Genomic DNA, 135,495 nt, shown 5'->3' on the forward strand with positions numbered 1-135,495 from the left:
ATTGTATCAATCTTAACTATCACATCTACCAAATCAAATATCTCGTGTGAATCTTGATATTCTCCTATAATAAAATTAATTTTGAATAGTCTCAAACCAATTCAATCTCGAATAAACTTGTCTCAATTTAATCTCAAATAGCTAAACACCCCTAGACATCTATCAAATCAAATGACTCCTGTGAATCTTGATCTTCTTCTATAATAAAGTTACTCTTGAATAATGTCAAACCAATTCGAAATTAATCTCAAATATCTAAAGACCCCTACTGGTGTTTAACGTAACCAACACCTAAATCTATAAAGGGAAAACATAAAATTCTACCTAGTCGAGAAGGCTGGAAAGAGTAAAAATAGCTGATCGGAAACCTTGCACGAGAAAGAAAACAACTATTGTATTCGAAAATATGATAGAGCGTAAGTAACAGTACACGAGCTCAGGCCCTATTTATAGATTTACAAACGGAGGGATAAAATAGTAAAAACATCTGCGGTGCATGTGTCTTGCGTGATGGAAGGGTACGCTGGTAATTTCGATAATATGCGGGAGACCTTCCCGCGCGTTTGTTGGCTCCTCTGATGGAAATGTCTTCTCTGGCGAAGGCGTCTTCTCTGGTGATGTTGACATCTCTGGTGGAGGTGACTCTTCTGGTAAACACGTCTTCTCTGGCAAGGGCGTCTCCTCTGGCGGTAATGACTTCTCTGGCATGAAGGACTCCTCTGACGTGGATGACTTCTCTGGTGTGGAGGACTTCTCTGAGGATGGTGATTTCTCTGGCGAGTGTATCTCCTCTGCCATATTCGTCCCGCCAATGGGGTCGATTCCTCTGATTCGTATTCCTTCCCTACTCTGCACATATTACTCCTCATCAACCACTCCCCCCTCTAGTCTGGTTGAACCGGGTATTCTTCGTGTTCAACCATTGTAGTATTGTTAAAGCTGGTGCTATGATGTTTTCCCTGATCCCTGCAAGTCATAAAGATATAAACACTCTAATATTTTACGAAAATAAAGGTAAGTCCTGTAAGTTGCTCTCTGGTGTTTTTGTCACTCCCCCCTGGTCTGGCTAGTTCACTTCTGGAATAGTGCAACTAGTCAGAGGATCCGTCCGCGTGGATGACGTCATCCGCATTAAATGCCTGCCCAGTCTACAGTATTTTCCCCGTACCCCGAGGTCACTTTTTAATCTTCGCGTCTTTTCGCCTCTCCGTAGAAATCCTCATCCGTTGATTTTTTTCCGCATGCCACGTGCCGTTCATCCCGCGTGCTGGTGGTTACCCGCGTACAATTTTACTTAGTCGATTCGAACTCCCACTTTTCACTATTCTTCTTCTCCAAGCTTTCCGAACGATTTTTCTGCATTTTCCGGCGATTTCCTCATTGTTCCGGTATCCTCCCGCGACCCTTCCGCTCCAGGTTTTACCGTCCATCTTTCTCTGGCCTAGGTAACTCGCGCATCCTCTTCACTGCAATTTTGTGTTTAATCGTAGCGTAGTGGTATAACTGTTGGTGCTCTGATTGAGCGTGTTAGAAACCCTAGGATTGGCATTTCCCATCATGGCCTGCACCTCCGCCCCTCAACCCTCTCGCTCGCCTTCTCCTTCTGCCCGAGACCCTTCATCTTCCTCCCCTTCGCAGCGAGATCTCGAAAATCTTCCTTCCCCCTCTGTTTCTGACGAATCTCAAACTGCGCCCCCTCCCCCTCCACCTAAGAAAAAGGGGAAGAAGACCCCCCAACCCCCCAAAAGTGTTCCTCCATCCCGTCTTAGTGTCGCGGAGGTGGAAAAATTGAGAAGCAAATGTAGGCGTCCTGAAGGATTAAAGTTCGAGGCCTTCTCTAAGGGTTCAACGCCTCCCGAGAACCTTCGCCATCCCAAGGTGATAGTTGTTTGGAAAGCCCAGATAGATGCTGGTTTAAGGCTCCCTCCTCCTACCTTGCTGGTCGATGTTTGTAATTATTTTCACATCCCTTTCTTTCAAGTCGCCCCTTCTGCTATCCGAAGGCTATATGCCTTCCATGTTTTGTGCCGGGCTCACGGTGTTGGGGACACCGCAAAACTGTTCTGTCAGACCCAGACCCTTCGCATGCAGGGTAGTCCCCTGTATAGCTTTGCAGCTCATCCAAAACATCCTACTACCTTTCTCTCCTCTTTGAATTCTTTCGATAAGGGCTTCCTGAAGCATTATTGTTATGTGCGCACCCTTTTCGGCACCTGGCTCGATTATCACGTTTTGGAGCTGGAATGGCATAAGCTTCGCACTACTTATAAACCGGCCTCTCCCGAGGTCCCTTCTACCCGTGACCAGAGTATTATAGCCCACCTTAACGCTATGAACAAGGCCCAGCCCCTAGACTGTAGGTACCTTGCTGAGAATAATTCATCTCTGGCATACAATGGTCTATTTCCCCTGTACCCAGAGAAATCAATAGGTAAAAAATATACATTAAAAAACATATTAGCTTTTGTTACCCTGATTTTAATGTTATGAAATTTTGGTTTGCAGATATGTCTTGGAGGCGCAAGTGTGGGGACAATTTGCCCGACATTCCCTCTCTTGCTGGCAGCGGGGAACATGGCACAGGTGGTTCTGCTTCCGGGACAAATCCCTCGGAGCAGCCTACTGGGGCCAAGCTGACCCCTATTCCTCCTGTAGTTGGAGTCCCAGAGGGGAATGTGGAAGCCTCGCGTGCATTTGACGCGGAGGAAGTTGATGCGGGAGCCCTTGTTCATAGGGGTAGACGCTCCAGCGCTGGTGATGCCGCTGGCACCTGTGAAGAAGATATCCAAATCGTGGATATTACTGATGAGGTTCCTTCGCCCGATTCAACTCCCGGTGCCCCCCTTGCTGAGCTTTCGAAGAAAAGGAAAAGGGGCTCCTTAATCTCTGTAGGTGAGAAGGAGAAACAGGAGGGCCTGAAAAAGGCCGGCAAATCTTCAGAGCCAGCAAGGAAGTCTGCTGGTGGTGTAAAGATTCTCCCCTCTGCTGGGGACAAGGGCAAGGGGCCAGCTAAGAAGTCAGCTGGTGGTTCTAAGGTTCTCCCCTCGGCCGGTGGAAAGGGTAAGGGCAGAGCTGTGGTGCCCTCGGCTGATGAACCAGAGGATCTTGTTCCTGGGCCGATTTCGAGTTTATCGGGGCAGGAATTGATTGATGCTTTGATAGCTCGTGTCCACTCAAAGGACCAAGAGAAAATGGAGAAGCTGTCCCGACCGGCTTTAGCTACTCAGCTCTGCCGGTTGGCTCTTCAGGTATCCTGCATCTTATACTCTTTGTTAAAAATTTTAAATTACTAACCTTTTATTGTTTTGTTGGAACCCATTTTATTTTCTTGCAGGTGGAGTCGGGGATGTGGGGGGCTGTTAAATGCATCCATGACTACGAGGTGGCAGAGAAAGAGAGAGAGAAGGAACAAGCGGACGTTGCCAAGCGTGATGATGCTGTCGCTGGGGTGGTGGAACGCCTGAGTAAACCTGAAGCGGAGATTACTGATTTGAAGGCCCGGCTAGCTCAAGTAGAAGTAGAGAAGTCCTCTCTGGTTTCTGAATTGACCAGAACAACTAAAGAAAGCCATGCGAGCCTTGCCAGGTTCAAGGCGGAGTATGAGCAGGCCTACAAAGGAGCCCGGCGCGACTGGAAAAAGACATCTGCAGAAGCTCAGAATCGCGCTTATATCCTGGGGGTACGAGATCAGCGCCTGGAGTATTTCCTGTCTCCGCAGGGTCAACACTTCTTAGAGTTAATGCTGGAAGGCACTCTAGGGGCTTTCAAAAAGACTCCCGAATATCTGGAGGATTTTGGGCCCCTCTTTGCTTACGTGATAGAGCGTACTGCTACAAAGGCATTGGAGATGGCGGGAGCCACCCCAGAGCAACTTGCTACCCTGAACCTGCACGCCTTGATGGACAACCTCAAGGATGATGAGATAAATAAGCTGATGGGAATCCCTGCAAATTCTCCAGGGAAGCCAGAGTGGTGGTATCCCGTGCTGGAGAAGGCCATTCCCTATTTTACTCTTGGGATTGGATCTGACTCGTTGCCTTCTGCTCCCATGTATATGCCTGCTTTCTCCGCTTCCCTAGTGCGCTTTGTAAATCGGCTGCGGGATCCCTCTGGCCAGGTCACCCGGACGTTTTCTCAGTTCGGCATGGAGCCTCCCCTACCCTCTGACTTGACATCTTCTGCCTTCACCGACTCCGCCTCTTCCTCTGCTGCGGTGGATCAGCTGTTTGACCTGTACAGAGATGAGAATCTGTATGTGCAGGAGGCTGTGAAGCTGTTGGATCTGGGAGCTCGTCTTCCGAAAGTGAAGAAAGCTGGCATGCTGCCAGTATTTGCAGGGGGAGCCTCTGCTAGCCAGCCCTCCGCAAGTGGTGTCCCTCTTCTGGTCTCCTCTGCCTCTGTCCCTGCTTCCCTTACCTCCCCTGCGGATGCCTCCGTCCCTCCTGCCTAACTTGATGACAAATTTTGTAATTTCTCTAGTTTGTATAAATTGGATACTTACTTCTCGTTTTGGGGTGTATAGCTCTGCCTCATTGGCATATTTATGTGAAGTTTTTTCCTTGCTTGTGCCGCTTCTCTCCCCTCGTTCTTTACGTTGTTCTCACTACTCATTGATGTTTGAGTTTATATTCCCGTCTTTCCCCTGCTGATTTGAATTGACTTGTTATGCTTGTTGTTGATGCTTCTCTGATCCCCTCCCTTGGGATTTCTTTTAATTTCTGCTATAAGGATTCCGTTGACTCCTCTGGCGAGGATTGTGATGACTCCTCTGGCGAGGATTGTGATGTCTCCTCTGGCGAGGATCCCGATGACTCCTCTGGCGAGGATTTTGATGACTCCTCTGGCGAGGATAGTGATGACTCCTCTGGCGAGGATTCCGTTGACTCCTCTGGCGAGGATTGTGATGACTCCTCTGGCGAGGATTGTGATGTCTCCTCTGGCGAGGATAGTGATGACTCCTCTGGCGAGGATAGTGATGACTCCTCTGGCGAGGATAGTGATGACTCCTCTGGCGAGGATAGTGATGACTCCTCTGGCGAGGACTTGGTTGATTCTTCTGGAAAGGATTTTACCGCCTCCTCTGCCGAGGATTTGGTTGATTCCTCTGGAAAGGATTTTACCGCCTCCTCTGCCGAGGATTTGGTTGATTCCTCTGGAAAGGATTTCACCGCCTCCTCTGACGAGGATTTGGTTGATTCCTCTGGAAAGGATTTCACCGCCTCCTCTGACGAGGATTTGGTTGATTTCTTTATTAGCGATTTCGTGCTTCCCATCCAAGCTGCTTCCCATCCGTGCTGCTTCCCATCCAAGCTGCTTCCCATCCAAGCTTGAGCACTCTGCGCGGAGCATGGAAGACCCGGGAGGTGCAACCAACTTTCGCGGCTTACGATTAAATAGTAACCCTCTGCGTGGAGCATGGAAGGCCCGGGTGGCACGACCAACTTTCACGGCTTACGATTAAATAGTAACCCTCTGCGTGGAGCATGGAAGGCCCGGGTGGCACGACCAACTTTCACGGCTTACGATTAAATAGTAACCCTCTGCGTGGAGCATGGAAGGCCCGGGTGGCACGACCAACTTTCACGGCTTACGATTAAGTGCTATCTCTGCGCGGAGCATGGAGGGCCCGGGCGGCGCAACCAACTTTCGCGGCTTACGATTGACAGGAACACCCTGCACGGAGCATGGAAAACCCGGGGGGTGTGACCAACTTTCGTGGCTTACGGTTAAAGCAACCTCTGCGCGGAGCATGGAAAACCCGGGGGGTGCAACCAACTTTCGCGGCTTATGATTAAGTGCTATCTCTGCGCGGAGCATGGAAGGCTCGGGCGGCACAACCAACTTTCGCGGCTTACGATTGTCAGGGACCTCTGCGCGGAGCATGGAGGGCCCGGGTGGCACAACCAACTTTCGCGGCTTACGATTGTCAGGAACACCCTGCACGGAGCGTGGAAAACCCAGGGGGTGTAACCAGCTTTCGTGGCTTACGGTTAAAGCAACCTCTGCGCGGAGCATGGAAAACCCGGGGGGTGCAACCAACTTTCGCGGCTTATGATTAAGTGCTATCTCTGCGCGGAGCATGGAAGGCCCGGGCGGCACAACCAACTTTCGCGGCTTACGATTGTCAGGGACCTCTGCGCGGAGCATGGAGGGCCCGGGTGGCACAACCAACTTTCGCGGCTTACGATTGTCAGGAACACCCTGCACGGAGCGTGGAAAACCCAGGGGGTGTAACCAGCTTTCGTGGCTTACGGTTAAAGCAACCTCTGCGCGGAGCATGGAAAACCCGGGGGGTGCAACCAACTTTCGCGGCTTATGATTAAGTGCTATCTCTGCGCGGAGCATGGAAGGCCCGGGCGGCACAACCAACTTTCGCGGCTTACGATTGTCAGGGACCTCTGCGCGGAGCATGGAGGGCCCGGGTGGCACAACCAACTTTCGCGGCTTACGATTGTCAGGAACACCCTGCACGGAGCGTGGAAAACCCAGGGGGTGTAACCAGCTTTCGTGGCTTACGGTTAAAGCAACCTCTGCGCGGAGCATGGAAAACCCGGGGGGTGCAACCAACTTTCGCGGCTTATGATTAAGTGCTATCTCTGCGCGGAGCATGGAAGGCCCGGATGGCACGACCAACTTTCGCGGCTTACGATTGTCAGGAACCTCTGCGCGGAGCATGGAGGGCCCGGGTGGCACAACCAACTTTCGCAGCTTACGATTGTCAGGGACCTCTGTCTTTGGTGGAGTGTGATCCCTCTGCTCTATCGGAGCGTGATCCCTCTGCTTTGTTGGCGCGTGATCCCTCTGCTTTGCTGAGAAGGGATTTTTGAATTTAAAAATTGGGATCTACGGGTATACACCCTACTCCCCCCTCTGGTGACATGTGCAATACTCCGTTATGAACATGTTGGCCCAATTATTTCTTACTCCCTTCTTCGGCCCATAAGTTCGTGCGGGCCCATTACCCCTTAGCCCATTTCTTAAGCCCCATACTGCCTCTATATATATCCTCCACCCTTCGCGATTTAGGTTACAATTCCCTCATTTCTTTTCCGCCGCCCCAAACTGCTCTCTTAAACCCTAGATCTGCCGACATTTTGCCTCCCTAGATCGGTTGTAAAGCACTCAAGTAAGGGAAGTTCCCCTCTGAACACTCACATCCCTGAGGGCTCCGCCTTTTCCTCTGTACTTCTGGTGCAGATCCCTAACTTTGTGGTTGTAATGAGCGGACTTCCCTTGCTTGAGAGCGTTATTACCAGGTTTCCCAGATCTAGACGTTGGTCCTCCGGATCTGAGCGTTGATTCCTCGGATCTGGGCGTTGATTCCCCGAATCTAGTCATTGGTTTGCCCCTTTTCTGTATTTCTTCTTTGTAGCATTTTGACTTGTTATTTTTCTGGATATTCTGCAGGCGTGTGGTGGAGCGGAAGTAGATCTGAGAAATGAGCATGTCCCAGCAGCGAAATAGAACTCGAAGTGTTGGATCGTGGAAGAAGAGACGTCCATCCCTGATGCTTGCTTTCCCTTTGACCTGCTAAGAAGCAGTTTTTGTATTTGTTTCTCCCTTGTCCTGCTAAGAAGCAGTTTGCATTTTGAATTTAAAAATTGAGGATTACGGGTATACACCCTACTCCCCCCTCTGGTGACATGTACAGTGCTCTGCACGAACATGTTAAGTAGCATATGTAATGTAAGAAAACAAGAATTGAAATAAACAAACACAACACCAGGGAATTCCCTAGAACCACATATCTGTTTTATTGATATTATGGCCCCGGACCTCGTTAAAACCCCTGTGGGGAAAAAGAGTATCCGGTCTACAAGTGATTACTCCTGCTAAGAAGCAGTTATACATAGAACTTTTTGAGTGTGTTTATATTCCATGGTCTGGGGAGAGCTCTGCCGTCTGAATCCGACAATATGTACGCTCCGCCACCCAAGACCTCTGTTACGATGAATGGTCCTTCCCAATTTGCTTCAAACTTGCCCACTGCCTTTAATGCGTCTGCTCTTTTCAATACTAGATCGCCCTTGACCAGTTTTCTTGCTCTGATCCTTTTGTCGTACCCTGCTTTGATGACACTTTTATATTTTGCTGCTCTGATTTGAGCTTCCTCTCGCTGTGCTTCCACAAGGTCGAGCTCAGTTCTTCGAAGATCGGCATTGTGTTCCGTATCATAAGTGATAATGCGGTATGATTCCAATCTGGCCTCTGCTGGTACCACTGCATTGGATCCATATACCAGCGTGAAAGGAGCCTCCCCTGTCGCCGTCTTTGGACTGGTGCGATAAGCCCAGAGGACGGTATCTAGTTCTTCAACCCACTTCCCTCTGCTCTGATTCAGTCTCTTCTTGATCCCTTCACAAATAGTTCTGTTAGCCAGCTCCACCTGGCCATTGGCTTGTGGGTGGGCCACCGAGACAAAACGCTGTGTGATATCCATTCGGTCGCAGAAATCCGCGATCCTTTGCCCCGTGAATTGAGTCCCGTTATCAGATACAATGATTCTCGGTACCCCGAATCTGCAACAGATGTTTCTCCAAATAAAGCGCTCCACTGTGACATCATCAATTTTGCCTACTGCCTCCGCCTCGACCCATTTAGAAAAATAATCTACTGCCACGATGAGAAAGCATTTCCTTCCCGGTGTTGTAGGCAACTTCCCGACTATATCAATGCCCCATTTGTCAAACAGACATGCCGCGTACATGACACCCATAGGCTCCCCTGGTACATTGATTCGCCCTGCATGTCTCTGGCAAGCTTCGCACTTGCGAACGAACTCCCTGGCTTCCTGGTTGATATGAGGCCAATAGAACCCTGCCCGAATAATCTTGCGTACAAGGTCCCGAAATCCCGTATGCCCACCACAGCAACCTGCATGAATTTCTTGCAAAGCAAAATTAGCTTCCTCTGGAGATAAACATTTTAGCAAAGGTTGAGTGAAAGATCGTTTGAAGAGTTGATCGTTGATTAAGCAATAGTTCTCATAGCGAGCCCTCTGATTGGATTCTCTGCTCAGCCGCTCCCCTGTCTTTAAGAAGTGTATGATCGGAGCCCGCCAATCATCCCTGATCTCTACCGAGAACACCTGCGAAGTCTCCATCTCTCCGGTATCACAGAGTAGAATAATCTCGTCGCTCCAAGTTTGCTCTACTGCGCTAGCCATGCGTGCCAATAGGTCGGCCTTCGTATTCTCTTCCCGAGAAATCTGTTCGAGCTTAAATTCCATGAACTTTTCTTTCATTCCGTTAATTTTGGTATGGTACACCTTCATCCTCTGATCCTTGATATTATAACTTCCCGAGAACTGTTGTGCAACCAGCTGGGAGTCTGTCTTTATGATGACACACTCGGCTTTAAGCTCTGACAAGATGTGAGCCCCTCTGACCACGGCCTCATATTCCGCTTCATTGTTGGATAACCGACAAGTGAATTTGATGACGAACTGGTATGTCCCATAACCTGGTGAAGTCATATAAACCCCGATCCCACATCCCTCTTTCGTCACGGACCCATCCACAAAGGCCACCCAAAACTCTAGTATAGGACGGCGAGTTGTTTCTTGTATGAAGTCTGCCAATGCTTGTGCTTTGATTGCTGTTCTCGGCTCGTATTCTACATCATACTCCCCTAATTCCACGGCCCATTTGACCATTCTTCCCGACAAATCCGGGCGCCCCAAAACTTGCTTGAAGGGAAGAGACGTGCGTACTATCACTCGGTGTGAAAGGAAATAAGGCCTCAACTTTCTGGCCGTGACTATGACTGCCAGAGCAGCCTTCTCAATCTCTGTGTAATTCTGCTCAGGCCCTTGTATGATTCTGCTGACAAAATAGATGGGTCTCTGATGACTTCCCTCCTCTCTGATTAGCACAGAGCTGATTGACTCCTCCCCCATAGCTATGTATAGATACAACGTTTCTCTCGGAACTGGCTTGGTCAGAGTTGGGAGTTTTGCTAGGTATACTTTAAGATCCTCAAACGCCGCTCGGCATTCCTCTGTCCATAGAAACTTGGTTCCCTTCCTCAACACTTTGAAAAACGGCATGCTTCGCTCTGCCGATCGCGATATAAACCTGCTCAAAGCAGTGATACGCCCATTCAGAGTCTGCACCTCCTTGATTCCTCTGGGCGGTGTCATTTCTAAAATAGCTTTGACCTTGTCGGCGTTGACCTCAATCCCTGCTGGCGTGACTTTATACCCCAAGAATTTCCCTGTTGTGACCCCAAAAGTGCACTTGGCTGGGTTCAACATGAGTCTGTGATCTCTGACTACTGTGAAGATCTCTTCCAGATCAGACACATGGTCCTCTGCCCTGTTACTCCGTACGAGCATATCGTCTACGTACACTGAGATATTCTTAGCAAGCTGTTCTTTGAAAATTTTCTCCATCATCCGCTGATACGTGGCTCCTGCATTCTTCAGACCAAACGGCATACTCTTCCACCCATATACTCCACAACAGACGGCAAAGGCCGTTTTGGCGATGTCTCCCCTGTTCATCTTTACCTGATGATACCCTTGGTACGCATCCATCGTGGATAATAAGGCACATCCTGAAGTAGAGTCCACCAATTGATCAATCCTTGGCAGAGGATAGTGGTCCTTCGGACAAGCAGCGTTTAAATCTCTGATATCTACGCACATCCTCCAAGTATTCGTTTTCTTGGGTACCATCACCGCGTTTGAGATCCACTCTGGGTATTGCACTTCCACAATATGCCCAGCTTTCAATAGTTCATAGACCTGCTCTCTGATGGCAGCGTCCTTTTCAGCCCCAAAATTCCTTGTCCGTTGCTTTACCGGCTTGACCTTAGGATCCACGTTGAGGCAATGCTCCGCCAACCCTCTATCGATTCCCTTCAAATCTGCGGTGCTGAAAGCGAACACATCCGCATTTCGCCGAAGACAACCAATGAGCTCTTCTCTGACTTGATCACTCATGGCCGATCCAATCTTAGTCTGGAAACCCTCTTTCCCTGGAAATAACTCTATCATATTGCAAACATCGCTAGTGGACACCAGCGCGGTTTTCTCTGTGGAGTCTCTGTCTTTTAATAAATTCGCCAACTCTTGGCGCTCCTCTGCTGGGGCGTGCACCTCGCCCACTTTCCCCTTCTTCCGGGCGTTCGACCCCTCTGTCCATCTTTCCCTTTTCTGCCCCGCTGACTGTGTGAGCATTTGCACGTGGCATGCTTTTGATGTCGTTTGATCGCCGCAAACTTCTCCCACTCTTCCACCCTCGATGGGAAACTTCATTTTCAGATGAAACAGTGATATAACAGCTTTGAACGCTGTCAAGGCAGGCCGGCCGAGTATGACATTGTACGAGGGCTTAGGCATATCCACCACTAAGAACCGTACCATCCTTGTTTTGTTACCTGCAGCTGTATTGCCCAGAATCAACGGCAACTCTACATACCCCAGGGGCATGACCATCTCTCCTCCAAACCCAAACAGAGGAGCATTTGTCTGCTCAACATGAGCGTTAATTCCCATATTTTGGAGACATTCCTTATACAAGATGTTTACAGCGCTGCCCGAATCCACGAAAATACGGTGAATAATGCAGCCGGCAATGTCCGCCGTGATGACCAGCGCATCATCATGCGGATACATTAGTGTGCGTATATCCTCTGCTCCAAAGGTGATTGCCGGCTCCTCTGCCGCGCTGGTGACTTCCATGACCCTTTTAGGATAATACCCTGTTTTAACTGCTCTGACGACTTGCTTTTTAGCCCTATTTGATGTGGGCATCCCGTTCTCCCCACAAATCATATGAACTTCCCTTCTATACGGGGGGGGGGGGGAGGAAGAGCTTGCCTGTCTGCCCCCTCTCTGCGATTATCCTGGTTGTCATCAAGCCTGCGACCTCTGTTGTTGTTCCCCTGTTCTCGTCGCTGATCCCGGTTATTTCTCTGATCCCTCTGATCTCGCTGATCTCTCTGATCAGTCCTCCTCTGACCTTCATTTCCCCTGTCAATGAGATGGTCGAGATATCCCTGACGCACCAGTAACTCTAATTGGTGCTTAAGGTGTCCACAATATTTCGTGTAATGCCCGAAGGAATTGTGATATTCACACAACTTATTGTTAGGCCCTTCCTGCGGCGGCCCAGTCCGGTAGGTCCCCGGTGCCCTAAAGAACGGCTGATCCTTTATCAGATGAAAAATTTCTTCTTGTGGTTTATTCAAGGGCGTGTATTCGGTAAACCGCGTTACTTCATTCACTGTGCGCTGTTGATTAGATGGCATTCCTCCCTGGGGTGGGAGTACCCTGGGAGGCAACCCTCTGAATGGGGCCCTATCTTGCTGTCTCTGTCTTTCGGGTGCTTCCTCAGCTTTCTTGACTCTGTGTTTCTCATTTTCCACCTTCCTCGCCATTTTGGCATCTTCCAACTGTAGATAACCCGGCAGCCTTGCCATGATGTCATCAAAATCCCTTGCTGGTCGAATTTGTAATTCGTCAAAAAAGATCCCCGGCCTGAGTCCTCTGACATAGGCGCAGTTTTTAATTTGCGATTCTGCCTCTGGCACCTCCAGAGCGGCAAGGTTAAACCTCGCTGTGTACTCCCGTAGCGTTTCTCCCTGCTCCTGCTTAATATCCATCAGCGAAAGGGCTGACTTCCCTACCCTTCGTGAACTCGCGAACTGCCGCAAAAAACGAGTCTGTAATTCTTCGAAAGAGTGAATGGAATTTGGGGGCAGCGTCCCAAACCATAACTGAGCCGGTCCAGTAAGAGTAGTGGAGAAGATTCGGCACTTAATGCCCTCCGTGTACATGTGCAGCGTAACCAACCCTTCAAACCGATTGAGGTGTACCTCCGAATCGGTAGTGCCATCGTAATCCAGTGAGATGGGCTTGTAGCTTCTAGGTAAGGTATCTGCCAAGATATCGTCCGAGAAAGGACTGCGGTTGTTGATCGGGTGGAGCCTTGATGTCTTAGCTCTCTTGTCCCCCTTATGCCTCCCCTGCTCCCTTCTGTCTCTGGGCGCATCACGAGCGTGGCGCTTGTGGACTCTATATTCATGTCTGCCAGAGGAATACTCCAGCTCCCTCTCCTCTGACCTCTCTGTGTAGCGCGATTTTCCGATCGATGGGATTTCTCCACCCGATGCGATTTTCCTGACCTTTGTTCCCTATCCTCCCTTCGGGATTTCTCCCTAAGTGATTCCTCCAGATCCTGGAGTTGATGTTTCAGCTGAGACACTTGGTTTTTTAACCGAGCCTTCTCCCTTGGTCTCTCCTCCTCGAACACCAGGGAGACGGATTGACTATCAGACTCATCAACCCTCTCCTTTCTAACAACACTGTTGAGTCTGACCCGGCTCCCCTCTGATATTCTTTCCACTTCCCTGTCAGCTAGGTCCCCTTGCACTTCCAGAGGCATCGCAGCTTGTTTGTTGATTGCTAAAGTGTTTACCTCCTGAGCAGCGGGAGGTGGGGCCTCAGTGCCCTGCAAAGTAGCCGTTCCCATCAGTGGAGCTACAGTGGGAACAGTGGACAACATGGGAGTTCCTAGTGCTTGACGCACAGCGGAGTAGTGAAGCAGCGCCATCATCTGTTCCATTGACCCAAACGTAAGCTGTCCCGCTCCAGGCGCGGGAGTTAAGCTTGGCATATCAGATCCCGGAGTTACCAGAGCAGATCTCTGGAGACTTGCATTCAGCCCTGTCAACGGAGTGGCGGAGATAGCCTGAAACCCTGGTGGTGCAGCGAAGGCAGCATTGCCCTGTAGGCCAGTGAACAAGGAGGCAGGCACCTCAGTGGTGAGAGCAGCGGAGTCGAACTCTTTCTCCAGGTTGCGGTGAGCATCTGACGATCCCATAGTACCTACATGTAAGCAAAGTGAGAAAAGTCCCAAGGACAAAAGAACAAACCCTCCGTTACCGATGGGAGTCCCAATATAAGAAATCCAATAAAGAATCCCGAGCACCGGTACAAAGACCGTTAAAAAGTTCCGAGTAATTCTACACTCTGGAAAATAAACCCAGAGTATAGATTGAGAAAAACAGAGCCCTCAGTAAAATCCAGCAGACGCGAGATACCCAGAGATAAGTACAAACAGAGCAACCACCAGAAGACATGTTAGCACGATTCATTAAACATGATAACAAAAGAATTATGTAAAATACTACCATAATACGAAGATTAGTCAAGGAAAACATGGAGAACATGAATAATAGTTTCCCATAAGTGAAAATCGTCCACAAAACAATAATATGAATCTCACCACAACTAAGACAAAGTGTTTAATTATCATATTATTGAGGTAAATCCCTTGCATCAACGACAATAAATACTCTTGAGATTGAAGACTAGCCACAAAACCCATAGATCCACAGCAAGAAACCCCAATATATCAGGAACAGAATAGAACTTCCAATTCAATCATCGAAATCGAAGACCAACCATGAGAAACATGGAAAACGCCCATAAACCCCCTCCCTTAAATGAAAAACGTCTATAAACCCCCGGCACAGAACCAACGTAACAAAAACAGATTATCACCCCCGATTCAGCGATACAAAGCGAGGATTAGTCACCAAAACATAGGATGTAACGGTAATTATCAATTGCAAACAAAGAATACTCACGGATTAGCAACGCGAACCCGAGCACAACAGAAGCAAAGTATTAATCGGCGTATTATCGATGCAAACCCATGAATTAACAGTAATAACCACACGCTTCACCGAAAACAAGATAAAACACGAAGATCGCCCACAATTATCGCATTAACACGCAAAATAACCACATACAAGCAACATAAACCCAAAATATCGGGGATACATAAGGAAACGATGAACACAATCGGAACAGAGCACCCAATTACAATTTCCTCATGCAAAACATTAGATCGGTGAAGAAAACCTCAATTCTACAAGAGAACCCCTTATTCGCAGATAACTACCCCAAACAAGCGGTAAATAAACGTAAATTTCCCCTGATTCATGTTTTACGCCCGTCGCCACCTTTCCCCATGCACCCAAAACACAAATCAACGCAGAGCTCAGCAGATTAACAACATTTTAAACCAGAAAACGCAATTTAACCGATTAAACACAGCTGGGTGTCCGGATTATCGGACCAATCGGTGCCAACGCCCGCAAATCCGATTGGATTCACAGATCTGCGTACGTCGGCGACCGTAACCTCACGTCTTAATTCAGTAGCTTTCCCACAGACGGCGCCAGTTGGTGTTTAACGTAACCAACACCTAAATCTATAAAGGGAAAACATAAAATTCTACCTAGTCGAGAAGGCTGGAAAGAGTAAAAATAGCTGATCGGAAACCTTGCACGAGAAAGAAAACAACTATTGTATTCGAAAATATGAGAGAGCGTAAGTAACAGTACACGAGCTCAGGCCCTATTTATAGATTTACAAACGGAGGGATAAAATAGTAAAAACATCTGCGGTGCATGTGTCTTGCGTGATGGAAGGGTACGCTGGTAATTTCGATAATATGCGGGAGACCTTCCCGCGCGTTTGTTGGCTCCTCTGATGGAAATGTCTTCTCTGGCGAAGGCGTCTTCTCTGGTGATGTTGACATCTCTGGTGGAGGTGACTCTTCTGGTAAACACGTCTTCTCTGGCAAGGGCGTCTCCTCTGGCGGTAATGACTTCTCTGGCATGAAGGACTCCTCTGACGTGGATGACTTCTCTGGTGTGGAGGACTTCTCTGAGGATGGTGATTTCTCTGGCGAGTGTATCTCCTCTGCCATATTCGTCCCGCCAATGGGGTCGATTCCTCTGATTCGTATTCCTTCCCTACTCTGCACATATTACTCCTCATCACCTACATATTGTTAGGGGTGGGAAGATAGGGTATCGGGTATCGGGTACCCGACTATCCGACCCGAAAAAATCGGGTATAGGGTACCCAATACCCGAAAAATTAGGGTATCGGGTCGGGTTCGGGTATTAGGGTGGTCTAAAAATCGGGTATCGGGTATACCCGAATACCCGAATTTTTTATTATTATATATATATTTTATTTAATCAATTATATTATTTAAAGTTAATTGACTATTCAACTCTCTCTATCTCTTCTCTAACATCTGTATTGAGTGATTGAGTCCACCGACTCAAATTCAGATTCTCAATTCTCTCTCTTTCAATCCCTCGGTCCCTCTGGAGTCGCCGCGAGCCTTCTCCACCTACCCGCCGGACCGCCGCGAGCCTTCTCCAACTACGAGCATAACGTGAGCCCTCGCCGCCCCGCCCCGACCCAGCGGCGCCCCTCGCCGCCCGTCTTCTTCTTCTTCCTCTTCTTCTTCTTCTTCTTTTTTTTTTTTTTTAAATACAGATCTGTATGTGTTATCGAATTTGGTCTGATTTGGTGTATGAATTTGGTCTGATTTGGTGTATGAATTTGGTCATCGAATTTGGTCAGCTTTTCTGTATGAATTTGGTCATCGAAATATCCGATTTGGTGTATGAATTTGGTCTGATTTGGTGTATGAATTTGGTCATCGAATTTGGTCAGCTTTTCGACTGAATTTGCTGCTGCTTTTGTAAAAACTATCGGGTATTTCGGGTACCCGAATACCCGAATCGGTAATACATCTGAAGAATAGTTATTGTAGTATATTTTTATATTTTAAAGGCACCCAGTACATCTGAAGAATAGTTATTGTATTTTAACCCCACATTTGCCTGTATTCATTACTCTACACTATTTATATTTATTCATATAATCTTACTATGGTAATACTGATACATATAGGAGGATTAGGATATTAATTAAATACGGTTGTATAGAAAATAACAAGAAAACCTAAAAATCCTTCAAAACACAGAAAACTATTACGAGGATTAGGATATAGATCAAGTAAAAACATGCATTACGGTGTGAAATTGGAACTACTATTGACCATCTATTTTTTGATGCTAGACGTGTAATGTTCAATGCTGAACCCTAGACATTGTTTCACAGTTTTTTGGAAAAGTCGATTGTTAAAACCTTTTTAGTGTTTTGTCGGTACATTTTTAATGCTGATCCATTTGGAGCGTTCACTTGAATTCTAAATTTATCATAAGAAATTAAAATATAAAAAGATTCTATTTTTAAAATCCTCCTTTCTTTTTATTTATCTTAAAAAATCACTATTTCTTATCATTTCTTTCACTCTAAGAAAAGATAATATTATCATAAGGTATTCTTGTGATAATATTATTCCTTCTTGAAATGAAAAAAAGAAGGGTTAATTGCATGTAATATCATGAACTTAACGCGAAATCCAAATTTAGCACGAATTTAAAAAGTTCCAATTAATATCACTACCTATGCCCCATGTCCAATTTTAGCACCGTTTTGTTTTCCGACAGAACCACGTGGCAATGACGTGTCTTCCGGTAGACACGTCATTGCCACGTACTCCGAAGAGAGAGAGAGAGAGGGGGCTAAAATCGGCGGGTTTGCAGAGAGCGGCGCGACGACCCCGACCCCCCCTTCCCCCCACCTCAGCCTACCAGAATGATGAGGGTGGCGGCGTCGCGAGGAGGGGAGTCGCCGAGAAGGGGAATCGCGCAGAGGGCGGCGGCGGCGCGACTGAAAATTCTGGAATTGGGGGTAGGGTTTGAAAATTCAGAAAATTCTAGAATTGGCGGCACACGTCGCCGGAATCGCGAGGAGGAGGTGAGAGGTGGAGGCGGCGGCACTCGTCGCCGGAATCGCGAGGAGGAGGTGAGAGGCATGGGCGGTAGAAGAGGAGGAGGTGAGGGTGGAGGCGGCGGCACTCGTTGCCGGAATTGCGAGGAGGAGGTGAGAGGCGTGGGCGGTGGAAGAGGAGGAGGTGAGGGTGGAGGCGGCGGCACTCGTCGCCGGAATCGCGAGGAGGAGGTGAGAGGCATGGGCGGTGGAAGATGAGGAGGTGAGGGTGGAGGCGGCGGCACTCGTTGCCGGAATTGCGATGAGGAGGTGAGAGGCGTGGGCGGTGGAAGAGGAGGAGGTGAGGGTGGAGGCGGCGGCACTCGTCGCCGGAATCGCGAGGAGGAGGTGAGAGGCATGGGCGGTGGAAGAGGAGGAGGTGAGGGTGGAGGCGACGGCACTCGTTGCCGGAATCGCGAGGAGGAGGTGAGAGGCGTGGGCGGTGGAAGAGGAGGAGGTGAGGGTGGAGGCGGCGGCACTCATCGCCGGAATCGCGAGGAGGAGGTGAGAGGTGTAGGCTGTGGAAGAGGAGGAGGTGAGGGTGAAGGCGGCGGAAGAGAGAGAGAGAGAGAGCTTGGCTCGCCGGTCGGAAGCTTGTACCGGCAAGCCACGTCAACGACACGTAGGATCGAAGCATGTGCCGACAAGCCACGTCAAAAAACGGTGTTAAAATTGGACACGGGGCATAGATACTGATATTAATTGGAACTTTTTAAATTCGTGCTAAATTTGGATTTCGCGTTAAGTTCATGATATTACATGCAATTAACCCAAAAAAGAAATAAGTAATGCTGAAATTCTTTTCTATTTTTTTTTAAAAAAAGAATGAATTAAAGAGGTTTTTTTTCTTCATATTTTTATGATAAATTTATAATCAAGAAAACCGACCCCTAAAGTTCATTGGGGAATCCCAATTCCCAAGTGAATTTCGTTGGACTTTTGCATTTGCTACAGTCGTCTTTGCTAAAGCAAAAAGGTAAAGAGCTGTGTACAACTGCAAATTATCATCCAAGTAGTTGGGTATAGTTAGTAACTACACGAGTTATGCAAATGGCATATACCCAATATTTTGAGATATATTGAATTCAAAGCGTGCAACATTTACAGTAAAATAAACTTTATAACTTACAGAGTCAGTTGTCAAGTATCAGCATAAACTCCTCACCACCATACCAGTGATTCCAGCCGGATATACTAACAAGTTTCTCCAGAGATTTCCATCCAAAGTTAATGGCAAAAAGATGTTTTTACAGTTGAGAGATGAATTTTTTTTCCCAGCAACTTTACCTCAAATCATGACGAAACAACGACTGCCTCAGTCGTTCGTATCTTGAACTGCTCAAACGGTGAAGTTCTTCCAAAATGCTGATAAAACCACTCGACGGTGGTGTCCCAGTCCCCGGTGCAGCATTGCTCATGTACATCTCGTAACCACACCACAAGGCGTCCACCACTGAATGCCACACATCATAACTAGTGTCTCCAAATGTTTCCTCCACATGCTTTAAATATCTCCCAAATATTCTCAGGCATTCATCATGAACATTCATGAACGGAGGCTGGGGCTGCACGACGAGGGGATGAGTTGAAAACACCTGAGGTGTGAAAGGAGCCATTGGAACCTGCTGTTGCACACCAGCGGGAGCACTCGTGCACATCTGAGGCATCAAATGCAGCTTCCTCATTATCAGACTATTCACAGCAACGGGGCACAGTCTGAACCTATAGGTCTTTGAAGCGCCTAGTGGAAACGGCTCATCAGCTCTGGAACTCGACCCCCTTTTGTTATTATACCCAGGATAGTCTTCTATCCTGAATTCATCTTGCGCGATACAAACTAATGAACAGTCCGATCCCAGATCCTCTATTTTCCACCTGTCAAAGAGTGCCGTCGTTTTGTGCCTCACATGAATCTCGCCATCAAAATCCAGCATGCTGCTAGCGTTCAGTAAGAATCCACGGACAAGCTCCCTATGCATCCTATACATTCGCAGAAAGTTTTGAGGAAGCCGGAAAGCAACAACAAACTGATGTAAACAGTAAAATAGCAGTTACAAGGCCTGGCTCGACAACAAAGTTAAAAATAAAAGGATTAGCATCATAGATAGATAATGTAACTACTTCTTCGAATAATTCTCAGTTTCCAACAAAAGCTTACTTGAAAAAACTCTTGATAATAGGTTATGAGGGGGTAAAGGGAAAAGGCAAAAGAAAATAAACAAGAGATTCTACACTCAGCTAACAAATCAGAAAAGATTTCCTAATAAACAAAGTAAGACATATTCACCACCCCCTTAAGCAAAGAACAGAGGCTCACATCAACATGACCGGATGATCTTCCCTCTTTTGAAAACCAGCATGAGGAAAGTTATAAATAATCCGGTGAAATTTCTTGTATTGGAGCTGAGGATGAGTCATCATTTTGGTTGCATCCACTCCGTGTAACAAAGACGCCCCTAGATTTCCCAAACTCACCAAATTGTCTTTCGCAGACTTGTATTTGTTGAGTAATACATCTGTTGTAGATTCAAGGAACAATCATTAATCACGTGGAAGGAGGATATATTGCATAACCAGATAGCTTAGCATGATGTATAACAATCAAATGCAACTAATCCTAATAAGGGAAAAACCACATTGTAGACTGCACTAGGACTAGGGTAAAGAATAAACATCAATATAAAAATTCTGAAGAATCCCCCAAGAATTACTATAATATCCATCCTCAGATTATACAAGGACATGAAAACCTCGAATTTTACATTAGTAGAATAGATTTTCTACTCATTCACACCAAACTTCTAATCTTCCAATACATTGGTATCATAACTCAATTTGCATTTCTATGCAATCTGGTCTTAATGGACAAAAAGAAGGGGGCTCATGGTGAAAATCAAACGAACAAAATCTCACAAATAATTAGCCGGCCTTTAGACAGAAAAGGGGTTACTTTTTTGAGAATATACAAAAGAGTTTTTTTTTTTTTTGAGAATATACAAAGAGCCTTTTCGATCGCCTCGCCTTCTCCAATATCTATATCTTTCCTCCAAACATCTACCCAAAACAGCACAAATTTTGAAATAGGGCTCAAGAGTCAACCACGAACGGAAAAAAGGTCTACAACAAACAACTTGCGTAACAATAGCCGTGCAATCGATCAATGAAAAAGAAAAACGCGCCCGCCCAAACTTTAAGATGGGCATGCAAGGAAAAAAATCCAACATAGCAGCAAGCTAGACACATGCATAATAGAAATTTTTTCAAGAAATCGTGCGAAAAATAAGGAACAAGATTGTTAAGTAGTAATCATTGATAAACAAAGAAAGTGAGAAAGAAATATACCGTAAGAGTCGAGAGAAGTGGCGACGATGTTAGTAGCAGAGCCAAAAGCCATCCCCAAACACCGAGAAAATGAGAAGTCGCCTTCGCCAACTAAGAGTATATTGTGGGCTGATGAATAATACTTAATCCATCTCTGATTAGCTTCGCTATCCATCGGACGTCGCGATCGGATTCACGATTTCCTCCTAATATTTATAAGATTTTGTCTTCATATTTTATTTGAGTAGTGACTAGTCAGGGTTTGCTACGACGGAAATGGCGTATTTGGGGGAAACCGGAGGGGTAACTCCGGCAATCGAGGATGTGATTTTTATAGGCACGTTTTGGGGTTAGGGGTAAGCTACTAAGCAAAACATGGCAACTTTTGTGCTTTTTTTTTTTACGGTAAAATCAAATTATAAAGAGGAGGAGTACAAGGGTACTCAAGCCCATACAAAGTGAATTAAAATACAAAAACCCCACACCGCAGACGACAAAAAAACTACGTCGGAAGATAATTATAAGGATCCAAAAATCAATCATGGATCGAGTAGCCAAACTTATTTAAAAAGTAAGCCTTCAACCATTTCCACGTATTAATAATAATATCATCCATCACTCTATGAGTATTAGGATTTTTATTTTTAAACACCTTCTTATTTCAAATTTTTCAGATCTTTCAATAAATACATTGTCAAACGGTGTTGCACATCAATTTTACTAGCCATTGAAATTTCAGTATCCTGCGTACTACTAGTATACTACTAGGGGTGGGAAGATAGAGTTCGGGTATAGGGTACCCGATTACCCGACCCAAAAAAATCGGGTATCGGGTACCCTATACCCGAAAAATTAGGGGTCGGGGTCGGGTTCGGGTATTTAGGGTGCTAAAAAATCGGGTATCGGGTATACCCGAAATACCCGATTTTTTTAATTAATAATTTAAAATTATTTAATTAAATTTAATTTAAAAATCTGTAAAATTTTGAATTGAAATTCAATTTTAATTTGGGTATTTTTCGAAAAAATTTCAAAAATTTTCAAAAATTTTCGAAAATTTTCAAAAGAAAATAGGGTATTTCGAGTATTAGGGTCCTAATACCCGATTAAGCCAAATCGGGTACCCTAATACCCGAGATACCCGATTTTCACAGTTTGACTTGAAAGATGCAATTTTGATCGGGTAATTTAGGGTACCCGAATACCCGACTCGGGTACCCGAGTCGGGTATTACGGTACCCGATTTTTTTTCGAGTTCGGGGTCGGGTATAGGGTTTTGGTTTTATTCGGGATCGAATACCCGATTTTTTTGGGTAGGATACCCGATTCCCAACCCTATATACTACGGTACTACCTAATGCACGCTACTTCGAATTTGTTATAATGAGTGTCGAATTGCGATGCATCAAATATATATATCTATCATTATTTTTATTTATATTAGGATCACTTATGTTTTATGTTTGTAACTTTTAGTACTTTCTAAAAATATTTTCAATTTTTATTTTTTATAAAAAAATCTCTCAATTCTTTTAAAAAAATATTTCGTTATATAAAATCCGACAATACAATGAGTCACCTTATCAAATTTTTAAGTGGGAGGATATTATTCTATTGGCGAGATAGAAAAAAAACAGCGTCCACCATCCTACAAGGTGACTCATCATTTTCCTAGGAAATAAAAAAAGATGACTCATCATTGTATCACTGAATTATGCAACGTTGAAAGGTGAATACACAAGACACGAGTAATCTCTTTTATATATATACTCCCTCCGTCCCTAAAATAACTTTCTCTTTTTCCATTTTGGGACGTCCCCCAAATAACTTCCTCTTTCTTTATTTCCATTTTTGGACACCTACCCCACCACTAATAATACTTTATTTATTCTTACTTTTCACTTTTCACCACTCCCAATACTAATTATAACACTTTTCACAACTTCCAATAATAATTATATCACTTTTTCTCCACTATCAATACACTTTACAACTTTTTATTAAAACTCGTGCCGTCCCCAAAGAGGAAGCCATTTCAGGGACGGAGGGAGTATTTTTTAAGCGAAGTAGTCATTTATACTACAAAGTTATTACTCATTTCGTCTCATTATAAGTGAGACTCTTTCTATTTTGAGTGTCTCACTATAAGTGAGATTTTTTTCTTTTTGGGTAAAAGTTTTACCCTTTAAACATATTTTCACTTTTTCACCTACACATAAAATACACATTTTTTTTTTCGTACCTAAAACATTCAACTTGTGACAAATTATTATTCTTGATACATTTTTGCATTCGATAATAATATATATCTATTACTCATTGCAACATCAATGTCCCACATTATTAATGCCAACTTAATTCAGACTCTAGTATGAAGGAAGATTATATATGACATAATTTTTTAATATAATTAATTATGTGTTATATCACGCGCGAACTGTTATTATAGAAGATACGGAGCATATTGAATTTCTATATTAAAAAAAATCCCACGTGATAAGTTAAAGTAATGTACATATAAACACCCACATATACTCAGAAATTAAATCTATCAAAATTTAGACTTTTATTGAAGAAGAATGGCGAGATATTGAAGAAGAGGATGGATAGTGAGGATAGAGCAGATCCACTACAATCCGTCTAACTTTTATCACACCATTTCATAATTTCCGAAAAACATATACATATATAGAGGCAACGTGCATATACATAATTAACGTTGGAATTTGTAGGTTTTACTGGGGTTGCAATTGAAGTCTCCATTACCCCCAAATCCACACTTGGTGTTGTAGCCTGGATAATCGAGATAATTGAATTTGGTGGCCTCCATCAACCTGAGTCCGCAGCCGCGACCAAGTGACACCACCCTCCATTCGCCGTGGAAACCGTTGGTCTTGTGTGTTATGTGAATCTCCCCATTTTCCTTTATCATCTCTCTCGCATTCTCCAGAAACTGCCTCACAAGTTTCTGCTGACATCTGCACATACACACATCACTCATCACTAATAAAACTAACCTAATCACAACCAATTTGGGTTTGGCTTACGCAAGTTGAGATTGGCGCGGCAAATTCTTGAAACCTTTCAATCCAACGTAGGGAAAGTTGAAAATGATGCGATCAAATTTAAGGTGTGCGAGCAGTTGATGATTGGCCATTGTAGTGGCATTGATCTTATGCATCACCTTGCTTCCCCTGCTCCTTAGTTCCTCAATGTTGCTTAAAGCCTTGTCATAATGCTTCTCTAGAAATGCTGACACAAAACCCACAAACAAGATACATATACATGCTGATGTTGTTGTTGTAATTATAGTAGTGAAATATACCTCGGGAATCTAGAGATGTGGCAATGATGTTGGGAGCGCTATGAAACGCCAGCGCGAGACAAGCAGAGAAGGAGAAATTCCCCTCTCCCACCAACAGTATTCGATGCCCGCTGCTGTAGTGCTTAATCCACCTCTCTTGAATGAAACTAGTCTTTATCTCCACTACCACTGTTTCTTCTTCTGCTGAGCCTAACAAGTAGTTTTCTTCGTCACACTCCAAATCTTCATCATCAGAAATGGGAGGAGGAGTTTGAAGCAGTAAGGGTTCAGTGCTTATGCCGCGTGATGCCGGATTTGGAACCGGGAGTAATGGCTCTGCATCAGAGAAGATGGAACCAATTTTCCGCAAGATGCCTTTTAAAGCTTTGTAGATCAAAATGCTCAGTTTTAATAGTTTAGGCGACCAAGATATATAATGATTCTGGAAATCTGGATAAATTGGGATTTCATCTTCTTCTTCTTTGGCTCTGCAGCTGCTCTGAAGAATTCCCATTTTTTTCTTCCTCACAACATCTCAGAGAAACCACACCTGAGGAAGAGAATCAAGTTTACTCTTTCATGGGTTTCTACTATTACTGTGACTTTCTCTCAATCATTAATTCTTGCACTTGATTCTTTTAGTCTCGAAACAGACACAGCCAATGAAAGACAAGTTTCATGCTTATGATTTTCAAGGATTCAGATTTCCTATATTCTATTCTTTCGTATCATATACTATTTGTATCAAAATGCCATCATCATTTATCCATTTAAAGAAATTCAGATGCAAATTCCAACCAAAGATACGACCAAAAAACTTTTAGTAGATTTGATCTATGAATAGATTTCAAGCAGTTAAAGCTAGTATTGATATGTCCTGCGGGGAGAAGCAGAAAATGAAGAAGAATTTACCTGATGAGTAAGGTTGGAGCTCGAGATGCAACCACCGATCATCATCAAATGGACTGTAAACTAAACCATCCTCTGAGAGAGAGAGAGATCAGGTAGATTTAAACAGAGTGCAGAAGACTTGGAGGCGAAGACTAGAAATCAAAGACGCTGACGAAGACGAATCATTTTCTACTCGCTTTTGGTAGTTGGCAGTGCCACAGTCGTAATTTCGAGTATTTCATAGCTCCGTACGATTTAAAGCCACCGCACTAAATAAACTAGTACATGTTGTTAGGGGTGAGCATTCGGTTATATGGTTCGGTTTTTGCTAAAACCAAATCAAATCATATTTTAGTTCGGTTTAAAAAAAAATCGAACCGAACCGAATTAACCGAACAAACCGAACCGAATTAACCGAAATTTTTATAAATAAAACCGAATCGAACCGAACCGAAAAACCGAATTAATCCGAAGAAAACCGAAATTTTCGAAAAAAAACCGAAAAAACCGAAATTTTTGAAAAAAAACCGAAAATTCCAAAAAAAAAATTATAAAATTAAAAAAATATTAGAAGCTAGAATTTATAAAATTGTAATTAAAATATTATATATATATATATATATATTTATATATATTATAAATATAATTCGATTTTTCGGTTTTGTTCGGTTTTAAAAAATCCGAACCGAACCGAACCGAAAAACCGAAATTTTATGAAAAAAAAAAAACTGAACCGAACCGAAAAACCAAAAAAACCGAACCATATTTTAAAATTTCGGTTTGGATCGGTTCGGTTATTCGGTTTCGGATTTTTTGCTCACCCCTACATGTTGTATACTTTTTTAATTTAAAGTCATGTCGATCAGTCGATAGGTAACCCCCTACATTGCTCTCAAAAATATTTTCTCCTTTTGCCCCACCATTTGTCCGGATTCATTACTAAGCTATTGATTTATTTCACATTTTCTTTTACTAATATACCTTTTTGTCCCATAAAAAATTATCACTTTCATTTTAAAATATAATTTCATGCATTATCTATCATACACTATCACTTTTTTTTTTTGAGAATACATTATCACTTATTTTAAAAAGTAATGAATCTTTTTCTCACTCAACATTTTATCTATCAAACATTTATTATGTCTCAAGTGATACTCTCTTGAGGATATTCCTTCTCTCCCCAAAACGGCAAAGTTACGCACTGCTTGTTTGTACACTTTGGGTGGAGGCCACCCACCGATCAAAAGACACTCATCTATTGGGGAGAGATTATCCAAAAATTCAACGAAATTTGGCCTTCCAGCACTCTAACTCGTGACAACAAGCAAATCAAGTCGCGCTCTCAACGCGTCCAAAAAGAACGTTAAGCAATGAGAGTCCATCTACGAGAACTGTTGAGCTAAAAGGAGGAGCGGCATGAGTAATAATCAAATCACTGAACAAGCTTAGCAAGCTATCAAGTAAACTATGTGGCTCCATTCAAATATTTAAAACTTGGCGAGTTCTTCACAAATATCAGTATTTTGCATCGACCGTCGAGAATGTCCACTCTTTGAAGCATTCGAAGGGCTCAGATGGAGGGTACAAGACGACATCCTCCGACCCGAGCATAATGACGAGGCCTATAAGCCCAAAAGCGGTAAAGCGAGACATGGGGAAGGGCAAGAAGGCAGAGTCCTCGACGCCCATAGAAAAGGTGAAATACAACAACGCAATAGACCGAGTCGCAAAAGGCATTGAGGATTTCAGCCGCACTCAGCGTAAAGCTCTTTACTTTTAAATTCTCCATGCGAACTAATCGAAGATATATACTGACAAATTGGCATTGCACATGAAACTCGTTGACAAAATCAAGAAACCTCGATGATGGAATTAATTTTTTTTAATGTAATTTAAATCTAGTTTTAATTATTGTAATGTTTAAATTTTAATCCAATGAAGAAATATATTTTGAAAGCCAACTATATTTATTTAACTTTGAAATGCATTTAAATTAGAAAAATAAAAATAAAAAATTTAGAGCCCATGGGTATAGATGAGGGGCTCTTAAGCGGGGTCCATCTCCGCAGAGCCCCAAAATGGACTCTTAAGGTGTAGATGCTCAAGTCAATGTTGACTCCTACTATATTGGATAGGATGTTGATAATATTTTGTAACCAATAGTTTTGGATTTCAATCAACATTTCAATGAGTTTTATTTGAAGTTGAGCTTTGATTCTCCATAAGTAATTATATATTATTAATCTTTTCATTCCTTTTATATTTTGTATTCTTTAATTGTGAAATAACGTGTCTTGTGTAGTTAGCCATGTTTTGAATAAGTAGGAGAGTGGTTAAATCATGATCCAAGATAATGAGGGCAGTTGTTCCTATTTTTCAAGAACATGATGACAACCAACATTCCACAGGTTGATAGACTAGCGGTTTTAAAGTGCATTGCAGGCAGTTGTTCCTATTTTTCAAGAACATGATGACAACCAACATTCCACAGGTTGATAGACTAGCGGTTTTAAAGTGCATTGTAGTGGATATATGAGGAATTTAGACGTGTAAATGGTGCATATTGACCACGACATGAGACTCTATAAAAGCCATAAGATGGCTCATTCTCAAATACACTTTGAAAGTTTATTTTTGTCGAGCTAACATTCACTGCAACCACCACGTCATTTTCCTACTGCAAACGTGAAACGATTGCTTCAAGTCTTGCTTTGACAGAGGAGTCTTATGCAGTCAATCTATGAAGGTTATCTCTGTATTATCAGGAGGGCAAGAATCAAAGACCAAGATTTAAAAATATTCATTTTTGTGAGTTAACACATATCAAAATGACGAAAAATGAATGTTTTATAAATTAAGTAAGATCGAATCGGGTTAGGGCCTTTCGGGACCCATCCACACATGAAACAACTAAAGAGGAGAATTTGTCATACCAAATAGGGTAAATATCAATTTAAACATCAAACTATTTTTGCACTATTAATTATATCTGAATTATCAAAAATATTTTTTAAACCTTGTGTTCGCAATTTTATATCAATTGTATCATTCCATTTTTTTGGTCCAAAAATTTGACGTTGTTCGTCGGAAGCCGCAATGTATTTAAAATTATAGTATTTTTTAAACTTATATTGTACAAAAAGACATCATTATGGATGAAGGATATAATTGATACAAAATCAATAATTCAAGGTCTAAAAAAATATTTTCAAGAATTCAGAATATAATTGACACTATTAGAAAATGCGGCTTTAACGACCGAAAATTTGATTGTTAAAACTGAAAAAATGATCGTTGACACGGTTAACGATTGATTTGTTGGTCATTATTTGTATGGTCGTTTCAAAAATTAACGACCAAAAATTCGATCGTTAAAATTTATGATCAAATAATGATCAAAAATTTTGATCGGTATAAATACTGATTTTGTTCATACTTTTTTGTCATTTTTTATTTTTGACGATCGAATTTTTATTTTTAACAACCGAAAATTCAGTCGTTAAAAAAATTACTCCATCCGTCTCTCTATAAGTGGCTCAAAAAATTTCAGCACGAAAATTAAGAAGAATGTGTAAATGTTTGAAAGTGGTAGGGCCTACTCTTTTTTAGGAGTTAAAATTTTCCATTTGTGAAAATGTGTTAATTATAGTGGGACAACCCAAAATGGAATACATGTCACTTTTAGTGGGATAGATGAAGTATTTTTAATTGTAGCAACCTAACTTTTGCGCCACGAGTATTTCGATTCTAACGTATTTTGAACTCATTCTCATACACCTTGATAAACTTTCTAATAGGCACCCATCCTAGAAGTGCTCTAAGTCAATCAACCACGATTAAGCTTGAAGTTTCTCACCGGTATAAAAAATATGTATTATTGATATAAATAGCATGTATCAATTTATTTAAACTTTCTTTAAATATATAGTCTAATTCATGTGTACCCTTAGAACATATCGAGAATGATATTTAAGATTTGTGGAGCCGACGATGAGAAACGATAAAAATAACGATCAATTTTAAAAGAATAAAAAATATATATTATGTTAATGTTTTTTTAAAAAGGTTAATATATAGTTTAAAAACGTAATCAAAATTCTTATCAATTTAAAAAATAAGAAAAAAATAATTAAAAATTTAAAAATTATATTGACGATCAAATTAATGATCGATTTTAAAAATATTAATATTAACAATGGAATTTTCGATCGTTAAAAAGTTATAAAATACTACTCCATCCGTCCACGAAAAAGTGCCACATTTGGGTGCTGGCACGGGTACTAAGAAAGCTGATAAAGTTGTTTTGAGTGGGGTAAAAATTACAATAGGGGTAGTTCTAATGACATTGATTAGTTTGTTAATATTTTCTTGTCTTTTAGTTGTTTAGAGTTTAAACAATCCTACTCTTTGTTTAGTTCGATTTTAATGTTAAAGACTAGTATTTAATTTTTATGCCTATTTTAATTCTTGTGTTTTTTTTTAACATATTCATCCTTGTTTTTTTTATGCCTATTTTAATGTTAAAGACTATTTAATTCTTATTTTATTGTATAATTGTAGAGAAATCAATTGATTAGTTGGCACTAATATATAAAAATTAAATTAAATTTACTTTAATTTGTCAAAATATATATATAAAAATTATTATCCACACATATATTATGTGTGGTTTAAAAAAATTAATAGAGGTGCACACCAAATATAAAAATAAACTTCATCATTAAATAAAATAAAACTTAAAAAAGAATTACCGCCATATAATAAATGTTACAAATAAATTTTCTGCTACACATTTTAAATGTCAATAACTAATTGAAAGTTTCAAATTGTTTCACCTACACATTTTTTAAAATATGTGTGGGTAATTATGTGTGGGTAAAACATCAATTAAGATTTGCATAAAAAATTAATTAAAGCCAAAATATAAATGTAGCTAAAAATATTTTCCCACGTTTCTTACATGTCAAGAATAAATAATGATAAAAATTCATTACCCACAGTTAGATAATTTAGAATTATGTGTGGTTAATAACTTTTATTAGTTTGACACGTTGGCGCAACAAATTTAAAAATAAATTTTATTATACATAAATAAAACTTAAAAATAACCGTAAAATAATAAATGTCACGAAAATATTTTTGCCACACATTTTAAATGTCAATAACTAATGAATTTTTTTTGTGTGAATTACCTACACATTTTGAAATTATGTGTGGCTAAACTACCACCCATTATTATGTGTGGGTAATTATGTATGGGTAAAAACTCAATTTCTTGTAGTGCGGAATTCACACGTGAAGTGGAGTTAATTTTCAGAACATATTTATTATTCCATTGAGCTAATCAACAAACACGCATAGCCCAAAAGCCATTAAATCGGGCTGTAGATACAATTGGAGATACAATTTGGAGGGTTTGTGTGTATTTCTTCCACTTGTTTGAGTTCAAAGAATGAGTAATTTAATTTTGGGGGAAATAGGATTGATTAGGCATGGGGGAGTTGGTTTCGTAGTTTTAATTAGTGAGTTAATTGTGTGGGTTAATTGCATAGATTAAATAAAAGTGTGAATTTATTAATGACATAAGTTGTAAATAAATTGAAAAGTAAATGGTATGAATGTACAAAAAGGTAAACAGGGCACTTTTTCGTAGACAAAAAAAAGGGTAAGTAGGGCACTTTTTCGTGGACAGAGGGAGTATATTTTTTTTAAAAAAATAATAAAATAACAAATACAATATTAATGACTGAAATTCGATTGTAAAAATAAAAAAATATTAACAATTGAATTTTAGGTTTTAAATAAAATAAAATAAAATAAAAATATTTCAGTTGCTAAAAAGTAAAAGCCTATCATTAGGGGTCACTAATTTATAAACGTTTTTTTTTCTAGTAGTGTGTGCGAAAATAATTCACGATTTAAAGTAATATGATCAAATAACTTCTGAGCTACTTAATTACCACTTGTGGGGGATTTTGCAAAATTACACAAGTTTAAAAAGTTATAATATCTACCAACTATACACATTTTCTAAATCCTCTACACTCTGTCCCACTAAAAGTGGCATGTATTCTATTTTGGGTTGTCCCACTATAAGTGGCTTGTTTCCATAAATGAAAAAACTTAACTCTTTAAAAAGTATAGATCTCACCATTTTTATTAACCAATTTATACATTCTCCTTAATTATCGTGTCGAAAAGTTTTGAGCCACTTATAGTGGGACGGAGAGAGTACTTGCTTGACAGAGATGATGAGCATCGTATGTAAGTGTTGCAGATAAAATAAAATAATTACAAAAATGATTGTATTATAATTAGTACTTGTATTCTATTTAAATTTGTTCATTTCTGCATAGCATCATGCGCCGAGCGCATACACTCATTATCTTTATATACATAAAAAGCAAAGTAAATGTAAATAAATTCAATTAGAAGGATATAATTGGAAATTAAGGAAAAAATTTATATACCAACCGTTGATTCCATTTTCCAACTGTCTGATGCATGATTCCATTTTCCAACAAATGCGCATCATTGTTTTATTTTCTTTCTTTCTTAACTATTTTTGTTTAATTATAAGTTTTTATAATCAAATTGTGATTTTAGGGCCCTCACTTTTTATCTTTCTTAATAACAAAATTGATTACTATCTCTAAACAAACTCAACAAATTGAATATTAAGGGCCGTCATTTTCTTTCTTTCTTAATACTAACAAATTTATATATGATAACTTTTTTATTTTTTATTAATGTATGTATTTTTTTGTATTCGTACAATTATCTTTTATAAGTATTAAATTAAGTTTGGATATTTTTACGTGTCTATTAATATTTCAAAAATAATGTGTTGAGATATGGTCTGTCAAGGACCAATATGCTTAATAACAACTATTTTTATCCCTTAAATTGTGAAGATCTTTGATGGAATTATATCTTCACTGAAAAAAAATTTGGTTCAGAGTTTGAATCTCATAAGTTGAATTTAATTAAGCATTATCACAGCAAATTCATAATTAACTGAATAAATTTTTGGTCCAGAGTTTGAATCTGATTTAATTTGTATAATTATATAAACTCCCTATATAAGTGATATTATACCTATATATAGACACATGTTATATTTTTTATATGAAGTACTTAGGTTATGTTAAAATATTAGATCACTTTGCATATAATAAATTTGGTATAAAATTTTAATTTTATTAGTTTATATTAATATTATAAAACATATATATACACAACTTACGTGATGAGGATGAAATTGAGCACTTAAATATATTCAGATCTAACTTCAGCGAAAATACGAAATATGAGATAAAACCGCATGTCTGCGGCTAAAGGGCAATCAAAATAAAAGTGGGAAGCGAAAGATTTATATTCTGACTACAAAAGTGCAGATTTTAAACACGTGGCAACCAACGATTTGCACTTATCAAATATTATTATTTGGGCCTCGAAACCTGACTAAATGGCCCTTAGTATTGCATCTCAATAATAAACTATATATAGACCCCCTAAGATTAAATGTAAACAAGTCATTCCATAAAAGGAAATCAAATAAACAAATACTATCTTCTTCACTTTTTTATAAATTTGTTGTTGAATCTAATACCCAACTCAACATTACGCGAGCCTAAAGATATATTCGTCGCGCATAGCGCGGGAGGTACACTAGTATAGAGTTATGCGCATATATGGGATAGGCGCATTATTGTAATTGTATAGATTTATACGCAGAAAATAGTGTAATTCGGCTAGCGCATTTATTAATTTTACTATAATTCAGTATATCATCGATATAACCAATTATACCGCTAGCATATACTAATATATTATGCCACCATATAGGCTGGCATAATTCAATATATCGCCGGCATAATATATTATATCGACGATATAATGGATTATACCGGTGATATAATTAGTTATGTCAGCGATATGATGGATTATGGTTAAATTCATACTCCAAAGATACAAATTATCATACACATCATAATAATTGAACAACCATTTTATAAATGTTACAATATATGTGTATCAGTTAACCTCTTAAATTTATAAATTGCTTTTGTCTTTGTCGATCCATGCAATTCTCTCACTCACATCATGTACAATGACATTCGCATGAATGAAAAAGAATTCATTATAAAATACAAATGGATATGTATAGTGTAGTGAATTAAAAAAATTGATATATTTGGTGGATAACTTCACAAAGTTGGGTATTTTTATATAATACTAGCACTTATAACTATTTTGATAATTAAATACAAGTACTACAAATGTGGGAGAGCATTGGATAATTGGATTGCATCCGTAGACCGTGGCCGGGGCAGTTGCATGTGGTTTCACAATTACATATCATATGGTTGGAATGTGAGAAGCAGCTCCGGCTTCCATTGGTCTTGCAATTACAACTCGTGCGCCATTTCAACACATGAACATGTGGTTACATTTCCATAAACGTTAGCTTTAGCTAATAAAGGATTTTCCATATTATAACTTGAAAAACATTAAAAAAAACCATAGTCCCAAACGACATTTGGCACAAAATTCAGATACATCCGAAATTAAGCTTTGTAATTAAAGAGAAGAAAAAAAAGTCAGGAAGGCGGTAAGGTTTTAAGGCCGAATTTGAAGGTTTTGCTTGGGTTTGGATTAAAGTTTTTATCTCCCCCAAATCCATACTTGGTGTTGTAGCCTGGATAATGCCCACATTTAAATTTGACAGCCTCCATAAGCCTAAGCCCATGCGAAGAAGCAATGCTTTCCACCTTAAATTGGGCGTGGAAACCATTCGTCTTGTGCGAAATGTGAATCTCACCATTTTCACTTATCATCTGTTTCGCGTTCATCAGAAACTGGCTCACCAGTTTCCTGTGACGCCTGCGCAACCATAAACCAACACTTATCTACAGTCACAATATTAGTTTAATATAAATACATAAGTTGCGTTGCGGCTAACCCAAGCTGACATTCGGTCGACTCTCTCGAAAAAAATCCAGCATGAGGGAAATTAAAGATTATGCGATCGAATTTGAGTTGTCGGAGCAATTGATGCTTGGCTATTTCAGTTGCATCGATCCCATGCATCACCTTGCTCCCTCTGCTCTTTAATTCCGCGATGTTGGACATAGCTTTCCCATAATGCTTCTTCAAGAATGCTGATCATATATAAATTAACCATCAATTGAAACGACCTCCAAAGAAAAGAAGAAAAAAGGTTTACCTTGAGAATTGAGGGATGTTGCAATAATGTTGGTGGCGCAGCCAAACGCCACCGCCAGACAAGCAGAGAAGGAGAAGTCACCCTCCCCCACCAACAGTATCTTATGGCGGCTGCTGTAATGCTTTATCCTCTTCTCTTCCTTCACCACAATACTGCTCCTCTTTACTTGCTCCTTCACTTCTTCTCTTTGTTGTGCAATTTCTTCTACAATCTCACCATTCGAGCATCTGATTTCAGGCACGGAGTCTCTCTCATTTTCACAATCGACGGTGATTGTCAAGACAGAGTGCGAAGGTGAATCGTCAGTAGCCCTGCGTGAGCAAATTCGAGGTAATAAGGGCTCACCGAGTGCAGTTGATGCTTCATTTTGAATTGGGAGGAATGGATCTGCTTCTTTTCTTGGCTTCAAATAGTTGAAGACCACACACAGCTTCTGCACTAGGCCCTTTATTGCTTTGTAAATTGAGCTAAACCAAAGCAATTTCTCAAGTGATCTTTTTGAGGAATCTTCATATGGTTTGCATTGATTCTGGATATTCGGATAAACGCCGCTTTCTCCTTCTTCTTCATCTCGAGTTTTAGAGGCCAACGCTAATCTGGAGGTGATGCTGTGGAAAATTACCATTATTCACCACAGCTCATAGAAAGAGAGAGAATCAACTTTTGGCTTCTTTGATCAAAGATTAATTACTTCGTTTTTTAGCATAAAATAAAATAAAACTGAGAGACTTTCTTTGTAAATATGGAATTAATTTTTTTATTTTCTCCAACGGACGTGGAGGCCGATGTTAATAATTTGAGATCAAAGATTAATGGTACGCTTTAATTTTGCGCTGCTTCCCGATACTTCTTTTTTTTCCAACCCCAATCGTTTCATTTCCCCTGTAATCAAGCAGTACTATTTCTCTATTCAGCTACTGAATTTGTTTTTGGAAAAAGATTTTCTTACATGTTAACAACATGTACATACATAATACCCTAAAAAAATAATTCTATTAAATATTTACGATCATGGCTGATTTGCCCCTTTCATATATTATCGGTTATTTTATTAAATGTGACAAGTTTTTTGATTTTTGCCTTCTATACACTATTGAATTAGGAAATAAATCATGGATTTGCATCCTTAAAAATCACTATAATCTTTTACAGATATGCAATCAATTTTAATTCAACAGTCTTATTAAAAAAATGCTTGAACAGTCACTCAAGTTCTAGAACGAAACCAACCATAATTTGTTGCTTTGCCCATGCCAAAGAAAAAGTTTTCTTTTAATTTCATTTTCCGGCTATTTCTTTCTTTTCTCTTATTTTTGCTCTTTATTTCCAGAAATTGGGTTATTTAAATTAAAATAAAATTTGTAATATGCATTATATTAAAGATTTTGATACAAAAATTTATTGATGTATAATTTGTAAAAAAAACTAGTTTAAAATATGAAAATATGATTGATTAAAGTTTAGAGGTGATCTTGGGTACACCGGAGTGTACCCGGGTTGCACTTTGACTCGTACTCTGATTTGAACTCATATCCTGATCCAAATCATATAAATAACACTATTCTGGGTACGGGTTAACCCGATTATACGGTACACCCGGGTGTACCCAAGATATTGCGTAAAATTTGAGATTATTTAAATTTATGTTTTTAATTATTTTTAATTTTCTTTTCTATTTCAAATGTTATTGCTTTGACCAAATTTTTTGATACCCCCACCATTTTCTCTTTTTCTTAGTTTCCCTTTTTTTTACATCGATATTTTTAAGTCTCCTACAATTCTTTTGATATATATAGTTTTTTTTTCTATATAATTTTCCAAATAAACATTATTCGATTATTTCTTAAAAGTATACTACGACATAGAAGATTATAAGATATCAATGAAATTGATACTAACAAATTATAGCTATGAAAATTGTGCCTCGTGTTGATTGTGTCGTTCAATTATTTCATAAAAATATATTATAATACATAAAATTATAAGATATTAATGAAATCAAAATTAAAAATAAAAAAAATTGAAATTTATATAATATATATTTCAGTATCAGTCTACAACCATCTTTCAACTGAAATTTGGTTTGTTTATTTTCCGTGAAAATAGCCTACATGTGTATCCCCCCATACACCTGTTCAGTTAACCCTCCGGGACCCAACATAAGTTTTGTGTTTTATATTGGTTCATTTTATATATAAATATTTAATTTAAAATAAAATATTTAACAATAAAATTTGTATTAATTGTCATTCGTAAATAATTTATATATTTCACATATATTGATAAATATGCGTTCACATATTCAAATTTATATTCAATTAAATTTTATAAATTTGAAATTAGATTTTTTAGGGAAATTTTAAAATTATACTCCATCCGTTCACCAAAAATAGTCCTAAAGGTGGACGACACGAGTTTTAATAAAAATAATTATTGTATTGTGAGTGGAGAAAGAGACTCATTTAAATATGAGTAGTGTTTATAATGATATTGTGAGTAGAGAATAGGGTCCACCATGTGATAGATAGTTTCCAAAAATGGAAATTGACTAATTTTTGTGGACATCCCAAAATAGCAAAAAATGACTATTTTTTATGGACCGATGGAGTATATATAATTAAATAAGTATATTTGAGGATAAATTTAGGTAAAATGATATGTCTAATTTTGTTGGAGTTCATTTTTCGGTATCTAACACTTTTTTTTATTAGTATTTGTTAAAATTGTAATAATATGATTTATTTTTCTACTTACCAATTCAAACTTCACTAATACGAAGACATAGTTAAATAATGAGCTAATCTTAGAAAAAATAATTTTATGTACGATTAGTTTATTTTTTTTAAAGAGAACATATTTTAATATGAGCATTTTTAGCCATCCCCATCAAAATGAATGATGTGTTTCTTTTATTATTTATGAAAAAAAAAACAAAGGTTTTTGTCAAATAGGAGAAAAATTGAAAATGACACTCGGAAAAAGAATCATAACTCAAATATGTTATATGCATACATATTTTTCGTAAAAGCTAAGAGATTTAAAGTCACGTAAATATTGAACATATAAATATAATACCTAAATGTTAGTACATTTTTTTTGCTGTTAATTATTTTTTATTGTATTTATCTTAATATTGTATATAAAATATTTAAATTATTTAATAACTATAGTTATCATTATAATTTTTACAAAATTGAAAGCTTATGTGTTTTCATATTCAAGTTCTTTATTGAGTAATTTACATCAATTATCATATTTATTTAAAAAAATTAAAATTGAAGTATATGTGAGTTTTAAAAAAATTATATTTGAAATATAAAATTATTACATATAAAGAGTGATATAAAAAAATTCTGAAATACGTATATATTTATGTGGAATTTTTAAACAAAAAATCCTCCTACTTTATGTACTTATTTTGCATATCTAATAAAAATAACATTACTAAAATAATAATATATAAAAAGTTCATGATTTTAGATGGCCTTGAGGTGGCTCCGTGTCACTTGCTGAACCTATTTGAACGCTTCTTGTTTGTATTGATTAATTTGTTTGTTAAGCTTTAAATAATAAAATATTTAGATTTGTTAAGTGTTCCATCAAAAATTGCAAAAAAATTACGTAAAGTTAATTATATAAAAAAGAGAAGAATCTTCTATTATTAGGAGAATGTTATAAAATCAAATTTCAAAATTTGAACATATTTTTTTCTTAATTAGTGCTAAGGTTAATTATGTAAAATTCTAATTACATCAATTATCGAATTTTATATTAGATTATAAATTGACAAATTTACCCTAATTATGTATATACATATTATGTAAATTTGTCACTACCCTTTGTTTTTACCTCATCACATCAGGAAGTAATTAATGTCATCCTGATAATAAATGAGCCTTAAATTTAACTTTCACGAAATCAAATGCTAATTTTAATTTATTTATTTTCTGATATAAAATGTTAATCTCAAAAATGTTAATTTTAAATTACTCTTCGCGTCCACGTGAACGGCACAAATTTTAAAAAAATGAATAATAATAATAATAATAATGAGTATTAGTGTGTGTTGTGTTTGGATCATACTATAAAATATAAATATGTGGAGGAAAATAAAATGTTATATGAACTCTACTATTATAAATAGAAATGAAAATAATATTGTGGACGTACCAAAATGACAAAAGTGAAAACGGTATTATAAACAAAGGAAGTATAAGATACTTGTAAGAGGGTATTTACTTTTAGGGGTAATTGCCTGTAAATTCCTAACGTTTACACGGAATTGATTTTTGCACCTTTTTTTATTTTTCTTCTTTTAAATACCTAACCTTTAGTTTTTGTCTGGAATTTGTCCGGTGACCGGTTTTTACTGACACCGGCGCCGGAAATGCCACTGTAGCAGCCGGAATTGATGAGGTGGCAGCCGGAAATTAACATGGTGGCACTTTTGTGACATATGGAAAAAATATCTAAAGAAATTTAAAATAAAAAATACATGTGGAAAGAAAATTAAAAAGAAAAAGAAAAAGAAAAGGAAACCCCCCCCCCAATCGTCTTTTCCGTTTTCCCCCTTCCCCCCACCCCAAACCGATCACCGGCGCCGCTCCCTGCCACCTCCACCGCCGCCACCTCCCCTTCCCCCACCCTCTGCCATCACCACCACCGCCGCCCCCTCGCCTTCCCTCACCCTCCACCGCCACTCCCAAACACCGCCACGCCGGCGCCCGCCGCCCCCTCCACCTCCCCAGAGCTCTGAAATCCGGACTTCAGCGGCGACGCGGCGCACGAAATTCAGCGTCTGAGTTTTTAAAATTATGCAATTTTATGGTGAATTCGAATTTTTGGTTTTCTAAGTTTTTTGGATTTTTATGTTGGTGCGGGCGGCGGAGAGGGAGTTGTGCTGGTGTGGAGGGAGAGAGGCGGAGGCGGAGGTGCCTCTGTTGAGGGGGAAGTGGCGGTGCCGAGGTGGGGGTCGGATTTGGGGATTTAGGGCTTTGGGTTGTAGTGCTGAGATGGGGTTTGAGGGAGAGACGATGGCGGCGGCTTCGCCGTTGCTGTCGCCGAAATTTCAGAGAGGGGAGGGGGAGGAGAAGGCCGGCGAGGTCTGGGGAGGTGGAGGGGGCGGCGGGCGCCGGCGTGTGGTTGTGGCAGGCTGCGGCGGGATCTGGGGTTGGGGAGGGGGGCACCGGGATCTGGGGAGGGGCTGACGGGATTTTGGGGGAGGGGAGGGGTAGACGGGGTCTGGGGAGGGGGTGGCCGACGGGTCTAGGGAGGGGGAAGGTGCTGCCGACGCCGGCGTGTGGTGGCGGCAGGCGGCGCCGGCGGGGGGGAGGGGAGTTAGGGTTTGGGAGGTGGGAGAATGGAGAAGATGATGATATGGATGTTTTCTTTATCATTTTTTTATTTTTTTTCCACATGTCCTAAATTTGCTTAGGTGTCACTTTCCGGCTGCCACTGCATCGATTCCGGCTGCCACCTTGTAATTTCCGGCGCCGGTGTCAGTAAAAACTGGTCACCGGACAAATTCCAGACAAAAACTAAAGGTTAGGTATTTAAAAGAAGAAAAATAAAAAAAGGTGTAAAAACCAATTCCGTGTAAACGTTAGAAATTTACAGGCAATTACCCCTTACTTTTATGGATAAATTTATCAAGCTGCGTTTACTTTTATGGATAAATTTATCCATGGAAAATGAAAGATAACAAAAATTTATGCCTTGAAAGCTCCCATTTCTTTTCCAACATTTGACACAAAAGAAATGTTCACCATTTTTTCTTCCTTGTTTTCACTTCAATGATGGATAATATTATCCACTCAAAAATGGATGGATAATATTATCCATCCTTGAAGTGAAAATAAGGAAGGAAAAATGGTAAACATCTCTTTTGTGTCAAATGTTGAAAAAGAAATGAGACATTTTAAGGCATAAATTTTTGTTATCCATCATTTTCCATAGATAAATTTATCCATCAAAGTAAACGCAGTCTCATTAGAAAATAAAGGATAACAAAAAATTATGTCTTTAAATGCCTATCCCTCCCTTGAAGTGAAATAAGGAAGAAAAAATGGTGAAATTTTCTTTTGTATAAAATGTGAGAAAATAAATAAGGCATTTAAAGACATACATTTTTGTTATTCCTCATTTTTTCATGATAAATTTATCCATCAAAGTAAACGCACCATAAATTGTAAGAGTTAATATAGGTTATGATCGGAGATGATGGGGTTAATACAGGTTGTGGAAAAAACAAAACTCGTGCAAAATTATTAATTCTAGTTCTTTTCTCTTGCTTTCTTTTCTCTTTGCTCTTGCATTATTTTCTCTTTTTTTAGAGGAAAGATAATTAGATAAAAACTACTCCCTCTCCCCATTATTAATGACCTAGTTCTTTTGGGTATGGGTATTTAAGAGAGTAAAAGTAAGGGGTAAGGTGTGTGTGGTCCACACAATTAGTAATTCAATTAACACTAATTCTATTGTTATTATAATAGGCTAATAAAGTGGATTGAACTTACTTTTCCATTTTTTTAAATTCAAATAATTAATTAACATTACAAAATAAATTAAAAATATTATTTTAGCAACCATCAAAATAAACAGCGATAGAAAATGGTATTCCTCATAGGAGGCAGGGGCGGCGGTAGATCGACAGCCGACACACGCAACGGTCTATCGGTAGTGAGTCAAAATCACGCCCCTTCAAATCTACACACCTAGCTTGGGCCTTCATCGTGCCAATCGAGGCCCCATCCGAGTTCTTCGTCACTGAGTCGTCAATTGACCATGGAAGACAACCACTGGGGCGCCGATCATAGGGAAATAGAGTCTTTCGGATTCGGTATTTCCTCGTCGCTCAGATACAAATCTCAATAGTGGGAGAGCCTCCTACTTGACTCTCTAATTTTGTTTTTCATTTTCCCTTTATTTTTAATGTTGTTTACAATTAAATTTGACATCTAATTTAATAATTTAAATTTCATATTATCTTAATTAAAAAAATAAAATAATTTGAAATATATTATAATTTTTTTTATTTCTATTTTATTTTATTTTAAATGTATAATTAAATATGAAATGAAAAATTAGAATTAAAACTATTTGAAAGTTACACTAAGTTAATATTGTACCCACATTGAAAAATGTAGGATTATCTACCATGTGTAGTACACTATAAATAGTGAAGTCACATTAAATTGAAATTATCTCACATTAAAAAATATAGTAAAATGTTATACAATATGTAGTACACAATAAATAGTGAACTTACATTAAATTGAAATTATCTCACATGCCACCCCCTAACTCATTTCTCCTGCAGTGTAGAAAACCCAAATTCACCAAGTAGCTAAAGTGTAAAAAACCACCCATTTCATCCACTCCTTTCTCCGCCGTTAGAAACAGCAGAGAGTCGCCGCCGTCATCCCCAATACCCTGATCGGGCAACAACAACAGCACCTCCAGCCCTCTCTCTCTTCTCTTTTTTTTTCTCAAATGACGCATGCGAGCCTCCAATTGAGTCATGAGCCCCCACAATCTAGCCTATGCTCAAAACTGTAAAAGCTGATTTCCTTTTTAAAGCGCTACATTGGGAAACTAATTTTAAACATGGATATTGGCGGAGCCTGCATTTGTTGCCCAATACCGGCTACTACAGTAAACGATGAAAACTAAAAAGGTCATGCTTCAACATTTGTTCACACCATGTTGAGTTACAAAATTAAATTTCCCCTTTGCGAGTTACAACATAAAATATAACACAGCAGTTTAATTTCTGTGAGAGAGATTATATATGAAAAGGTCGAAATTTGTAAGTGATGCTGGGGTTGCAATCGAAGTTGTGGTCGCCCCCAAATCCATACTTGGTGTTGTACCCTGGCCACTCCACCTTATCAAAATCCACTGCTTCCACAAGCCTAAGTCCGTGGACAAAAGCCACCAACTCCAACTTCCACTCCCCGTGGAATCCATTGCTCTTGTGAGTTATGTGGATCTCACCATTTTCGCTCAACATTTCTTTCGTATTCTCCAAGAACCCGCTCACCAGCCTTCTATGAAGTCTACACACACATACACCAAGTGTTAAAATGCTTCATCCAATTCCAAATCTGGTTAGAATATGCAACTAACCGGATCTGAGCTTCGCGCGGCAATCCCTTGAAAAATCCGGCAAAAGGGAAGTTGAAGACGATGCGGTCGAATTTCATTCCGGAGAGGAGTTGATGAGTAGCCATTTTAGTTGCATCAATCTCCAGCATCACCCTGCACTTCCTCATCCTCAATTCCACTAGATTGGATAACGCATTCCTGTAATTCTTCACCAAAAAAGCTGGGCAAATACCACCTTAATAATGAATTACACACACGCAGACAAAACAGAGCAAACACATACATATATACGGTATACCTTGAGAATCAAAAGACGTGGCCACCATGTTAGAAGCCCAACCAAAAGCCGACGCCAAACAAGTGGAGAAGGAGAAATCCCCCTCCCCAACCAGCAGAATCCGGTGGCAGCTACTGTAATGCTTCATCCATCTACCCTCTCTTTCCTTCTGCCATGGATCAAGGGAACCAAGAGAGTTGTACTCCGATTTCTCACCAGAGTTTGAGTTATACCAATTTAGTGAGGAATTAGCATTTTCTTCCTCCTCATCTGTTTCAATGGCGGAAGTCTGCATAACACTCTGCTGGATTCCCATTCCCAAACGGATTTCTACATAAGAAATACACTGAAAACAATGAGCACACGATTTATCTTCTCACTCTAGTAGATTCCGCTTCTAATAAAATTGAACATATTAACCCTGAGTTCAAGAATATGCAGGCCCTAAAATCTGGAAACACTAAATTATAACTCAACAGTTCAAAAAGACTGTTCAGAGTATCAAAAAAATCTCAAAGATATTCAAAGATAGAAATAGCAACCCCAAAATATAAACATTTGATCAACTGGAATAAAATTATTACAAGATCACGTTACGTAGAGGTAGCAACCCAAAAATATAAACATTTGATCAACTGGAATAAAAGTATTACAGGATCAGGCAGAGATAGCAACCCCAAAATATAAACATTTGATCTACATAATTTAAATACAAAAAATTGTATTTGTAGTTGTATTTTTCTGCATTTACTTATTTTTTTTTTAACTCATAATGTGATATGGTGATAATTGAGTCTCCGGATATATTATGACAATATCTAATCTTTAATGTAAAAGTGAGATATTGCAATTTCATTTCAACTCCAAAAACTGGGAAAGTAATAAAAGTAGAAAAATAACTTACAAAATTAAACTCCAAAACAAAGGAATTAAGGATGGATGGAGATAAAATAGCTCGCAGATCGTATGCTCCTCCAGAGTGATTAATGGGAATATGTGAAGCTTTACTTAATAGTCCATGTAAGATGAAGAAGATGATGTGAAGTAGAGTGTGAAATAAAAGTGGAGTCAATGGCGAAGGAGTCTTTTGTTTAGAGAAGATGGAAGAGAGGAAAGCGGAATCATTATTTTGAGCTTTATGTACGGAAAGACCAAGAGATTGCCCACTACTTTGTTCGCATACGTGTACTCGCTACTCCAAAGCGGCCACGTTCGATCGGATTCCCCACCTTAGAGCAATATGAGAAATCTCAAAATTATGCTCTTATATTCCTTTCTAAAGCTTCTCTATTTATATTTAGGATCTCAATTTTATAAATGCATACACCAGATCTCATATTTTCTACATAAAAACAATAATTATGTGTGAGCCCTACTAATTATAAGCTTAAAATAAATTTAGGGTGGGTATAAATTTAAGATTGAATTTAGGTAGATGTATAATTTTTTGTGGGTCCCATCCAATTTAGGGGATCTGCTGGATGCATTTTTTTTATCTCATTTTCAATTGTTTTAGCCTAAATTTAGAGTTAGTAATGCATTTAGGTGATATGTTGAGAGTGCTCTTAATTTCTTATCATCTATTCAAATTTAGTTAATACGCATTTGGCCTCATGTTATAAGTGAAATAAATGTATAATTTTAATTAAAAACATAAACTTCATTAAAATTAAAATTGAACTTTACATTAATAAAAAAATTATAATTAAAATAAAAATTAAACCTTATATTAATTTAAAAATAAAATTACAACAAAAATAAAATTCACCATTCTCGACGACAGCGAATTGTCGCAACCATCTTTTCATAAAACTCCAACCCGACCAAAATCATTCCCGACGTATCCTTGTCAATAAGGATGGAGTCGGTGAGGTCCCGTTGCATTTGGGAGAAAACATCCAATACTTTGATCTGTTTTCCATGGCCACAACGACTCTTTTTTATTTTCTCATTCGGTCGACGTCTCGGTCTTCTTCTTCCCTTTCCCCTTGTCGCTTTTCATCATCTTTTGCCCTATAAGCCTTGTTGTGATACCCGGCTCTGAGGAAGTCATCGTGTAGCCGCCATTGAATCCCCTCCAACGCTTGGCAGAGTGAATTTCGTCGCCGAATGACACGAATCTTGAGACACACATAGAATATGCTATGCGTGGGGATATTTGAATACACCCCCATGCTCAGAAGAATACATTTCTTGTGGCACAATAGTGATTTGACCGTCGCTCATGTCGCTCCCTCAATTGACTCGGCATTTTTCGTACATTGCCTCTCACATCTTGACATCCTTTTGAACTCATTGAAAGTGCAACTTGATTTGCTTCACGTTGCGTAGAATGGTGTTGGAAGGTCGTTGCTCGTTGTACTTTGTCACGATTCATCCCAAATAGACGAGGGCTTTTTGATCGGCTCCCTTGATAGTATTTATGTGGGCTCGACCCATAAAGTGCATATGAGTACCGTCTACTCGCAGTGTAGCTGTCGCGTTACATCGTCATCATCGGCATGGCGGGTATCTCAACTGCATCATCACCTTGAATAAAATTGTTGTTCAATTTTATTCCATCAAGGCCTATTGTAGTGAAACCGTTTGATTCTTGAGAGAATGACGAAAAAGCTCCACCGAACGAATTTAATTTTGCTGACTACGGAGCCAAATTTTGGGGTTGTTGCTCCACCAATTTCCCCAATCATGTTCCAATTAACAAAACAAAAAGAAAGAAAGATTAATTGAAAATAAGAAATAGGATGAGAAGACGATAAAGAAGAAAATTGTCTGAATTAAACGATGAAGATTGTAGTATTTATAGAAGAAAATTAGTAATAAAAAATAAAGTGTTGTTGGGCATCCAATGGCTCTTTCTCAATTTCTCATTTTGTATTTGTGAACAAATCAAATTGGATAAGTGAGACTCTTTTTCGGGTGAGTTCGAGGCTGGGTCTGTAGGGTCGGGTTCCATGGGTTGCTCCGCAATTGGAACGACCTCTCAGCGGTTCTCAATTGGCGTCGAGTTTGCTCTATTTTGTTTCTCTCGAGTGCTTTGTTATTTTGGCGGTTCTGTTTGTTTTGTTTTTCGTATTTTGTTGCTTTTCTTTGTTTGGGAGCCGAGACTTCTTAGGGACGATGGTTCAGCCGGAGTTTCTGAAGTTGTCTCACCTCCGCTCTCGCACAGATTTTTTTGTCTTTCGTCTGTAGATGCGTACTCTTTTTCCTCTTTAAGGTTTCCCTTTTGAGATTTTACTTAAAGAGGTTTTAATGAGGCTCGGCTTTGAGTTTGCTTCTTGTGCTTTCAAGGGTTTTTTTAAAATTTTTTGTCTTTTCCTTTTAATAATAGCTCTATTAAATAAAAGATAGAGAAAATATACTTTTTTTTAATAGAATCTATCCATTTTTATATAACAAAAATATAAATTTTAATAAAAGATTATGTAGATAAACAAAAAATAATTAATTTTGTGTAAATTTATTACTTCCTTCGTATCAATAAAATTGGACACACAAATTAAGAAAATATAGATAAAGTAAATGAACAAGAGATAGAGAGAGCAGTGAAAAAAAAAGAGTAAATGATGAAAGAGATAAATAGAATATATAAAATAAATTGTTTCCTTTTTTGGATTGAGATATTATAAATGAGATGTCCAAAAATAAAAATTAGGATGTTAGCATTGGGACAAAAAGAGTAATGTTGCCCTTTTATTTATTTTTGAATTTCATCAACTTACTGTCAATACATGAAAGTAATAAAAAAAGAGTAATGTTGCCCTTTTACGACGTTGAGTAATATAGAGCTTGAAGCTGCAAAGCTTATTATTCTGTTATGCTATTTCTAAATAATAAATGATCCATCACTTAAAGAAGAGTTTAATGTTTAGAGAGACAGTAACACAGTTAATACTTGGAAATAAATATTTGGACTAGTGCAAAAGCAAGTTCCTCAAGATTATATACTTTAGATGGAGCATTTGGTAGAGAGAGATGCATTATTAGAAGGCAAAAGAGAAGAGATTAAAGTCGAAATTTGTAGGTGATGCTAGGGTTGCAATTGAAGTTGTTGTCGCCCCCAAATCCGCACTTGGTGTTGTAGCCAGCCCACTCCACTTTATCAAAATCCACTGCTTCTATAAGCATAAGCCGATGCAGCCCACCCAAGGCCTCCAACTTCCATTCCTTGTGGAATCCATTGCTCTTATGAGTTATGTGAATCTCACCATTTTCACTCAACATTTCCTTGGCATTCTCCATGAACCCGCTCACCAGCCTTCTATGAAGTCTACACACACATACACCAAGTATTAAAATGCTTCATCCAATTCCAAATCTGGTTAGAATACGCAACTAACCGGATCTGAGCTTGGCGCGGCAATTCCTTGAAAAATCCGGCGAAAGGAAAGTTGAAGACGATGCGGTCGAATTTCATTCCGGAGAGGAGATGATGAGTAGCCATTTGGGTTGCGTCAACCTCGTGCATCACCTTGCACTTCCTCTTACTTAATTCCACTAGATTGTATAACCCACTCCTATAATTCTTCACGACAAATGCTGCGGAAATACCACCTGTATAATCAAACACACGCAGACAAAACAGAGCAAACACACATATACATATACCTTGAGAATCAAGAGACGTGGCCACCATGTTAGACGCCCTACCAAAAGCCGACGCCAAGCAAGCAGAGAAGGAGAAATCTCCCTCCCCCACCAGAAGAATCCGGTGGCAGCTGCTGTAATGCTTCATCCATCTACCCTCTGCCTTTAATTTGACAATAGCAGCTGAACTTTTGAGCTTGTCTTGCACACTTGTGCTAGCAAGTGATGAAGAGCGCCTATGTTCGGGCACAGTAACGGTTAGATATTTCATCTGATCGGAGCGACTCCGGTTCTGCCATTCATAATTAGGAGAACCAAGAAAGTTGTGCCCACGAGCTTTCTCAGGAGACTTCAAGTTGTAGGAATTCAGTGAAGGAAAGCCATTTTTTTCCTCGTCATCTGTTTCAGTGGCTAAATACTCCATAAAACTCTTGATAAAACTCTCCAGGTTTCCCATTTTCTTGATCTCGGATCAAATCAGTCTTTTGTTTAGATGAATAGAGCCTGTCACAAAAGGGATTTCTACATAAGAAACACAGTGAAGGCAACGAGCATACTCTCTACTGCACCAGTTTTCTTCTCAGTGTAATAGATGTTCCCCTTCTAAATCAAGTATACTATATTATCTATAACTTTTCTTCTCAAATCGGTATGTTGTAGTTTTCAGCATTTACTGTTAGTTAGCCCTTGTATAATGTGAGACGGCGATCAAATGAGTCTCCGGATATTATGACAATTTAAGTGAGAAATATAAATTTCATTTCAACTCCAAAGTAGGATGAAACTAATTGAACTTTTAAAAAACAGATAAATTACAAAATTAAATCCCAAAACAGAGGAACTTAGAAAGGAGGGAGATGAGTCTGTACCAGGCAACCAACGATCAAGCCATGAGTAATCCTATACGCCTCTGGAGTGAGTAGTCAGCATATGAAGTGAGGTCGTAGATGTAGATGTAGATGTAGATGAAGATGAAGGGAAGGAAAGTGGAATCATTAGTTTCAGCTTTTATGTAACGCGGAAGACGAAGACGAAGACGAAGACTCTACAGTTGATGCGATGGGGTTCCAGACTTCCAGGCCTGCTACTTGTTTCCCCCACCAACTACTACCAACGTCCCACTAAATACGGAATGAGATTTATGCGGAACGAGATTTAGTGCAACGTTCGTGAAGTTCAACTTTACTTTCAATTTTATTTGTTTTCTTATATATTTTCTCTTCAATTTTAATTTTTATATATTTTAATTTAGTTATATGATTATTAATTAGGGTTTAATCCATCAATCAAGAGTATATAATTATTTGAAATAAAAATTAAATATAATTCATAGTATTATAATAAATTGTATTTTTATAAAAAATATTTTAAAAATAATAGATATAAGCATGAGACACAATGACGCACATAAAATTATGAGACCATTGATCTCTTCCCAACTAAATACTTCCTCCGTCTCAAGACTCTCAACAGTCCCAATAATAACCTTCCTCGGTGCAAGGTTCGCGCGAGCCGAGCTTCGCGCCTTAATCACTATTTTATTAGCAATAAAAATACCGCAACTAACACGGTATAATCATAGTATAAATAGCAAGTCAAGTATCGTATTCTCATGGATTGATAAACGAATTACTCTAAGTAATCCTAAATAAGACTCTAGTAATCAGGGTCGGCCCTGCTGTGTTTTTAGTGGGGCAATTGCCCTGGGCCCCCAATTTTTGGGGGCCCCATAATATTGGCCCAATAGTATTAATACCCTAGTTAAAAAAAAAAAAAAAAAAAATTTACTAAGCCCATTTTGTGCAGATGCTGCGCAGCCCATGTCCAACAAGTAGATTTTTTTTTATTTAACTAACGGTAGGAAAAAAAAAACGGTCTTCTTCTTTTCTCACTGCACTCTCCTCTCTCAACGCTCTCTCAATCTCAAAGCAGCGCTGCACTCTCTCTCTCTCTCTCTCTCTCTCTCTTTGCTCTCGACTCTCAATTCTCTCCGGCGTCATCACTCTCCGTTGTCCGCTCTCGATTCTCTCCGTTTGACGGCTGTTCACTGTTCAGTTCCAGTGAGGCAGAGGCGCGGCTGCGACTGTGCGTGGCGTGGCTGCGCGGTTCCGCCGGCGGTGCTCGCCGGTGCTCGTGCGGGCGGCGGCAGTCGCCGAGACGGGTTCTGCTCGTCGGTTCTAACTTGTACGGCAGAAGCCAGAAGGGCCGCATAATTTAATTATAGGTGTGTTGTTCCAATTTTCATTTTAATTGCTTAATTTGATTTTGAAATTGTTGTGCATAAAATTGTTTTGGAGTTGTCTAAATTTGTTAATTGTTATTGTTGCTTTGCATATAGAAATTTATTGTGGGAATTATGTTGCCTAGAAAATATGCATCGGGTAGTAAAAAAAGAAATAAAAGAAAAAGAATTGATGAGGTGATTAAAACTCAAAAGGAGCCATTCATAAGTTTCTTACACCTAGTTCTAGTTCTTCGGTGAAAGAAGTTGATGTGATTGTAAATGAAAAGGTTGATGCTATTATTGAAAATGATGAGAATGAGAATGAGAATGAGAATGAGAATGGGAATGAGAATGAGAATGATGCTTTGCATATAGAAATTGATGATGTTGCTTTGAATATATTTGATCCAAGAACTTGGGATAATATTGATAATAAAACTAGAGATATCTTGATAGAGAAAGGTCCCTTAAGAGAGTATAATCTCACATTCCCCGTAAATGAACTTGGTAGACATTTTGCATATTCTCATTATACTAGGAAATTACCAAATGGTGAGAATCAAGATAGAAAATGGTTAGTGTATTCAAAAGATGTAAACAAAGTATAATGCTTTTGTTGCAAATTATTTAAATCATGTCAAAGTAAAAGTTTGTTAGGAAATGAAGGATTCAACAATTGGAAACATATACATGATAGACTCAAAACACATGAGAATAGTGTTGAGCATATTAATAATATGAGGACTTGGATTGATTTGCATATTAGATTGAAACGCAATCAAACAATTGATAAAGATTTACAAATACACATTAAGAAAGAGAAAGAACATTGGAAACAAGTTTTAGTTAGAATTATTGCCGTTGTGAAATGTCTTGCTACACGTAATTTGGCTTTTCGTGGGGATAATGAGAAAATTTATCAAAATAATAACGGTAATTTTTTGGGTTTAGTTGAATTGATTGCAGAATTTGATTTGGTAATGCAAGAGCACTTAAGACGTGTCCAGAATAAGGAAATTCACTATCATTACCTTAGTCATAAGATTCAAAATGAGTTGATTTCAACATTAGCCTCTAAAGTTAAAAATGATATAGTAAAAAAAATAAAAGAGGCTAAGTATTATTCAGTGATACTTGATTGTACTTCAAATATAAGTCATAATGAGCAAATGACTTTAGTAATTCGATGTGTTGATATGACTAGTTCTCAAATAATGATAAAGGAATACTTCATAGAATTTATAAGTGTGGATGATACATCGGGATTAGCTCTTTTTAATGAAATACAAGTTGCTTTAGAAGCACTTGAGCTTGATATTGATGATGTGAGGGGACAAGGTTACGACAATGGTTCCAATATGAAAGGAAAACATCAAGGTGTGCAAAAGAGGTTTCTTGAAATTAATCCTAGAGCATTTTATATGCCATGTGCTTGTCATTCTCTTAATTTAACAATATGTGATATGGCTAGTTCTTGTGTTAAAGCGATTTCCTTTTTTGGAGTTGTGCAACGTTTGTATACTTTATTTGCAAGTTCTACAAAAAGATGGAAAATTTTACAGGATCACCTTCATCAATTTACTTTGAAGTCCTTATCAACAACAAGATGAGAAAGTCATATTAATAGTGTTACTGCTATAATAACTCAACCTAATGAGATAAGAGATGCTCTATTTGAACTAGCAAGAGTTAGTGATGATGCTAAAACTAGGAGTGAAGCCGAGTCTTTGGCGACTAATGAACTTGAGAATTTTGAGTTTTTGTTGGGTATGACTATATGGCATAATATATTGAACAAAACAAATTTGATTAGCAAAAAACTACAATCTAAAGATATGCAAATTGATGTTGCAATAGTTATCTTGAAAGGTTTGATTTCTTATTTTGAAAAATATAGAGAGGATGGTTTTCAATCGGCCTTGACATTAGTTAAGGAACTTGCATCTAAGATGGAAATTGATCCCATTTTTCCACCAAAACGTATGATTCGTATGAAGAAACAATTTGATGAAAGTTGTCAAGAAGAGATTCCATTATCTGATGAAGAGTCTTTTATGATCAATTATTTTCTTGTTATAGTGGATATTGCTATTTTATCTTTAAAGACTAGATTTGAACAATTGACAATTTTTGAAGATATTTTTGGCTTTTTGTTTCCTCATAAGATGTTATCTTTATGGGATAGTGATAAATTACATAAGTGTTGTGTTAAGCTTCAAGATGCCCTGAAACATAATGATAAATTTGACATTGATGCTGAAGATTTATATTCTGAATTGCAAGTGCTACAAATGTGTTTACCATTTGAAACAAAGTCGCTTGGTGAGATTCTTGAATTTGTTAAAGTTTCAGATTGCTTTCCTAATGTTTCTATTGCATATAGAATATTGTTAACTATACCAGTTACTGTAGCTTCAGCAGAAAGAAGTTTTTCAAAATTAAAATTGATAAAATCATATTTACGTTCTATTATGTCTCAAGAAAGATTGAATGGATTAGCGGTTTTGTGCATTGAACATGAGGTATTAGAAAAGCTTGATCTTGAAGAAATTATTGATGATTTTGCTTCTCAAAATGCTAGAAGATCTAAGTTATTTTTGTAATTATTTCATCATTGTTTTCTAGTTTATTGCACTTTATAGTTAATATTATAGGGGCCCCTTTTTTCCTTTTCGCTCAGGGCCCCCGAAATGTCAGGGCCGGCCCTGCTAGTAATATTCAGGCAAAGAAACTGTATGAAAGATTTAATAAAACGAATACTAAACAAAGCAAATAAAAATTCAGATATAAAATCAAATGATAAAGTGACTGATCCTAGGGTAGTGAATTCATTAACTAAATTCACACAATTAATCTATCAATCATATTTACCAGCTTAATCCAATTATGATGAGAGATCACACATTTAATCAAATACTCTCGTCAGAGCAGCAAAGATCGTAGATTAATAAATTATCTATCTCTGTCAGGTCTCAAGATAATCTACTAACTCTCAAAAGCTTCTAAGAATAGCTCCCTATGATCCACCTATCTCCGTCAGGTCTCAAGGTTAAAATCATATCATACATTCCTGAATCCGCTAAACAGTTATCTCCGTCAGGTCTCAAACCGAACAGCTACACATGCAAACTATTGATCAGATAATTCACAAGAATTCAAGCACTAGGAATTATGAATCATAAACTGGAAGGCAAAAATGTATTAACAAATTAATCACATAAGTTCAATTAACTATTTACAAACCCTAAAATCAGATAAAGAAACTAGCCAGACATAACAAAAGAAAACATAAACATAATTAAAAAGAAAGCAATTGTAAAAACTGAATTATATAAAAAATCCGTAGTAGAATGAATGTAACAACTTAAATTTTCAATCTTGCAGAAATCAAATCCAAGCCTTAAAAAAACTGAAAAGCAATAAAAACTAAAAGCTATAAAACTCAGAAATAAAATTGGGAACCCTAAATAGGTCAAAAAAAGACCTATTTATAGTCTTAGGGTAAAAACAAAGTTTAAATCCGAACAAAACACTAAAACCCGCAAAAATCCTGTAAAAACTCCGGTTCGGCGGTCCAATTCGGCGCCCGCCGAGTTGACCACCGTTTTCTTCACCAATTTCCTTCAGAATTCGACGGTCGCCGAATTTTCCAACACATAACGTAAAGTCCGTCCAGGGATTTCGGCGGATAGAACGGCGCCCACCGTTTTGGTCGCCGAAAACCTTATCCAAAAATGCCATTTTCGGCGGTCAATGTCGTTTGACCGCCGTTTTCATACTACATACTCGATTTTAGCTCATTTTCTTTGGCTTTTCTCGATTTCTGGTCTCGATTCTCTCACATCTTTTGCCTTCATTCATCATACTCCAAGAAACACTCATTCTTGCATCAAAATAGCCAAAACTATACACAACCGTGAAATCATAAATACTATGCAATAAGTTCTAAACAACAATAAAATGGACACAATTCCGACTTAATCCACATAATATAATCCATAAAAACAATGCAAAATAAGTGTTTATCACGCCTGCTCCACGAGCCTTGTTGGTGCTCTAAGAAATTGTTGTTTAAAATTATAGTAAATTAAAAGTGTCTACCTATTGTAAGGCATAAAATAAATTTAAGGCATTATTAATGTGATACCATAAAATAAATTTTGAACCATTATTAGTGGGATATAGATAGGGTTGAAAATGAGTCGAGCCGAATGTCAGCAGCTCGAGCTCGATTCGAACTTTTATCTTGTTTTTCAAGCTCGGCTTGTTAAAATAGCGGTCACCGCTTCAATACATGAAGACCTTTCTCCAACAAGTGCTACGCTGAATTAGAATTTCGGGCGGGATGAACAGTATTCGATAGATGTAGCGGTTCACCCGCCACTTCACTTTTTTTTTCTTCTATTTATTTCCTTTATTTTATGATTTATTGTATGCCTTATGTTTTATTTTTCAATATAATTATCATTATTTATTAAATTAGTTTCAAAGTTAAATTATTTTGACATTGACTTATATAATACTCCCTCCGTCCCGCCCAAGATGCTACATATTCCTTTTCGGGCCATCCCAACGAAGATGCTACATTTCTATATTTGGCAAAAATAAGGAATTTTAAACACTTAATTAAACTAATTAAGTATTTCTTAATTACCTTCTCTCTCCTACTTTATCACTTTATTACATTCTCTTTATTACTTTCTCTCTCCTACTTTATCACTTTATTATTACACACTTAAAACATTAATCTACAATCCTTAAATCCCGTGCCAAAAAGCAAATGTAGCGTTTTGGCCGGGACAGATGGAGTAATTAATTAATAACTCTTAATGAGATAAAATTACACATAATTTTTTTAAATGGTTATCATTTTCTAATTTATGTTTAATCGTTTTATTTTAAGAGTAGTATAGAAATACAACATGAAATGATAATATAAGTTTCAAATTTTAAATCAAAATACATTCCACAAACATTTGAAAAATAAAATCTTATTTTTACTAGCTTTTCAAAGTTCAGTAATGAAATTTGAAAATCAAATGATGAGAAAATCTTCAATCGATCAGGCAACTAACTCATTTTTGGGTCAATTTTATCGGGGTTGGGCTATTTTCGGGCCAACTCTATCGGATTGAAGGCTATTCAATTACGAGTTAGTCAAATTATAATTTTTTTAGGCTAAAAATTTTCAGGTAATTAACCTTGTCAAATTGTCGGTCTATTCAGATCATCCTACAAATTTCGAACTAGATTAACATCCCCAACTATAAATGCTCTAAGAAATTATTTAAAATAAGTGACAGAAGAGTGATTTTAAAATTGTACTTGAAAGAATGTCAATATTTTTTGCCCTACAAAACGATGAATGTCAATATTTGAAGTGTATTTTTATAATTTATAAGTTGTTTATGATCTTATAAATATTTATAAAGTGTTTTAATGAACTTATAAACTTATAAGTTAATTTAAAGAGCTTCTAAAAAGCTCATAAATTATTTTAAGAAATATATAAGCTCAGTCAAATGCCCTAATAATCATATTTTACATTCTCAAATTTTAATACTTTTTTTTTCAAACTTTCAGTGTTTTTTATGTTGAAAATTGAGAGGTTTAAATAGAAAATAAAAACTATATACTCCCTCCATTCATAAAAGAACTTTCTAGGAGAAAGTGACACGAATTTTAAGAAAAAAGTTTGTTAAGTATATTGAAAGTGGAGAAAAAGTTGTTGAGTGTATTGTGAATTATGAAAAGTTGTTTTAGTTAGTATTGAGAGTGATGGAGTATAGTTCAAAAATAGGTAGAAAGTTCTTTTATGATCGTCCCAAAAAAGAAAAAATATAAATTTTTTTCGAGGACGAATGTAGTATTTCTAAAAAATATTGAAAGTTGAAAACATAAAACATGATTAAACTTGTTGACACACGCACCCAAATTCCATTTGCTATTGTAGATACTCCGTGAGCCATATTCTTACAACAGAGGTGTCCACCATGATGGATATGTAATATTGTCACATTACTCCTCAATTTTAGAATCCAAATTGCCAATTTAAGTGTATCATCAGTTGTGCGCGTATGTTGATCTAGCGATGTTATGGGTAATGTTTAAGGTTTTTGAGTTCGAGTCCACCATGAAATTATCTTTAAATTTCTTTATTTACTTGTTAATTTTATCAAAAAAAGAAAAAAGAAAAAAAACTTGTAGCACCACCCAAAACAATATACCTAAGTTATACTCAGGTACAGAGCCTTGGAGACTAAAGAGAGAAAAACACACATTCATCTAGTAAAGTTTAAATTCAAGATTGGTACAAGGACCCCCAAAGTAAGCTGCTGTAGAACTATTACTGAGTTACCTTAGTCATATTGGCTACTTTCCCCTATTTCTTAATGACTAAGCATATCGCCTAACTATCAAAAAGTAAAGTGACAATCTCACCATCTGACCGTTGATCTCGTGGACCATCGGCCCAGATCTTCCTCAACATTGACAGGTCAAGTTCTCAACAATCACAATTTCATCAAAAGCAGAAGCAGCACAAACATATTTCCTTTGGCGTTTTCACCAAAAGCAGCAACACATTTCAAACTTGGCACATTTAAGTAATACACTCATAACAACATATCGGCCACCACTAGCATTCAAAAGTTGCTTTATGTATTTTGAATTACTATTTTATTTTATTCCCACATTCCTATTTGCTTTCCCTTCTCCTCTTGATGTAAGTTTTATTTAAGAGACAAAACACTCGTGTTCGTCTCCTTTCAGACAAGAGGATTATCTGGATGCAGGTTTCTTTTCCTACAACAAAATGGATTCTCTTTCAACATCCCCAACACATACTCCGGCGTCCGTGAAGCAAAGCAAGCTATCACCCCTCTACCAGATAGTCCTACCTAAGCAGGCCACGCCCGACATGCTGCTATACGGCAACAAGGTTAGATCGAGAGAGCGAGCTATTCTAAGGAAGCCTCGGGCGACTAGCCCCATGGTATGGTTTGCTGCAATTCTTTGTATGATATTTAGCCTCCTCATCATCTTCCTCGGTATTGCAATTCTAGTCATCTTTCTCGCTGTGCAACCACGAACCCCGGCATTCGACACCCCTGCAGCAACTCTCAACGCTGTCTTCCTCAATTTCCCCGAGTACATCAACGGCGACATCACAATTCTAGCAAACTTCTCTAATCCGAATAGGAAACTGGGTGTTAGGTTTGAGTACCTGAAGGTGGAGCTCCACTTCTTGGAAATGGCGGTAGCAACTCAAGTTATCCAACCCTTCAATCAGAGCCCCCGGGAAGCACGGTTGATACCGGTTCATATGCTGTCGGGCTTGGTGCATCTGCCACCGAATGTTGCTATGGAGTTTCAGAAACAGGTGCAGAGGAACAGGGTAGTCTACAGCATCAAAGGAAGTTTCAGAGTGAGGATCAACCTGGGATTGATTCATTACTCTTACTGGCTTCATGGAGATTGCCAATTGGAAATGACTAGCCCACCAAGCAGCGTACTCATCACCCACACCTGCAAAACCAAGAGATGAATGCTTTGCTTTCTCAAATTTTACTACATTACATTATTTTCCAGTCCAGCGAATCAAGGTGTTCGTTACTACATACTCATTAATTAATTTGTGTATTGTTAAACAGATCAGATATAGCATACCACAACTATAGTATTAGGCATTTTCGAAGATTACCTATCTGCAATTATGTATAGCTCTATTTATGCTCTAAAGCTTGAAAACAAAGAAAAAGACTTTTGTTTCATTCATAAGTAGAAGCTGTGAGATTATTGTTCTCTATCTTGCAAATGCATTGTCCTATTATTTTATGGCTTCATTTGGTAGCATCACATGGTGGCATTCTAGTTTGTGTAGTACAGCAAGACATCAAATTTGAGAACATTAATTAGTGCGGAAAAGGTTGCCAATAATATTCAAACGATCTCAAGGCTGAAAAGCAAAAAAGGCTACTTCATTTTGAGGAGTAAAAAGAAAAAATTATCCATGGTGGGATAATCACAATGCCTTGCATATGCACAAGAAGATAATAAAATAACAAAAGATACAGTGTAGGATGGGGAAGAAGATAATAAAATAACAAAAGATAATCACAATGCCTTGCATATGCACAAGAAGATAATAAAATAACAAAAGATACAGTGTAGGATGGGGAAGTGACCGGGAATTATCCACACATCCAATAAGATTCTTGCAACTAGATCTCAGAACCAGGATTGTGAAGTAGGCACATGCAGAAGATTCTCCATAGACGCATTTACTTCTAGAAGATCAGCATAATATTTTGCCTGGACAAATCTTCCAAGCCTGAGTACGCATTCCTAGCTTGTGTAAATTGAGATAAAGGATAAGGTCCAAATACCTTCTTAAGGTTTACCTCAAAAATTGGATATAAATCTAAACTATGATTAGATTCGACAATCACCCTAAACTCTCGAAAATGGTAACGGCACACTAACGCGGAAATGTAGTTTCCGTCGGTAAACCTTATGTTAGATTAGAAATGTAGTTTCCATCGCTGGTCCGTCGGCTTTTCCGTCAGTGATCAGAGACGGACATTTTTCCATCATTAAATATGCCGGTGTTCGGCTTACTTTCTTGCAGTGGAAGAACTCCTAGCTGAGCTCCTCCACTTCCTCATTCGTTGACTCCTGCAACAAGGAGAGAGTGTAGGGTTGTAACTTCGGGTCATATCCGATTTTTGAGGTATACCTTAGTGGGTATTTGGACCTTATCCCTTGAGATAACAAGAGTGATGAAACTGGAAGGAATTTTATGCAGCGTGATGTCTTAATAAGTTAAGACAGAGGGATCATAATAATTTTGGTAGGTATCATATTGTGCATGATGATACAAGACATCATAATTTTTTCTATCAAAATTTTATCCCAAATAAGATATGGAGGTTGAAGAAATGCGAATCGAGCTTGTAATACTCTAAATGCTCGTTCAAGATCTTTTCTAATAGACTCTTGGTATTGAGCGAACAATTTGTGTTTTCGAAACTGTGGGGAAGTAATTGACTTGAAAAATGCAACCCATGATGATAAATGTCATCAGTAAGATAATATGTCCTATCATTAATTGCGATAATTTACTACGTAATCAACCTTTGGTGCTCGACCTTCTAAGACATCATTAACAATAAAAGATCGGTGGAATACATTAATATCATTGCACGAATCTGGTGTTCCAAAGAACACATGCCATATTCATAAGTCCTATGATGAAACAACTTTCAAAATGATCGTTGGTTTTTCACTTCTCCCTGTATATTGTCCGGCCCATGCATTAGAACAATCTTTACACTCTCAATGCATGTAGGCAATACCGCCAATCATGCCCGGGATTGTTCTCCAACATAGAGTAGTCTTGCAAAATCTTGTTCGTCAAGCCTTATGAGGTATGCCACAGAAGAAGGAAATAACACCTACAAAATGGACCAAAGCTTCTCTTGTTGCAGATGAACTCATTCGCAGATATATTCATCTACGACACCGGATGATGCCCCATACGCCAACACCTTTATAGCTTCGGTACACTTCTGCAGTAATAAAAGACCTAGTTTGTCGGTGGCATCACGTCTCTGTTGAAAAAAAACCATCATTAGCAATAGGAATAACAGTTTTTGCATGTTAATCGTCATCGAAAGAACTCTGGAGTGTACGTTGGGCTGATTCCAAAATAGTCATTAATCAAACGCTCTACACGAATCTCGCATTCCCTATTACAATATTTCCTCATGGCTGTAGGAATTTGATGTCCAACAATCAGATTAGGATTGCGGTGGATCAAAATTCTCGATGATGTTATCAAATTGATGATTATATTGATAAACTTGTTATTGCCATTCAAAAAGTTCGTTGGAATGAAAAATATCGAAGCTTGAGTTTGAATCAACTGAAGAGTTTTCATTGATAGATACTCCCTCCTCCCAACTTTTAGTATCCATTTGAGAGTGACACAAATTTTAGTAAAGTGGTTGTGTGTTGTGAGTGGAATAACGGTCTTACCTTTTATGTGAGTGTTAAAATAATTAAAGTGGAGCAGTCCCACTTACTTTTATTAAAAATAGCGATGTATACTAAAATGTAGGACGACAAAAAAGAAAATATGAATACTAAAAGGTGGGACAAAGGGAGTAACTTTTAACAAGTAGACTAATGCATGTGAAGAAAAGACATCTCTCTGAAGAACTGTAGTGGTGATGAATGTACAAAAGTTAATTGCTTTGGGAAGTGAAACAGATTCAATGCTATTTGAACTTTACATGTAGTAAACTTTAGATGAAATAGAGTTCTACATTAACTAAAAATAGAATAAATATATAATAAAATTTGCCAAAATTAAAATTACACAAATGAAAAGTTACATAAACAAAATTACTTAAAAATAAATTACATGACTAAAATACATTTACTCTCCAAATATAATTTTCATTAGTTGACTTTTATCTCTTCGCCTTCTAAAGATAAGTGATCTTTCGTCAACAATTGAAGCAATATTTTTTCTTTCATCTTCATTACGTTTCTTTGCAATTTTTCACGCTCTAATTCGATTCGTCTATTCATTATCTCAGCTTTGGCATCTCTGTTTAGTCTCATAGCATGAATTTCAATAGCAACAATATATTCATTAGCAAATTCATATTATGAGGCCTTACCTTTTCCTTTCATTTTTACCTTATCTATACAAGTAGGACGAGTCGCAGTTGAGTGTTCAGATGTTGGAGTTTCTGGATTGGAGGGGATATAAAAAAAAAACCTCCATCTTCTGAAAATATGGATATTCAACTTTGTTGTTTCCTAGTCCACCCTAATTAAGGGCAAAATAATCCTAAAATGTAAAAATGACTAAATTTTGTGTTTTTTCAAATCAATGGTCAAAATTTGTGTTTCCTTCTTCAAAATGACCACGCGAATGCATTTTCTAGATTATATATATTGTATATATTAATATGTTATATATTTCGTACGCATGAGCTCTTGCATTCACATTCTATGGAGGTTCCGTGGAGGTTTGTTCCTTATTGGAAAGATACTCTCCAAAAACTCCAGCTTTTTACTCTCCGGATGTCTCACATCTACCGTGAAGGGAATTCCGTCGTTGACATTATGGCTCACTCGTCCTGACAAGAAGGTTGGTGGCCCTATGTTATTGACGCTATCTCGGCTGCTGTGATTCCTGACATGTCTACACACAGCTATATTCGTTAGGTTTGATCATGCTTCCTTTGTTGAGCTCTTGGTGGTCCTCTTTGCGCTTCTTGGTGTTAGGCTGGTTGTTGGTGGTTGCTCAGGGACGTTCTTCTTGCTTTTTTTCAACCCTTGGGTGCGCTCGGGGTTGGGGCTTGAAGAGTCGGGTCTCGTTGGTGGCTCTGTGGCAGACGCGCTCTTTTGTTCTGCCGGCATTGAGTTGTGCTAGGCCTCATTTGCTGTTGTCGTGTATCGAGATGAGGCTTGACCACTTGGCTATCTTTTGGCGGCCTTGGTATCTTTTGCTACGTGTTCTTCGGTTGGCTTTTGTTTTGTCTTGTCTGTGTCTGTTGCTGTTAGTTTTGAGCCAGGTTGTTTGGGGACGATGGTTAGGCCGGAGTTTCTGAAACAATCTTTCTGCTCTTCCAATTTTTTCTTTTGCGTCTTCTAGACGGACACTCCTTTTCATTTCTACGGTTTTTCCCTTTGGATTTTTGTAGAAATATTTTAATGAGGCTCGGCCCTTGTTTGCGCCTGTGCTTTCAAGAGTTCTTTTTAGGTCTTTTTTTTTCCCTTTATATATAATCGCCTTTTAATATTTCGTACGCATGATCTAATTTTTCACCTAAAAAAGTTGCATGTATATATAAATAATAGTGTATATATCGAATATGTAAATATAGTAACAGTTCAATATTTTTAGTAAAATTATTGGCTGCATCGTCATTTATTTGGTCATGCAGTATTCTTTATAAGTATTACCAACAATCTCTTAGAATTTTCTATATGTTTGATTCTCTATTTACATGACTAGCTTTTTTAGGTAAATGTTTACATGGCTAGCTAATTTTTCCTATTTTCCAATCATAACTGATTTCATCATTATAATTAACAAAATTGAATTTTTGGAACACATTACACATGTGGTATATACGATTGCAAATGCAAGAAAAATATTTTTATATTTCTATATTTATATAAAATTGAATAAAAAATAATTTTTACTGAATATATTGAAAAAAAGAGAGAAGAATTCACAATAATAAAAATTTATATTATGAAAAGACAAAAAAAAAATGCTAAAAATGAAAATAAAAAGAAAAAGAAAAAGAAATTGAAAATAGATTTAGTCAAAAAAAGATGAAAGATGAGGAGAGAATTTTTTAAATTTTGATCTTTAAATAAATATAACTTTTACATTTTAAATTAAATATTTACATAAAATATATCAAATAAGCTTTTATCATCATTTTTAATTTGATATGCATATTAAATTTTTTATAATTAGTCGAATTTCACAATCTTTATATATATAAAAAGCGAAGTAAATGTAAATAAATTCAATTAGAAGGATATAATTGGAATTAGAAAAAATTACTCCCTCCGTCCCAAGGTAAGTGAGACCTTTTTTTTGGGCACGGAAATTAAGAAAAGTGTATTTTGTGTGTAGGTGAAAAAGTGAAAAGGTGTTTAAAGAGTAAAACTTTTACCAAAAAGGGAAAGAGTCTCACTTATGGTGGGACACCCAAAATAGAAAGAGTCTCACTTACAGTGGGACGGAGGGAGTAGGTTAGTTTTGTAATTTTACTTACTAATGTCATAGGCCTACGGTCACAACAAAATTTTATACATGTCGGTTACTATTGTTGTATTAAAAGTGATATGTTCTTATGTAGTGGGTTTATATTATTTTTTTTTTCTCTTCTTTTCTTTCTCACTCTTATTTAATTTTCTTTCTCACTCTTTTTTGAATGTACACATTTTTGTGTAATGCTTTCACCATAAATGAAATATGCATCTTAAATGAAAGATTGTGAAAAGACTTTTAATTTGATATATCACATGTAAAAAATGAATCTAAAATAAATAAATTGTGATTATTTAAATGTTAATTTTGCTCCCAAAAAAGCTCCCGAAAATTTGAACTAACAAAAAAAAAAAAAAAACTACCCAAAATTTATTGTTACTATTGTTGTTCTTCCCTTTTTTTTCATTTAATTTGTAGATAAAACATATTTTTTCCATTTTCATTATATTATATTTTGGATAAAATAAAATTAACTTTAATTTGAAATTTAAAATGAGCAAATTTGATAATCTAAAATTTTAACATATTAAATAATTTACATTTTGAGTAGATGCTTGAGCAAGTTATTGTTGGAACCACATTTTAAGTTTTTTAATCTTATTATTTTATTTATCATATTTTGATTTTTTTTATTTATATTTATTTTTGTGTGGTTTCATCTTGAATTAATTATATATGCATCTTAGGACTATGAGTTTGAGAGATTAGTGAGACTCTCTCTCCTTCGAGAGAAAAAAAGGCATTCAACGCGTGAACAGAGCCGCCAAATTGGAGATTCAGCCTCCGCTTTTCGGCGTCGGCGACGTCTTCTCCGGCGTGTCTGCCAGAGTCACGAGGACCGCCTCCTCCTTTCCGGTGCGGCGCGGCTCTTCTCCTCCAGCGAGGAGCTTCTCCTCCGGTTTAAGCTCTGGGCGGCGGCTCGAACTCTGGAACAGCAACGAGGATCCAACAGAGGCCGCGGCGGGCTGCTGGAGGTTACCGGCGACCTCGACTCCTGCAACAGCTCTGGGCGGCGGCTCGTTTTGAACAGTTGACGACGGCGGCTCATTCGATTTCTCGCTCGCTCTCTCACTCTCTCTCCGCCGCGCCGAGCCCATCCGAGCCTCTTTCCCACCGGTCCGGCCGTCCACCTCTCGGACAATAGCCGCCACCGGACTGGAACCTCGTGCTGCTGCTCCGGCAGTCCAATGACTACCTCGCCGGCCGGAGCTCATGATAAGGGAGATTCTTCGGCTGCTCGGGCCACCTCGTCGGCCGGAACTCAAGATAAGGGATTCCTAAATCTCCCCTCTGTTTCTGCGAATTTTGAACACCCTCAACCTCGATCTTCTTTCGCTCGGTCTATATCTGCCACGGTTGGTAACAGCAAGGTGAAGACTACTGAGGCCCAGGATGCCGCTGGGAAGAAATCGGCCACAAATCCTTGTGGTGCCGATTGCACGGCAGTTGATAGGAATTCTGTAAATCCTAACATGGCCGATAACGCTAGGATTTCTTATGCTAGTGCTACTGTTAAGCGACCTGTTAAACGGCAAGATTTAGCTGCTCATGTTTTTCATGATTTGCGTCCAACGAAGGAAGGAGATCAATTCTCTCTCAAAATTCCTAAGGCTTTATATTTAAAGGAGGTCCAAGCTTTTGAGCATGCACTAACAGGACGACTTCTGTTGGGGAAAGGCGATAAGCCACGTTCAACTATGGAGTTGAAGTCGGAGCTTCAACAGATTTGGGGTATAAATTCTGACTGGCAACTGATTCCGCTGGGAAAGGGATTTTACACGCTCCGTTTTACTACAACAACTGATAAAGCTACGGCAAAGGCAAAGGTGATCTGGGAGCTGTCAAAGGGTCTTCTTCGGCTCCGAGAGTGGACTCACAACTTTGATCCATTCAAAGAAAACTCTCCCTTGGCGAATGTTTGGGTGCGAATTCATTATCTTCCTATCGAGTATTGGAATCCACAAATTATCTCTGGAATTGGTCGTTACTTGGGCCATCCTCTAAAGATCGATGGTGCTTCGGCAGGTAGAGATTTTGGACATTTCGCCCGTATTCTTGTTGAAATAGATTTGTCTCACCCTCTTCCTAATACTCTTCTTATTGATATGGAGGGTTTTTCTTTTAATATTGAGTTTGTTTTCGAAAATCTCCCTCTTTATTGTGGTTGTTGCAAGATTACGGGACACTCCCCCGATAGATGCCGCAAGTCAAAGTTTGGGAGGATGGGTGAGCAGAATAACACTGTGAATGACAAGGCTAAGCTTACGCAAGTTCACAATGGGCCGCATTGGCAGGCGGCGATTACCTCGAATGAACAGGCTGCAAATATAAATGTCCAACAACAACTAACTTGGAAGCCGGTGCAGCCAGAGTTTGGGCAGCAGGAGGCTGCCCTTTTGAAGAAGCAGCAGCAGGATGCTCCGACGGAATCGGCAGAGAAGACTCATGCTAAACCTGCTGCAGCTTGGTCAAAGGTCGCCGAACGGGCGGTAAAAAAACAGATTGTTGTTCCAGTTCTTCAGAAAGAGGCTGTCGAGACGCGAAATGCATTTCAGGCTCTGGACTTGCAGAATAATGCGGAGACTTGTTTGGATACGGGCATGGATCCTATTTCTGGACCGTCTTTCGGGGTTCATTTATCTGAGCCGAATTTGTTGGACAAAATACTGGTTCCGATTCAAGGGGATAAACATGTGATTAAAGATAGTGACTTGGTCATTAACGAGGAGGACTCGGATGTGGAGGAAACTTTGGAGATGGAGGCTCCGGATGGCACGGGTTTGAACACACCGATTATTGACGAAACAGATGTTGCTCTCGAACGTGACCCAACTTTGGACAAAAGCGGGGGTGTTTCGCATGAAGGTAACAAGGATTTGTCCGCTCTTGGCCCGGACAATATTACTAGTCGCATTAGTCGGTTAGAGGAGCAGGTTAGTCAGGGGATGCAATTACTCTCGGACAAGACGACCAAGCGGGGACGTGGCCGCCCAAAGGGCACGGGAAAGGGCATGGGAAGTGAGCCGATGCAAGCAGTTCCGGAAGGTAGCATAAAAGGTCGCCTCAGGAATGCGGGGGAAATGGGCTACAATCCGAGGAACTTTGTGGTTGATTATAGCAATAGTGATAGCATGAATGCAATGAATAATATAGTTCATAGACGTTGGTCAGATGAGATGGACGACTATCCTGATTTATGGGATCGCTAGTGTCTTCAGATTCCTTTGTTTAACGATCTCTTTTCGAGTTTCGTGCCCTTAGTCTGCGTTTTGTGCTTTCAAGGGATTTTTTTTACTTTTTCTTTTATAAAAAACCTCAATTTAATAATTATATATGCATCTTAAATGAAAGATCATGGAAAAATCATTAAATTTAGTATATTACTTACTATGAAACAAATAAATAAGTTATAATTATTAAAATTCAACCAATTAAATTTATTTAGATTTTTTTTTTGTAAAGATAGGAGGTGTTTAAACTTTTCTTTTATGAGTAAAATTTTGGAATAGCCAAAATGGATCATAAAACATAAATTATGGCCACTCATTGAAAAACATAAATTTTGGCCATTTTTATAGCTTTGGGACGTTTTTGCCCTTAATTGGGTGGACTGGGTAGGGTCAGGAGCGCGGGTCGCGTGCCGGGTAGGATCAGGCACGCGGGTCAGGTTAGGCACTTATGGCACTATTAGTGCCATAAGTGCCAACGAAATTTTTTTTTTACTCCCCCTGCCCTGTCTACCCCCCCAGACCCCCGACCCCACCCACCCCCAAGCCAAAACAAAAAAAAAAAATTACTCCCCCTAGATAAAAATAAATCAAATTTTACTTTTGTTATTTTATTTTATGGCACTAATAGTGCCATAAGTGCCAACGAAAATCCAAAATAAAATAAAGTAAAATGGTCTTTTTAGCACTTATGGCACTATTAGTGCCATAAGTGCCAAACATGCATAACAAATATAGAAACAACAGCATCATCTAAACCCTAAATGGAACATTTAAACCCTAAATGGATAATCTAAACCCTAAATGGAATATCTAAACCCTAGGGGAAGTGTTTAAAAAGTTCCTTTTGGCTTGGGGGTGGGTGGGGTCGGGGGTCTGGGGGGTAGACAGGGCAGGGGGAGTAAAAAAAAATTTCGTTGGCACTTATATTAGTGCCATAAGTGCCTAACCTGACCCGCGTGCCTGATCCTACCCGGCACGCGACCCGCGCTCCTGACCCTACCCAGTCCGCCCAATTAGGGGTATATTAGGCATATTGCCTAATTAATGGCCATAATTTGTGTTTTTTCAATTAGTGGCCAAATATTGTGTTTGCATGTTCAATGTGGCCATTTGACACCATTGTTTCTTCTTTTATTTGGATTTAAATTGAATATTTAATGATAGTTTCAATGAGATCCCTCATATATGGTGTGATCTTAGAATGATTTGTATGTATTGATTTAATTATTTGCTTTTTATCTTTATATATATAAAGAGCAAAGTAAATGTAAATAAATTCAATTAGAAGGATATAATTGGAATTTATGGAAAAAAATTATAAACATGATCTGATACTACTCTAAATCTAATACTAACTGCCGAAAATAATGGAAAAAAAAAACTGAATAAAATTTATTTCTACCCAATTTGTTCCCTATCATTTAAAAAGTGACTTATAAGGAAATGAAAGACATGATTAAATTAATATTCGGAACTACATGATTTAGCATGATCTGTCAAATGAAAATTTTCATTCAAGAATGAAATGAATTAGGATAATATGTTCTTCAAATTTTATTGTTTTCTTAATCATTTTTTTGAAATGGCATTTATAGTTATTTTTGAAAAAGACGTCAAGTATGCAATTTTAAAAATTTTATTTTTTATGTTCTTTACACAAAACACATCTTATTATTTTTGTGTGGTATATTAAATTAAAGATCAAGAAAAATTATTTAATACAATATATATTGAATCTGAAATAAATAAATATATAAAATATAATGATATAAATTCAATAAACTAAATGTCTTTTTATTTATATATTTTTATCTAAAGATCGAACGTGTTTAAACTTTTCTGTAAACCTTTTTTTCTTCTTATTTTGTCTTTTTCTTCTTCTGATATTTTGATTATATTTTCGATGAACGAAGTAAGTATATTATATGTGTAGTTTGTAATCACCGCGCATCGCGCGGGAGATACACTAGTTTTAGAAGAAAAAAAAACCAAAAAAAGATAAAGAAAAAAGAAATAGAAAAAAATATAATTTACTAATAAATCTGAAATTTTATTATAATCATAAAATTGACTCAATTTTGAAATAAATTTGAAATTGAATCGAGTTTTTAATATAGTATGGATATTCAAGAAAAGATGAATCGTGGTCAATGGTTTCATTTTTTTTTCCACGGTGACAACCGAAGTCGGTGATGAAGGAGAAGTGAAAAGAAAGACATGTTATATTAGAATTTTGGAGAGGCATCTCTGTAAAGTATATGTACCACAAATCATAACTCAATACTTATATCCTTGCTCGTACAAGCTCTGGGCGGCCAAGTCGCCGGCGGCTCCGCCGACGTACTTCCCAAGTGTAGCCTCCGAGTTGGCCTTGCACCTCGCCAAGAAGGCCGCCTGCGCCTTCTCCACATTCTCCTTCTTCCCCGCCCATGTCTTGAGCGTGCTCTGCTGCAGCGCCCGCCCGAATGAGAATGACAGCGTCCACGGCTTCAACACCTCCAATTTGTTCATCGCGTTCAGATTCACCGTCGCCTCCTCCTCGCTCTGCCCTCCCGATAGGAACACGATCCCTGGCACCGCCGGCGGCACTGTCCGCCGCAGCGCCGTCACCGTGTACTCAGCTATCACCTCTGCAGCCACCTATATATTTCTCTATCATCATTTCCCTTTATTACACTCAATTGAAAGAAGACACAATTTAATTAACACGACAAGTATAATTTATGTCCCAAATTTTGGCCTTCATTTCAAAAATGTCATCAACATGCAAGAATTCGGACCAAGTGATTATCCTTTTGTAATCGAATTCTCAATCTTAGGCCATAATTATAATTATAAGTTGACAACACGATCAAAAAAATATATAAATGGCAAAGTTCGAGCAAAAACTATATTCCCTTTGATGCTTAAGTGGAAATAAAAATATATGTAAGAATCCAACGAGATGATTCATCCGTTCAAATCATCTCTTCGTTGCAGTTTTTGTGACCTTGTGGGATTAAAAAAATTAATAAATGTAAACTTGATGATATTCAAAACAGAAACATCAAATTTTGGGATGAAAACTATACCTAATGTGATTTGGAGGGAATGAGTTTTGATAAATGATTACTGGAGAAAGAGACTTATTAATATTGATTTGTTTGTCAATTAATAAATGGTTAATTTATGAGATGAGTTTATTTTATAAATATTGGATATGAATGAAGGTAAAAATATATTGAGTACGTGTATTAAAATAGAAACATGGCACTTATTATTGACGGACCAAAATAATAATAAAAATTATATTTTTGTGGATGGAAAGAATATTTAATTTATCTAGCTATGAAGTAATTAAGGACGTACGTACCTTGGGACTGTCGGAGCCGGGAGTGACCATGTTGGGCTTGAGGAGCGTCCCCTCGAGGAGCACGTGATGATCATTAAGCGCCTTGTAGACGGCGGCCAGCACGGCCTCGGTGACGGCGGCGCATTTGTTGACGCCATGGGCGCCGTCGGTGAGGATCTCGGGCTCGACGATGGGCACGAGGCCGTTCTCCTGACAAATGATGGCGTAGCGGGCGAGGCCCTGCGCGTTCTGCTGGATGCTCAGCTCGGATGGCTCGGTGGGCCCGATCTTGAGGACGCTCCGCCACTTTGCGAAGCGGGCACCCGCCTTGTAGTACTGCTGGCAGCGGGCGGCGAGGGCGTCGAGGCCCTGGGTGGTGGTCTCGCCGTTGGTGCCGGCGAGGTCGACGGTGCCCTTGTCGACCTTGATGCCGGGGATGACGTTGTTCTCCTGGAGGACTTCGACGAAGGGCTTGCCGTCGGAGGTCTTCTGGTAGAGGGTCTCCTCGAAGAGGATGACGCCGGAGAGGTAGGAGAGGGCCGAGGGGGACGTGAAGAGCAGCTCGCGCAGGGCCTGCCTGTTCGACTCGATGTTCTCCACGTTGATGCTCGCCAGCCGCTTCCCGATCGTGCCCGTGCTCTCGTCCGCGGCTAGTATGCCCTTGCCTGGGCTCGCTATGTACTTGGCGTTCTTCATCAGTTCATCTATATATGCACATTCCATAACCATCAAATTTATTCATTCTCTACCCATACTTTGTATATCTTCTTATTTTTGTGGATGTTATTTGCTTTTGCTATCCCAAAAGTGGTACTAGTTTTTATGATTAGCTCTTTACATTATATCATGAATTGGAAAAAAGAAAAATGATACAGAAATTGTTGGGTTGTGATGTTGGATTGGTTGATGAAATGCAACATATATAGTAGTAGTAGTAGTCGTATCCATAATATATATATGGGCGTTAATTTTATAAAAGAAAGTACAAGGGTACGACGCTATATAAGTAACAAATAATAGTAAGGCATTGGGTGCATAAGAGAGGGAGAGAGGGATTTACCAGCATACTTTCCAACGAAGGCAGACATGGTTAGGACTGCGTTGTATGGATATGTCTGCGAGATAAGTTGGAAGAAGGCTAATATACAAAAACTGGAGAGGCAATTTATATAGGCTCAACTCTGACGGAATATTCCAAGAAATTCGAACATGGACACGTGTCAAAAGATTAGCCCAGCGAAGGTTATCGTCCTGGGATAAAGGAACGAGTGATCACTCTCTCTGCCAAATGGCCACACGCAATTCCATTATCCTTCTCTTGTGAACAATTTTGCTAAATCCCAAAATAGATCTTTAAATTCCTTCCTAAAACTCCCTATTTGTATTTTTTTTTCTGGTGACCTGGTATTATTACCGAAGCTGTGGGTTTGAATAAATAATTTAAATTGAAATGTGAATAAATTATTGAGCAAGAGTAAGAGTAAGAGTGTCAAAAAAAGAAGTAATAATAAGCATGTATATGTGACATCCTTGACATGATTTGAAGTGGCGGTGAAGAATAGATATGAATGGGATGGTGTTTAATCGTCGTCTGTCCCGAAATAACGGTCGCCAAACTCGCCCATACCGGGGATCACGCGGTAATCATCGTTCAGACCAATTTCAATCTCAGATGTCACTATCTTCACTCGGGGGAATCGTTTGCACACCATATGCACTCCTTGAGGTGCCTGCATAAACACACCACTCATCATGCCTCAATTCTATTACCTTTAAGTTATACTATCAACACTTACAGATATTAGATTAAGGAATATGATGTTGCATTCTGGTACGCCCTTCTTGATAAGTAGAGAAATGGCTTGGACTGCTGAGTTTCCTGATTATAATTTACAGCTTTGTATCAGCCGAAAACAACTTCATTTCACAAGTAGATGATACAGTTACGAGGCTCACCCGTGCCCAGAATTGGATCTAATAACAAGACGTGCCTATCGGAGATATCTGTTGGCAGTTTTTCGTAGATCAGCTGCACAAAGTACAAATTATTTGACATGGGAAAACGGAAGTAACACCAAATCAAAAATATTGGCACCTAAGACTATTTTCTGACCTGTTGACCATTGTCGCCTTCCCTGTGAATGAGAATTTTGCCAATTTTGATTCCTTTACAACATGCGCGCAAGGCATTCTCCATGCTCTCACCACTGCAGATGTTTGGAACATTTAGAAAACCAGGAAATGCATAGAGAGAGGGAGAGAGATGTGCTGCTTTCTTTCCACCAACAACGCAAGATGATCATGGAGACCCTCTTTAGTAAATAAATAAGAACTAAAGATGATCTTCTACCTTCTGATAACAGAGACACCACATAATCTCTTGCAGAAGTCTACACCAGTGTATACAGATCCTGCATCAACAAGATGGATTTAAGAAACATCCAAAAGATTTATTTGTATTGTAAAAAGAACATAAAAATGAAAAGAAGTTGTGATACACACTATAAAGTGAGAAAGTGCAAAAATCAAATCGAAAGATATTTACTTGAACATGAAATGCAAAGATAGTGTTGTACATTTAGTTCATTAGGGTTCTTAAAAAGCCATGAACTGTACTGAATGAGTCTTGTAAACTTCTTTACATCAATATCAACATCCATATTGAACTGTACTGATAAGTATTCTATGAACACATGATCCCCCATCATAATTATGCTCCATTTATTGAATGTCAAATACTTGTTTACCAGTCACAACCTTGATTGCCTATTCATCTACGAACTATTAGCACCTTAGGGCATTTGATAATAACTAACAAACCTTCAAACAGGACAAATTTCTAAATGCATTAAGCGAATGCTACCGAGACCCAAGCACATATCCTAAATAAATAATGATAGTGGCTTACCAGTTGGAGTGTTCACCTGCTTTTCTGTAAAGGGTAGATGCCCAAGACCATGTTCAACAACCTAATGTGCATAAAAGTGTAGACACTGAATAAGCACATCAAAACGTTATTTCTATGTAAACGTAGGTTGCAGATCACATTAACCTACCAATCGGATCAACCGGTCAGAATAAAAGACAAAGTCATGTTTCGTTGTTTGAGCATCACGTATAAGTGTATGCATACCTCGTATCTGGAGAAGACAAATTCAACAGACCACAAAAGAAAGAGAAAAAGGTTAGGTTACAATAGAACTTCATTAAATCTCAGTTCCAATCAAGTCACAGAATTAAAATGCATATTCAAGATTCCCAAGTAAAATGATATTCAAATAGGAAACATAAATATTAGGATTGGCATTGCATTAATAGAATTGGCAAGATGAAAATAATAAATATTACCTGAAAAGTCGACTGAATGACATATAAATTAGGATATATTTTACAAAGATCATGTTGACCGAGTTTAGTCCGAATGTGTTGCACAATCAAGTCAATAGCAACATGATTGTCTCCTCCACGAGGAATGATAATGTCAGCATACTTTTTCGTCGGAAGTATAAAATCATCGAAAGCAGGCTTCACGAATTTTGAGTACTGCATATGGATGAAACGTGGTGGTTAATAATCAAGCATTCGTTCAATACAATAAAATGAAGGTATAAATTGTAGCTCAACATCAATTTTTAATGGTAAATATGAAAAGGTTAAACCTCAGATAATCTTACAGTGTAGAAATACACCTTATGGAAGTATCCAAAGAATATGAAATCATGAAGGCGAATAAACATAACTTTTTCAGTGCAACTAATAGTTATGGATATGTACAGTACAGTCCAAATCCAAAATAAAAAATACATTGGCAGTTTCTCAGCCTCATTATTAAATTTTGTGTACAAGCTTCATCATTATAATAGTTATCATAGTTGCTGCAGCACACAAAAATGAAAAGATATATGTAAAATAATTCAATGAAAGCATCTACCATGGACAACAATCTGCCATTTTATTTTGCAAATTTACCTAACAATTTTACTGCAGTAAGATAATAAACAGATTAGTTATCCTCAAAACCTAGTCATTCTAGTGAACAGGTGTGTTCTCATGATTTGTTAGATATGCTGTCATATGTTGCCTATTATTCCAGTACTAAACAGCAAATAAGGCCTAGTTATAGACATGACAATGGCATATATATCAAATGTGGTGCATGAGAATTTCATAATGAGGAAAAGCATGTGGATTCCTTAGTTAAATGTGGAGATATTAAGCCCATACCTGATGCACTACGATTATGAGATTCATATCCTTAGGAGCCTGACTTGTATGTTTGACACGAACATCTTAAACTATAAAAGTTACCACTTTCTAGCAATATACACAAGACCACTTTAAGAAAACCTAATCTACTTGCAGCTTAAGTCGGGGTGAGCAAAAAACCAAACCGGAACGAACACATTGCAATTAAAAAGGTTCGCTTCGGCTTGGTTAGATTTAAAAGGTAAAAGTCAGAAATTCGACTCCGGTCAATTGGTGTTGTTCAGACCGAACCAACAGAAAAAACTGTATTCAAATAAATATTATCGAATATGTTTCTTGGATTTTCCACCCAGTATTTTTTCGCCTTTGCCCAACCTGCCAATAGCCAAAACAGTCCAGCATGACAAAATCACAAACTGAAAAACCCTATCCTATTCCTCGCAGAGTCATCCATCTTCTTAGTCTGTGCTGCCCGCCCCCAACTTTGCCTGTCGATTTGCCGTCGCCCATCCTCACAGAACCACAGTCGCACCCTGCCTCGCCCCCTCCTATTCGTGACTCAAGCCTAGACCTTATTTCAAGCTTCCAGGTCCTCAGAGGTAGGTGCAATTCTGTTGTTTATTACTTCAGGTCGGGCTTTCTTGATTTTGTTCCCTTTTTATTGAATAATCAGATATATTTGGTGTTTTTCCATCTTGATTATCCAGAGTTTCATGTGAAATAATATATTAGACACTTTGATTTTGGTGTTGAGAACCAAGGTTGTTGATGAAACGCCAGTGCATTAGAAAGAAAAAATTTCAGATGATTCTTCCCAATATTGTTTACAAAGGAAAAATCTTAGCTTGGTTGAGAGAGTAGTTGTGAAAATCTTATCAGCTAACCTTTTTTGGTGAGGGTAGTTATCATCTAACCTTGACGGCAAGGTTAGATGACTTTGATCAATTCCATGAAGCTGTAAGTTTATTAAATAAAAATTTCAGAATTTTTGTGTATGGATTAGCAGAATTTTTGTTTTTGTTTTAGCTCAGACAACATTTGTTTCATAAATTCTTCTGAAACTCAACTATTAGGTAACAACCTTTTGTTTTGCTACACCTCATTGAACTCTCTTGTGAAAATTAAGCATTCAAGCCGATCATTATACTTTCAAACTCTTAGTTCCACTGTATCTTCTTATTACTTTCGTAGTAGGCATTAAAGTAAACAGTTCTAGAGTATAAACAATTCATGGCGTTAGTTCAGTTACCATATCCAATTTGGCTCAGTTCGGTCAGTTATTTGGACAATTCGGTTATTTCAGTCAGTAGTTTTTTGGGCCAAAACCAACAAAAATAACCTGTCTACTTTATCCTTGCTTTTCTATCATTTGCTTAATCTCTTCGATGAGGGCTTAAGATGAGTGCTTTTGTCTATCAAACGCATGCAGGACGACTCAAGAAAAAGGGCCTCTAAGATTGAAAATTTCCTTCTCAAAAAAAGAAAAGAGTTTTCATGATGGCCACAAAAGAAGCATGCAACATTGGATAAGCAATGCCATTTTTTCATTATTAGAAATCCATAAAGCTAAACTCATACCTTGATTAAACAACAGTTCCTCACATTTTCAAAGTCAAAAACTAATGCTAAAATTTCAGTCAGCCACATATCTATGCTCAACTTTAATCTCATATTTGTTCCCAAAATTGAGTTGCGTCCTAGAGTGAATCCTAAGTCCTAACCGTTTCATGTACAATTTTTGTAAAGCACAATATATATTGGTTTAAATATATACTCTCAGACTTGTACATGTTCTGGGAAGAACAGAGAAAAGTATTCAAGACGGGGCGAATAAGTTTTATGTGTACTAACTAGTCAATTAATTCTGAAAACCAGAGATGAATGTTTTCCTACCTGATCAAGTACCATTCCAATGTCTCTACCCTTTTCTACTGTATCACGCCTTATCCTCCTTGCCAGACGTACATCAGCATCTGCACAAAAATTGACAGTTATAAGAATCAACGGACTAGCAAATTTATGAGCTATGTAAACAATCCGTCAATAAGCTGTGGGAGCAATAATAAAAGGAACATGACAAACAAGTAAGAAAAATGTAAGAGCAAGGATGTCTGCAGCTTAGATTCAACAATACCAAATAATCTAAATACCAAGCAATCCACTGCAAAAGTTCAGATGAGAAACTTAAACTAGGGAGGTCAGATTTATGCAGGCACTTCCATAAGCTGCTCCTAGATGTGTGGTATATGTCTTTTGTCATAAGACCCACTTGACTTTGAAAAAATGTCACAAGTAGGACATTTATATATGCAGACCAAATGCATGTGGAATGAAGCAAATAATGAGAGCTATGAATAAGAAAAACCTGTATCCACAAATATTTTCATATTCATAAAATCCCGAACCCTTGGATCATGAAAGATGAGTATTCCTTCAAGAATAATGACGTCGGAGGGATTCACCTGGCAAACCAAACAAAAGTGAATAGGTTCAATAGTTGCAAGAAGAAAGAAAAGTAAAGAGCGGAAATTTTGCAAAAATGATAGCCAATTACTCTTCGAGCGGGGAAGACATCATTTTTATAACTCTTGAAATCATATCTTGGAATATCTACTGCATGTCCATGTTTCAATTTCTCCATAATACTCAATAATTGCTCCGTGTTGAATGCGTCTGGACCAAAATGAATAAGTAAGCATGAAAACTCCTGTAATGACCCAACCAGAAAATGCAGCTGATAAATCCAGCAGGGCGGCAATATCTGACTTATCGAGGTAAATGAAATTCAGAAGGCACTTCATAGGCAACTATTCTCTTACTAGTTTGGGGTTTCTCCTAGAATTTCTGTCATCTAAGGCAAAGACCTAATACCAATGAAGCTATAAAGCAGAAGCCGCTGCTACCTTTTGGTCTAGCACATGTTGTATACAGCTGAGAAGAGCTTGATAGGACGGCACAAGTTACGAGAAGCATGAAACTCGGATTGGATTGTGAGCATGAATAATGCATAGGAAGTAGAGAATGTTGTCACACAAACAGTAACAATATGCAGGGCTCTAACATGCAAATATAGCAAATTCAACATTGACAACGAACATTGGCCAGTAAAGAGGATTCTACTCATAAGAAGAACAAGATCTGCATTGGTAAAGATTCAACTTTTAACCAGACCAATCTTAATTAAACAGGTGCCTAGACTAGAGTCAAAGAATCTGAGGAAAATAATAAAAGCTCTCAAAGTTAAGACAGTACCCACCGGGGTGGTCAAAATTGTATTCATGAACTTTTTTAAATTCCTCTGGTTTCAAGTTGTGATAAAAGGAGTCCTGCAATAAAAGAAGAAACACATTAGGTGGAAACACAGTTTTCAAGAAGCAGCTAGAGCAAAATACTAAAGATAAATAATAATATCCTGAAAAGCACATCAAGCTTCTAATCCTTTATATAAGAGTCTGCAGAAATGAAATGGGGACACAATCGAAAGAAATCTATCTGATTGAACTAGTATCTGAAGTACTCCTGAAATTTAATTTGGTGTATGGTGCCAATTAGAGGATCCTTAAGGACAATAAGAGTAATGGGAGCATTCCTTTTTTAACTTCTGAACATATCTGAGGTATGCCAATGTGATTGTTGGATATAACAACCAGAATGTAAAAGTAATAATAACCAATGAATCCATTAGCAGAACCATTATTTGAAAGGAATAGATTTAGTTCCACAATGAGTGCTTATACTTTAGGATGACGGGAGGCTCGAATACACCAAATTGAAAAATGGAAAGCCATCAAAGTGTAAATAGGTTATGATGTTGATTCTTCCTACTAAAACAATAGATTTCACAGGATGAACAAGTTTTCTTGTATCTTAGTTAGGCATAGGAAAATAGATAGAGGTACCTGATTGACAAGTACAACACGTTGATCACGAAGCTGTTCAATAATCATATCACAGACTGTAGTCTTCCCAGATGCTGCACCGCCAGCAACTCCTTATTCACAGACAGCATATGAAGGTGATCAACATGAAGCACTTATAAATTTATTAAAAGAGAATAACTAGACATGCATAATATATTTTTTTCTAAAGGATTCAGAAATAAAGAAATCAGAGCCTATAATTGCAATTTAACTCCAGCAAACCGGAATGAGAACAACCTTTAGAAAGTTTTATCATATTTTTCCCAAGAGTAGCCTCATGAGATTTCCAAAAACTGTAAACAGCGAAAGCATAAATCAGTAGTTCTAGGTCAAACATCACATGCAGTTTACTACCATGTCAAAAACAGTGCAGCCAGATCCAGTGGTTTGCACAACTAGTAAAGCCCCTATCATGCACACAAAACAAGCCCATGAAGTAAGAAAAAAGTTGCATCCCTTTTCCTAGTCCCGATGCATGCAGTCCAATGATTATTTTAAACATCCATATAGACTGTACTGTAGTCACTATTACGTCTATAGACCTTGACACGTGACTTATTATCATTTAAATCCTAGTAACTTTTCTTTAAGTGAAGCAAATTTCACATTTATCATGCAAATACTTGAGCTTTCAAAATACACAATTTACATGACAGCTAGTATCTTCTTCTCCAAATATTATGAAATTCGACAAACTTGCATCAACACTAAAACATAATGCTCAAAATTGATTCATGAACACAAGAATAAACAAGATTTTGAAAGCCTAATATTTGGCTAATACTGGACGAAGTTAAGATGCTTGCACTACCTATGACAAAGGGCTGCTTGATATTTTCGGTGGTAGAGGTGGTTGGTTGTTCAATTACTGAAGTACTTGGATCTGTTGTTTTTAAATGAAACCCAGAAAAATGGACCCCTGATGAAGCCTCTATCAAATCTTCAACTGCTTTTTTTGAACCCATGTTAAGTGTTCACTGCAAAATCAAAGAAGAAAGACTAATCAAATGAATAATCTTCAAATGGAAAAATATCAAAGACAGACCTATATCATCAGGCAAACACTAAGAAACAAAATACATAGAATAAATGGAAATTTTTTAAATGAAAAAGCTTCGTTTATACCCTTACAAAATAAGATTCTCCTGTGTGTAGTATTCATGAAATAAAACATCCACGGAATAGATCACATAGCATCATAAAAAAAAAAAGGGAATCCATAAGCTGGTGGACTGATGTTATCTCACAATCATACAGATAGCGACAATATTTCTAAAGTAGGAAAGGTATCAAACAAAGCAAATAGGGAAGAAATGTCATCATCAGTTACCCCTGAAATATCTTGAGAAGCTCCCATTTTTTACGAGAGCTCAATCAAAATTAAAGTAGCTTCGCCCTTTTTCCAACAACCAATAGCAAATTGCAATAGAAGCAACAGATCAAAAGATATCAATTTTCCAGTACCAATAATGAATCTCAATTCACTACCCTTTCGGATCACCCACTGAAATTAATAAGCACCTCAAAATAATTAAATAAATATAGAAAAAAGTTATTGCCAATATATTCAAGTAATATTTGTGTATTAGCACTACGCCTCCCCCTAGTTATATCCGAATGTCGAATTTAAGGCGTATAATAATCGCCTTCAGCCGTGGCAGCCATTTGCTTCTAACTTAAATTGAAAACAGGCGCTCAAAAAATTATCAAATACACAAGATCGAACCACGACGTAAGTTCTCAAATCCCTACCAAATGCAAGAAGCTTCCTGAAACATTGATCTCAGCTGACAAACACGACGAAGTGCAATTTTAAAAGAATTGATTTTTTATTCTTTTTCCGGACAAACAAACCAATTAAGCTATTTGTAAATAAAGATTGATCAATGCAGCTGTGAAGCATACCTGAAAGTATAATCTAAGATGCCAGAATTTCAATGAAAGGCGCTCCAATATTTCCCGGCGTGATTTGTACGATTTCAAACAGTAAGAGGGATAGAGAGAGTGGGAGCAAGCGAGAATGAATATAGAGAGTAATTGTAGCTGGCGTGCGGGATGGTGGCAGTATGAATTTATAGGGAAATACGAGTTTCGAGGTTTGCCATGAACAGGGCTTGATATATTGGGAAATTACGCAGGGACCCCTCGACGATCTAATAAGTGATTACATCTAGGCGACCACGCGTTGCGCTGGGCAGTAGGAGCGGTGAAAGAGAGGATCGATGAGCGATCGAAGTTTTCACCGCGGCGGTGACGGGTGGTGGGCCCCATTCTTGTCGAGGTGGGGCGATCATCAGCCAACCTGTGGGTGAGCCTGCAGTAATTTCTTGTGGTTTGCTTTGGCGGATCGTAATCCGTTGGTGGCGCAGACGTGTCCCGGGTCCCACCCCGATTCTTTCAGATGCAGCTGCAGGGCCCACATAGTATCATTTTCTCGCAATTTATTATTTTTAAATACAATCAATTTCAGTGAATGCACTCAATTTATTATTTTAGTTTTTTTTAAAACGTCTCAATAATACTCCACATATTAATTTATAGCATATTCAATATTCATAAAAAGAAAAAAAAAATAAATGGACATAACTATGACTATCTACAATATATACGATGAGGATAAAAATATGCATCGCTTGAAGATCGAAAAATTAAGGCCAATTCAATGATAACAGCATTATTAGCAGTTTTGCAGTCCTCATTTTCCAAAATTTGAACCTATCTTAATGATTATCACATGTCCAATAAAGAAGAAGATTATCATGAAAATACGATAAATGAAAGAATTACAACTCTATTATAAGTCTAAAAGAGTCCTATTCATACAAGAATTCTTAGTATTTTACCTATAAATATGGACATATATTCATTATTCACATAACAACTGTGTAATTGTAAACTCCCACCACAAATAGTGAATTGTTGTGCCGACCTAGATGTAGATCTTTACGATCGAACCACGTAAATCCTTGCGTTCGCGTTCAGAGGCGATATTTTTGGACACAACCATATACTAGCGTGTAAACCGTCGAAACCGACGAAGAATCAATTTACATAGTTATTTATATTTATTTATATTTTTTTATAATTATAACATATGAAATAATGTGTATATAACTTATTTTTCTAATCAATTTAATTTGATCAAATCAAAATAATTGTATAATATAAAAAGTGATATTAATCTCAATCGTTTACATTAATTAAATATTTCTTTTTTATAATAGAAACTAGTACATTCGCTCGTGCGATGCACGATGAGCATCGAAATTAAGCGATATGTTTAAATAAATATACATAAATATTATCAAAATATAAGCAAATGAAAAATGTATTTTAAAATAAAATAAAATAATATGCATCGATTACTCAATAAATCCTGGATTTTAAAACATAAAAAAATGATCATTTTTTTTATTATATACTTCCTCCGTCCACGATATCGTTTCCACTTTGTGGACGGCACGAATTTTTAACAAAGTGGTTGATAGTAGTGAGTATTGTTGTGAGTGGAGATTGAGTCTCATTATTATTGTGAGTGGAATTTCTGAACCCTACTACTATAAATAAAAGTAGAAATAATATTGTGGACGGACCAAAATGACAAAAGTGAAAACGGTATCGTGGATGGAGGGAGTATAAGATAGATTCAAAATCTATACGCATTTTTATAGTTTAATTTTATAGAATAATCACCATCATGATTTACTTTATGTAAATTAATATATTATGTATATTTTAAATTTTAGTACACTTATAATTGATAGAATACGCTTACAAAAATTGATTTGCTTTAAAAGATGATCAATAATGATACTCCATTTCCCCCTTCTAGATGACTCGAGCCACCAATCTATTGGTTGGAGGAAATCATCTTACCAACGAAGATGCACTTCATTGTCTTATTTGATGTATTATTGATGTGTAATTTGAAATCTGGTTAAAATATTACTAACTACATTATTCAATTTAGATTTTTAATTTGTAAAGCTTTATCAAAAAGCAATTTAGGACTCAAAATTTGTTTAATAGAAATTTCATAAAAAATATACTTTTATTTAGGTTATGAATTGAAATAGTGTCATATAAAATCAATATGCACATTTTATTTTTATAAATCCTATTTTATATAGATTTCACATTTGCTAGAATATCGTAAAGTTGAATGTTGAATTATAGAATTAATAAAATATAAATAACATAAGAAAATTATAATTTATTAATTCATTATTTTAATGTACGAACTCACATTATTCAATAAATTTAATTATTGGCCAAAGTAATATTATATAAATTAAATTAATTTTTTTTAATAAAAATACAATTATTTATTTGGCCAACTAAAGTTCAATTGACCAAATTAAATTGGTTCCGCAAATATATAGGATGAGATATTACACACAAGTATTATATAGACTTTAATCAAAATGGAATTTGATTAAAAATTATTATGGAATATGAAATGTGACTTGTGAAAAAAATGAGAAAAAAGGAGAATAGAGAATTTTCAAAATGCTTGAATTGTAAAATGTGAAATAAAGATGTTATTATTTTCCTATTATATAGTATAAGATAAGATTCAACACTCATCTCTTAAATATAGATAGAGAAAAATGATCAAATAAGAACTATTCTATTTTTTGTTTAAAGAAAAAGAACTACTCCATCCGTCCGCCAACATTATGTCAGTTTGCTTAGACACGGAATTTAATAAAATTGGTGATGATTTTGATGTAGTGGAGAAAATGTCCCACCACTTTATGAGATGAGTGGTTGTGATTGAATTTTGAGTGGTTTTTTTATACATAAAGAGTGTTAGTAAGGATAAAATATTAAAGAGGATGGTGGGACCATTGCCATAAAAGAAAAGTGACATAATCTTGGCGGACGCCCGATATAGTAATTGTGACATAATCTTGGCGAACGGATGGAGTATTCTATTTTCCTAACTAGAACCACTTCTCAAAAAAAAAAAAAAAACAAATTAACTAGAACCAATTTACTTCATTGATTTTATTGACGGATGATAAATAATGATTTTCAAATTAAATTATGTTTTTCATTCATAAAATAATATTTTCTCTATGATTATATACTCTTAAAATAATACTTTTTCTTTGCTTAATTTCTACGCATAAAATAATACTTTTTACATTGACAATAACAACCTTCAATGAAAGAAAGCGAAATCTATATATCTATATATAATATAAAAGAGCAGTAAAATTTTACTGCCAATTTTTCTCTCTCCTATAAAAAAAACTATATTCTCTCTCCCACAATCTATCCCACTATTTACTCATTAAATATCTATTAGTTAATCTATATATATAAAACATACACGAATTTTTTCTACAAAAATTTCTCTCTTTACTTTACATTTTTTGTTTTGATTCTTTTTTAAAATTCATCAACTTTTACTTAAAAAAAATATTTTATATGGATGTTAAATTAAAGATAATAATAAGATCTTTAATTTGATGTAAAAATTATAAAAAATAAATTTAAAATAAATAAATTAGTATCATTTAAAGTCACAATTTTTTTCTCTCTCTCATCTTTCATCTATCCTCTCCTCTCTCCTACCTCCTTTCTTCGAATAACACGTTCAATTTTTTTTTTCTATTTCATTCCTTTTTTAACATTTATTTTATTTTATTTTTTATATTTTTGTTAGACATCATTTTTAATATTTTCTATTTCTTTTTTTTTTTGCTATAACAATTTAATGTAACTAAATATATAATGTAACTAAAAAGATTAGAATTATATTTGTTCATTTTAGAACTCTTTAGCTTAAAAATAAATTTTAAAGGTTGAAATTTATATTAATATAAATTTATAGATAATTAATTAATTATATCTTAAAAAATTAATTTCAAATATGATTTAGATTTATTAAATTTTTGTATGAATTTTTATATTTCTTTATATTAACATACTTGTTATTATTATGTCTTAATTAAATTTAATATTAGATTGAGAATTGACAATCTATATAGTACATAAAAGAGGAGTTTTTCCCCTCCATGTTTTCCCTCTCTTTTTTCTCTCTTCTTCCACCAATTTTTTCACTTTTTTTTGTTTGCTTTTTATGTTATTATATTTTATTATTTTCTAAAAGTCATCAAATTTGATTCGTGAAAAAATAATCATATGTATCTTAAATTCAATGTAGTATAAAAATATTCAAAAACGAATTTAAAACGAATAAGTTATGAAAGCATAAAATATTTTATTTTCTGTCTCTTCATTAAAAAATTACAACTTTTTATTTATGTTTGTGTATGAAAATATTTATTATGATGTATAATACTATATAATAATATGCATAATGCAAAATTTCATTACACTTTGTATAAATTGAAATTTTATAGTTTTATATTCAAGATTTTATTGAGTAATTGATCTTAATTATTATATTATATTTTTAAAACATATGTTGTATTTGTTTATATTTTATTTTTATTTTTATTTATTTATTTAAATTTATCGTTTGATTTCGATGTTCGTCGTGCATCGCACGAATGGGCGTATACTAGTAGTATTAGATCGATGAGATTAATGCTTATCACGATAATATTCCAAAAGTATTTATTCGTCAAGTAATGTTACTTATATTTTTAGTTCTAGGTTTTAACTAAAAAAAGAATCAAACTTGGAAATTGAAAGAAAGAGTGTCCAACACATGAGGATAAATATTAATTTATAATTATTTTATATTATTTTTATTACGTCATAACTTATAGTTATTTTATATTATTTTTATGGCATTTTTATAATCACAGTATATGAAATAGTTAGTATATAAATTAATTTAATTTTCTCAAATTAAATTAGTGGTGCATTTCAAATTATAGTAATCTCACCCACTTTTGATAATTAATTAATTTTGTTTGGATATAAAAATACCTTGTTATATCAATTTTCATTTGATGGAGTTTTATAAAAAAAAATTGAAATTGTAGATGTTAAAAAAATAACAAGAAGAAAATATGTAAATTTGACATGAGATACGATGGAGGATTGATGTGTCGCATTTGTTGTTAATCATATCATCTATTGTTTGTGAAATTAAAATTGATTGTTTAGCATAATCTAGTCTGGAGCTTGATGATTGTAATTGACTTTTGAGGATCATCTTATTTAGAGCTTGAAATGTCTGAACTCAATTCTAAGCATCATATGGAGATTGAAATACCAAATCTAGCTTGTAAGCATCATCTTGCATGTAGTTTGAAAGATCATAACTGACTTTTGAGCATTATCTCATTTCAAGCTTGATAGACCATCTATGACTTATGAACATTATTTTGTCTAGAACTTGAAATATCATAATTGAGTTATGACTTATGAGTATAATCACTTCTAGAGATGGAGATAGCATCATTAAAAGTAAAATTATTATATAATACGATTAGTGAACTCTCTTTAATTCATTGGGGGCTTCATCAAATTATTTTATTTACATTTATCAATAATTATAGAGATCTTGGCTTTAATAATATACATCTAGATGGCTTCATTATACATCTATGTGGCTTTATTCATACCAAATTATCTCCCCCTCTCACTCACCGATTTTTTCTTTAGGGTGCGTTCTCTTTGGTTGTAAAATTATCATGGGAAAATGAGGGATAACCAAAATTTCACCTTTTAAATCCTTCCTTTCTTTTCACTCATTTCCTACTTGATCATTACTTATTCCTCATTTTCACTACAAAGGAAGGATAATATTATCACACCATTTTTGGAGGGATAATATTATCCCTGCTTTGTAGTGAAAATGAGGAATGAGTAAGGGTCAAGTAGGAAATGAGGGAAAAGATTGAAAGGATGAAATTTTATTTATCCCTCATTTTCCCATGATAAATTTACAACCAAAGAGAACGCACCCTAAAAGTAAAATCTCTCTTCGCCTATTTTCCTTCTTGTTCATGCTCGCTGCCTCCCCACCTTACTGAGATCTGACATCTCTTTGCCTGTCGACCACCATAATGACCACCCTAATCTCCATCCAAATTCTCTCTCAAATAACCCCTCACCCCTTGCTCGGCTATCAAGGCGAGAAATCGCCATTACTGTCGAATTATAATACCATGGATTCGCTGCCGCCAACTCGCCTATCCGAGCACAGGCTCCACCAAAACGACCATTGCTTCATGATACAACCATAGCCGAGCACTGTCTTCACCGCCTTCTACCAACACAGCTAATACAACTGCCGACTTCTCTCAACACGGTCGCTACCAACGACCGTGGCTTCGTCACTGGCGCAGTTGCCAACCGAGGGCGCTCGACCGCCCAAACCCTGATTTCAAAGCTTCTCCTTTTTTGGGTGTGTCTTGATTGGTTCGAGTTTCAAATGCAGTCACCCTAATTTTAAACTCGCACAAAAGATGGAACCCTAGAGGAGGCTACCTCGACTCTGCCCCGCCGCCGGACACAACTTACTTTCCATCAGTTGAATCAACTCCCACCATCCATTTTCCATCACTCATGATTTTCATTATTTTTGAAAGATTTACAGTTCAAGAAAAATCAATCTTTTAACTTATTAGGATAGATGAAAAAATCTAGGAATTTGTTTAAAAAAAATTCGATTTTTAATATCTAGGAATGTGATTTTTTCCTAATATATGTAAATTTTGCAACTCATTAGGTGTGTGTAGATTTCCGTCAATCATCAAATTTTCATCATTAATTAATGATGTTTTTATTATTTAGGAAATATTTACAATTAAAAAAAAAACAATCTTTTAATGAGGAAAAATGTAAAATTCTCATCGAAGCAACCATCATTCATGGTTTTTAATATCTAAGAAAGTGTTTTCTTCCTTATATATGTATTTTTTTGCTATAAAACCATTACATAGCTTACCGAAGGCATCTTAGACTTACATTGAAAGTATATAATTAAGACTTTTCTTAATACTGCAGTTCCAAAATTAATCGTCGATGAATTGAAAGTGCCTCCTCAAACCAATGTCATAATCATTAATGGTATGCGTGAAGATTTTTACTTCTTCCTTTTTCTTGCTATTGAAGATTTTTTGTAATATGTTAATTCTTACTTTTCTTCTATTCTTCGTTTTGTTTTTTCTTCTTTTTTTATGGCTATTGTGAATCGGTGTAACTTTTTTACTAAACTATGCATGCTTAGATGATATAAATCATGGCAAACTCTATAAATTAAAGTGTTTCTTACACGTGCATGCCCTTCAAATTATGAATTGATTCGATTTAAAACATCATTTAAATATGTGTTTAACTTATATTTAATTGTCTACATCGAAACTAAGGTTGGAAAAATTGAGTGACTGTGAAAGTATACAGCTTCAAACTATATATAGTAGAAAATTTAGATTTTCATACCGGTTAGTGACTCCTTATCGTGATCAGTATAAGTATTTCCGGAGATTTGTCAAGCATTAATGCTTGAATCCTCAACCTGGGAAATGTATCACTTAGTTCTTCAACTTAGGATGTATTATCTAATGATTAGTGCTGAAATAACCATCTACTATATTTCTCTATCAATCCAAATACGTATTTTATGAGCCAATTGTTATTGATTATTTGGTATAGGAGATAATGTTGCTATGTCTTGTATACTACCACTACAAAAAAACGCACGATTTTCTGCCGTCGGTAATAAGGCACGACCGCCGGTGAAAAACGCTACCGCCGGCGGCGCCGCCGACAACTTGCCGTCGCTAATCGGCTCGTCGGTAACGCCATTACCGACGGCGATCGACGGCCTCCGGCATTTCCGCCGTTGAACGGCGGAGAGTTGCCGGAAAATTACCGACGTTATTTGCAGTCGGTAATTAGCGGCGGCGCCACCGCCGTCGGTAATTTCCATCGGACGGCGGTGGCGCACACGCCGGAGTTGGCCAAGGTATTACCGAGGGCAATATGCCGTCGCTAATTACCGACGGCATTTTGCCCTCGGTAATATTTTTTAATTTATTTATTTATTTTATTTATTTATTTATTTATTTATTTTATTGTATATCCATAATTTATTTTCGTATTTATACAGTATTGCATAATTTAGACGAACTTTTCAGTCGGTCACCCATCTTAGTTGTGCTCTAAGTCAAGCACGCTTAACCTTGAAGTTCTTTTCGAATGGTCACCAGTACAGAACACTCGTATTATTGATATATATAGTATCTATTAATTCATTTAAAGTCTACTTCAATATACAATATCATATATATTCATAACCTTAGAATTTGTCGAGATGATATATAAAAAATGTTGTTAATTACGGATTGAGCTCGTTTCCGTTCTTATTTTTATGTCGGAAAAATATTTATTTATTAATTTATTATTAATTTTCAATATATTTTTTTTTTCAATCTAATTTATACACCATAAGTATTTTATCAATCTAGTAAGAATCTTGAATTCTTACTAGGAATATTATCTTAGATTAGTGATGAGTGATGAGTGAATCACTAATCAAATTAACATTCTAAAGTTATATTTATAAGTTTCTTACTAAGAATCTTCAATTCTTAGTAATAATATTAGATTAGTGATGCTTGATGAGTGAATCACTAATCAAATTAACATTCTTAAGTTATAATTATAAGATTATTAATAAGAATCTTCAATTCTTAGTAATAATATTATATTAGTGATGATTGATGAATGAATCACTAATCAAATTAACATTCTTAAGTTATAATTATAAGATTCTTACTAATAATCTTGAATTCTTAGTAATAATATTAGATTAATGATGATTGATGAGTGAATCACTAATCAAATTAACATTCTTAATTATAATTACAAGATTATTAATAAGAATCTTCAATTCTTAGTAATAACATTAGATTAGTGATGATTGATGAGTGGATCACTAATCAAATTAACATTCTTAAGTTATAATTATAAGATTCTTACTAAGAATCTTGAATTCTTAGTAATAATTAATATTAGATTAGTGATGAGTGATGAGTAAATCACTAATCAAATTAACATTATTAAGTTATAATTATTAAGTTTCTTACTAACAATCTTGAATGCTTAGTAATAATATTAGATTAGTGATGATTGATGAGTGAATCACTAATCAAATTAATTAACATTCTTAAGTTATAATTATAAGTTTCTTACTAACAATCTTGAATGCTTAGTAATAATATTAGATTAGTGATGATTGATCAGTGAATCACTAATCAAATTAACATTCTTAGGTTATAACTATAAGATTTTTACTAAGAATCTTGAATTTTTAGTAATAATCTTAGATTAGTGATGATTGATGAGTGAATCACTAATCAAATTAATACTCTTAAGTTATAATTATAAGTTTCTTACTAAGAATCTTGAATTTTTAGTAATAATCTTAGATTAGTAATAATCAATGTTTAAATTTTCACTTGTATTTTCATATATAATTAATTTTAATATTTTTGTATTATTATCTTTGACCAACTTATTAGATGATAAATGAAAAAAAATAAAAAAAAAGGTTAAAAAAAATTAATTACCGACGGCATTTGCCGTCGGTAATTAGTCGCGGCGCCACCGCCGTCGGTAATTTTCACCGGACGGCGGCCGGATCTCACCAGCGGTGGTGATTAGCGGCGGCCGGATGCCGTCGGTAAATAGCGACGGGAATTGCCGTCGGTAATAAATAATATATATTTAAATTAGCGACGGCGCATCTGTTTTGCCGTCGGTAATGCGCCGGTAATAGGCAAAAGGCGGGTCGCCGTTTTTGCCGCCGCCGTGCCGTCGGTAATTTCCAGCGGCGTCGCCGCCGTCGCTATTTACTCGTTTTTTTGTAGTGTACAGTAATCATATTTTTAATGACTGATTTGAGATTGATCATTATGATTTTGTGTTTGCTTGTTTTAATAAAGAGTTAATTGTCTGTAAATCCATAACGTTTTCCCGTAATTGGTTTTTGCTCATAATAATTTAAAAAAGGGTTAATAGTATTTTATGTCCCGAACTTTCAGCGTTTTCCATAAAATGTCCTGAACTTTCATTTTCTCCTAAAAAATCCCGAACTTTCAGTTTTTTCCATAAAATGTCCCGCTATATAAAATTCGGCGACGGAAAGATGATTTATCTCACCGAATGAAATACTTTGGGGACCGTCATTGTTGAAAAACCATATTAGGAACAACCATTATTGAAAAACGTTAAAAGTCCGGAGTTTTTTTATCATCTTTTCGTCATCGAATTTTGTATAGCAGTACATTTTATGAAAAAAAATTGAAAGTTCGGAATTTTTAGGAGAAATGAAAGTTCGGGACATTTTATGAAAAATGCTGAAAGTTCGGGATATAAAACACTATTAACCCTTTAAAAAATCTACTTTTAAATACATAACCTTTTGTTTTTGTCTCAAATTTATCCGATGCCTGGTTTTTTCTTACGCCGACGCCGAAAATCACACGGTGGCAATCGGAATTGACACGGTGGCAACCAAAAATGACAACATGGCAAATTTATGACATGTGAAAAAAAGAAAAAAAAAACCACATCATCATCTTCCCCAACTTCCTCCTTCCCCCTTCCCCCAAACCCTAACTCCCCTCCTCCCACCTACCGCTGCCACCCTATGCCGCCACCACCACTGCCTGTAAGAAATAGGCCACATCAGGTAACAACTATCGACGTATCAATTTTGTAAATTGCATAAAATCAAAGTTGGATTTGTAATGTGGGGCAGGTCAATCGAAAGAACAGCAAGCAGTTTTCCTCGGCCGTTGCTGGATCTTAGCACCGACAACTTTGCAAAGCTTCTCGACAGAGCCTTTGGTTGCAAATTGGAGCCGTCGTTCGACCCTTACCGCGACCCCCTCAGCTACATGATTTAGTATGTTCGAATTCGGTCGCCCATCTTCTTGTTCTGTGCGGACGAGGGAGGTGGCGGCGACGAAAAGTGGGGGAAGGGGAAGGGGCGGCGGTGGTGGGTGGGGGAAGGGGAATTAAGGTTTGGGGGTGGGGAAGGTTGGGGAAGATGATGATGTGAGTTTTTTTTTTCTTTTTAATTTTTTTTCCATGTGTCATTTTCGGCTGCCACCGTGTCTTTTTCGGTGCCGGCGTAAGAAAAAATCGGTCATCGGACAACTTCGAGACAAAAACGAAAGGTTATGTATTTAAAAGTAATTTTTTAAAAATTAGAAGCAAAAACCAATTTCGAAAAAACGTTATGGATTTACAAGCAATTAACCATTTAATAAACTCATAAACATAAGTGATAAAATCAGACTTATATAAAGGGTTATTGGTATGAAAATACACCAACTTTGAACCAAACCTAATTTTTAACATGAAATTTAAGAAGTGTAAAAAAATATACAAACTTATTGATTGTAGTAAATTTCACACGAATTCTATTTTTGACCAAATTAAAGCTTACTTAGCATATCGGAATGCTGATGTGGACAAATCGGATTGTAATTGGGTCCCATTGTACTACAGATAAGAAGAGTAAAATACACATAAGATCCCTAGTCTTAAAGTTTCTATCAAGGGATTATATTCTTATAACTTGCAGCCATTATATAAGAAAAATATTTTACAAACCATGATTGAATCTACAAAATAACACACATGAATCTTAAGAATATCAATTGCTCAAACTATTAGCAACCATATTAATCAAATGCAAGTAGAAATAAATTAAAGCAAAAAAATAAAAAATAAAAAAAAATTCTTTTTCAACATAGCAAAGTTCAGTGAAATCCGATGAAAAAAAAAAAAAAAAACTAAATAAAGCAATAAAAAGTGAAGACATGAAACTTGTCTGCTTCTACAAAACTTGAGACAATATTTTCGAGATTATATCATATAAAATGAAAGTTCATTAAACACTACAACAAAAATCATATATTGAGACACTTATTTTGAGGCATTTTTTATTAAGTGCCTCTAGATTTACTTTTTGGGACAATTGTAAATACTAACTAAATAAGAGACACTAATATTTTAAATTTCAGGAATTAAAACTTTCAGGGGAAACAATCGCGCCTTTCTTATTTCTGGGGACTCTTCTCTTCCTCCTCAATCCAAATTCCCTATTCTTCCAATTACCCTATCATTCAAACATCCACCAGTTTCTAATTTCACGTTAGCCAAAAAAACTCAAACTCGGAAACCTGACTCACGTTATTGCCGCCGCTGTGCCCGCCGCTGCGCTGTCGTAATCTCGAAGCCGCTGCTGTACCGCCGACATCCTCTTCTCCGTTTCCAGTTGCTGCTGTGCCTTCTACCCCATATCCTAGGCATCGATTTTGCTCCTTGTGTGGCGCTGCGATCGGTGTTCTCGCCCCAATCGAAAGCCCCAATCGAAGAAGCCTAGGTTTTTGAGACATTATTGAAGTAGTCGGGAACCTTCTAAACGTAAGTTCTTCAATCTAATAGAATAACTTTAGTTCTATAACGATGTGCTTTTTTTATCACCAATGCTAAAATTCAGTATTATTGATTTTGCTGCTCTTTGGAGTAACTGCAAGATGAGATTTTTGTTGGCATCTCTTGTTCTTAACGACAAACATTACTTTTGGTTAAATTCCCTATGTGTGAAGCTGTCCAGTTTAACAATAATTACTAGTATTTTTTAGGGAATAATTCGCTGATGGCTTTATATGAGAAAAATTTAGTTCCAGAGTTGTTTTTGGTGAATTTGAGTCCTACTCAATGTGGTGTACAGTTTGATTGTTTAATTGTGCCGTTCATCTGCTAGTTTCGAGTTGAATCATGACTTCATCTGCCAGATTTGTGCTGAGTTATTTGTCAGGATATATGATATGCAGCATTACTCTAAATGAAAATGTTACATCCCACGTAGATTCCATTATAAGCTAAGGTGTAATGTAATTCTTGCTTTATATATATAGGAGGTTGATGACGTTTGTGATTACCTTGGATGTGCTTAAATGAAAAATACTAGAAGAGTTGTTGCCTATTATGAATTTCTACAAGCTTAGTTCAAAGGTGTGCGTGAGAGATAAAAGGTTGAAATGTGGAACCTGTGGGGCTAATTGGGGTGCTTAAATACTAATGTGACATAGGTTGCTGAGACTTTAAAAATCCTAAACTCAGAATCAAGTTTTGGTTCTGTTACAACCTTAATGTTTACCTATTCTGCCTTTTAGTTAGTAATTATTGTAGTTAATGTTGAAATGCCTAGTGTATTGTTTGTTTTCTTTGTGATAGTCTTAGCTATCTTCCGTAGTTGATATTCATTTGAATAATCAATTGAAGAATCTGATCGTTGTGGATGAATTTGCTGGTGTGACTATTTTGTGAATAAGTAGTATATTGGTGAATATCAAAAGCTATTGTTTATAGTTAATATTGCTCTAGAACCTTAATTTGATAATAACAGTATATCATTTTGAATTTAAGACTTTGGTGGACTTGATAGGGCTGATGATATAATAGATGATCTGTTCGAATATTTTGCTTGATATGGTTGTTCATTTATAATGCAGCTGAGAATAGTTTGTTTACTTTCATCTTCATTTTTGGTTGGTTTCAGATAGATCTTCGGGACAAGCCTGCACTTGAGACGCCTTTTGCTTCTCAAAAGTAAGTGTAAGTCTTCTTGAGTTATGTGGTTTAGTTGTGAGTCTTGTGACCCTCTTCTTCAAGATTATTGTCCACAGACTACAATGATCATATTGATTTTTAATGTGTATATTTGCATCCATGAGTTTTCTATGTAACAGCTTCACACCTCATTCGCACATGATGTTGTATATTATGTTTTATGCTATTGGTGTTTATGAATTATGCTCTTGGGGTTATTATCTTGATGAATTCAGTTTATGTTCTATGTGAATACCACTATTGAATTTGCTATCAACGAGTCATGGTTTTATTTTCCATTATATTTGCTCTAAATTATTTGATCTTAGATTGTTGCTGAGTGCGTTTTGTTTAGCCTAATTTACTTCCTGATCTGTTCATGGTTACAATGCTCCATTTATGAAGTTTCTAGTCATGTCTTTTATTTTCATGATTTTAGTAACATATATCATGAAGAAATGTATAATTTATTTATACACGGAAAATGTGAAACATGAGAGGGAGGAGAAAATATTTATATACTTATATGATCTACTGTTATATATATGTTTTTTTTTGTTTCTCAGCTGATATATTGTTTCTCATCCATACCCACAGAAAGCTTCTAAAATTGGTATGCTCGATTTCTATTTAACCATGCTCAAAGTGGCAAACTTTAGAAACCTAACTCTTTTTTTTTTTTTTGAAGCTCCAGTTCTTTCACAAGAGTGACTATCCTTCCATGGCTCGGCTGCTGTTCCTGATAACGAATTTGGAAGGAGGCCTAATCCTTCTGCAATACGAAGAAATGAAACTGCTGCATCTACACCTGGCTGGACAGAGAAACCATTGTAGAATACCAATTTTTCGCATACAACTCAAAAAGAGATGAGAAGGCAGTACCAGCCTTATTGGCTTATTTTTTTTTATAGTTTACTGTTTAAACATGGCACCTTCCTCTCTCCCTCATGCATCTCAGCGGCAAATGCAGTGTTACTTTTACTTTGATCAAAGAAATCCAGTTCTCTTCTCTGAATTGACATTTAAATATCTTAAGTGTAAGCTCATAACATCTCATGATCTCTGTCTTTGTCTCTTAAACAGGTACTATTGTTGATGAGAAATCTCTCGAGCAATTTGGCTAGTCGTGATTTTGAGGATCATGTAAGTGCAAAATTACCATGAGCATTAAACTATTTGTTCAAGAGCAAGTTTCTGGTTTGCTCATACTCAGCCTATGACTCTCTGCATTCCCTATATATTATTCGCCTAATTTATTGTGCTATTTTATGTTATGATCAATTATTACTTTGTCAATGTCATATTCGTCTTGATTTTAATTGAAGCTATGAAATGTATTTTGACTACATGTCATTAACCTATCAATTATACCACTGTTGCAGAGAAGGCTGCTTTCATCATATGAGACTGACCTCGAGAAGGATGATGCTTTTGATGTAATTGATTCTATCCTTTGTAGCCATTCTGAAGGTGCAGGCTAACTTTGTGTATTATTGTAGCCAAAAGAATATGATATGATTGTATTTGTACAATAAGTGTCTTTTTTACACTTATTTATATAATAATTTTAGAGCATACATTTTTTAATACTACGGATAATAGTGTCTCTAATTTCTTTTGAATGTCAAAATAAGTGCCTCATGTGTTCATCTTAAGACACATAAGTGTCTCATAATATTGATCTCGAGACATAAAATGAATACGGAGGATACATATTTTGTGTCCTGATACTTAAGCAAAAGACACAAATAAGTGCCCTATAACATTAATTTGGGGACATAAAATAAATTTTGAGCCTACACATTTTTTGTCCCTTTACATAATCAAAAGACACGATAAGTGTCCCATAACATTGATTTGGGGACATAAAATGAATTTAAAGATACACATTTTTTTGTCTCAATAAATAATCAAACGACACAATAAGTGCCTCAATATTTCTTTTGAAGGCACAAATAAATATCCCTATAAATTTAACAATAGGATTCGAAATATTTTAAAGAGCACTTTTATGTGCCTCTACAAATCAATCTCGGGGCATATTAAATTGTCGGGTAATCTATTGATATCGAGGCACATAAAAAGTGCCCCTAACCCTATTGGGACACGATACTTGGAGGCACATGTACTAAGTGCCCCGAAAATAAGAAGTGCCCCAATAGAGCACATATTGGTGTCCGAAAAGCCATTTTTTGTTGTAGTGCCAAATAAGGGAAGTTCATTCTTTCTAATAGGCCCGCTTGAGAAATTTAAAATATATATATATATATATATATATATATATATATATATATAGGGTTGCGCTAAAATAAAACTCACTCTTAGCCTATAAAATAAGACTCAATATTGACGCTTGATTTATGTGAAATAGACGGCTAGATCTTGTTATAATATATCAGTATTAATCAACGCAGATTTTTGGAGAGGTTAACATAGTAATTACATTTTTTTAATAAATATCTTTCCCACAATTTAAGGGATCACGTTTTATACATTATAACATTCCATATTTTCATTTCTCCATACTCTCTCATGCATGTTCTCTCATTTATGTTAACAGAGCCAAAAAATCGAATTCATTATTCATTATTTCAAGTTTTACACTCCACATTTACTCACGTTTGTTATAACAAAATAATTCATACATAAAACAAAAAATATTCATGCAATCAGACTATCTCAAAACGTAAAAATTCATACATAAACCAAATATAATTCATGCAATAGTTAAAAATTCATACATAAAATAAAAAAATAATTCATGCAACAGATATAGGGTGAGGCTACAACAAATAATTCATACATAAACTAAAAATAATTCATGCAATCATGCACTCATCATACCCTTCAGCAACAAATTCGTATGAATTTTTTCATTTATTTAATGAACTATACAATACACAAAAAATATGATCCCAACCGTTAATTACGAAACCCAGCGGTCGCTTACAATAAAAAAAAAATCATCCATTTACAGTGAAAAATTCATCCACTTACAATGAAAAAATCATCCACTTACAATGAAAAATTTATGCAGTCACATTAAATCACAATTCCAAATTTTTATCCATATCTAAGAAATGATTCGATTCAGTTTATTGGTAGAAATCATTTACTCCTCACAAGCGTCACTCCCGTGAAGAAATCGAGTAACAATCATTTCAAATCTTAAATTCCCTATTTAATTGAGAGTGAGAATAGGAAGGTGTAGGCATAGATTTGGAAGGTCAACCGTGTATGTCAAAAATACCCTTCCACCACAATACATTATGAATATTATGCAAGATTTAATGAATTATTAAATCTACCAAAAAAAATGATCACAACCGTTGATTAGGATATAATCTATGTTCAAAATTAAGTCTTATTTCCATAGACTAAGAGTAGTTCATTGAATAGCGCTACCCTATATATATATATATATATATATATATATATATATATATATATATATATATAGGGGAAGGCTAAAATAAAAACGTTTCTTATATATATATATATATTGGACGGAGTTGAGGGTTCGTAAAAAATATGAGAGATTTTGCATTCCTTACATATAAATATGTTAGAGGATTATATGATAAAGGGCTACTTACTATTTTTTTTTTTTAGTTTTATAATAGGTTCATCCTTGAGTTACCAATTCAATCTCTTCCTTCCCCTCATGTTCACAAATGATAATGAATAACTTCTTGCATTTGTGTCCTGGGTGTTAAAACCCATCACAATTAAAACACAAATTCTTCTTCCTGTTTAACTTCAATATCTTCTTGAGTAAATTTCTATCTCAATTCCTCAAATTGTTGTTTGAATATCGCCATAAATGACTATGACTGCCCCATTTATGTCGTCTGCTGTTGTTTGAGACATCTGTATCTCAAGACACTCAATTCTCTCTTCCATTTTGCGATAGTTTTTTCTTCTAGTGTCATGCTTCGGAGGCACATGCGGACTGTGGATTGGAAAGCCTTGCTCTAGATATCAACTTTTAGCTGATCACTCAGTCAGAGATCAGCAAACTTTACCATCCTAACACATTAATAAGCAACTCTCACAACAGTTCCATAGAAGTTTTACATGCATAAGAGTTTACGTGTGTGCTGTGATTTGAGTGAAAAATGAAGAAACAAGGGTAGCTAACTTTAGATCACTAAGATATATAGTACTTGCAGGCGTTTTACAATGAAACAAAAATGCTGAAAATCAGATTACAAAAGAAGTAAACTGAAATGAAATTACAAGAAAAGAACCCGTATATAGAACAATTAGCGCGGAGTCGAGGAGGATCCTCTATCTGCAAAATGAGATATGCCCCGGTAATGCTCTCGGATTAGCGTGTCATTCCCTAAAGATGAAACGACTTCATCTCGTAGGTAGCAGCACCGCAGATCAACAAGCTCTGGCGAACTGAAATGAGACGAGAACGTAACTCAGCTAATGTATGCAGAGAGTATGTGAAGATATTCGCAAGTGTATGGAATGCATTAGTGGCTGTACTATTACATGCCGACTCGCTTTGCGTAGCTGGAAGAATCCTATTATGTGAACATAATATGGAAGAATCTTATTATGTGAAGCTAGTATATATTGAAGAATCCTGACTCGCTTTGCGTAGCTGGGAGACATATTATATACTGAAACCAAAATCAAAATGCGACATATATTTCCTTTAAGCATTGATGTTTAGCTAGGTTTGTCATGCATAATCATATATTATAGGAAAATCTCATCGAATTAAGAAAACACATCTAAATTAACGTATCCTTAAATTTTGATATGTGAGAGACGTAACATTTGAATAAACGTCTAGCCAGCTTCATTAGTTTGAGTTAAATAAAATGTACGAAACAAATTTAAAAATGAACAAACATTTTTGTTCAACCCAAACTAGAATTTAGCTAAATTTGTAAAAGAATGATGACTTTGACTCTGTGGTGAAATTCAATTACCTCTCGGCGCTCTCGCCTCAAAAAAGAAATTCAATTACTTAGGCAGAGTTATTTTCAAGTTAATATTCATATTCCTTAAAAAGCGGTTAATTAATATCATCTTCCTAAAAAACACTTGAGAAAATAAGGAAGATATACACATCCAAGGTTAGCTCAGTTCAGAAATAGCAACGAAGTTTGGGAAATTAATATTGCCATATATATATTCGATCGATGCTCATCGTACGTAGACTGGTGTCATGTTGGTTGAGGCATGCATATGGAATGGAATCCAATTCACCGAGAGAATCGTTGGTCATCAGATTGAATACACGGTGTTGACGCCAGTAGGAACTATAAATTTAGTTACGGTTCTTTGTATGATTCTATCTTGCAATATCATAATTTACATACATTAATTATAACCCTATCATGCATACTTCTATATATTTAAATATGTAGCACATAAGTGTTTAGATGAATATATATCTGAAGAATTCGCATGAATTCTCCCAAGATTATGCCAGCAAATTTTGACGTGTCAAACGACCTCCTTTTGCATTTCTGTCTAGAAATACGACTTCTTCTTTTTCGAAAGTGCTTTCTGTGACCATTTGTTTTGCCGCAATCGGAGTCCTGTAGAGAAAGTTATTTGTATAAATACGAAGACTGCTAAAAGTTGATTTCCTGCAAAAAACCAACTCCAACTCCTATAAGTTGATTTTCTGAAAACTAACTCCAATTCTGACCAAACTGACTCCTACTCGATTGCATCCCACTTAATCGCCGATATCTCACTCACTTTGGCGTTGTTCTCTAAGAAAATCTAGTTTTTTGTTTTCTAAAATTACGTAGTATTTATTATGAGAGCTAAAATTATATTTATAATCATAAATACAGGATTTGAGCTTGGTTAATGAAATGTGCTTATTTTTCTCTTATTCAGCTCGGGAGACTTTGGGTCAGTTCAATGATAAAATACAAAGAATAAAGATATACCTCAAATGAATTAATTCTTATAATCAGCTCAGATCATAATTAATTCATTTCACTAGATAATCAATATATTGACTTACCCTTATGATGAATCAGGGCTTGTAATAGACTTATCCAAGTTCCGTATTTAAGATATCTAACACCCATAATTAATTAAAACTTATGATAAAGTGATACACAAATTTATATGTACACCTTAAATCTTTTTAAGATTTAGGTTCATTAAGTCACCAAGATCTTGATTCTTCACTTAGATCAGATAGAAAATACAATCATGTCAATGCGTTTACACGCATCAATATAGACAAATAGTCAAGACAAATTATTTCCATCTATACTGCAACTTAAACCAACAACTCATCCTAGAGTCGTCTCAACACATGTTATTCCAATTATATGGTCTTCTGTTATCTTAATCTACTTATATAAAGATAATCGGGCATACATATACAATTATGGACAATTCAAATAGGAGATAATATAAACTTAAGAATAATTGCATACAAGCATAACAGACTATCGTTTTCAGTATATAAATCCAATATTAAAATCTTAAGTTTAATCATAAGGACAAAAACTTGTTCGCTATTTTATTTAACACGCCGCAAGTGTACGGGTGTAATTGTGTATAGCAGTGACAAGGTCGAATCCACAGGGACTAATGGTTATTAATGCCTATTGTTAATTACTTTACTCTATCTGGAAAAACGAATCTTAAAGGTTTGATTTTGGAAAACAAACTTAAATTAAAATAAAGAAACACTGAAAAGAAATCAAGCTGTGAAAATGCGAAGTAACAGAAGAAAGAGAGTTTCCCAAGGCAAATGTTTCAACAGATTCTCCTAACTAACACGTTTGATTTAATTAATGAGATAATTCATAAGACAATCTCAAAGTTAATTTATACTCACTCCCGTGGCATACAAATCGTTGATTACATACAAGGTTACCATCCCTGGATCACACTTCTAACATGTAACTCCTAAAAGTTCCTAGGATTAAAGTCTTCACAATTATTAATTCCCTTTAGAATCAAAATAAATGTGTTCTATATTCTTAGTTCAGGTAATAATTATCATCTCCCGATCTCAAATTAAAACCTATGATTATGCTAAATTGGTGATCAAGCAATAAAGTAAACAATTTTAACAAGAACATAAAAAGGAATAGAAATCTCAATTAATTGAATCAACAGTCAGAAATTCGAATCATGTTTACTCCCTAAACCCTGGGAAAAAGAAATCTAGCCACGCATAGACATATGACTCATAATCAAAATCTCAATAAAATTAATGAACATTAAACAATAAAAAACCGTAGTGAAGTCGAGAAACTTCAGTCTTGCTCTTGCTCTTGCTCCGTGTCTCACAGCTCTAAGAAAAAGTCAAAAAAATGATAAAAGGTCTCCTGGAATAAGCTATTGGGTGGTATTTATATGCCCTAGGTCGTCCTACTTCAAAATTACTCTCAAAATCGCGTTTTAAAATAAAGTCCGGAAACTTTGGCTGAAATCGGCGCCTCGCGCGGCCGCATGGCCAGCCCGCGCGAGCTCGCGCGGTCACCTCGCGCGGCTGGCCCGCGCGGTCCTCCAGAACTTTCTGCTTCGTCGCGCGGCCGTGGCATGCGGCCGCATGCCCGGACCGCGTGACCTCCCGTCGCCCGTTCTCGCGTGCGGCCGCGTGTCCTCCGACACGCGGACTTCCCGACGCCCGTTCTTGGTCATCCGATGCCCGATTTGGGCCCCGTTCGCGCCTATGGACTCGTCTCTTCACGTGCTTCATTATACTTCGTCCAAAATTTTCACAAATCGAATCCAAGAGCCTGCAAAAACAACACGAGCACGGACGAGTAGTCTATTCCACAAAATTTAACAATTCAAACCAAAGACACTCAAGAACTCAATGAAAACACCCAAAAAGCTATGAATAAACGCGACAAAGGAGAGGAAAAAAACAAGTAAATCAGTTATGCCATAGTTAGCTCCATGTCCAAACTCAGTCCCTGTGGATTTATAGTGGATTTATAGACAATGTGTTGTGATTTGTTGAAACTTAGTCGTAGATTTGCTTTGAAATCTACGTCTTAAACACATAAATTTACTTCCTCCGTCCCAATATAAATGTCTCACTTTTCATAATGGGACGTCCCAATATAAATGTCTCATTCATTTTTTGGCAATATATTATCTCTCTATACTTAATAGTATTTAAATAATTTACATCAACTCACTTTATCTACTTTCTACACATCTCTTAATCTTCATGCCCAAAAGTTATAGGACATTTATATTGGGACGGAGGGAGTAATATATTTGATTGTTATTTTAAATTGTAATGAATAGATAATCAATGCACAAAGATTAGTGCTTGAGTATGTGGGGAATGAAACATCCCACACTGAAAAAGTAGTAAAGTCTAAAATCATTGATAAAAATTACTGTTTAAAAGAATATAATCAAGTGTGCACTATTATGGTGCACCCTAATGAACTTTTGTGTTAGCCATTCGTTCTCTCGACCTAGTCTCTCCATCTCATACAACACACGCACACACACAGATTGGTACCTATATATGTTGGGAAATCCTATTATTCTTTGATGGTTATATTGAGATTTCAGAGATTTAAGGTTGCTTCCCTCGATCATCTCAGAGCAATAAATTACTAAATTTCAATCTTGATCATACTCTGCAGTTGGTGAAGAGGCATGCTGCAGAGATATTGAGCTCTGTGATCATCTTAATCAACTCAAAAATTATTCCAGTAACTTACCGAGCATATATATTGTAAATAGGAAAAAGTTACTAAGAATGCTATCTTTCGTGAGAAATGAGAATGATTGAATATGTCAGTATATAGTGTTGCATAAGCTGCTTATAATGACTCATCCCTTGTAAATAAATGCATTATTTGCAGATATTGACCGTTTGGTATAGAGCTCCTGAGGTGCTTTTGGGGGCTACACATTACTCCTTTGCTATGGACATGTGGTCTGTTGCATGTATATTTGGTATGAACTATTCAAGTTAGAATCATAAATCTTAGTTTACTAGAAAACTTCGAGTAAGTTTTGAGATATTTTGGTTAATTAAAAATATTGAATCTCTCGGTTGAATTGGTGACAAATCAAGCTATCTTTCCTGGAGACTTTAAGAATTAAGATGCAACAGCTTCTACACATTTTTGATATCCCACCTCATTTTCCTGCTTTATTCTCACCCATTTATATTTGATGAACGCGGATTGCTGGGAACTAGGATGTCAGCAGATGAGTATTACCCGGACCCATGGGTAATTATTGGATCCATGGGTATTATCAGACCCATGGGTCTTATTGGATCATTTTTTGAGTTTGGTAATGGGTATTATTGGATCTATGGGTATTATCAGACCCATGGGTAATTAACCTATCCAAACTATTTTATTTTATAACTTAATGGCCCGGTCCAGTGCGGATCCAATAAGCAATGGGTCGATTTTGAATTTGGAACCGTAATAATTTTAACGGCTCTGATCCGAATAATACCCACCCATTGATATGGCCCTAGTGAGAACTATGAAGGAAGAGGTTTGGCCTGGAGTTAGCAAGCTAGTAAACTGGCATGGATACCCACAGTGGAGAGCCAAGCCACTTTCAAAAGTTGTCACTAGAGTGCCAAGACGCAATATATTTATCCGCTTGCTTCCCTTGAGCATGTATATTGGCCAATGCTTATTGACATTTGCTGATGTTAATAGAGTAGCATAGTTGTAGTTAGACTACCCAATAATGTAGTACTCCCTCCGTCCCGCTATTCAAGTCCCATTTTCCTTTTTGGGTTGTCCCACCGATAATGTCCCGTTTCCTAAAAAGGAAATAATAAGGGGATGCTTAACATTAAATGAGATCACTAATTATCACACTAATTAACCCCTAATTTTCTTTCTCTCTCCACATTCTCTTTCCTCTCTCTTTTCTTCACCAATCCGCCGCCCTCCCACCTCCCACCTCCACCATCTTGCCACCTCCACCGCCCTCCCACTTCCACCATCGCGCCACCCTCTGCCGCCTCCACCCACGCCGCCTCTTCTTTTCCCTCCTACCTTGCTTTTATCTTACCCCAATTTCTAGGGTTCCCTGCTTCTCTTCGAATTTTCGCCCCTTTGGTGAGTCCCGCCACCACCGTTGCCGTCGCACCGCCGCCCTCTGTCTCAGGTAACCCCATTCTTTCTCTCTATCGAGATCTCTTTCTCCCTGCTCTCCTTCTCGATCTCCCTTTATCTCTTGTTCGCGGCGGCCGCTGCCGCCGCCTCTGCTCCTTCTTTCTTCCTCGCTCACTCCGCCTCCATGTCCCTCGCAGATTTCTGAAAATGCAGATTTCTGAAAATGCTTATTAAAGCTTGAAGTTGGAATGTAGAATTGTAGATTTTGTATTTTTGAAGTTGTAGATTGTAGATTGTAGATTTCTGGAAGTTGAATCTGCATTCTGGAAATGTAGAATATGCATTCTGGAAATGTAGATTTTGTATTTTTTGAAGCTTGAAGTTGGAATGCAGAATGGATTTCTGGAGATTTGGGTATATTTCGAAATTGTAGAATGTAGAATGGGTATATTTCGAAATTGTAGAATGCAGAATGGATTTCGAGATTTGGAGATTTGGAATGCAGAATGGATTTCTGGAAATGTAGATTTAGTTTTTTTGGAAATTGCAGATTTGGGTATATTTCGAATTTTAAGGAATAATTAATTTAATTATAGTTTATTAAAAATTAAATTAATAAGAAAAAAATTAAGACTTTTTGATATTGATAAAATAAAATAAAAATAATTAGTTATTCCCTAATCACAAAACTTAAACATGTGGACCACACTACTTATTCACCTAATTTGCTTCTTCTTAATCTCCGTGCCGAAAAGTAACGAGACTTAAATAGCGGGACGGAGGGAGTATCTTACTATTAATTATGAAATTTGCTTGAATTTGTAATTGTTTCATTTCAACTCTCCAACAGAATTTGTCCAAATAATTTTAGCATATCTATATACTCCCTCCTTCCCATAACAAGTGTCCTAATTTGTTTCGACACGAGAGTTTAGGAGAGTATGATTAAAGAGTAAACAAATTAAAAATGGTGGAGCCCACTTTTATTTTGTGAGAAGAATAGAATTAAAGTGCAGATGATTAAAAATGTAAAAATGTAAAAGGTGGTGGAGCCCACTTTCTTATTTTCGAACTAGGACACTTGATACGAGACTATTCAAAAAGGAAATTAAGACACTTGTTATGGGACAGAGAGAGTATATTGAAGTAGAATACACTTTTTGATAAAAAAAAGAAGAAGAAGTAGAATCCACTTTCATCATGTTAAATTATACTCCCTCAAAAGTTTGCCCCAAGAGAAACGACACATGTTTAAATAAAAATTGATAAAAAAATTATTTGATGCTGGGATCATGTACGAAAATAATACTTAAAGAGTTGTTATTATAAAAAAAATTGATGGTGGGGATATGTACAGAAGTAGAAAGTAAAAAATTATTTGATGACAAACTTTTTGAGGACTGATGGACGCACGTCGTTGTAGACTTCTACGCAAATAAATTTATAATTTGTAATGCCACATCTAGGTTCCGCTAGCGACAATCACTTTGGTCAAAACATTGGAAACTAAAGATTTTTCCTAGGAACGAGAAACTAAAATAAAACAAAGAAAAATATCAAAACTAAAAATAACTTGGTCTGAGCACAATCTCGTTAGGTTTTAGCAAAATCATCGCTCATAAGTTCAAGGATATTTATTGTGTCCATATATAATTAATTATGAGCTGTTTGATCAGTGAATTGTGCCCCCATTGTCACGGTGTCACGTGCACAAGTTCACTCAATCCTCCATTCATATTGGGTGAAAGTGTACTCCATCAAATAATGGTGCAGAATCTGATGCGCCATTGGAGTTGCTTGAAGGACTTATGTAAGCTTTAATTTTTCTTCAACTCGTCGTTATTCAATCAACACGTACATAGTAGCCGTTGTCGCATTAGATAATTTAACCCCATCAAATTAATCACTTGATGTAATTAAGTGATTATTAAAAACATTACTGACACATATTTGACTGGATTAAAGATGATTTTATTTGTGTGCGTGTGTTGGTTTAGTAGTAGGAGGTTATTTTATAGCAGAAAATTCGGACCATTGCTATGTATCGATTTTTGTAAAGAGAAATATGTCTCAATCTTTTTGCGTCTGAATTCTACGTACCTCCATGTATCGATTTTTATAAAAGAAATATAATCTTTTATGCAGTATGCTAGAGAAGAATAATAATGGTATTAATTTGTAAAGAGATGCATTAATCAAATGAAAAACCACGCTCAACATAGATTATTTATGGCCGCAAGGACCACTAAATTGTGCAATTGGGCAACATCATGATGATCGCACCTCCATCATCATCATCATTGTAAATAATTAATCTATACTTGTTAAGACGCAGCAAAATCAATAACAGAAAGAAATTGGATTGGATGTCATTAAAAGAAAAGTGTAGATCTGTCCCTTAATCAGAGGCTATGGTTCTCAATTAAGCATAGAAGAATGGTATATTCGGAGGCCCGCCACAAAGTTTCGTAATGGAAAAGCATATAAAAGCAACTCAAATAATAATATAATCCAGATCTTGCCGCCCAGTCCAACGTTCCAAAAGACCCACTTCTCACTCCATTTGTCAAATCCTAGTCCATCCCACGTGGAATTACAAGAAAAAAAAAAAAACAATCCTGATATTCATAATAATAGTATTATTTATACATTTGATTTTTTTACGTATGTAATCTACAATCTGTGAATATTTAACAACCGTAATCTGTGAATTGTGTGTAATATAGATATCTTTTTCATATGAGTCAACAAGACATTATTATAACTATTTGCCCTTATAGTTAGTAATTATATATATAGGATTTGATTATTATAAAAATTGTATTTATTGTGATATTGTGAGAACAGTACACTGAACATATAAAAAAGCTGCATTCGCATTTAAATTTACTGAATTGAAAAAATAAAATTTTATTTTGTCCGAAATTCAAACCTAAGTACCGCGTTTATCCATTAAGATTGCATTCACTTTAGATTTTCACGGTGGAAAAGTTGAGAATGATTCTTTGTTCTTATTTTATTTAGGATAGAGGGTAGAAGTGAGGTAGAATTAAAGCGCAGTAGGGAAGCTCTCTTCAGCGAACCTCGGTTTTCCTAGATCGGGTCTTTCCGGAGTCGCAGCGGATTCGGTTCTCCAGTCGGACACGTCAGGGGGGTCCGGATCTGAGATCGGCTCCAGTCCAGATCGGCGATACCTTCCTCAGGCGAGACGTGCGGTAGCTGCCTTCGACTTCAGACCAGCGAGACGCGCTTCAGAATTGCCGCAGCTGCTTTTCACTCCGGCGAGACAGCTGCTTTCCACTCCAGGCCCACCGCAGCTCTCCAGTCAGGCGAGACCGCGCCTCCAGCCCGATCCGCTTTCAGAAGACAGATCCGGAGCAGCTTGTCACCTCTTTTTCTCTAGCTCTCTTCAGCGAACCTCGGTTTTCCAGATCGGGTCTCTCCGGAGTCGCAGCGGATTCGGTTCTCCAAGTCGGACGCGTCAGGGGGGTCCGGATCTGAGGTATCGGGCAGTCTAGCGGCGGGAAGATGGGGCGGAGGTGCGGCTATCGTATGCGGCGGGCTGCATTTTGAATACTTACATTTTAACAGATGGGAGAGGAGGTTTGGAGGGAGGTGAGGAGACGAGGGGAAGTGAGGACAGGAGCCGATGGGATGGTGAAGAAGCAGCTGAACCAAAATACTCAAAGGTTTTCGAAAATTTGGAAAGAAATTGACGAGATTGAAGCACAAAGAGTTACATTCTTTTTCAACAACTTTCCAAAAGAATGTAGCTTCGATTTTTTGAGGAGAAAGTTCGGTTCCGTGCGAGAACCGACAGACATCTTTTGTCCAAGAAAGAGAGACAAAAAAGGGAAGCCTTTCGGTTTTGTTCGCTTCGAAGATGTTGAAGATAAGGACGGTTTGTTGGAGCAGCTGAATAAGTTGTGGATTGGGAGCTATAAAATTAGGGTGTTCAAACCGAGATTCGAGAGAGAAGTGAAGATCCAAGGAAGTAAAGGGAACGGAATCAGAGTTGACGCAGGTACAAAGCCGGAAAAAACAAAGGTCGTGCATGCTGCAAAAAGGATGATGAGGGTTTCTTTTAAGGAGGTGCTCACTGGATCCAAAGAAGGGGAGTCAGGACCTTCGGATTTGCTTCAGTTCAAAACTTCGGATGAGGAAATACGATGGCTAGATGGAGCCTTCACGAGTTTCATCAAAAATGAGTTCTTGTGGGAAGAGATTAATGAAGAAATCAATAGCGAAAGTGCTGGGAAACTGAAGGTGACGACGATGGGAGGAAATTTGGTGTTGATACGTAGTGTCTGCGACGCGCCAACAGAAAAAGTTTTAACTGAGATGGATGAATGGAGTGAGTTCTGGTTTCAATGGAAGAGGAAATGGAACGTTGTGGATGTGTTTCAACAACGAGTTGTGTGGACGAGGTGGGTCGGAATCCCACTCCATGCATGGAATCCTCGTTTCTTTGAGTTGGCAACTGCAAAGTTCGGTCGGGTGTTGAAGATGCATGAGAAGACGAAAGAAAAAGAAAAACTGGATGTTGCTTTGATTCAAATCTCCACGGGCCTTAGATCCATTGATCAAGTGACGGAGTGTTGTATTAATGGAGCAAGGTTCACGTTTCGCATTGAGGAAATTCACGAGAACCCTTTCTCTTCAATGATCGGCGAGCCGGAGTTCGAGGATTCGGGATCGGATGCAGGATGGACGAGCGGGGAGGAGTCCATGGATCCGGCAGCTGCAATCATCGGAGATCGGAACGAGAGCGATGAAAGGGATGACGACGTTTCGGTTCTCCAAGAAATCAACGTTTCGTCTCCTTCGATCGAAACCGATGCGGACACGTTTGTCGAGGAAACCAATTTTGAGAGGGAGTTGGCGGGAGGATCGAAAATGCTTTTGAAGTTGGTTGGGGCCGAAGGAAGAAGTGTTTGTGAGGGAGATCATACCTTAATGTCGACCCAAGCGCAAGGAGAGATTAGAAGCGTTATTCTGGAAAGGGAAGTAGCCGATTCAGTTGTGTACAGCGAAAGTCAAGGTGCCAAAAATGTTGTGGAGGACACGGCGTGGAAAGAGGAAGGGCAAAGGATCGAAAGAAACGAGCTTCCGATTTTTAGATCCGAGGAAGGAAGTCGTTCAAACCAAAGTAAAAGGTGTGGTGACCGAAATTCAAAAGGAAAAAAAGGGAGAGAAAAGAAAAAGAATAGAGCCAGGGAGAAAGAGAAATGGGAACACTTCATTTCAGATTTAGAGCCAATTGATGGAAGGGGGGAGGAAGTGGCAGAGCAGGAAAGAGGGGGGGAGAACGAAGAAGGGCAGAAGACGACAGTTGGGGAGCAAATTTCAGGTCAGCAGATCTGGGATTTTGGAAAGAAGATCGGGCTGTCAAGTCGTATTCCAGACGAAGATGTTGCTCGACAGATTGAGGTGCAAGGTAATTTTCTTTCTTGCGAAAATGCTGGGAGTATTTTGAGGAATGTTTAATGAATTTGTTATCTTATAACATTCGGGGCTTGGGGAGTGTTGCGAAGCAGAGAAATGTTACTGATTTGGTGAAAGGGCAGAAGATCGATTTTTGTTGCTTACAGGAGACAAAGATGGAGGTGTTTAGGGATTTGTTCTGTAAATCTTGGTGGGGGTCTAATTATACAGACATAGCGATTAGGAACTCGGAGGGAAGGGCTGGAGGAATTGTTTGTTTGTGGAATAGGGAGGTTTTCGAAGCCTCTAGTACGTGGGATTTACCGGGGGCGGTGGTGGTGAATGGTAGGTACAAGGAGGGGGATATCTTATGTTGCATCATCAATGTGTACGCACCAGTCGGCTCAGGGGATAAGCGGATCTTGTGGGATGCATTAAGCTCAATTGTGGAACAAAATACGGATAGGAGTGTCTGTATCTTGGGAGACTTTAACTCAGTTAGGAGGAGGGATGAACGTGTGGGCAGTGGGGAGGCGTTTGGAGTGGCTGATGCAAGAAGTTTTGAAGAATTTATCCGGGAGAACGATCTGGAGGAAATTAAAACTCAAGGCCGGAAATTTACTTGGTACAAACCTAATGGAAAGTGCAAGAGTAAGATTGATCGCTTCCTTGTTAATGAGAATTGGCTGGTTGCTTGGGAAGGGACGTCGGCACGAGGACTTCAACGTTCAATTTCGGATCACTGTCCGATTATTCTCACTACAAGATCGGAGGATCGGGGTCCAAGACCTTTTCGGTTCCTCAATGCATGGGTGAATCATTCGGAGTTCGAGGAGATGGTCAAGCAGGTTTGGACGGTGACTAATGTGGGGGGATGGAGTTTTTTTGTGGTTAAGGAAAAATTGAAGAAACTCAAAGAGGCCTTGAAGGTGTGGAATCGGACTTCTTTCGGTGAGATAGACTACAAAATCCAAGAACTTCATAAGGAACTTCAAGAGAAGGATAAGGTGGACGAGCAGAGAGGTCTTGAAGAATCAGAGGTGATCAGGAGAAATGAGATTCAAGCCCTGCTCTCCCTTCAACTCAAGAATAAACAGATGATGCTGCAACAGAAAGCCAAACTCAAATGGCTCAAAGAGGGAGACACAAATTCGGGTTTTTTTCATAGGGCAATTCGTGGGAGACGGATTAAAAACGAGATTGGCGGAATGCTCTTTGAAAACTCATGGATATCTAAACCGGAAGAGGTTAAAGCAAGAGTGAGAAACCATTTTGAAGCTTTTTTCAAAAGGAAAAGAACGACAGATGCCTGATTTCCCCTTGGACTTCATGAGGAGGAAAATTTCAAATGACGAGAGGCATTGGCTGATCAGGGATTTTGATATGGACGAGATTAAAGAAGCAGTTTGGAGTTGTTGTGGAGACAAGAGTCCGGGACCCGATGGATTTAACTTCACATTCTGGAGAGCGGCGTGGCACGTGGTTAAAGAGGACTTAGTCCAGGTTCTGAAGGAATTTCACGAAAACGGGAAAATACCGAAAGGTGGAAACGCCTCTTTTATTGTTCTGATTCCGAAGAAAGAAGGGGCTGGGTCGCTCGATGAGTTTCGCCCAATTTCTCTTATCACCAGCTTGTATAAAATTGTGGCTAAGATCCTGGTTGAGAGATTGAAGAGGGTTATGGGGTCGATCATTTCCGATAATCAAAGTGCGTTTGTCAAGGGTCGCTTCATCCTAGATGGGGTGGTTATCCTGAATGAAGCTATTTCTGAGGCAAAAAAGAAGAGAGTGGGCCGTATTTTCTTCAAGATTGACTTCGCAAAAGCATACGACTCTGTGCAATGGGATTTCTTGGATATGCTTCTCAGTCGACTTAACTTTGACGGACTTTGGAGGAAGTGGATTAAAGGGAGTCTGGAATCTGGAACGACAAGTGTTGTGGTGAACGGGTCATCGACGGGAGAATTCAAAATGGAGAGAGGTTTGAGACAGGGTGATCCGTTGTCACCTTTCCTTTTCCTTATCGTGGCAGAAGGCATCAACGAGTTCATTGAAAGAGCAGCGGAGAGACAGCTCCTGGTTCCGGCGAAGATTGGCAAGGATAAAGTGTCCATTTCACATCTACAGTACGCGGACGATACTATCTTCTTGCTGGAGGCAGATGACAGAAATATGGAGAGCGTGAAGAAACTCCTGATTCTCTTCCAGTTCGTCTCGGGTTTAGCTGTAAATTTCGACAAAAGTTGTCTTCTGACAGTGGGAGTGGATGACGCAGTTGAGAGGAGATGAGCTTCGCTCCTCAGGTGCAAGATCGGATCCTTTCCGTGCAACTACTTGGGTACTAAAGTGGGGGGGCGCAGCAATGGTGTTGGAGATTGGAAGTTTTTGGTTGAAAAAGTTTCAAACAAAGTGGCAAGCTGGAAGAAGAGACATCTTTCGTTGGCAGGACGAATTACTCTAGTCAAGTCAGTGTTGCAATCCATCCCGGTCTATCAATTATCCCTCGCTTTCATATCTAAAGCGGTGATTAAGGAACTTAATTCACTGTTCTCAAAATTTTTGTGGGGAGGAGGTACACAGACGGGCGGTATCACCTGGTTTAAGTGGAATGCCTTGTGCTTCAACAAGGATTCAGGAGGTCTGGGGTTTCGGAATATCGATTGGTTTAATCAGGTGCTGTTAAGTAAGTGGCTCTGGAGGTTTTTGGGGGAGGGGAAAGCTCTGTGGGTAAGGGTGATCAAATCGCTTTATGGGGAGCTAGTGTGGGGGGAAGGGGGAGAATGTTCGGTGGCGGGAAGAGGTGGACAGAAAGGGTGGTGGCAAAAAATTGTGGAAAAGGGAGGAGGGAGGAGAGAGCGATGGTTCATCAATAATTTGAGCCGAAGAATTGGGGACGGGCTTCAGATCAGCTTCTGGGAGGATGTGTGGGCGATTGACAAACCCCTGAAGTTTGTGTTTCCGAGATTGTATAATTTGAGCCTGAACAAGAAAAAGCTGGTTGGTGAAAGTGGGTCTTGGGAGGGAGGGTCGTGGGTATGGAGGGTCGAGTGGAGGAGGGAGTTAAGGGAGAGGGAGAAAGGACTTGTGGAGGATCTCCGGTTGGTGATTGCTGATTTTGCTCCTGGTGTAGATGTAACAGACGGATGGAACTGGAAGGCGACATCAGATGGATGCTTCACAATCAAGTCGGCATATGAAATTGTGGCAAAAACAAGACAGGAGCAACAAGTTTTACCTTTGGAGATGGCAAAGGTTTGGAAGGCCCCAACACCAAATAAAGCCAAGGTGACGGCATGGAGATGTCTTAGAAACAGATTGGCAACATGTGATAATTTGAGTAGAAGAAATGTTCAGATCAGCGTGGAGGAGAGATGGTGCAATGCATGTGTTTCTAGTGAGGAAACGACGGAACACCTGTTCCTCCATTGCTCGAAAGCAGCGGCGGTATGGGATCAGATCTTTCAATGGCTCGACATCAAAACGGCAAATCCGAGAGGTATCTTTCAACACTTCATTTCTTTCATCGCGGCTGGAAAAAAGAAGAGAGAAAGAAGACTGCTTAAAGCTTTGTGGGTGGGAACAGTGTGGTTGCTCTGGGAAAGCAGGAATGGTAGTCGTTTTCAGGACAAGGCTTGGGATATTGATAGACTTGTATTACAGATTAAGGGGAGACTTTGGAGTTGGAACGAGGCCTACAAAATCGTGGAGTTAGGAATTCCTTTTACTTCTTGATGTTCCAAAGACTTTAAACTTGTTTTATTGTTTTGATTGGCATTCCTGATGCCTTGATCCATTTTCTTTCAATAAAAGTTTTACTTTACTGATCAAAAAAAAAAAAAAAATTTATTTAGGATTAAGAATTGCATTCATTCATCAAAATGATGTATTCGCCTATTCGGTGTTAATCTTCACAATAGAAATATTGAGAATTAATGATTCTCTGGTCTTATTATAGAGAGAGATTATTTAAAACAAAATACATCTACATATACATGTTGCGTAAAAAATACAAAATTTCATAGACGCATATTAAAAACATAAATTATAAAATAATGAATAAAACCTATAAGATCAACCTGGCCGCATGACAAGGTCAAAAATTCTACAATTTTTTATTTTATAGTTAGGGGTGTTTATTTTTCATGAAGGATAAAATACATGATTATATATTTTTATTTTCAAAATTAGGATTTTGTTCAATTTCATCCTTTTAGTGGAATATAAATCTAGCAAAACTAGCTTAAATGATTGAAATAATCAAGCAACCATCAAAGTAAATAAGATTAACTTTACTATAAAAAAATCTATCAAAGCTAAATTTTAAATCCTTAGAATATAATGATTTTAATATCAAAATTGCTTACATACAAAATCACTTTTAAAAACTCTATATATTAGAGTAAATGGTTTGAGTTATTATTATTTTTTGTTTGAAATAACACGTAGAAATAATTATTTTAAAATGTAGAGCACTGCGAATAATAAGTTTTGTTCTATTTCCCTTTGTTACATTCCTGTTCACAAATCTGCTTAAACGGATTAAAACGCAATTACATTTGGATTTTCTGCCGTAAAATGGTCATTACTGATTACTCCTTTTACTATACGGTGGGCCCGAATCGCCCCGTTCCAGAAAAGCGGAGACAACGGGACGTTTATTTTCAGGGCCTCTGCCACTGCTCTTTTAAAATCAAAAAAATCAAGCTGCCTCGCTTACTTTTTTCCGAACTTCCTCATTTTCAGTCCACTGCATTAAATGAAATGAATCCCCCCGCTGATTCTTTGAATGCTTCATCATAATTCACGAGAACTCCATTCAATTTCTCCATTCCCACACTTTAACAATCACATCCATTCTAATGATCTTATCCTCCCATTTTCTCGGAATTCCAACTACCTCGTCGCCGGCAACCAGGTAACTCATCTCTTTCATCATTCCTTATTCGCTTCATTCCAAATTCAACCCCCTTTTCGTGAGGGTTCTTCATTTCTTTTCTTATCTTGTTGAATTTCCATGGATGCCATTAGATTAGCGTTAAACACACACGAGGATTTCTGCCCTGTCTCTTGGTTGATATTGTTGTTAACGAACAATAATATACTATTAATCAATAATTTATTCATCTATTTCAAAAATTTGAAACGGTCTGTCTCAGAGCATGGGTCTAAGTCAAGTTGTTTATATTATTCTTCCTGCCTGCATGAAATGTGATTTGTCGTGTTATGTGAATAGTAAATAAATTGGGGTGAGGAGGAGACGGCCATCAAAATGCCACAAGAAAGCTACAACAATTCCATATTCAACTCCCCCAGTAAGAACTTGAGAGGACTAAAGGGATTGATCTACAACACCGCCAACGCCGATGAAATCATCAGCGATCGCGAATTAGCCCAGAGAAAAGCCGAAGAAGCAGGTATCTTAATTTTCATCAACCAACCTTAATTACTGTCTCTCTAAACAACTCACTCAAACCCAAATTTTTTAAAAAAGGGAACAAACAATATGATGAGAAGTTCATTTTTTGGAAGTCAAAAGTAGTAGTAGCAATCAATATTCCCGAATTCAATTTCAAAAGTGAAATAGTTAGTGCAAAAACATCAAGATCGCGCTGCGAGTGTGTTCAAAAGTTCAAAAATAAAAACAACTACTGTAGTTTTGGGCCGGCTACACTTATGACAACTTTGGCCCTCCACCAAAGTGGTGGGTCTCATCTGCTAATTAGGCCACCATTTTTAGTTGCAAATATGATTACAAAGAAACCTTGTTAAAGATTAAAGACCATTATTCGCCTTTTAAACGTACCAGAATTATTAGCATTTCACACACCACCAACCTTGCTTTGAACGCTCAGAAAAATGCCATCCAACGATTCCTGCACTAAAACAATACTCCTAAACTTGACCAAGTAAAGAATTGTAGATCGGAAATCTACTCTTGAATTAAAATCAAGCAGTGAGGAATCTCTAATATTTTTTTTTCCTTTTCTAAAATCAGATCTACTAGCAGCCATTAAAACAATGTCACGAATGAAATTTAACATTAATGTGCTTGGTTCTATCATGAAACACAAAATTCTTGCACAATTGAATGATACATTGACTATCAAAAAACAACACAACACTATGTGGAATAAAATATTAAAAGAATTAAATTAAAATATAAAATGATACAAAATATAAATTTAGTCATTTTAAGATAAATTATACTTCCTCCATCCATGAAATAACTTTATGGGGAGTGATAAAAAAAATTTTAAAAAAATTGATGAGTGTATTAAGAGTGAAGAAAATATTGTTCATTGTATTGAGAGTGTTGAAAATGTAATAGTATAATTATAGTCTACAAAATAGTTAGAAATTTTTTATGGACGTCTCATGAAAAAAAAAGTAGGAAGTTATTGTATGGGTGAAGGTAGTAATAATATAATACTCCCTCCTGTGCAAACAACTTTTCATTTTTGTTTTTTGAATCGTTCCCCATAACTTCCTATCCATTTCTGAACACAATCTCACCACTAATAATACATAATTTATTCTTATTTTTCATGTTCTCACCACTCTCACTATTAATTATAATATTCACTAATCTTAATATTAATTACAACATTTATTCACCATTTACAATAGGGATATTGCCGTAAAATACACGAACTTTCAACAAATTCTGGTTTTTCCCATGACCTTTAAAATTTGAAAAAAAATACACAACCTTTCGATTTTTTCTGATTTTTCCCACGGGTATGAAATACTCTAAAATAGAAGCCGATTTTAGGGCTTTTGACTTAAATTTTTTGATACTTAAGCTTGAGGGATAATAAAGATGTCATAATAAAGTCGATGTACACGCTTAAGTATAAAAAAATCTAAATCAAAAGCCCTAAAATCAGCTTCTATTTGAGAGTATTTCTTACTCGTGGGAAAAACTAGAAGAAATCAAAAGATTGTGTATTTTTTTTCAAATTTTAAAGGTCATGGGAAAAATCAGAATTTGTTGAAAGTTCCTGTATTTTACGGCAAATATCCCTTTACGATATTACTCAATAATTTTTTCCCGTCCCTTATTTGGGAGGCGAATGGGGTAATAAATTTGATACAAATACCATAATGACATTCTATGAAATCAACCCGGCACATAACCCTCCAAACATTATATACGTGCAGAACTTTATACCAAGAAAATAATAATAATAACACCAGTAGTAATTATCGGGGTAATCATGAAACTGGAGCAATTTCTGTTTAATCATATTGACTGAACATCAAAAAAAGGCGCACTCTGATCAAAGTTCCATTCCTACTTGGAAGGAATTCAGATTGCTAAGAAATTTAATCCTATTCGACTGCAAACGCATAATTTCAGCATCAAGGAGGTACCAGGCGGCGCAATGGCTGCAGCAGATGGATCAGGGCGGGTCGGAGGTCCTCCCCAGAGAACCGACGGAGGAGGAATTCTGTTTGGCGCTTCGCAACGGACTCATCCTCTGCAACGTCCTCAACAAAGTCAATCCGGGCGCCGTTCACAAGGTAAAGGCCATCCATCTCTTCGCATCAATTGATTCGTCAATCGTTCACCTCTGCTTGTGATCCATTTTTATTTCATGTTCTGCTTCTGGAAATGTGTAGGTGGTGGAGAATCCGGTGCTCGACGTTCAGGCTACGGAGGGTGCGGCGCAGTCTGCAATTCAGTATTTCGAAAACATGAGGAATTTTCTTGCTGCTGTTGGTAAAATGAAGCTCCTCACTTTTGGAGCGTCTGATCTTGAAAAGGTTTGCGCCGTTTAATTTTCTGTTACAATTGCATGCACGTGCTGTGATGAATATGCTCTGGAGTTGCATTTTAGTCGTAATTAGTAGATGTGGTCAATATAATTATATGCGAAACTCATTCACTTGATCCAAGTGAATGAGTTCAGACACGTTATGTAACTTGAGCTAAGACTACTGCGCTTGTTCTTGCTGCACGCTTTACTTGAGAATGTAAAAATATTGCTTCTTCTGCATTTCCACGAGGCTTCATGATATGAAGCATATGATATTATGTGACTATGCATTTATGCTCGAATGAGTTGTGTTTGAATTTTCTTTATCAAAATGCGTAAGGAGTTTAATACATGGTAAATAACAATCTTTTTCCGAAAGGTAAAAGCGACCAAAAGAAGCAAGACACTATATACATTCTTTTGTTAAAATGGTGTCTGGATGTTTTCTGTCTCTTTGGTAAGGCCCATATTCTGTGACTTTAATATCTGTAAAGATTGGACTATTGTCAGACCCCGTAGTAATTTAGGAAAAGACATCATATTTAAAGCTTAAGCTGTGGATGCTCATGAACATAATCAGATTTCAAGCTCGTGTGACTTTATCCTGTTAGTACTGTGCTCATGAATATTTATGGGTACTTTCTAAGCCGACCGTTATATTTTCTTTTGTTTTTTTATTAAAAAAAATTACGTTGACGTGCCTGTCTTAATATACTTTGTTGAACCTGAAGATTACATGAATTTACAGGGAGGCTCATCAGGCAAAGTAGTGGACTGCATTCTCTGTTTGAAAGGATATTATGAATGGAAGAAATCTGGAGGTATTGGCGTCTGGAAATACGGTGGAACAGTTAGAATCACGTCACTTGTGAAAGAATCACCTTCCTCGGCAGTGAGTAGCGAGAGTGCAGATGAATCAATAGACGATTCTGAATCTTCACAATATGAACAGCTAATGGAGTTCCTTCACTTATCAACTGACTCACATGAGGATTCCAGGGTGGCCAATATACTCACTTTCATGTTCGATCATTGTAGTCTTGGTCTTTTACAATCGTATCTGACTGAAACCAACGGATTTAATGACTTGCCTTCAAGTTCAATGGTAGGTAAGATTATAATCTGTATATACATGTGTATGGTTAGTTGCGATTATTTGAATAGGCTAAAAAACAATCTCAGAAGAGAGATATCTGAAAACTTAGATGACCATAGGATTGCATTCAACATGAAAATAAGTATCTATACATAGAATTTGCTCCCTTTTCTTCGCATCCAAACAATAGGATTCCTTAGTCTAGACATTATGCTCTAACAACGTGATCATATTAATAAAATGTCCACGGCCTGTGCTTTCCACAAGGTCCATGTTTCATTTTCACCTTACCATTTGATTACTCTTTCCAACAATCTGGCATCTTAAGAACTCTATACTGCCAGCAACAATTCAATGATTGGAAACCCCAAACCTTGAGGTCCATTTATTAACAACTCCCATTATTAGCAAAGTTGCCTCCATTGAGTAAAATGTATATAATGCTCCGATTAATGACCGCAATGTTTTCTGGACAACTTTTGGGTAAACAACATGTTCATATGGCTAAGCTCTATGAGACTTTACGTGTTATCTGAGTATCAGTGAACCAGTAATAAGCCTTTATAAATAAAGCGAAGGGCATTAGTGCCTCTGTTTTCGCTAGTTCTTTTAGTAGAATTTTTCAATGTAGGCTATAAAGTAAGAGCTACTTCTCATAAATTCTCAAATTACTTGATCATCTAATTTACCTGAGTTTACCACACTAGTATGATCTGCATTTTCTTAGTTTACGAATCATCTTCAATTGTTCTAATTTTGGGACATATATGTAGGTCATTGATATTGTGCTCAGAAAAGTCATTAAGGATTTCTCAGCATTGTTGGTCTCTCAAAGCAATCAGGTTTTGGCTGTTGTAATAACTATTTACGAGTTTGTAATAACTATTAGCAACTTAGTTAGCTAATTAATTGCCATAATGAGGTTTGAATTATTCTGTCCTGCAGCTTAGCTTGTTTTTGAAGAAAGTCTTGAATAGTGATTGTGGCTCTCTGACAAAGACGCAACTGCTGGAAGCCATATCAAAGTACCTAAGCAGAAGGAAAAGTTTTGTAACACAAGATATTTCTAACTTTTGTATCTGTGGTGGAAGAAGTGATGGAGCACGGCCTAGGAATACTAAGCCTCATGTTGGTGTAGAACTTCTTGATATTCAGCAAAAACAATTAGAGGTATTATTAGTCCTTGATTTTTCATTGTTGAGGATGGGATCAGAAATCCAATTGTATTCCCCTATTATGTTTTTGCTGTGAGACCTTTTACACTACAATTGCCCCTGGTTGAAATCAAATTATATGTATTTGTCATACAAAGGATAAGAATACAAATAAAACATAACAAAATTCATATGATTGAGAAAATTCTTATCTCAAGTTTAGTTATTTAATGATTTTGTGCAAAAGATATTTATAACTGGGTACTTGTGGGGGATGCATGCACTCATATGAATGTTGTGCATGCAGACTTTGTTTGGTGCATACTCCTTTTATAACCTCAAAACTTTTCTTTTTTACTTCCATGTCAGTGTCTTTACTATGTTTTATGTGGCATTTCATCCTTGTCTATGAATGTGGTCCTCACAATATGCCTATCATCTAAACCTATTATCAGGAACTTAAAGCTCTTTTTAAGGAAACAAAACAAGAAGCCCACAAAGCTCAACTTGGATGGGAGAAAGAAATAGAAGGCTTGGGTAAGATTCACACAGCAATGAAACATTGTCTTTTCTTCTTTTTTGCTTCTAGTTTTGAATGTGTCCAACTGTCTACATTTAGTTTTTCTTTGACTACTAATTATATGTTGCAGTGGGAATTTTCTGGCAGCAACGTCTTTCAGTCTATTAATTTTCTAATACTTTGTACAGGCCAACATGTCAAGGGCTTAGAAGTAGCTGCGTCCTCATATCACAAAGTTTTGGAAGAAAACCGTTTTCTCTATAATCAAGTTCAAGATCTAAAAGGTGATCCTTTAAGAATCTCATAAAAGCTCAAGAACATAGTTTTCTGAAAGCTAAGAGTCTTGTAATTCAAAAACCTGTAACTGATTTGTTTGGAGACGAACTTAGATTATGGAATAACCTTCTTCACAGGTACCATCAGAGTCTACTGTAGAGTTAGACCATTCATCTCAGAAGACTGTAATGAGCAGTCGACGGTTGATTACATTGGAGACAATGGAAGCATAATGATTGTGAATCCTGTAAAGCAGGGTAAAGATGCAAGAAAAGTTTTCTCATTCAATAAGGTCTATGGGACAAATGTGACACAACGTAAGTCTTTTTTCTTATTGGCTTGTATATCGCACCATTAAACTTAGATATTTGGAAGAAAAGTAAGGTTAGGTGAGAAATCACCATGAGGCTTGAAGAATATCTGATGTCATTCTTAATATTTAAATATCTGCTCTTATATATAATATAAAAAGCATATAAGCTCCGTTGGTCTCAAGGCAGAATATGATTCATTTACTTCTGTTTTCAATTTTGCAGAGCATATATATGCTGATACCCAATCATTGGTCAGATCTGTTCTGGATGGTTTTAATGTTTGTATTTTTGCATATGGTCAGACTGGGTCTGGGAAGACATATACCATGGTATGTCGCAGCGACACATTATGCCTTTTTAAATAAATTTATTTGCCTGCATAGAAGAACGGATAATTAATTGAAATATGACGTTGTGACAAATTGAGTCCAGTTTTTGCGGCATAGAAATCCTATACTTATCTAATATGTAGGGACATAAACATTATGTTGTGTCTAATTGTCTTGTGATATCTGGAAATGTTCAACATCTCTTCAGTGGAGTTCTAGGCAATACTAATTAACTGTTATTCCTTTCTATGTTTGGAATTATGGAGTTTTACATGCTTTCCGTAAATGGGAACCATAAAATATATAGCATGTTCCAGGAGATTTTCAAACTTGATAGATGAACGAATAATATGAAATTAATGTCCACAGAGTGGCCCTGACTTGACAACAGAGGAAACATGGGGAGTGAATTACCGTGCCCTTCGTGACCTGTTTCAATTTTCAAAGGCCAGAATGGACCTCATAGAATATGAGGTAGGAGTCCAAATGATTGAGATATACAACGAACAAGTGAGAGATTTGTTGGTCTCTGATGGAAGCAATAGAAGATATCCTTGCCAGTTTTCTCCCTGTTTGTTAATTCTGAAATATTTATGCTTGTGATATGCAACCCTTAGCTCAAATTGTACATGTCCTTAATTAGCTATACATTAGAGATTCGTAACAATTCTCAGCTCAATGGTCTAAATGTTCCTGATGCAAGTCTTGTTCCTGTGAAATGTACACAAGATGTTCTGGATTTAATGAGAATTGGACAAAGAAATCGTGCTGTGGGTGCCACTGCTTTGAATGTGCGGAGTAGCCGTTCTCATAGGTATCGTTTTTCCCTCTTGGAAGTGTAAATTTTTCTTCATGACTTTTTTGGATTTATAAGTACTTTTTTAGTGGTCTCCAACTGAAGCTTTTTTGTTTCAGTATTTTGACAGTTCACACTCGAGGAAAAGAACTAGTCTCAGGTTCAATGCTCAAGGGTTGCCTTCACTTGGTAGATCTCGCTGGGAGTGAGAGAGTTGATAAATCTGAAGCTATTGGGGAGAGATTGAAGGAAGCTCAACATATTAACAGATCTCTTTCTGCTCTTGGAGATGTCATTGCTGCTCTTGCACAAAAAAGTTCTCATGTGCCTTACAGGAATAGCAAACTAACTCAAGTCTTACAAGATTCTCTAGGTAACTTTCCCCCTTTTATGAGTTGGATCATGGATGGAACACGCAACTATGTGCTAGGGTTCAATTTCTGGTATGGTTTAGATATAAATCAAATGGCCTATTACGCAATTCTCGGCTTCAACGATAGTAATTCCTAATAAATTGATTATTGACATTGCTAATGTATGCCAATGGTCTTCATCGGTAACTATATATAAGAATATAATAGAAACTTCAAGTTCGTACAGCCTGCATTTATGTGCTATATAGTTAGTCCTTTAGTCATCTCTGTGTTGATCTTGTTATACTCATCTTTTCCACAGGAGGACATGCTAAGACGCTGATGTTTGTGCATATAAACCCAGAGGTTAACGCTCTAGGGGAGACGATTAGCACTTTGAAATTTGCTGAAAGAGTTTCCACAATAAACCTTGGGGCAGCCCAGTCAAACAAAGAAACCGGTGAAATTAGAGAATTCAAGGAAGAGGTCTGTGCCTCCTCAATTGCTCATACAATCTGGCTTTATCTTGTTTAGCTTATGTTCTTACCATCTCTTGGTATATTAAGATCTCAAACCTCAAGCTAGTATTGGAGAGGAAGGAAGCAGAGCTGGAGCAATTGAAAAATCGCACAAATATTCGAGGTGGAGTATCACCTCTTCGCTTACCTAAAGTAAACAGCAATGCCGCTTCGAAGGCTGAGACCAGTCAGCAGCAATTTGATACTCACAGTACAGAGGTACCTGCAAAACGTTGTATTGACTTGTAAATAATAGACATGTTCAAGTCTTAACATACCCCAAAATGGTATCCCCAACTTCCTTATTTCGGAATATCTCACATAGAATTATACATGTTTCTATCGACTTAGGTTCTCTAATATTTTGGATGGCTTATTAGTCTCAAGTAGTATCTCATCTCTTTTATGTTTAATTTCCAGGTGAGAAGCTGTTCCACTGGTAAACAGAGAAGATCTCGATTGCCTTCAAAATTTACGGACAAGGATTTTGTAACAAAAGGGCCTTTCCTAACTGAAGAGAGATCAGTAGGCTGTATAAAGGCTCGATCTCCATCTCCCCCAATTAGGAGATCAATATCCACTGATAGAGCTGCCGTCATCAAACAAAGAATAAAGTCCGATGCACTTGATAATCCACCAGTCATAAAAGTTCCATTTCCAGCAAGTCTTTCAGTTAATAAATCTGTTGCCAATATGCCTTCAATCATACCAGCTGCAGTGAACATACGCCAGATGGGTTCACAAGAGCCATCTTTGCCCAATGCTATGAACAGTTGCCAGAGAGTGACGCTACGAAGGGTTCAGCCGGAAAATGAAGAGGAGCAATTTAAGCAAGCACTAAATATACGGCAAGGTGGCATCAGAAAAACAAAACAAGAGAATAAGGTAAAAACCAAGCAACAGGCATCTTCTAAAGTTCACAGATCAATGGTTGCAGAAGCCGTGCTTTCTGATGTGGCCGAAGGTAAAAAGCAAGAGACTGAAAAGGCTGATTTCTTAGATCCTGATAATGAGAGCGGACGCTTTGGGTTGACAACATGTGATACCACTAGGTTGAAGAAGCTACATAGGAACTTCTCGAGGAACTCTCAAAATGTTGAACCAAGGTATGCTACAAATTTTGCATCAGCGTGTATATTGCTCTGCTCATTTGAGCACCATTATGACCTTGTTGACTCTCTCTGTTGGATAGTGAAATAATCCGGGCAGTGGATCCCTCATTGGGCGGATACCAGGATCATAAAGTTGTTCAGAATGGAAAGGAAGCAGGGCAGCATTCATCTGTGCCTCAATTCCGAAGGAGTAAATCGACTCCCCGAGGAAAATTTATGATTTGATTGTGAACAACTCCAGAGCATGTGGTCATGAGAATCTGTACAGAGATTTCTTTGCTCCATTCCAGATTGCAGTGCTCTTTCCAGGTTAAGTGATTGGTTTCAGATAAATACCGAGAAACGATCTTGTTTTTTTCTTTTTTACTTATAGTTTTGATACGTCATACGTGTATCGATGTGCATATTTTTGGAAGTTGTTGATCTTTACGGTTTCCTCTTTTGTTACCCCTGCCTTCTACGGAAATGGACTGTTTACCCATTATACCATCTCAGACGAGATACAACGTCTTTAAGAAATAGAATGATGATTTACCTATATTTTTAATAGCTTGTAAATTAACCAGGGGGCTTAGCCCATTGGCCACCGGGTCCTCACTTTAGTGAAGTGACCCGGGTTCGATCCCTCTTGGGAGCGAATTGGAGATTGGAGATATAAGGTGGACTTTGGTGAATGGAGAGATAAGGTGGTTCTTGGAGTGGATGGAGAGATATAATATTTTCACATATTTTTTCACCTTAGGGTGCGTTCTCTTTGGTTGTAAATTTATCATGAGAAACAAAATTTCACTCTTTAAATCTTTCATTTCTTTTCCCACATTTCCTACTTAAAGAATATGAAATAAAAAAAAGTATAATTTGATACATCTTTTCATATTCCTCCTTATACTCTATCCGTTCTTTAAATATCTTTCTTTCTTTTCATTTTGGTCTGTTCCCAAAATATCTTTCTAATTTATTTTTGGAAACAATTTCATTTATAATTATCCCTACAACCTTCACTTTTTGTGAGACTTATTTTCCATTATCAAGTACATAATTAATTTTTATTAAAATTTGCGTCATCCTTCTTTAAAAAGATGTTTGAAAGAGGAAGAGATTAATAAAAAGCATAGTATCTTTAAACTCTCAAGCTTGATGAGCCAGGACTTGGATTGCATCTGAATCCAATCACAAGAAATATGCAAAGAACAATGAATTGATAAATAAAACTAGCATCTTTAAGCTATCAAGCTTGATTTGCTCGGATTCAAATGACTCAAATTGTCTTTTGAGCATTGAATTTCACAAGATGCTAAATAATAGTCGTTCCCTTCAATGCTTTCGGAATTCGGTTACATGGATTCTTTTGTTTTAACAGAATACAGGGATTGGTGTGAGCGGCCTAAAATATTAAGGGTAATTGATGTATAAATATATAAATTTTACTCATTTTTTGACATTTAATATGAATTTTAAATTCATTTATAAATATATGAACTTTACTTATTTTTTGGCATTTAATATGAAACGGTAAAACATAGTTTTAAATACATGAACTTTAAACTTATTCAATTTTTTGACTCGTTCATTTTTCCCAAACTAAACCCGACTTGGAATGCCTGAATCGTGATGTGGACAATTTCTCGCTATAAAAATTAATTTTCACTGTTCAATTGTTAGCCCGTTTTTTATATCCAACGAGACTAATGATGACATGTCAAAACTAAAATTGAACTGGCAAAATCAATTATTCAATTGGCGTCTGACGAGCTTGTAGAAGCGTCCGATGAGGAACCCATTGCAGGAAGGTTGGCTAGAGATTTCTTGTAAAAACACTAGCCCCGCTCAGTCCATAATGAGAATATTTTCATCTTTTTGATTTCATGTATATTCTCCTTATGCACATAAGGGAGGAGCCGTATGAGGTGAAAATCTCACGTACAGTTCTGGAATGGAGATTCTTTTAATTAAATGACGACAATAACGGATGTCAGCTCAATTCAAAGGATGTTGAGGAGTAAATCCTGCATCAACCAATCAATTCCGATTCTCCTGCCTAAATATCTAATATTCAAGATATAAGGTTCAAGGGGTTTTATCATAACATATGACTCCTAAGGTCCAAGCTAAAGATGGGCTTAAGAGCCCATGATTAAAGTCAGGCCCACAGCAGAGAGTCTCGTGCTAGAGTTGAGGGACTACGTTTCTCCCAAGACCAAAGTTGGAGACTTCGGTATTCTCCGAATCTAGAAGTGGACAATTGTGCCTTCTTCATGTCAAACTCTTTCTTGCGCAGAGTTGTGAAGCCACCTAGTGCCACAATGGAGCTTGTGAAACCGCCTAGTGCAACAGTGGAGCTTGTGAGGCCTTGTCTTGTGCCATGGTGGAGCTCGCTAGCCTCCTACAAGGGCTGAGCCTATTGGCTCATATCAGAGTCAGGACATCAGGCCTCTTCTTAGGCCCAAGTTGAGGCATCAAGCTGCCTTTCACATCAAAGATCAAGAGTTGAAGTGCCAAGTTTTCTATGCACCAAAATTTAAGGCCCCAGACAATGGAGAAAGCGAGACTGGATGTCAGAGTTGAGCCAAGGCTATGCTCATAAAACTCCAAAGTCATAGTTGAGTGGCGGAGGTCAGTGCCAGAGTTGAGCTAAAGAAGAGGGCTCCATAGTTGAGCTCAACAAGAGGACGACATAGTTGGGCCGATGGTATCAAGACCAGAGTTGATATTCAAAACCGAGCTCAGGAAGGCCAAGGTCATAGTTAGGTTCACCAAATGTTGTGCTCGAGCTAAACTCATCAAATTCGAGGCTATTGCTAAGCTCCCAAAGCCAGAGTTGAATTCTCAAAGTCCAAGGCCAGAGTTGAGCTCACCAAACATGCACCATGCTGGAATCAGAGCCGAATTATCTTCAAATCCCGACAAAAGCTGCAAGAATTAGTTACAACGGGGGTGAAAATGGCTTATTACGATGGGGAAATTAGCGAGTACACGCGGAGTACGTGAAGAATAGATTTTACATTTATACCCTTCTTGTAGTTTACCAGTATATATAAGAGATTCATCGTCATTGTAAGGGCTCTTCAAGTTGAAAATCAATACCAAAAAAATTAAGTGTTCCCAATATTTTCTCAGCGTTTGATATTCAGGTCTAAGCTCATTTCCTTTTCCATTTTACTGATTATTTAGATGTGTTACGAATGGACTCGTCAAAGGAAACTATGCAGAAGCTTTACAGAATTATTATGAAGCTATGCGACTAGAAATTGATCCCTATGATCGAAGTTATATACTCTATAATATAGGTCTTATCCATACAAGTAATGGAGAACATACGAAAGCTTTGGAATATTATTTTCGAGCACTAGAACGAAATCCATTCTTACCACAAGCTTTTAATAATATGGCCGTGATCTGTCATTACGTGCGACTATCTTAACTTTATTCATATTAAAAGAAGGAGGCATTCATAAACACTTATTTTGCATTATTTTTGGTGATATTTTAGTGCTTAAAGTGCTAGGATATGCCTGATTGTGATGTCATTTGGTGTGAGTTTTATTTTCTTTTGTGATATTACGTTTGAATATAGTTTTGGCTATTTTGATATATGTTTGAGAGTTTTGGAAACTTAACATGGATAATGAAAAGTCAAGATCCAAGTTTCAAGTGTTCCAGGCCCGAGAATTGAGAAAACGAGCTCGAAAAGCTCGAATAATGCAAAAATCAGAGGAATAGTGCATGGGCGGCGATCGCCGGAGAGACCACCACAATCTGAAGGCATTTTGCATTGGATCCGACGACCAGTACGACGATCGCTGAAAATTCAGTGCACGCGGCGGGAGATGCGGCGATCGCCGGAGTGGCCGCCCGCCAGATGAAGAAATCTTGTGCTGAAGGCGCCGATCGCCGCTTGTCTACTTTTCTCAGTTTTTATGCCTTTTTCTGTTATTTTTAGGTTTTTAGACTGAGTTTTTCCCTGAGCCTATATATAGTTCTCATTGTTGACCTATTGAGGGGTCCAGAATCTTATTTTCTTATTCATAGACTTACAATTTTATTGCTTTCATAATTTATATTTATTTTTGTGTGAGTCTTCAAGATTCAAGCTATTTATTTAGATTTCATTCCGGGTTTTATCTATTGCATTTATTTTAATTGCTTTCTTCTCTATTATATCTCTGATTTATTGTATGATATGTCTAGCTAGTTTTCTTTTCTGATGTCTTTTGCTTTTCAATTTTTGATTCATGATTCATGATTCATGGTGCTTGATTTTGTGTGAATTACTTTATCAATAGTTTGCATGTTTAGCTAGCTATTTGGTTTGAGACCTAGCAGAGATAATTGTTTAGCGGATTCAGGAATGTATGATATGATTTTAACCTTGAGACCTACAGGGGATAGGTGGATCAGATCGAGGAAGCTATTCGTATGTGCTTTTGGGAGCTAGTACATTTTCTTGAGACCTAGCGGAGATAGAGAATTTACTAATCAGCTATCATAAACTGATCTAACGAGAGTGTGTGATTATTTATGTGATCTCTCATCAGGACTGAATTAAAGTGATAATTAGGATTAATAGGTTAATTGTGTATATTTGATTGATGAAATTATATTCCCTAGGATCAGCAGTTATTTATTTGATTTATTTATCTATTTTTATATGGCTCTGTGTTGAGTTTAGTTATTTTCTCCACCATATCTTTCTGCTTGCCTGGATATTGCTTGAGAATTTATAGAATTATTTAGAGCATTTTCGCTTATTAATCTCTGTGGATACGATACTCGATTGGTATTTATACTGCGATTACACTGTGTTAGTTGCGGTATTTTTGTTGTTATAAAAATAGTGATCAGTCATACTTCAATATATTTAGATGCATGGTACATTCGCTCTTATTAAATTATATTTATGAATTAATAAATCTAATTGGGATGTTGAATTCAAATTGAGGATTAATAAATTATTGAACCTCAATTGGATCTAATTAAAATAGATGAATCTAATGCTCTATATGTGAGCGATCTATAACATTTGTCCCCAAAATACAACTATTAAGATGAACCTGAGATGTTGTCTCTATTTTGACATTTGATGAACTACATGATATTTGGAACTGAGTAGTCGGATATCCTAGATTATTCTAGAATGATTGTATGGTTAATGTGTATTTCGAATGTATTTGTCAATCTAATGTGGTCAATTTATAAGAATACAAGTAATTTTTTGAGAAACGGTGTATGTCTTTTTGCGAAGAGGTGCAAACCATAACCACGAGAGTTCTCATGTAACCCGTCTCCATTGCTCGGTCCTGTGCGTGCATGGAATTTTCTTTTGCTTCCTTAATAAACTTTTAATTCAGCAAACCATAACCACCTTTAACTGTCATCATGTGGCCACCACATGCAGGCCACATGTCGCCATGTGAATGCCAAACGCCAATGGTAAGCTATTGGTCCTGAGGTAAGTATGAACTATGGTGTATGGGGTGGGGAGAAAAACATGAGTTAGCAACTTTTACTCATTTTCTCGTTTACTCAGAGTATTAAACAACTTGTTGATTATGAGTCAACAAATGAAAAATATGTCAACTGACTGAGAGATACCCTATTGATGCATAAAGTAAGTAAGATGTCAGCTATCGGACAAATACAAAAATTTTCTATTCAATTATATATGTAGGGGTGGACAGCGAGACTCGCTTTAATAATATTTTATGTAAACCTCATATCATTGATTTGAGTCAAACTGATATGATTTTGGTAAACAGTTTGTGCAAGTGCAGTTTATGATGCATGAGGTTAGCTTGCTGAAAGGTTTAGAAGATAGAGCAAGACTGGGCCTAAGTATAAACACAATTAGTTTTTTTTTGCTTTAAGACTTGTTGGTTTGAACACAATGAGTATAGCAAGGTAAGTTCACAAACAACAAAGCAATAAAAGAAAACTTAAGGTACAACACAAATATTTTAACGTGGTTCAGAACAACTCCTCCTACATCCACGACCCTGACCCTGACCCAATTATTAGTCCAACAATCAACTTACAAGCAGTTTGTAAGATTGATAACTAAACACTTATTGTGAACATGCTTATCTGAAAACTGGTCAATCTACATGCTAGCTGATTAGAATTGATCACATCAGTTGACTCATTGTTAGTTGAACATGTTCCTTAGACACATCTCTAAAAAGAAATGGAAAAGTTGTAACTGGTGTATCCCCCATACACCAATACACACTCTCTCGGGATCAACAAAAATCAGATATGGTCTTTAAATTCTTAGATGAGATGATCATCAGAAGTACAATGCTTAGAAGTCACTTTTAATCTTTTAAACTATAATAGATGATACTTGGAAGTCTTATCCAGACAACCATAACTCACATACCAATATGTAATATACTTTAAAATCATATTTAAGATATGTACGCGTATGTAAATTATAAATGGTACTGACTATTAATTAATGTACATGTCTACATAGTATTTTTTATATATTTTTATTTTTTGTTATCTATGCTATTTATTATCAATGTTTATTTTGTAATGCTTGAATTTTATTTAGACGAATAACAAACTAATGTTACTACTTATATCTAAAAAATTAAATAGAACAAAGTAATTAATTGAGTTAATGTAGATAATTAAAATTGTTAACAAATCATATGGTGCCATGTGTAAATTAATAAATTAAATATTTGATTATATTTTATATTTTATTAATAAAATTTATTCTAAATTAAATAGATATATAATTAATATTTAAGATTTAAATTTTATTAACCAATGAGAGAACGACATGTGTCAATGACACATTGATGAAGAAGAATCATTCTGACTCAAATTGCACACTAGTTGCCATCTAAGTCCATCATGATATGGTGGCCCAAAATCCACAACCTCGCACTCTCTAGATCTATAATTAAGGGTGTTGATGCGAGCATAAATCACAAGTGAGGTGGTGAAAAGATTGAAGAGTTCAAAAAATTTGAAGAATTCTCTACAAGTCACCCTCAACATTTAAGGTGCTCTTCAAACATCTAAGGGCCTCCACTATGGGGGGGGGGGGTTCCCAAATCTATGTGTCATGCTTTGGAACCGGTAGCACCATAGTGGAGAAGAATAAATGGGGTACTACAAAGGAAATGGGTACCAGCAGTGGGAGTCGGTTCTTGGCTGATGCGGTGAGGTCCACAATGCTTTGGGCAACGCGCGAGTGGAGAGAAACTCACCCTCAACACGCACAACTGGAGCCTGCTGAGCAGAAAGGCAGCTCCCCACAATGCTTTCGTTTTTTTTTCCCCCTTCTTGTTTCATTTGTGCATGTATTCTCTTTTTTTGTGTGTATTTAAATTTGCGTTTTTTAATTTTGTTGTGTGTTGTAAGAAATTAATTTTCAATAAAATGCGCGTTTGAATTTTAATTTTTTAGCATAATTATATTAATTTTAAAAGTATATGTTATCATTTAAATAAAATAATTTATTCGTATAATTATATTAATTTTAAAATTGTATTATACTATTTAAATAAATTAATTAATTTAGATAATTAATTTAATTAAAGTAAAATATAATACAAAATTAAATACAAATATATATAGTGGTAATAATAATAATAATAATAATAATAATAATAATAATAATAATAATAATAATAATAATATAATAATAATAATAATAATAATAATAATAATAATAATATAATAATGGTGTCCATGAATAATTAAAAATAAGGTAGTATTATAATGAAAGAAAATATGGAGTGGTTGAAAAATGAGGTAATAGATGATGTGGCACACATGTGGCATCCATTATGGTCCATAGAGAACACCATTGTGGTAAGGCATTCTTTGCAGGAAAATAATCACATTTTTTTTTTGTCAATTTCATCTCAAATCAAATCAAAGCTACTTGCTCAATCTGAAAACAAGACTAAATTCCTCCACATTGGGCACGTTATGCTTGCCCACGGTGGGTAGGTGATCCGTTCTGTATAAAGTTAAAAGATCTTCAAGACGTTCTTCACCGAATAACATTATTAAATCTAACATTACAAAATCATTTGAAAAGCTCAAGAATCAGAGAAGAAGTTCATGGCGACAAAATTCTGTCCAATATTTTACCCTGCCCTACTAGGGGCGGATACTTGGATAATCGAACCCATGGTAAAGTTGTCATTCCTAAGAGCATCCGCAATGGGGTTCCTTGATAGCCTTCTTGATAGTGGTTGTGTTATTGAGTAGGTAGTGCTGCATTGGGGTTCCTTGATAGCCTACTTGATAATATTAGTTTTGATTTTATGTTTTTCATTTAAATTTTATTGCATAATTTAAATACTCCCTCCGTCCACGAAAGAACTTCCTATCTTTCCTTTTTGGGACGTCCACAAAAGAACTTCCTACCTATTTTTGGACTATACCGACCACTTATAATCCTTTTACTTTTCACTTTTCACAACTCTCAATATTAATTATAACACATTTTCACCACTCCCAATACACTCAACTACCTGTTATCCACTCTCAATACACTCAACAATATTTTTTCTTAAAACCCGTGCCACTCCCTCCTAGGAAGTTCTTTCATGGACGGATGGAGTAACATATTTTTGTAATAGTTAAATACGCCATTAAACATAAAATTTAAAATTACCTAAAACATAAAATAAAAAATACATAAAAATTTAAAAACACCTAAAACATAAAATAAAATTACATAAAAATTAAAAACACCTAAAACATCATTAAAATCACATAATTAAAAGCCTAGGATAGACCACGACGCCTGAGCACGTCGGCGACCATGGACGCGTGCAATGCACGTTGTGCGTTCGTCATGTGCGTCGTATCCGTGTTCAGGAGCTGCATATCGAGCTCCCTCTCCCTGATATCGTTCCTCCGCTGGTAGCCTGGTACTGGGCGGTGAATGCCCTCATCTGCTCGTCGGTCCTGTCCAACCTCTCCACTATTGCCGGTGGAGGATCCGAGCTCGTATGCGACGCTGATGCCTTCCCTTTCCCCTCGCCGCCCGCCTTCGCCGTCTTGTTGCCAATGGGCCGGGCAGAAGAGATCTCCTCGCCCGACGCCGAGGTGGTGAAGCCGCCCTCTTCCGTGGTCTTTGTCCTCTTGGAGGCATGCACGTCTCCAACGAGGTACATCGACTTGAACTTGGGATTGTTCCGGAGAATTTTCCACGCGTTCCAGAAATTGAAGGAGGCCCTGTGAGGGCTTCGAGCCCTGAAGAGGATTGGGCCTTATCACGAAGCATATCATCCGAATGACCGGAGGGCCAATTGTTGCGCGTCCTCCACCCAAACAGCTTCCCAGAGACGCACATCCGCGCTCACCCGAGACCAGTGGCCTTGAAGTTGCTTGATCTTAAGGTCGACGCCGAGGATGGGGTTCACACGTGCGCGGGATCCGGCCCCAATACGCCTCTCCTTTTTGATCCGTCCCAAGGATGGCGTCGTTGGTCTCCTCCGCCCAAATTTGGACGATGAGATCCGTATGCTCGGGAGCATACGTATGACGGTACCTGACGGCCTTGTCGTGCTTGATTTTGGTGGCCATTTTCCTTCCTCCGGCCGCCTTTTCTTTGGTGGGGGAGACACTCTGCTGTGCACTGACCTGGTTCCTCCTCGGGCGGGCTCTCCTCCAAGTTGATTCCTCCCATATCGGGATGATAATTGGAGGAGAGATCGGGGCACCAATTTGGATTGTAGAAAAGGGTTGTGTGGATCCATGACGGAGGAAAAATTCTTGAAGAGAGAATGAGGAGATGGAATGAAAATTAGAGGAGAAGAAGAGGTGTGAAGATGGTGGGGGGAAGTTGGGGTTTTTTTAAAGAGGAGAAGAAGAAAAAAAAAAAAAAAATTGAAAACGGTCGGTCAAAAGTGCGCAATCGAGGAGGTGCAGTCAAAATTCGAATTTTTCAATTTTTCTTTTTTTTTATTTATTTATTAGGGCGCGTGCATTGCACGCGCCATCCCTTCCCCCTTCGAGCATACTCGAGTCTTCGAGTATGCCTTGAGTATCTCCCCCCGCAACGCCTTCCTCGAGTCCACCCCTCTCCTCGAGTAGCCCCTCGAGTACCCCCGTTGCCAATTGCTCTAATTTTCAATGGCAATATTTACTAGTTCTAGAAAATACAGTAGATGATAAATTTATAACGGCTTTGATAGCTTTGAAATCAACGCCGCGAAGAAATTTTGCCGCTCAGTCAGTAGGGTTCAATCTCGTAAATTCATCCCAAATCCAAACATGACGTATTTTTCTGGGAATTTCTTCCATGGAACAGCCATCAAAATTCAGTGTCGAGTGTTTCTAATTCCCTGGTCAATATCTCTTCTCTCTTTCTATATTCAATTAATTTAGAAGAAAGCAAGAATCTGTTTTCTAGGTTTCTATATGAATCAAAATAAAAATTAATGTTGCTACTTCAAATTGCAAGCACAGTCATTGTATATATCTCTTAACGATTTAATCTTTAGGTTAAAAGGAACGGTGGTATAATTAGCTGCGCTAAAGGAAGAAGTTACAGTAGCTCTCCTCTAGTCAGATACATCCCCAGGAAAGCTGTAAAGAAAGAAGAAAATGGAGCTAATTCTTTGCCTCCGAGGTATTTGGAGCAAAAGCGGATTGGTCCGGAGTCGAGTGTTGGGAGGTTTGAGTTCTACAACGAACCAAGCAGGAGCAATTTGGATGTTAATTCCAAGAGTGATGGCCCATGCCTTCCTTCTGATGTAGATTATGAGTTAAATCTGGGTATGTTTAAAGACTAGCTCGTCTGGATTTGGTGACTTTGCTAAAAAAATTAACCTGTTTTTTTTGTTACTTTAGCGGTGGAAGAAGATATTGATGGAGATTTGACGGCTGTGGCCGATGAATTCATCGAAGAGCCTGACAAGGCTGTCGAAGATAATAGATGCTGTGGAATTCGGTCAGGTCCGTAGTTGGCAAGATGTGCAGAATTCTGCTATTGAGTTGCTTGCGTCCAGGTTAATTATTTTGTCCAACTTTGTATGTTCTGTATCCCTTAATCTGTTCCATATGAACAGATTGGTTGATTTGATTCCACTACTAAAATTGTTGTGAATGATCATTGTCAGATAACGGTGGTGGATGGAATAAAGAAGATAATAGAGTAAAATTGGAGGATGATTAAATAGTTGAATTCAACTCTCGGACAATAAATATCTTTCAATTGGATAATTAAGGGTGGGCTGAATCATGCAAACCAAACATTTGATTAAGTTAGATTATTTTATCAATCATGCTTATCACTCAACGAAACATCTCCTAGAGTGTTAAAAACATAAAATAATATTTAGATTGTGGCTACCTTGAGTAACTAAGTCATGCACTTGTGCCCACCTCTCCTGGTGAAATATTCTACTGTAGGGACAAGTTATGTTTGAAGCCGATCTTTATACCTTGTCAATCTAGTATAGGTGATTGTGTCTGTAGCATGACGAGGAAGTGGCTATAGCTACGGATTGTTGTGATAACGGTGGATGTATATGGCTCCTCCATCAACACATCAATGCTACTGGATTTTGATGAAGGACTGAAGATCGAATTTCTAGTGAAGATCACTCGGGAATTCTGTACCATCATATGAGTACATGGATAAACATGAGAGTCCCTTGGAAATATCATTATAGACATGATACTGTGACGGGAATGCCTTGAGATGCAGTCTGACAAGAAAGAAGTCATTGGACAATTTTATATGATTATACACTTGTAAGGGAAGTTGCTAGCTGAATCCTAAGGTTTAAAGCCCCTGATGAGGTCCTCATATATAATTTACTTGTTGCTTAGTCATCAACCAGCCATTTTGCACCTGCGGATTAGGAAATTATTTAAAATGTATCGTGTGTTTTACAATCATACTGACAAAAGAATCTCCATTTATGGCAATGGCTCATTTTCTCTGATTCTTGACAGCTTACTTCACCAGGTTATAGATTGTTTTTCAAACTTCACTGCAGATTGTGCAATTGCTTTGTGCTTATCCTGACCTATTTCTTAGGCAGTCTGCTTACTTATGTGTAAATTCGTACTTATATGGATACGAGGCATGTTGTATGTTTGCAGAGCATTTACGTCTATGGAGCTGAAGAAGAAACTGCAAGGAAAGAAATTTCAACATGAAACTATTGATGCAGTCATAACGGACTTCCAGAGCAGGTGCATGGCCTAAATCATGTATTTACAATTCATAACTCTTTTGTGGTGATAGTGATCAAACTTAACTTGCTATGTTTATTCGATATTGGGAGCTTGGTGTGGATTTTACTTGGAAATAGATTCTCCCTCCGTCTCATTTGACTTGGCCCGTAGTCCTTTTTGGGTTGTCCCACTTGACTTGGTCTTTTTCCTTTTTGGGTAATCACTTTACACTATATTCAATATGCGCCCACACACCTTTACACTACAATCTTATTCTTCTAAATAACCGTGCCAAAAGGCCAAGTGAAGTGGGACGGAGGGAGTACTTTTTACTTCCGTTAGGGCTAAGCGACAGAAATCTATGCAGCATAACACACTTGCTTACCTGTACCTACTACCTAGTTGTTAATCCTTTTTATTTCTACTATAGGGGTCTGATTAATGATTGCTTATATGCGGAAACATATACCCGATCCAGATGGTCTTCCTCAAGCTGGGGCCCTCGCCGAATCAGACAAGTAAACACGACTCTCTCTTTTTTTGGAGCAAAGTAAACACAACTCTTTATTATGCTGTCAAAGTAAGATTATGCGTATTGGGTAAGTTTTCTGAATGCTGGTCACCCAACTCCCATGGCAAGGGTGCCCCCTACAAAAAATAAAATAAAAACTCCCATGGAAAGGGTGAAAGTGCAAATATGCACTACTTCCTGTGCCCGTTATGCTTATAATACGATTGTCCAGCAGGTTTTTCGGTGCAACAGAGTTTATTTGGTACAGACTTTCTGTTTCCCCCACTGGACAAAAAGTCTGGAACAGCCAAGACTTTGCATTAACATATCAGCCTTCCAAAAGTTTTCCCAATAAATTTGTTGCTAGTACTTTTTCGAGGCTATGATTTTAAAATAGTCTTTGATATGCAACATAAGATCATTCTCTTCATGGTCTGTAGATCTTATCA

The 135,495-nt window shown here is 37.3% G+C and overlaps 10 protein-coding genes, 3 long non-coding RNA genes and 1 pseudogene across 16 annotated transcripts; 7 read left to right on the plus strand and 7 right to left on the minus strand.

Moving 5' to 3' along the window:
• Positions 1–18,714: 18,714 nt before the first annotated feature.
• On the minus strand, positions 18,715–21,402 carry LOC130986129 (heavy metal-associated isoprenylated plant protein 41-like). Its single transcript, XM_057909414.1, has 3 exons — positions 20,999–21,402; positions 19,974–20,172; positions 18,715–19,636 (listed from the first exon to the last, which is right to left on the minus strand). Exons 1-3 carry the CDS (start codon positions 21,150–21,152, stop codon positions 18,940–18,942), a joined length of 1,050 nt encoding a protein of 349 aa, XP_057765397.1. The 5' UTR covers positions 21,153–21,402; the 3' UTR covers positions 18,715–18,939.
• Positions 21,403–23,618: 2,216 nt separating this feature from the next.
• LOC130986130 (uncharacterized protein At4g26485-like) lies at positions 23,619–25,438 on the minus strand. The gene is made up of 4 exons (XM_057909415.1): positions 25,194–25,438; positions 24,303–24,831; positions 24,025–24,229; positions 23,619–23,955 (listed from the first exon to the last, which is right to left on the minus strand). The coding sequence occupies exons 2-4, from the start codon at positions 24,793–24,795 to the stop codon at positions 23,691–23,693; spliced, it is 963 nt and encodes a 320-aa protein (XP_057765398.1). The 5' UTR covers positions 24,796–24,831; positions 25,194–25,438; the 3' UTR covers positions 23,619–23,690.
• Positions 25,439–33,646: 8,208 nt separating this feature from the next.
• Positions 33,647–34,817, minus strand: LOC130986131 (uncharacterized protein At4g26485-like). Its single transcript, XM_057909416.1, has 3 exons — positions 34,405–34,817; positions 34,141–34,339; positions 33,647–34,061 (listed from the first exon to the last, which is right to left on the minus strand). The coding sequence occupies exons 2-3, from the start codon at positions 34,308–34,310 to the stop codon at positions 33,779–33,781; spliced, it is 453 nt and encodes a 150-aa protein (XP_057765399.1). The 5' UTR covers positions 34,311–34,339; positions 34,405–34,817; the 3' UTR covers positions 33,647–33,778.
• Positions 34,818–42,065: 7,248 nt separating this feature from the next.
• Positions 42,066–43,935, minus strand: LOC130986132 (uncharacterized protein At4g26485-like). Of its 2 annotated transcripts, none has more exons than XM_057909417.1 (4): positions 43,692–43,935; positions 42,809–43,117; positions 42,532–42,730; positions 42,066–42,461 (listed from the first exon to the last, which is right to left on the minus strand). In XM_057909417.1, the coding sequence occupies exons 2-4, from the start codon at positions 43,101–43,103 to the stop codon at positions 42,188–42,190; spliced, it is 768 nt and encodes a 255-aa protein (XP_057765400.1). In that variant the 5' UTR covers positions 43,104–43,117; positions 43,692–43,935; the 3' UTR covers positions 42,066–42,187. The 2 variants fall into 2 exon arrangements, with proteins under 2 accessions (XP_057765400.1, XP_057765401.1); XM_057909418.1 differs by having other exon boundaries at positions 42,809–43,133; positions 43,692–43,890.
• Positions 43,936–46,636: 2,701 nt separating this feature from the next.
• On the minus strand, positions 46,637–48,545 carry LOC130986134 (uncharacterized protein At4g26485-like). Its single transcript, XM_057909419.1, has 4 exons — positions 48,244–48,545; positions 47,396–47,878; positions 47,128–47,326; positions 46,637–47,057 (listed from the first exon to the last, which is right to left on the minus strand). Exons 2-4 carry the CDS (start codon positions 47,829–47,831, stop codon positions 46,793–46,795), a joined length of 900 nt encoding a protein of 299 aa, XP_057765402.1. The 5' UTR covers positions 47,832–47,878; positions 48,244–48,545; the 3' UTR covers positions 46,637–46,792.
• Positions 48,546–49,255: 710 nt separating this feature from the next.
• LOC131025533 (uncharacterized) lies at positions 49,256–51,222 on the plus strand (annotated as a pseudogene).
• A 4,799-nt stretch (positions 51,223–56,021) lies between these two features.
• On the plus strand, positions 56,022–57,377 carry LOC130986135 (uncharacterized). Its single transcript, XM_057909420.1, has one exon. It carries the CDS (start codon positions 56,413–56,415, stop codon positions 57,142–57,144), a length of 732 nt encoding a protein of 243 aa, XP_057765403.1. The 5' UTR covers positions 56,022–56,412; the 3' UTR covers positions 57,145–57,377.
• Positions 57,378–67,840: 10,463 nt separating this feature from the next.
• On the minus strand, positions 67,841–70,246 carry LOC130986137 (fructose-bisphosphate aldolase 5, cytosolic). Its single transcript, XM_057909424.1, has 3 exons — positions 70,028–70,246; positions 68,989–69,671; positions 67,841–68,276 (listed from the first exon to the last, which is right to left on the minus strand). Exons 1-3 carry the CDS (start codon positions 70,053–70,055, stop codon positions 67,914–67,916), a joined length of 1,074 nt encoding a protein of 357 aa, XP_057765407.1. The 5' UTR covers positions 70,056–70,246; the 3' UTR covers positions 67,841–67,913.
• A 147-nt stretch (positions 70,247–70,393) lies between these two features.
• On the minus strand, positions 70,394–79,478 carry LOC130986136 (uridine kinase-like protein 3). Of its 2 annotated transcripts, XM_057909422.1 has the most exons (15): positions 78,999–79,478; positions 77,905–78,070; positions 77,073–77,164; positions 76,430–76,499; positions 75,728–75,846; positions 75,539–75,635; positions 75,067–75,146; positions 72,316–72,510; positions 72,024–72,107; positions 71,876–71,936; positions 71,318–71,378; positions 71,081–71,174; positions 70,924–70,996; positions 70,764–70,846; positions 70,394–70,697 (listed from the first exon to the last, which is right to left on the minus strand). In XM_057909422.1, exons 2-15 carry the CDS (start codon positions 78,056–78,058, stop codon positions 70,548–70,550), a joined length of 1,413 nt encoding a protein of 470 aa, XP_057765405.1. In that variant the 5' UTR covers positions 78,059–78,070; positions 78,999–79,478; the 3' UTR covers positions 70,394–70,547. The 2 variants fall into 2 exon arrangements, with proteins under 2 accessions (XP_057765405.1, XP_057765406.1); XM_057909423.1 differs by lacking the exons at positions 77,905–78,070; positions 78,999–79,478 and having other exon boundaries at positions 75,728–75,880; positions 77,073–77,170.
• An 11,505-nt stretch (positions 79,479–90,983) lies between these two features.
• Positions 90,984–93,532, plus strand: LOC130986138 (uncharacterized). Its single transcript, XR_009089175.1, has 4 exons — positions 90,984–91,466; positions 92,608–92,657; positions 93,224–93,270; positions 93,346–93,532. It is a non-coding gene; the product is annotated as an uncharacterized LOC130986138 (long non-coding RNA).
• Positions 93,533–93,545: 13 nt separating this feature from the next.
• LOC130986139 (uncharacterized) lies at positions 93,546–94,232 on the plus strand. Its single transcript, XR_009089176.1, has 2 exons — positions 93,546–93,800; positions 94,040–94,232. It is a non-coding gene; the product is annotated as an uncharacterized LOC130986139 (long non-coding RNA).
• An 8,124-nt stretch (positions 94,233–102,356) lies between these two features.
• Positions 102,357–103,295, plus strand: LOC130986140 (uncharacterized). Its single transcript, XR_009089177.1, has 2 exons — positions 102,357–102,773; positions 102,919–103,295. It is a non-coding gene; the product is annotated as an uncharacterized LOC130986140 (long non-coding RNA).
• Positions 103,296–112,841: 9,546 nt separating this feature from the next.
• Positions 112,842–122,920, plus strand: LOC130986141 (kinesin-like protein KIN-14F). The gene is made up of 18 exons (XM_057909425.1): positions 112,842–113,060; positions 113,379–113,559; positions 115,506–115,669; positions 115,769–115,912; positions 116,654–117,010; positions 117,775–117,843; positions 117,947–118,171; positions 118,611–118,692; positions 118,864–118,959; positions 119,089–119,268; positions 119,488–119,594; positions 119,964–120,142; positions 120,244–120,408; positions 120,510–120,763; positions 121,066–121,229; positions 121,310–121,480; positions 121,682–122,367; positions 122,454–122,920. The coding sequence occupies exons 2-18, from the start codon at positions 113,415–113,417 to the stop codon at positions 122,596–122,598; spliced, it is 3,333 nt and encodes a 1,110-aa protein (XP_057765408.1). The 5' UTR covers positions 112,842–113,060; positions 113,379–113,414; the 3' UTR covers positions 122,599–122,920.
• A 9,552-nt stretch (positions 122,921–132,472) lies between these two features.
• LOC130986146 (uncharacterized) lies at positions 132,473–135,054 on the plus strand. 2 transcript variants are annotated; one of them, XR_009089178.1, is made up of 5 exons: positions 132,473–132,695; positions 132,852–133,125; positions 133,201–133,358; positions 134,461–134,553; positions 134,966–135,054. XR_009089178.1 is itself a non-coding variant. In XM_057909437.1 (5 exons), exons 1-3 carry the CDS (start codon positions 132,622–132,624, stop codon positions 133,311–133,313), a joined length of 453 nt encoding a protein of 150 aa, XP_057765420.1. In that variant the 5' UTR covers positions 132,514–132,621; the 3' UTR covers positions 133,314–133,358; positions 134,461–134,553; positions 134,966–135,054. The 2 variants fall into 2 exon arrangements, 1 of the variants encoding a protein (XP_057765420.1); XM_057909437.1 differs by having other exon boundaries at positions 132,514–132,695; positions 132,860–133,125.
• The last annotated feature ends 441 nt before the right edge of the window (positions 135,055–135,495 follow it).

This window comes from Salvia miltiorrhiza, chromosome 5, assembly GCF_028751815.1.
Source record: "Salvia miltiorrhiza cultivar Shanhuang (shh) chromosome 5, IMPLAD_Smil_shh, whole genome shotgun sequence".
NCBI classification, from domain to species: domain Eukaryota; kingdom Viridiplantae; phylum Streptophyta; class Magnoliopsida; order Lamiales; family Lamiaceae; genus Salvia; species Salvia miltiorrhiza.

What these genes read in the sequence shown, in the direction of transcription:
- LOC130986129 (XM_057909414.1), bottom strand. Translation starts at nt 21,152, where the DNA reads ATGGATAGCGAAGCTAATCAGAGATGGATTAAGTATTATTCATCAGCC. An exon ending in CACTTCTCTCGACTCTTACG is followed by an intron (nt 20,173 to 20,998) that starts GTATATTTCTTT and finishes AATCTACAACAG; the next exon opens with ATGTATTACTCAACAAATAC. An exon ending in GATCATCCGGTCATGTTGAT is followed by an intron (nt 19,637 to 19,973) that starts GTGAGCCTCTGT and finishes GCGAATGTATAG; the next exon opens with GATGCATAGGGAGCTTGTCC.
- LOC130986130 (XM_057909415.1), bottom strand. Translation starts at nt 24,795, where the DNA reads ATGGGAATTCTTCAGAGCAGCTGCAGAGCCAAAGAAGAAGAAGATGAA. An exon ending in CACATCTCTAGATTCCCGAG is followed by an intron (nt 24,230 to 24,302) that starts GTATATTTCACT and finishes GTTTTGTGTCAG; the next exon opens with CATTTCTAGAGAAGCATTAT. An exon ending in CCGCGCCAATCTCAACTTGC is followed by an intron (nt 23,956 to 24,024) that starts GTAAGCCAAACC and finishes GTGTATGTGCAG; the next exon opens with ATGTCAGCAGAAACTTGTGA.
- LOC130986131 (XM_057909416.1), bottom strand. Translation starts at nt 34,310, where the DNA reads ATGTCCAACATCGCGGAATTAAAGAGCAGAGGGAGCAAGGTGATGCAT. An exon ending in TCGACCGAATGTCAGCTTGG is followed by an intron (nt 34,062 to 34,140) that starts GTTAGCCGCAAC and finishes ATGGTTGCGCAG; the next exon opens with GCGTCACAGGAAACTGGTGA.
- LOC130986132 (XM_057909417.1), bottom strand. Translation starts at nt 43,103, where the DNA reads ATGGGAATCCAGCAGAGTGTTATGCAGACTTCCGCCATTGAAACAGAT. An exon ending in CACGTCTTTTGATTCTCAAG is followed by an intron (nt 42,731 to 42,808) that starts GTATACCGTATA and finishes GTATTTGCCCAG; the next exon opens with CTTTTTTGGTGAAGAATTAC. An exon ending in CCGCGCGAAGCTCAGATCCG is followed by an intron (nt 42,462 to 42,531) that starts GTTAGTTGCATA and finishes ATGTGTGTGTAG; the next exon opens with ACTTCATAGAAGGCTGGTGA.
- LOC130986134 (XM_057909419.1), bottom strand. Translation starts at nt 47,831, where the DNA reads ATGGGAAACCTGGAGAGTTTTATCAAGAGTTTTATGGAGTATTTAGCC. An exon ending in CACGTCTCTTGATTCTCAAG is followed by an intron (nt 47,327 to 47,395) that starts GTATATGTATAT and finishes GTATTTCCGCAG; the next exon opens with CATTTGTCGTGAAGAATTAT. An exon ending in CCGCGCCAAGCTCAGATCCG is followed by an intron (nt 47,058 to 47,127) that starts GTTAGTTGCGTA and finishes ATGTGTGTGTAG; the next exon opens with ACTTCATAGAAGGCTGGTGA.
- LOC130986135 (XM_057909420.1), top strand. Translation starts at nt 56,413, where the DNA reads ATGGATTCTCTTTCAACATCCCCAACACATACTCCGGCGTCCGTGAAG.
- LOC130986137 (XM_057909424.1), bottom strand. Translation starts at nt 70,055, where the DNA reads ATGTCTGCCTTCGTTGGAAAGTATGCTG. An exon ending in CTTCGTTGGAAAGTATGCTG is followed by an intron (nt 69,672 to 70,027) that starts GTAAATCCCTCT and finishes GTGCATATATAG; the next exon opens with ATGAACTGATGAAGAACGCC. An exon ending in CCGGCTCCGACAGTCCCAAG is followed by an intron (nt 68,277 to 68,988) that starts GTACGTACGTCC and finishes AGAAATATATAG; the next exon opens with GTGGCTGCAGAGGTGATAGC.
- LOC130986136 (XM_057909422.1), bottom strand. Translation starts at nt 78,058, where the DNA reads ATGGGTTCAAAAAAAGCAGTTGAAGATTTGATAGAGGCTTCATCAGGG. An exon ending in CAAGCAGCCCTTTGTCATAG is followed by an intron (nt 77,165 to 77,904) that starts GTAGTGCAAGCA and finishes TCTGTGAATAAG; the next exon opens with GAGTTGCTGGCGGTGCAGCA. An exon ending in ATACAATTTTGACCACCCCG is followed by an intron (nt 75,847 to 76,429) that starts GTGGGTACTGTC and finishes ATTTTGGTCCAG; the next exon opens with ACGCATTCAACACGGAGCAA.
- LOC130986141 (XM_057909425.1), top strand. Translation starts at nt 113,415, where the DNA reads ATGCCACAAGAAAGCTACAACAATTCCATATTCAACTCCCCCAGTAAG. An exon ending in TGGTCTCTCAAAGCAATCAG is followed by an intron (nt 117,844 to 117,946) that starts GTTTTGGCTGTT and finishes TCTGTCCTGCAG; the next exon opens with CTTAGCTTGTTTTTGAAGAA. An exon ending in TGGGACAAATGTGACACAAC is followed by an intron (nt 119,269 to 119,487) that starts GTAAGTCTTTTT and finishes TCAATTTTGCAG; the next exon opens with AGCATATATATGCTGATACC.
- LOC130986146 (XM_057909437.1), top strand. Translation starts at nt 132,622, where the DNA reads ATGACGTATTTTTCTGGGAATTTCTTCCATGGAACAGCCATCAAAATT. An exon ending in CGAGTGTTTCTAATTCCCTG is followed by an intron (nt 132,696 to 132,859) that starts GTCAATATCTCT and finishes TTAGGTTAAAAG; the next exon opens with GAACGGTGGTATAATTAGCT. An exon ending in AGATTATGAGTTAAATCTGG is followed by an intron (nt 133,126 to 133,200) that starts GTATGTTTAAAG and finishes TTGTTACTTTAG; the next exon opens with CGGTGGAAGAAGATATTGAT.